Raw genomic sequence first — 144,179 nt, forward strand, 5'->3', positions numbered from 1 at the left:
TTTGGAATTGGGTAGACCTGGAACTGAATCCCTGCTCTGTCATTGACTAGCTGTGTCACATTGGGCAAGTTACTTACCTTCTCTAAGCCTGTTTTAGATGGGAAATATGGTGACAATTAAATGAGCATTTAGTACCATGCCTGGAACATAGTAACTGTTCAATAAATGTTAGTTATTAACAAACACCGCCAAAAGAGTCTGTATTCCTTCACATTTTTCTTTTGTCGATTTATTATAAAAACAACACATATATGTTTTAACATATTTAGACATTAAAGAAAAATAAGTTATCTAATTCCACCCTCTCCCTCTCTCCAGACCCAATCCCTGTCACTGTAAGGGGGACCCCAGAGTAGCAAAAGCCCGCAGAGGTGCCTGGCTCAGTGGCCCCGGTAAGAAGGAACCCTCCCTGAGGAGCCCGAGGGGAGTCCTGAGGCTGGAGAAGCAGACAGAGGTCCTAGCAGGCTAATTCTCATGGCAATTGTGCAGAGCCCACCACCTACCTCTGAACACACTGGAGGAAATTCCCCGAAGGTCTGAAAGAAGTAGCCTGAAGAACTTCACCTTCCTCTACGACAGTGGTTCTCAAAATGTGGTCCCTGGTCTAGCAGCATCAGCATCACTGGAGAATTTATTAAAGCTTATTTGGACCCCAATCCAGATCTACTGAATCAGAAACTCTGGGGTTGGAGCTCAACAATTTGTATTTTAACAAGGCCTCCAGATGATTCTCAGACATTCTCACTTATGAGAACCATTGCTCTGAACAAGTGTTCCCTCCCACAATGTTTCCTAAGGGCAGAATTGCAAAAGATTTGAATCTCCTCCTAAGGAGAAACAGGGGTTAGAAGTTTACAAGGCTTTGAGCTGGAAGTCAACTGTGAATGCTTGAACATTCCTCGGAGACCTCTAATGTAGCTGGATTCCGTTCAAAAGAAGCTGTTAGTTAAGAGTTCAGTTTGGAGCTTGAATTGAACACAACCACCAACAAAAATATATAGGAGTTTGCCTGCATGTTGAGCATCTTCCTCCGCAGGATATTATGTTTTCTTTCTACATGAAAACAGAATGTCAAGGTCATGCCAATGTGGGGTTTAGATATAGAGTATGTTGTGGCCCCAAATGTTTCACGCGTCCAAGGTTAATTTTGTGCCAACTTGTCCCAGTTAGAAGAAATGTTCTAATTTATAAATGTATCTCTCTAAAGCTAAGGTAGTTGAGCTAATAATAGACTTTAATTCCTCTGCTCGGTTCTTAAAAGAAAAAAAAATCAGTGGGATTTAAGCAGATCTGCTTCTACCAACTTCTCAACCTTGGGGAAGAGAGACTGGTCAGTTGGAAATTAGGCCAGGCTACATATAACAGGAAATCTAAATTAACAGTGGCTTATACCCATAAGGGTTTTATTTTCTCACATCAAGGAAGTCTGGAGGTAGGCAGTTCAAGGTCCATGGTCATCCAGATTTAGGCTCCTTTTATATTTCTGCCCCGTCATCCTAGCTTGTGACTGCCATCCTCGGTGAAGGTCACCTCATTCCCAGAAAGCAGGACTGAGAAAGGGGAAAGGGGGAAAAAAGGAAAGGGGGAGAAGGCAACAGGGGGCTGGGGCTGCCTTCGCTGTGCCTCCCAGGAAGCCCCACACTGAACTGTCTCTTACATCTCATTGGCCAGAACACTAGCTGCAAAGGAGTCTGGGAAACGTAGTCGTATTCTGAAAGGCAACAATCCCAGCTGAAAACCAGGGTTCTGTTACTAAGGAATAAAGAGGGTTGGATAGTGGGGTAAGCAGATAATAACCTGTGCCCTGTGAGACTGGTTCTGTCGACATACAGGATCTTTGAGGGGCCGAGGAGAAAGCACTTTAAAAGGGCTAAGACTTGGCAACAGCCTCGAGCAATGGCATGATGTCCTGAGACACAATCTTGTTTCTCTGCTTCTTCCAGGAGGGGAGAGAGGGGCTCCCATGCTGAGCTGTGGTCCCAAGGAGGAGAATGCAGGACTTTGCCCTGGCTCCCCTCTCCCTCTCATTCCTTGACCGTTTTGCACACGATGTTTGCATGCCCCCTTCCTCCATTTATGCATCCTGGATCCTCACTTGCCTTCCTGTTTCCACTAGACAAATGAAGAAACTGAGGCTCAGGGAAGGTAAGCAACTTTCCGGGCTGCAGAGCTACATTACAGAACCAGATGTCTCAAGGTCCCCTCTGTCATGATGGGTGTCCATGACCTCCTTCACGCCTTCTCCTGGCTGAGCCTGATCCCTAGAGAGAGCTGGGCTAGGAACTCTGGCTGGATTTCTTAGAGGCTTTAATGGAATAGGAGTGCATCTGACCATAGGACAGTGTGTCCTTTTGTGGGGGAGAGAGGTTACTGTTAAATAAGTTCTTAGGGGGCAAATTGCGTGAGGGACCTGCATGGGATAGATACAAGGGCAGAGAAACCCCTAGCTTTGGGGAGGGGCAGCCCCTCCCACTCCAATACCACTGAAGGTGAAGTCATCATCAGCCCTTTCTAGCCCTATGTGGGCATCCTCTCCCGACCCTTTCCTCACTGGAAGGAAGGGCTCTAGTCACACAGCTTGCCAGAGCCTTAGGCTTGTGATTTGGGAGAAATCTGGAGCCAGGTGGAAACTCTTGATCATAAGGATTTCATTTCCTGGTGACTTGAGTCTTTGGGCCCGGAGAATGCTTGGAGTCTGAGCAATCAAAGCCTTGGGCCTTGAGGGAGACGCAACAGAATTTGGCTTTAAAAACTAGCATGTATGACAATAAGGGAATAGTTAAATACATTCAGGTATGAAAGACTGTAATTAAAAAGAAATAGGGATATGGACATAGATCTCTGAGATGTACCATTTAGTGAAGAAAACAAGTTGGAGAATAAATTAAAAACAGAGTCCTGTTTATGTAAAAAAACAACAACAAAAAACCAACTTTATTCCAAACGCACATGCATGAAACTATCAAAAAGGTGCTTTAGGATTCCAGCAGACCAGTAATTGCTCTAAGCCTCACAGAGGCTTTAAATGAGCTTTATTTTTTTTTATTTTTTTTTTTTAAAGATTTTATTTATTTTATTTTTTGCCCCCAAAGCCCCAGTAGATAGTTGTATGTCATAGCTGCACACCCCTCTAGTTGCTGCATGTGGGACTCGGCCCCAGGATGGACAGAGAAGCGGTGCCTCAACGCGCACCCGGGATCCGAACCCGGGCCGCCAGCATCGCAGCGCACGCACTTAACCACCAAGCCACGGGGCCGCCTAAATGAGCTTTAAATAAGATAATATATGAATGTGATTTGCAGAAGTTAAAGTGGGAGACAAGTGTAAGGTAGAGGATATGAAACATTCCTACCCTTACTCCCAAAGTGAAATTGGGATAAAGAAGGAAGGAAAAAATTGAGAGCTTATCATAGGACAGACACTGTTCTAAATACTTCTCAGGCATTACTTGCATGCACTACAACCCTATGGAGTAGGTATTATCATTACCATCCCTTTCACTGTTGAGGAACTAAAGAATTTTTAAGGTCATTTCCATGGTCATTCAGCTAGCAAGTTGCAGTCAAAACTTGAACCCAGGGTCTGACTTCAGAGTGCTGTTCTCAATTGTGCTAACAGGTTGAAGCATCCAGGACACATTCATAGTCAAATATATATAAATATATATTTTATAATATCATATATTTTATTTATAAAGTTTTTTACCATCCCCTTCTTGTAGCAGTTCTGAGGAAGCTGAGATTTAAACCTCCAAGAATGAGTATGTGAAACTGATTCTAAACACTATGAAGTACTTATCATACGCTGGCGTCAGGCACAGGAACAACGGTGGCTACTATTTTCGGAGCTTTTGCTATGTGCAAGACATAGCAAGTTATAAGTGCTTTGCAAGTATGAATTAATGCACACACTTTATGCAGGAGGTACTATTATCCCCATTTTACAGTTGAGAAAAGTGCTGCACAGAGTTTCAGTAACTCGCCCAATGCCAAGATGTTTACGATATGGTCTCATACCCTTAGTCCAACGTGGGAGTAATAAGTAAAACAATGCAGTAAATGCCGCAATGTCATATTTACAAAGTCCCGAAGGTGCTCAGAGAGGTTCAATCCCTGCAAGGGAAGGTGAGACATTTTGCGTGGGATCCTGAAAGGGGGAAGTGGTGGGGACTGGGGGGGGGGGGGGCGATCTGCACGTGCAAGCTGCTGGGACGAATAAGTGCAAATCCAACCTACAGTTCTGGGTCAGAAGCGAGCCCCATGCCAACTGCAGCGCCAGCCAAAGAGCCGGCGGCTGCCAGTCTGAGGCCGAGGCCTTTCGCAGATCCCCAACCTACAAAACACGCACATCCCCGCAGGGGCGGGGCCCGGGCTCAGCGTCGGCTCCGGCTCTGGCCACAAGGATTCCGCCTCGCCTTGGCCCACGTGACCGGCAAGCAGTAAACTGCGCTGCCGATAGGCTGAAATGGTAAGGAACACTCTCGGAAAGTAGAGCCATGATTGGTGGAAGCGATAAAGGCGTGAGGGGACTATCGGGATTGGTTGCCGCCTCCTCCGCCGTAGGAGGGCCGGGCAGGGCCTCCTCACCTAGAGAAGTTTTCGGGTAAAAACGTCTGGAGCCCTTTCTCCCCGCTACTGACTCCTGTGAAGGCTTCCCGTCACGTGAGTGTCACTTTACATATTTAGAAACCAGACGCCCCGTAAAAGAATTATCTAGTCACCCTGCACTGTTCTTCCCGCGGTGAGCGCTGCGCCATCAGCGAAGTTTCCGATTGGCTGCTGTGGGGTGGGGCGGGCCTAGAGAGGAGCCCGCGCAGCGTGGGGAGGAGCCCAGCTTCCCCGTCTTTCTCTCCAGCCCAGGACCGTCAGCGCCCCCAGGTGGTCCGCGGCGGTAACGCCAGGCGCTGTTGCTGCGCGGAATCCGCGCTTGGCTCGCGTGGCTCCCGGGTCGGAAACCATTTAACCTAGAAAGAGAAAGACCTAGATTCGAATAGGAATCGGCCATGCTGGATGAGAGCGCAGGCTCTCGGGGCAGACTGCCTGTGGAAGGTTCCAGCTTTACACTTGCTCAGTTTCCTTTTTTTCCTGTCTGGGTCTCATCTGTAAAATGGGTGTAATAATAATACCTACCTCAGAGGGTTGTTTTGAAGTTTCAATGACTTAATATGCTTAAGGCTCGCACAGTGCCAGGCACTTAAAAGGTGCATAATTAATGATAGCTGGTGGAGATCTGTGAACTGGTTAAGAATGAGTGTTCTGGAGTTTGAAAGACTAGATTACTTAGCCTTTCTCTCAATTTCCTCATCTATAAATGAGACTAGCAATAGCACCTTCGTCATGGAATTGTGGATTAATTGAGATAATATTGGTAGAAATACCCAATATGTAGCAATTGGTAAATGTTGGCTTCTATTATTATTATTCAACTATTATGATTACTGTTTCCCTCCTTCCTCCTCCAGGCAGAAGGTCACTTCAGCCCAAGTTGGCCCCTCCGAAGGAGGAATAGTAGTTTACTTTGCCTGGAATTAGAGTCTCTAAATCTATGACATTCACGTGTGTGAAGATAAGACTTGGAAAATCTCTACATCGCAATTCTGTTCACTATTTCCATTACTCTTTTAGGCACTGTCTTCTTAAGCCCGGGTTGGTACCTGAGAAGAGCAGAACATTATGATCATTAACTCTGGTGCAGAATTAGTTTGTCGGTGTATCTTTTAAGTTGATTCTATGTTGAACAGTATTCTCAGGGCACGGCACACAGAGTGACATGTTCTGATGGGGTAAGATAAGGTGTCAGCGGTCTGAAAGTGAAGGACCTAACTCAACATATGCTCCAGGGTGAGCTTGTGATGGGACTAATGATGGTGAGGTTGTGGTGGTGGTTGGGTTCAGGGCAGCCTGGAGTCCTTGTGCAAAATGCAAATGGAATAATGTTCTCTTGTATGGTTTATGGCACATAATAAACACTCTATAAATACTAGTTGTTATTGTTATTATTAATTCCTCAAAAGTATGTTGAGGATTATGGGAAAAAATGCAATCTGTTAAGCTTTTATATTTCAAGAGTCATGGGTACCTGAGATCACTGAATGAGCAATTGGGAGTTTAGGAAGGGTGGTCCACGTTTCCTTTCTTTTCCACTTTCTAGTTGTTATCTCCTCTTTGTCCCTAATTAAAAGTCCATTTAGCAGGGGAAGTCACATAAGTGACCAGTTTCATGAGGTCTTCATAATTCCTTGGTTGCCTCCCTGCCCTACTGTATATCTGACCACCTTCCGTTATCTGCCCCACACACTCCTTTCCCTTTTGGTCTGTAAGACAGAACTCTAGCTAAAGCTTAGGCCCTGCATACAGTGATCTCTGTGTACCTTGGCAGCCCCAGGGTCCCGGGGTTCTTCTTGGGGTGAATGACTTAGTAATGGGAAGCCCAAGGGTTAAGGTAGTACTGCTGAGAGCAGCTATGGTGGGGGTGGGTGGGTAGGACAGTTGATGTCTTCTCCAATCATCTAACAACTATTTTTGTGTGATTAGTATATTCTTCTCACCCTGGGGGCTATGTCTCTCCCATTCTGAAGATTTATGTAGAGTTATTTCTCAGTTAAAAATGAAAAGAGGGAGAATTTTTAGTGGGGCTTTTGTGTTGGGCAGACTTACATTTGAATCTAGTGCTTTACTGTGTGATCTGAGATGAGTTGCTTATTTTTAGTTTTCTTAGCTATAAAATGGGGACAATTGGAATACTACTCAACAATAAAAAGAAAGGAGCTATTGATAAATGCAATAACATGGATGAATTTCAAAATAATCATGCTGGGTGTAAGATGGCAGATAAAAAGAGTACACACTATATAATTCTATTTATATAAAATTCTAGAAAATGCACACTAATCTATAGCATCAGAAAGCAGACCAGTGGTTGTCTGGGGACAAGCAACTGGAGAGGGGCAGGAGGGAGGATTACAAAGGGCACAAGAAAACTTTTGAAGGTGATGTTTTCACGCGTGTATACATATATCAAAACCTATTACATTGCACACTTTTAAAATGTGCAGTTTATTGTATGTCAGTACTTCAATAAAGCTGTTAAAATGGGCATAATAAAATAAAATAATAAAACCTATTCATAAATAGTTGTGATGTTTTAATAAAGTAAACATTAAAGTTAAAGTGCCAGGAACACAACAAGCAATCAATAAAGGACATTTCTTTTCTCCCTCATTTCATACAGAAAAAAAAAACTATTAAAGAAATTAGCTTTAATATCGTATATTTATATGACAAGGCCTGTGAGGGAGTACCAACACCTTAAGTAATACAGGGTACAACTTTTCCTACTCATTTTGGGATTATGGGTACATTATATTGTAAGGATTAAATGAGACAGTTGTGTGAGGAACTTTGAACAGTGCTGGGCATGTAGTAAACACTCAATAAATATATATATATTTTTTGTTTTCACTACTATTATCATTGTCACAGATTTGATGGATGGCACAGAGTGAGTTGTCAGTAAATATTGATTGTAATTATAATTATTTTCATTACTAGATTGGATGGAAACGAAAAACTTGCTGAAAGATCAACAAACTGATTTCAAAAAGGGTTTATTTTTCCTGAGATTCCTTGATTTTGTATTTGTTTGGTGCCAAATCGTGACAGAAAGCGTCTATAAGAAATTTGGTTAATGTCTTTTCAGGAATATAATAACTCATCATGACTGTCAATACAGATGATATTAAAGGTATCAGGTGCATTTACAGTGATTAGTTAATTCAATGGGAATAAATGGTCTCCAGTCCTAACAAAGAAGTACTAACATTTGGGAGACATCATTTTAACCTCAGACATAAGAATCTCCTGAGAAACTTCTCAAAGTGCAGATTTGTGAGGCTTACCTGTAAAGATTCTGACTCAGTAGTTCTGCTGAGGGCCAGGAATCTGTATTTTAACACGCATACCCAGTTGATTTTGATGCAGGTAGTCTATAGACCATACTGTGAGAAGCACTGGTCTAAGACATTTGGAACCTTGGACAGCTCCTGCAATGCTGGCCCAGAATTTTCAGGACTCAGGACAGCTCCTAGCATCTCCAGCCCCATTCGCTGTGGGAAATGAACTCCAATTCTCAATGGGGCTTGCTCATTTTCCTAGAGAATTAAAAAACCACAGTGTCTCTTAAGACTACACTTTGGGAAACTGAAAGTTCTGGTTCCTGATGGCAAATAAGGAGAAGGGGTAAATGGTACACTCTATAGGAGAAAATGTTCTAAGTCCAGAATGCTTAACTTGGAGACTCTGGGGCAATGGGGGTCAGGTCGTCTTCAGAGAATCTGAGCCCCTCCTGTATGCAAAGCTTGTGAAGAAGATTATGTACATATATTTTAGTGGTTGGGGGAATTAGCTTTTTCTCCATTTGAGGATGGAAATATTCTGGATCAACTAATTTGTGTACCATTATGTACAATTTATGTACTTTGATAGACTTCTTAAAATTTGTGTGGATGATTAAAGAATTTTATTTAAATTCCTCCTTTTTGTTCAAGTACCTAATAACTATCTGTATCACTTCAACTATGACAATATCAATAAAAACAAGCAAACAAACCCTGAAAGTATCCAACTCTGACATCTCAAGCCATAACTTGAAGTGTTGTGATGGAGGTCTATTAAAGTTGATACAAAATTGGTTATATTTAATCTTGGCTAATCTGGAAACTTTGTGTTACTAAAATACTATCCTATTATAGGCCACAGTTAATGAGGGAAATGAGGTTATTTGGGTGATTAAGGAGTTTTCTTTCATATTTCATTTGATGTTTAAATGTTCTTATCCTTGATGGCTTTACAAATAGACAAGTCGGTGGTCATGGAGTGTTGAGTTAGCTATATTTTCAGCAGGCCAAACTACTTCTATAGACAAGTGATGGCCATTAACAATATTTCATTTAAAATACATCCCCAAGAGCAAACCTGTTAGTATTTTTTTTTTTTATTGCAGTAACATTGGTTTATAACATTGCAAAAATTTCAGGTGTACATCATTGTACTTCTATTTCTGCATGGACTACATCATGTTCACCACCAAAATACTAATTACAACCCATCACCACACACATGTACCGAATTATCCCTTTCACCCTCCACCCTCCCCCCTTCCCCTCTGGTAACCACCAATCCAATCTCTGTCCCTATGTGTTTGTTTATTGTTGTTATTATCTACTACTTAATGAAGGGAATCATACGGTATTTGGCCTTCTCCCTCTGACTTATTTCACTTTGCATTATACCCTCAATGTCCATCCATGTTGTCACAAATGGCTGGATTTCGTTTCTTATGGCTGAGTAGTATTCCATTGTGTATATATACCACAGCTTCTTTATCCATTCGTCCCTTGATGGGCACTTAGGTTGCTTCCAAGTCTTGGCTATTGTGAATAAGGCTGCAATGAACACAGGGGTGCATGTACCTTTGCAAATTGGTGTTTTCAAGTTCTTTGGATAAATACCCAACAGTGAAATAGCTGGATCATATGGTAGTTCTATCCTTGATTTTTTGAGGAATCTCCATACTGTTTTCCATAGTGGCTGCACCAGTTTGCACTCCCACCAGCAGTGTATGAGAGTTCCCTTCTCTCCACATCCTCTCCAACACATGTTGTTTCCTGTCTTGTTAATTATAGCCATTCTGACAGGCGTGAGGTGATATCTCATTGTAGTTTTGATTTGCATTTCCCTGATAGTTAGTGATAAACCTGTTAGTATTAAGCAAACCATCCCACATTCTTCATCTGTAGTCTGTCTGATGGTAGTCTGTAGCTTGATATTCTCATATACTTTATATATATATGTGTATACATATATATGTATACGTATATATTTCTCTTTATATATATATATATATATATATGTACATGTATAAAGAGAAAGTCATTTTCTCAAAGGCATAGCTGATTTGAGTGATCTGTCCTGAAAGGTTTATTTTTTACCTATGGAGAAGACCTTCTTGAGTCAGGGCCAATAAAACATGAGCTACTCCAGCTGTAGAGAGGAGGAAGCAGAGCTATTAATATGCTAATCAGCTCCCTAGGAGACTAAGAGTATACATTTGAAGAGGCAGCTTGTGTCCATGACTCTGACATTTTTCTTTCTATGAGGAAGAGTGAGATAGAAATTAATGACTCAAGGCTCTAAGCAACTCAGAAAACCTTCTGAATTTATCTGTGCTAATTTCAGAGAAAAGATAACCTAAGTAATTGTTTCTCTTCTCTTGGCTTCTGTGACACCAGCTTCTCACGTTTGATTCTCCACCTCAAATCTCACTGGGTGCTCCCTTTCAGTCTCTTAACTGGCTCCATCTTCTTTGCTTGACCTCTCAGCCTCTTTCCTGGGTCCTCTTCTCTAGATACACTACTTCCCTGGTGGATTTCATTTAGTCCCATAATGTTAATACCATCTATATGCAGATGACTTGCAAATGTAAGTCTCTAGTCTTGACCTTTCCTTGAGTTGCAGGCTCATAAATCAAACTGCATACTTGATGTCAAACTGCTTCCCTGACTTGGAAGTCTAATAGCACTCTTAAATGTAACGGGCCCAAACAGAACTCTTTATTCTCTGCTCTTCCCTCTCCCTAAACTGTTCGTCTTCCAGTCTCTTACTTGGGAAATGGCATCACCTTTTCCCAGTTTCTTACGATAAAAACTGGGGAATCATTCCATTCTTTTCCTCATATGTCACACCCAGTTAATCAATTCCATCTCCAAAATATATCCCCAACGTATTAACTTCTTTCCATCTCTACAACCATCACCTTCAGTTTAAACAATCAATATTTGTCATCTGGACTATTTTAATGGTCTCTTAACTGTTCTCTCAGCTTCCATTTTTGTCCCACTCTAATTCTTTCTCCAAACAGCAGCCAAAATAAATGATAAGTCAGATCATATTACCTCCCTTCTTAGCACCCACCAATGGCTTCTCATTGAATTTAGTATAACATTCAGACTTCTTTCTTTCCATGGCCTTGAAGACCTTATGTGATATGGTCATGTCCTTCTCCCTTACTCACCTCCTACCGCTCTCTCTTGCTTTCTCTGCTCCAGCCACATTGGCCTTCTTTCAGTCTGTTCCTTAAACACACCGAGTTCATCCCCACCTCAGAGCTTTTGCACTTACTGTTTCTTCTGCCTGGAGTTTTCATATTCAAGAACTTCACATGGCTGGCTCCTTCTCACTATTCAGCTTTCAGCTCAAATATTATTTTCACAAAGAGATCATTTATATTCATGACAGAGAAATTATTCCTCTATTTCTCCTTCAGTCACTATCTCTCATGTCACCTTGCTTCATTTTCTTAGTTTTTCTAACTTACTGAGTACAAATTTTGTATGTCACATATTCAAACAAGCAAAAGAAAAGAAAGTTTTGCTATTTTAATAATAATCATTGTAAGCTAACTACTGTCACAAACAGCCTCAAATTTCAGTGGCTTGACACAATAAAGTTGGTTTCTTGTACGTGTCACAGTCCCATGTGGGGTGGGCGATTATGGGAATGAGGGCTGGGGAAGGAATGTCTGATCTGTTGCTAATTCTTGTCCATTCCCATCTCTTCTGAGAGATTGACAATTTTGTCTCTGCTGCCGTGAGTCACTGAGGTCCTCACCCTGCCTTATTTAGTGAGATCCAAGCCAGTCACCCAGCATCTTCTTTGTCCAAGGCGAGTTGCCTCTCCTGGTCCACTGGTGCTCTCTTAGACAACTCTGTACCCTTTTTGGGATTAGGGAAAACCTTTTGATGCCCTCCATACCATTCTGTGCTGAAGGAGACGTGGGGTGGGGGTGGGGGCGGTGTTGGAGGACAGCTATGTTGAGTTTTCTTTCTGCCTGAACATGCCAGCCTCTGTTCTGCTCTGCGGGAACAACTCCTGCCATGTGGGACATCATATGAGGCTGTGAGAAATTCTGTGCTCTCAGATTCCTGAACCTATTGGGAGACTCGACCATCACCAAACCGAAGTTTCTTTTCTGAGAGGGTCCAGGAGGAAGAGCCTCTGTGTTAGTGACCATCACCAATAATTTTCTCTTTTGCTTTTATCTCCCAATTTTGAGGCTCTTTCCTTCAACTCAGAAAGGTCTTTGATCTCCCCTCTGTGTGGCGAGAAAATGGTATAGAATAGAATCTCATCTATTCTCTTTCCAAACTGTGTTTATGGATAAACTCTGTGCCCTCTTTTTCCCAGTCTTTGTCTTCATAATGTTCAAAGCCAAGCTTTTTGAAATTAAACAAAACAAGGCAAAACAAAGCAAAGCATTTCCTCTTCAAACATCTTGATTTTCAATACTGTTGTCTCTTCTATGAATAAAAGGTCTGCTTACACACTCAAAGCCACTGAGGGCAGTGACAATAGAGAGGGACTACTGCTTCTTAAAGCGTACAAGGAAATGTGGGCATTGAAATGAGGTTGGCTGTGGAAATGAGAAGCCTCAGTGAAGGTCTCAGCATATTACTCCTCCACATCTTTTTTTTTTTTTTTTTAATTTTTTGTTTATTGTGGTAACGTTGGTTTATAACATTGTAAAAATTTCAGGTGTACATCATTGTACTTCTATTTCTGCATGGACTACATCATGTTCACCACCAAAATACTAATTACAACCCATCACCACACACATGTACCGAATTATCCCTTTCACCCTCCTCCCTCCCCCCTTCCCCTCTGGTAACCACCAATCCAATCTCTGTCCCTATGTGTTTGTTTATTGTTGTTATTATCTACTACTTAATGAAGGAAATCATGCGGTATTTGACCTTCTCCCTCTGACTTATTTCACTTTGCATTATACCCTAAATGTCCATCCATGTTGTCACAAATGGCTGGATTTCGTCGTTTCTTATGGCTGAGTAGTATTCCATTGTGTATATATACCACAGCTTCTTTATCCATTCGTCCCTTGATGGGCACTTAGATTGCTTCCAAGTCTTGGCTATCGTGAATAAGGCTGCAATGAACACAGGGGTGCAAGTACCTTTACAAATTGGTGTTTTCAAGTTCTTTGGATAAATACCCAACAGTGGAATAGCTGGATCATATGGTAGTTCTATCGTTGATTTTTTGAGGAATCTCCATACTGTTTTCCATAGTGGCTGCACCAGTTTGCACTCCCACCAGCAGTGTATGAGAGTTCCCTTCTCTCCACATCCTCTCCAACACATGTTGTTTCCTGTCTTGTTAATTATAGCCATTCTGACAGGCGTGAGGTGATATCTCATTGTAGTTTTGATTTGCATTTCCCTGATAGTTAGTGATTTTGAACATCTTTTCATGTGTCTGTTGGCCATCTGTATATCTTCTTTGGAGAAATGTCTGTTCAGGTCTTTTGCCCATTTTTAATTGGGTTGGTAGTTTTTTTGTTGTTGAGATGCATGAGTTCTTTATATATTTTGGAGATTAAGCCCTTATCAGATGTATGGTTTGCAAATATCTTCTCCCAATTGTTAGGTTGTCTTTTCGTTTTGTTGATGGTTTCCTTTGCTGTGCAGAAGCTTTTAGTTTGATGTAGTCCCATTTGTTTATTTTTTCTATTGTTTCTCTTGCCCGGTCAGATGTGGTGTTTGAAAAGATGTTGCTAAGACCGATGTCGAAGAGCGTACTGCCTATGTTTTCTTCTAGAACTTTCACAGTTTCAGGTCTTACATTCAAGTCTTTAATCCATTTGGAGTTAATTTTTGTGTATGGTGTAAGGTAAGGGTCTACTTTCATTTTTGCATATGGCTATCCAGTTTTCCCAACACCATTTGTTGAAGAGACTTTCTTTTCCCCAATCTATGTTCTTGGCTCCTTTGTCAAAGATTAGCTCTCCATAGATGTGTGGGTTTATTTCGGGGCTTTCGATTCTATTCCATTGATCTGTGTGTCTGTTTTTGTGCCAGTTCCATGCTGTTTTGGTTACTATAGCTTTGTAGTATATTTTGAAATCAGGGAGTGTGATACCTCCAGCTTTGTTCTTTTTCTCAGGATTCCTTTAGCTATTCGGGTCTTCTGCTGTTCCATATAAATTTTAGGATTCTTTGTTCTATTTCTGTGAAAAATGTTGTTGGAACTTTGATAGGGATTGCATTGAATCTATAGATGGCTTTAGGAAGTATGGACATCTTAACTATGTTAATTCTTCCAATCCAAGAGCACGGAATATCTTTCCATTTCTTTGTGTCTTCTTCAATTTCTTTCAGCAATGTTTTATAGTTTTCGGTGTACAGATCTTTCACCTCTTTGGTTAAGTTTATTCCTAGGTATTTTATTCTTTTTGTTGCAATTGTAAATGGGATGGTATTCTTAATTTCTCTTTCTGCTACTTCGTTGTTGGTGTACAGAAATGCAACTGATTTTTGTATGTTGATTTTGTATCCTGCAACTTTACCATATTCGTTTATTACTTCTAAAAGTTTTCTGGTGGATTCTTTAGGGTTTTCTATATATAAAATCATGTCATCTGCAGATAGTGACAGTTTCACTTCTTCCTTTCCAATTTGGATCCCTTTTATTTCTTTCTCTTGCCTGATTGCTCTGGCTAGGACTTCCAATACTATGTTAAATAGGAGTGGTGACAGTGGGCATCCTTGTCTGGTTCCTGTTCTTAGAGGGATAGGTTTCAGTTTTTCACCATTGAGGATGATATTAGCTGTGGGTTTCTCATATATGGTCTTTATTATGTTGAGATACTTTCCTTCTATACCCATTTTATTCAGAGTTTTTATCATAAATGGATGCTGGATCTTGTCAAATGCTTTCTCTGCGTCTATTGAGATGATCATGTGATTTTTGTTCTTCATTTTATTAATGTGGTGTATTACGTTGATTGATTTGCGAATCTTAAACCATCCCTGCATACCTGGAATAAATCCCACTTGATCATGGTGTATAATCTTTTTAACGTATTGTTGTATGCGATTTGCTAGTATTTTGTTGAGGATTTTTGCATCGATGTTCATCAGTGATATTGGCCTGTAATTTTCTTTTTTTGTGTTGTCCTTGTCTGGTTTTGGTATCAGGGTAATGTCAGCTTCGTAGAATGAGTTAGGAGCTTCCCCCTCCTCAATTTTTTGGAAGAGTTTGAGAAGGATAGGTATTAAGTCTTCTTTGAATGTTTGGTAGAATTCACCAGGGAAGCCGTCTGGTCCTGGACTTCTATTTTTGGGGAGGTTTTTGATTACTGTTTCTATCTCCTTACTGGTGATTGGTCTATTCAAATTCTCTACTTCTTCTTGATCCAGTTTTGGAAGGTTGTGTGATTCTAAGAATTTATCCATTTCTTCCAGATTGTCGAATTGGTTGGCATATAGCTTTTCATAGTATTCTCTTATAATCTTTTGTATTTCTGAGGTGTCTGTTGTAACCTCTCCTCTTTCATTTCTGATTTTACTTATTTGTGCCTTCTCTCTTTTTTTCTTGGTGAGTCTAGCTAAAGGTTTGTCTATTTTGTTGATCTTTTCAAAGAACCAGCTCTTGGTTTTATTAATTTTTTCTATTGTTTTTTGGTCTCTATTTCATTTATTTCTGCTCTGATTTTTATTATTTCCCTTCTTCTACTGATTTTGGGCTTTGTTTGTTCTTCTTTTTCCAGTTCCTTTAGGTGCATTGTTAGATTGTTTATTTGCGATTTTTCTTGTTTGTTGAGATAGGCCTGTATCGCTATAAACTTCCCTCTTAGAACCGCTTTTGCTGTATCCCATAAATTCTGGCATGACGGATTTTCATTTTCATTTGTCTCCAGGTATTTTTTGCTTTCTTCTTTGATTTCTTCGTTAACCCAGTCGTTGTTCAGTAGCATTTTGTTTAATCTCCATGTATTTGTGGCTTTTCTGATTTTCTTCCTATAGTTGATTTCTAGTTTCATACCGTTGTGGTCAGAAAAGATGCTTGGTATTATTTCAATCTTCTTAAATTTATGGAGACTTGTTTTGTGGCCTAATATGTGATCAATCCTGGAGAATGTTCCATGTGCATTTGAAAAGAACGTGTATTCTTCGGTTTTTGGATGGAATGCTCTGTATATATCTACTAGGTCCATCTGTTCTAGTGTGTCGTTTAAGGCCAATGTTTCCTTATTGATCTTCTGTTTGGATGATCTATCCATTGGTGTAAGTGGAGTGTTAAAGTCCCCTACTACTATTGTGTTACTGTCTATTTCTGTTTTTATGTCTGTTAATAATTGCTTTATATATTTAGGTGCACCTACATTGGGTGCGTAGATATTTACAAGTGTTATATACTCCTCCACATCTTGTTGTGTATGAGCTCTCTTCCTCCTGCTAAATAATCTCCATGAGAGCAAAGACCTTGTTTACTTATACATTCCTGGGGCCGAGAGCAGTGCTTGTACAAAGTAAATATTTGTTAATTAAGTAATTTTCAATGATTAATTAATTAATATTTGTTGAATGAATAGAAGAAAGGCTTTGGTATTTTTCTGAACCTCAGTTTAAAGTAGGACTTCTGTCTGCCCATCTTTTCCTACATCTTTACCCCTTAAAATGATTTGAATGACCATGGATTACCAACTAAATTTTGTTGACATTTGAGGAACTCTTAGCAGAACCTCTCTTTAGACTCGTTCCTATAAATACTCTACAGACTGAACTCAAGTCTTTTTCTGAAGCACAGTTACCAGGGGATGCACCTGGATTGCTGATACAGACCTTAAGAGGGTCCCTTCTAATGATAAGAACTGAAACAAAATGAGGTTTTGTTATCTAGAAATTAAAATAATTCAAGAAAATAGATCTAAAATATATCCATGCTTAATTCTATAACATTTTCTTCACATTGTTTTAACTTTTGTAGCATTAAAATAGTTTGAGCACGACAGTCATCTTACAGCTTAAAACAACTTAATAAAGTACCATTTTATATTGTTTAAAGGAAGTAAGTGCTTTTCAAAATTTGGAGGGAGAAGAAAAAGAAAGGAAATACACTTCTTTTTGTAAGAGTCAAATTTTGAGGCTAAGATTTTGCTCCCTAGTTGCAGTCAGACACTGATATGTGGCTCCACCTTTCTTTTCCAAGGCTGTCTCTCAAAGTGCCTCGCATGTGCCCAGCCTGCCTAGCCAGCCAGGTGCTTCCATTTCTCCATCACCTTGGCCATACCATTCCCTCAGCCATTCTTCTACGTTAGAGCTCAGGCTAAATTCCACCTCCTCTTTGATAACTTACCCCCTCCTCCTCCCCGTCAGGATTAACTGTTCCTTCCTCTATTTAGCATGTATTCCATTCTGCCTTGGATTTGAGTGGCTTCATTACACGTGGTTCTCTCTTACTACCCTGCAAGCCTCTGAAGAGGCTTCGCTCACCGAGCCTACCACAGTGCTTTGCACTCCGCAGGTGCACAATTATTAATGCTGTCATTCAACAAACACCTGTCTACTGTGTTCCAGGCACTGATCTAGGCCCTTAATATAGCCAGATAGACTAGGCTCTCTGCTTGTAACTAAACAAAAGTCTATTTTACATTATTATTTTCAATTAAATAGACATGTGTTTTACTTCAATATTGCAGGACAGATGGTTTTCTCTTCTTTTTTTATTTTTTAAATTTTAGGTACAGGACTTAAACAGATGAATATACTTTTTGATTATATGTCATTTCCATATTTATTCATATGTCTGCCCTGTTCTCACTGTGCAGAAATCGAGCAGAATCTTTTATACACGTGAATATGTAAAGACACTTCTTCCAGCTTGGTGGGAGGGAGTGAGGGGAAGTTTACATCTGTGTTCACCTTCTGCTATCTTAGTTTGAATTGCTTTATCAGACAGAGAGTCCCTTTTGAAACATTTATTCATTGAATACACATTTATTGAGTATCTTCTGTTCATAAAGCACTGTGACCAATTCTCCTTAGGTTTGCTTTTTACTCGTAGGAGGTATTGTCTCCCCTAAGTGAACGTCTCCCGTCTGGCATTTAGAGCTGGTAGTGACTGGAAAGGTGAAGGCTCCTGGTCATAGCTGATTAGTGTTGAGGTGGAACTAGAATTCAAGACACTTGACTTCCAGTCTAAATTTCTTTCACCTTACTAATGTTTTATTATTTCATTATGTACTTCTCATCATGCCAGGTATTTTGAAATACAGTGATAGTTAAAATTATAAAAAGAAAAATAAAATAAATAAATAAAATCTTTAAAAAAAATAAAAATAACATAATACCCTTCTTTTTCTTTTTATAATTTTATTTATTTATTTATTTTTCCCCCAAAAGCCCCAGCAGATAGTTGTACGTCATAGCTGCACATCCTTCTAGTTGCTGTATGTGGGACTTGGCCTCAGCATGGCTGGAGAAGCGGTGCGTGGCTGCGTGCCCGGGATCCGAACCCAGGCCGCCAGCAGCAGAGTGCGCACACTTAACCGCTAAGCCACGGGGCCGGCCCCATAATACCCTTCTTGTTATCCATATTTCCTCTTGGTATAAACTAGCATGAACCATCCACCTTTGAAGGGATTATTAATTTCCTGCCAAATTCAGCCATACATTGACTACATTAACCTATTAATTATGGAATTGCTAGTTGCTGAAAGGGACAATTCCTGAAATCTCAGTGGTTGAACCAACAGGAGTTATTCACATAATAACAGTTCAGTGCGGGTGCAGTGGGAGGCCTTCTATGTGGTGATTCAGGGATCCAGGCTCTTTCCATTTGTGGTTCTGGCATTTCTTAGGGCTTCAGAATCCTTTGCTTCCTGCTGGTAGAAGGAAAAGAGAGAGGGTGGAAACTGTGTAGGAGACTTTTATAGGCTGAGTTTTGAACTGGAATACATCATGGCCCACAATCCATTGTCTCCCAGTCTGTCACATGGCCCCACCTAGAGGCAAGAGGGAGCTAGCTGGAGAATATAGTCTCTGCCTGAGCAGCTGCTTCCTGGCAACACCACTAGCAGTATGGACTGGAGCGTGAACGTTCCATCTCTGCCGCTCTGCAGGCTAAATGCTGAAGCCAGTAGGGTCTGTCTTCTCATGCCCCCAGCTTCCTGTTTCTGTTCCTTTTGCCTCCCTCCATGATCCTCCCTTCACTTCCTCCCTAGCCCTATAGGTGCCAGTCATCTGTCCTTCATCAGAAACTGCTCTCAGGAAGGAAGCAATGGCTGTACTGGAGTCTTAATGACAGACAAGGCCCAATCTGGGGCTGTTTGCATTTTGACAGAAGAAAGCCTCTGTTTGATATAAGTAAAAAAATATGAAGCTCTAATAAGAGAATTTGAAAGTATGTGAAGTATTTTGGGGGAACAAGAAGCATGCAGTCCCTAAAATTAAACCACATGTTAGATCTGGCTGTGTCTTTCTACATAGCCCAAAACAACCACAGGGCTCTTAAGTTAGGAATGGATTTCTTCATTGTTTCATATAATTTGGGAACTGTCCATAAATACAAGCTGTTATGGGCTGAATTGTGTCTCCCCAAAATTCATATGGTGAAGCCCTAACCGCCCCCCCACCCCCCAGCCTCAGAATGTGACTGTATTTGGAACTAGGGTCTTTAAAGAGGTGATTAAGTTAAAATGAAGCTGTTAGAGTGGGCCCTAATCCAGTCTGACTGGCGTCCTTATAAGAAGAGGAGATTAGAACACACAGAGAGACTACCATGTGAGGACACAGCAAGAGGGCAGCCATCTGCAAGCCAAGAAGAGAGGACTCAGAAGAAACCAAACCTGCCAATACTTTGATCTTGGATTTCTAGCCCTCAGAGCCGTGAGAAACAACTTTCTGTTGCTTAAGCCTCCCAGTCTGTGGTATTTTGTAAGGGCAGCCTGAGCAAACTAATCCACATGTTCTCTGGTGTTGTAAATGGATTGGTGTTTTTAAGTATGAAAGGAGGCTATGGAAAGGCTTGGGAGCAAGGAGTCTTGACTGTCCAAGAATCACAGATTAGTGAAAGAGCTTAACAACTGAGAGTGAATGGGTGCTGTGTTTCCTTGAGAAGCCAAGGGTGTAATTTGTTAGATTTTCTCCAGAATAGAGAATTTGCATTATCAGCTCTGCATTAACTCCTCTAAAAGGTGGTCAAATAAATTTGTGCTTCTCTCCATTTGTGTTTATTTGGACTGGTTTATCTTAAGTTACATCGAGGGAATAGAAGATTCCTGCAAAATGCTTTAACACATGGAAAATAAAAATTCTAGTTAAATATTATTCAAAACTTCTTGCTTTAAACTATATCAAATACCCAGCTACCAATACACAATTGGATGATTCAAATTTAAGTTTTCATTTGAAAGGTGGCACTGTGGTCAGCACAGTCATTCTGGAGCCTTGGACTACCTTTTTTTTTTTTTTTTTTGCTAAGTAGGCAGAGACTCAAGTCTTAATTTCCTTTTGCTTCTGAAACTCAAAATTGCCAAAATATTCCAAAGCTGAGTTCAAGACTTGAAAATGCCTTAAGTCATGCCAATACTGGGTTGGCAAAGTCTTTCTCTTTTCTTGCAGACACACCAGTGGCTCTGGGGCCTTTTCCAGGAAACAATGTTCGAGAATTCAAATGCAATCACAAGTCCGCTGTGGGTAGACAGGAGAAAGCAGGCATCTGGCATCCAGAGATAGGAAACAGAAGCAACATGGTCCTGTCAAGTCGCTTTCTACAATGCCTTGTTAGAATTCAATTCTCTTTATCTTAAAAAGCAGTCATGAGCTGCTTAATTTGAGATTTTTGGAAAGCAAATCATACTGTTGGCAAAAAACAAAAAAATGTGTCAACCATCTGGCTAAATCAAAGACACCAGCATAGAGGAGGGAGCTTATGCAATGAAAGGGGCAGTGTGGTGCAGGAGAATGAGCCCTGGATTGGAGTCCTAGTTCCCACCCTGCCACCAGCTGCTTATGTGTCCTGGCTCAATCACTTAACCTTGAGTTTTCCTCACCTGTTTTAACAGAGTGGGTCTTGGTGGGTCTACGCTGGGACTCTTGGTGAATAAAGTTAGGAGACATTACTAAACCCATGTAACTATTTGCAACCAGTTATTTGCAAAGGGCCTAGGAAAAAAGGGCTTCATTGCTGTCCACAGCTGAGGTTCAAACATTTATAGACATATCTGATGGATTGGTGTGTGTGCGTATCTGTCTGACTGAAGTCCTATTCTAGGGGAGTGATGGAAGCCACTGAGAGAGAACTCAACAGAAGGAAGAAGGAGTTGGGCAAGGAGAACCTGATTTTAAAATGAGACATAAGTGTGTGGGTACAATGTGGCAGGAGAATCTTGAACTCATCTAGACCCAGCCATTCTAGGACAAAGAGATTTTGTTTGTGAATTTATAAAGTGCTGTATCACTAAATACTTGGTGAGGACCCTTCCTCCCATAACCGAATGTGACACAGAAGGAACAGTACCCTTCTCACTTTGGAAGAAGGGCTTGGTCTTATGGTGCAGGGCCAACTTTCAATTCCATGGCATCATTATGGGATGGCAACCATGGCCACAACCACAGATCTAAGTCATGAATACATATGTGCATCCTGAGGGTTACAGGGAAAACTTGGAGAAGGGTAATATGTGAAAGACAAGACTTCCTGTCAACAGAAAGATAAAGGCTTGGAGCCTTTCAGATTTAGGTAGATTGAAATATTCAGCTTTCATGTAAGAGTTTATGGTTGGAGACAGGATCTTTGAACTCAATTCTAGTTCTAATCTTCAATGTTTCTCAGAACGTGAAGGAGAATTCAACAGAAACTCTCACAAATGTAATGATAGTGATAGCTATCGTTTGTTGAGTCACCTACCTTGTGCCAGGCACTGTGATGAGTTGTTTACATTTCATAATTAATCTAAAAGGTGGATGGCAATAAACCCAGTTTAAGATGAAGAATCTGAAGAGAAGCTAATTTGCCCAGCTCAGACAGTGAGCAAGTGGTATTTGGATATGTCTGATCCCAGATCTTATGCTCTCTCCACTCTACCACAACACGATGGCAGGAGATGTTTTGGAATGGCCTTTTGACCATGCTTGACAGGATGCCTAGAAGATGTGGCTGTCACCAGGAAGCTGCCATGTCAGAGCCCTGAGGTGAGAATTCCAGTGAGAAAGATGAGGCGGGATAAGCCACTGCAGAACCTCTACATCAGTGAGGCCACTCTGGAAGCTCTGTGGCTGCCCTAGGGCCGGGGACAGGTAGAGGGCTCCCCCACTGTGTTACATTTCTGGGCATTTTTGTGATCAAGACTGGACCTGAGTGAAACGGTGAAATGGGAAGGTAATAAAAACAACAATAACTAAAATAACACTTAGCATTTACCCAACATTATTACATGCTAAGAACTGAGCGAAACACTTTATAACCCTCTCTTTTAATTCTTACCTCTCCGTGAGTTGACCGTTAGTATCGTTATTTTACAACTGAGGAAACAGAGGCTCAGGAAGATTAAGCAAATTGTTTGATGATAAAGTGCATGAGTGGTGGGCAGAACTAGGACTTAAATCCAGGTAAATGGAACTCCAAGGGGTGGTTGCAGAATCACTATCCTATAGTGCCTCTCTAGAACAATACTCTGTCTGGTGTCCTCTTCTTCCTCATCTGAATCGCCCCACATCTCCCTCTTGCTCTGCATGTGGGACCCTCTTCTTCTCCCTTGAAAAATCACTGGACTCTAGTGTCCTCCAGCTCTTCTCTGCCCCAATTATAACCCCACGGAAGTTGGGGCAGACAAAAAGACAGGAAAAAGACAGATGATTTTTACTAACCCCAAGAGGATCTGAACAGTTTTTATATTGGTTGACTTAATTATAAAAGTCTCAGTAAAGTTGTTGTGGGTTAAATATTACAAAATGCAATTTTCTATAGCAAATAAACAATGATTGGTAAATACAACTTCCTACAACAGACAATTAGGTGAGTTTCATAGTCTCAAGGTTAGAGGCTGTGTAATATTTAAACATTATAGTAAAATCCCACAAGAGACCACTGTACAAACTACTGAAATTTATGACAAAATACAGAAAAAGGATAAATCTGATCAAAAAAGCATTCTACCCCTCCAACTTATCTAAAGTTTGTACTCTTAGTGGTTTCAAGTTAACTGACTGGTAAAAATTTTCCAGTTCTTCCCTTTTCTGTATAACAGGGTGTAATTGTTAGCTCAGTGCAAAGTGTTTTCAAAGTCTCATGTCAATAGTTCAAAGCTTCTCAATCTCTCAAAACTCTTCATCACAAAACTTGTGGCTTCTGGGTTTTTTTTTTTAACATGTTATTTTTATTTTCTCCCTGGCTTTATTGAGATATAATTGACATATTACATTGTATAACTTTAAGGTATACGACATAATGATTTCATACACATCTATATTGTGAAATGATTACCACAATAAAGTTAGTTAACACTGCCATCACCTCACATAATTACCTTTTTTTTTTTGTGTGGTGAGAACATTTAAGATGTATTCTCTTAGCAGCTTCCAGGTATATTATACAGTATTGTTAACTATAGTCACCAAAGAGTACCTTAGATCCTCAGAACTTTAACTTTAATTTTAATTAATGGTTAATTAAAGAATTTAGGGTCTATAATTTTTATTTCTGTGGTGTAAATTTAAAAGGAATTTGCATTTTGACTTACCTCTAGTTGAGAAACAACAGCTTTGACCCCCACATAAAGGAATTTTGAGAATCACCCAAGGAAAAGTGTTTTTTGTGGTAGAACAGAGAGTGACTTTTCTCATGGTTTCTGAAATCATGACAGCCAAAAGTCTTTCCTGAAGCTAGTCCAGCAGGTCATGCAATATGGGCAACTGTTTTCTCAAAAATGACATGACAGCGAACATAGAGCATGAATGACAATGCACAGTGGTTGCGGATATAAGTGATGGTGTGCACAGAGGTCTCCATAAGGTTGCATAAGCCAGAAAATGAAGCAGAGAGGACTGCTGAGTCCCAGGAGTGTGGCCATACGGGCTTGAATTTCTTGATACTTCACTCCTTTTTTAATATATTCTGTTAAAAACTCTATTGATCAAGTGTTCTAGACACTGTGCTAGTATTACGGATATAAAGGTAAGCAAGATAGACCAGTGACTTACAGCTTAATGGGGAAAACAGATAGTTAAATGAGCAGTTATGAAATGGTGTGATAAATGTCACGATAAAGTACAGAATGTTGGGAGAACAAAGCAGGGGCACCCAGCCTCATCAAATGGAGGTCAGGAAGTGGCATTATCTGAGGTCTGAAGGATGAGTAGAGGGTAGCCAGTTGAGGGAGGAGTTTAGAGATGAGGGTTCTAGACTGTGAGTTCTTCTAGTTTGAAGTCCTAGGGGCAAAGATAATGTGGTGTGTTGAGAATTGAAAGAAGTTTACTGTGGGAGGAGGAAGCTCTAGGGCATGAGATAAGGAAGGGAGAAGGAGTTTAGGCTGGAGAGACAGGTAGGGCCCCATCAGAGGCCATGGTAAGGTTAATTTCATCTGAAAGACACTGAGAAATCACTGAAGGGTTTTAAGACAGAAAACGATGTGGTGAGATTCACATTTTAGAAAATCACTCATTGCGATTGAAAGAGTAGATTGGAAGGGGCACAACTAGAGACAGGAAGACCAGTTAGGAAGCTATTACAGATTACCAGTTGATAGATGTTGGGGGTCTGGACTAAGGCAGTGTCAGTGGAAATGAAGATAGTTTGAAGGACTTGGAGGAGGTAAAATAGACTTGGTGAGAAATTTAATATGGATGTGAGTAAGGAGAAGGATCAAGGGTGGCTGGTGTATGAAAGTGCCGTACACATAGTCAGGAACAGGTTTGAGGGGGGAGGATTAAGAGTTCAGTTTTGGACTTGTTGAATTTGGGTCCTGGTGGGACAAGTGGGGATGTTGAGTAGAAGGTGGGTTATATGGGTCTGGAGCTTGAGAGAGTGGTGTGGGCTGGCATTACAGTCATGTGTCACTTAATGATGGGGATACATTTGGAGAAATGTGTTGTTAGGGGATTTCATTGTTGTGCGAACATTGTAGAGTATACTTACACAAATCTAGATGGTATAGCCTACTACACACCTAGGCTATATGGTACTAAGCTTATGGGACCACCATCGTAAATGATCTGTTGTTACCTGAAATGTTATGTGGTGCATGACTGTGTAGATGATAACTGAAATGATGGGAGAGGGTATGAATGGAAAAGAGAAGAGAGCCTAGGATAGAATACTGAGAAATCGACATTTGAGTGGCAGAGGAAGAGAAAGCTCCTGTGAGTAGAGAGTAGGAGGAAGACCAGGGGAGCCTGGGCCATGGAAGAGAGTGTTTCAGTAAGGGAGAGGTTGACAGTATCAAATGCTGAGGATGAGTCAAGTAAAACAAGCAGTGAAGAGTGTCTGTTGGAGCTAGCACAAAGGTACACACTGGCATCTTTGGCAAAAGCAGTTAAAGGGCAGTGGTGGGCCAGAAGCCAGATTTCATTGGGTTGAGGAATGGAAAGGAGAGAAAATGGAGGCAGGGAGTGTAAACACACTTCTTCAAGAGGAGTGGGGCTGTATTATGAAGGGGGTATGGGGCTAAAGGTGCACATCTTATCTATTGATGGGAAAGAGCCAGTAGATAAAAAAATTTGAAGATGCAGGAAAGAGATGGGATAATCAATAAAATGAGGTGAAGGTGGGTGGTATCCCGAAGCTAAGGGGAGGGATTAGTCTTAGGCAGGAGGAGCCTTACTTCACTGGGTGTGAAGGAGGCAAATATGAACACAAATGTGAGCATTTTGCAGATGTGGAGGCAGGAAGTCGTGAAGTGGGGGTGAAAGTGGTAGTCTTCTACTTGTGGGTTGATGTTAGAGACATAACCCCTTATTTCTTTTCATGCATCTCATGAAATATCGTCAGAAATGCTATCAATGAACTTTCTTTTCTAGCTGTGGCTATTGAAGCAGATTCTCCTGATTAAGAAAATGAGAAGAAGGGAGAATTCTATAAGCAATAACCCCTCACTTCTAAGTGAAACAGAGTGAGAGTGCTGCTAATCCCAGGATTATGGCAGTTAACCTATCTGGCCATCCAGGCTGGCTAGCCTTCCTTTGGCTGCCAGCTTTAGGTTAGCACCCATCAGGATGTCAACCATACGGGCTAAACGAGACTGCATCCAATGTCACTATCTTAGCCTTCTACCATTTAGTTTTGGCCAGAACATCTTAAGGATCAAGGAAGATAGGATTTTTGAAAGACCTGTGAAAATTGCAGATGATCAGAAATGTAGTGGAGAGAAATGATTATGTAAGGTGGTATGAAGTGGTGGAAAACAGTGGTATGGAAATTACTTGCTGTATAATTTTAGTTGGGTTCCTTAACCTCACTGAAACTCGTCAGCTTTTCATTTATAAAGTAGCCTTTTCCTACCAGCCCTATAGAATTATCATCAGCCTCCAATGCAGTGATTTTCAGTGTGGCTGGTATTGTCCACTGGGGGTGATTTTGGAATGGATAGGGCAATTTTTAGTTATTGCAATAGTGGAAAGAGTGGCATCTGGTGGAGTGCAGAGATTCAGGAATTTTGTACATCTCACATGCACTTGACAATCCCACAGAAAAATTTTCCACACCTGGTAGTACAATTGCTGGGTCATATGGCAGTTGCCTATTTAGTTTTTTAAGAAACTGTTTTCCAGAGAGGCAGTACCATTTTACTTTCTCAGTAGCAATGTATGAGTGATTCAGTTTCTCCACAATCTTGCTAGCATTCGGCATTGTCGCTATTTTATATTTTAGTCATTCTGATAGGTGTGTAGAGTTATCTAATTGTGGTGTTAATTTACATTTCCTTAATGGTTAGTGATGTGAGAATATTTTTGTGTGCCTATTTGCCATCTGTATATCATCCTCGGTGAAATGTCTGTTCATGTCTTTTCCTCATTTTCTAATTGGATTGTTTGTTTCTTTACCATCAAGTTTTGAGAATTCACTGTATATTCTAGATACTAGTCTTTTGTTGGATATGTGCTTTGCAAACATTTTCTCCCAGTATGTAGCTTGTCTTTTCATCCTCTTAGTCTTTGCAGAGCAAACTTTTACATTTTGATGAAATCTAATTTATCAAGTTTTCCTTTTATGGATCATGCTTTTGGTATCAAGTCTAAGCATTCTTTCCTAGCCCTGGATCCTGAAGATTTTCCTTTACGTTTTCTTTCTAAAGTTTTATAGTTTCGTGATTTATATTTAAGTCTGTGATCCATTTTGAGTCCATTTGTACAAGATGTGAGACTTAGGTTGAGGTTCATTTTTTTGGCCTATGGATATTCAATTCCTCCAGCACCATTTGTTGAAAAGGCTATGTTTCCTTCATTGAATTATTTTTTACTCCTTTGTCAAAAATCAATTAGGATATTTGCGTGAGTCTGTTTCTGCATTTTCTACTCTGTTCCATTGATCTATGTGTGTCTCGCTCCACTAGTACCACATGGTCTTAATTATGGTAGCTATATAATAAGTCTTGAGTAGACTGATTTCTACCACTTTATTTTTTTTTCTTAAAATGTTTCCTCTATTCTAGTTTTTTTGTCTTTCCATATACATTTTTAGAGTGATCTTGTCTATATCTACAAAAACTTGCTGGGGTTTTGATAGTATTTGTATTAAATCTGTATATCAATTTGGGGAGAAAAGACATCTTAACTATGTTGAGTCTTCCAAACCATGAACATGATATGCCTCTCCATTTATGTATGTCTTCTTTGATTTCTTTCATCAACATTGTATGGTTTTCAGCATACAAGTATTGTACATGTTTTGTAAGATTTACACCTAAGTATTTCATTTTTGAGTGATTTGAAATGGTATTGAATTTTTATTTTTGGTATTCACATGTCCATTGCTAGTATATAGAAGTACAACTGATTTTTGTATGTTTATCTTGTATCCTGCAACCTTCCTTAACTCACTTATTAGTTCTAGGAGATGTTTTGTAGATTCCTTGGGATTTTCTATGTAGATAATGATATCATCTGAAAATAGGGACAGTATTATTTCTTTCTTTCTGATCTGTATGCCTTTTATTTTCTTTCTTGCCATAATACCTTAGCTAGGACTTCCAGCACTATGTCGAATAAAAGTGGTGAGAGTAGACATCTTAGCCTCATTCCTCATCTTAGAGGGATGTATTTTTAACATTAAGTATAATATTAGCTGTAAGTGTATTATTGATGTTCTTTATCAAGTTTAGGAAGTACTCTTCTATTCCTATTTTTCTGAGAGTTTTTTTTAAAATCACCAATGGGTGTTGAATTTTGTCCAGGGTTTTTCTGTATTCACTGATATGACCATGTGATTTTTCTTCTTTAGCTTGTTGATATGGTGAATTACATTGATTGATTTTAGAATATTGAACTAGCCTTGCATCCCTGAAATAAACCCCACTTGATCATGATTTATAATTTTTTTATATTACTGAATTCTATTGGCTAATATTCTGTTAAGGATTATTGTGTCTGTATTTATGAGAGATATTGGTCTGTAGTTTTTTTTTATACTGTCTTTGTCTAGTTTTGGTTTCAGGGTGATACTAGCTTCATAAAATGAATTGAGAAATGTTCCTTTCCCTTCTGTTTTCTGGAAGAGAATGCATAAAATTGATGTTAATGCTTCATTAAGCATTTAGTAGAATTCTTCAATGAAACCATCTGGGCCTAGATATTTCTCTTCTGCTCTTTATTATTTCCATCTTTCTGCTTGATTTGGGTTTATTTTGCTCTATTTTCCCCTAAGTTCTTGAGGTGGGAGTTTATATTATTGATTAGAGACTTCCTTTTTTTCTAATATATGCATTTAGTACTATAAAATTCTCTCAGCACTGCTTTAGCTCTGTCCCATAAATTTTGTTATGTTGTATTTTCATTTTTGCTCAGTTAAATAAAATGTATTTTTTGATTTTCCTTGAGGCTTCCTCTTTGACCTATGGATTATTTAGAAATGTGTTATTTAGTTTCCAAGTGTTCGGAGATTTTCCTGTTATCTTTGTTATTGATTTCTGGTTTAATTCCATTTTGGTCACAGAACATACTCTGTGTGATTTTAATTCTTTTAAGTTTGTTGAAGTTTGTTTTATGGCCCAGGATATGGTTTATCTTGGTATATGTTCTGTAGACACTTGAAAAGAATGTGTATTCTGCTCTTGTTGGGTGGAGTGTTCTATAAATGTTGATTAGATTCTGTTGGTTGATGGTATTGTTGAGTTCTTTTATATCCTTGATGATTTTCTGTCTCATTGTAGTATCTGTTATTGATCTAGGGTTGTTGAAGTCTCCAGCTATTCTTGTGGAATTGTCTATTTCTCCTTTCAATTCTTTCAGTTTTTACTTTATATATTTTGCCCCTCTGTTGTTTGGTACATTTACATTTAGGATTGCTATGTTTTATTCATTGCTTGATCCTTTTATCATTGTATAATATCCCTTTCTGTCTCTGATAATTTTCTTTGTTCTGAAGTCAACTTTATCTGATATTAATATAGCCACTCCTGCTTTCTTTTGATTAATTTTTGTATGGTATATCTTTTCCCATTCTTTTACTTTCAATAGTACTATTTATGTTTAATGTAACTATTGTTATGTTAAGATTTAAATCTGCCATTTGATCTTTTGCTTTCTGTTGTTCCTCTCAATTTTTTTTTTTGTTTGTTTCTCTGTTTTCTTCTTCCTGCCTTCTGTGGGTAGAATTCCATTTTGATTTACAAAATAGTGTTTTTGAGTGTTTCTCTCTGTGGAATGTTTTTAGTAGTTGCTGTAGGTATTACTTTACACACATACTCACACACACACCTTATCACAATCTGCTGATGTCAACATTTTACCAGTTTTGCATGAAGTGTAAAAAGTGTACCCCCTTTTATGTGTGTTTTCTCTTCCCTATTTATAATCAAGATGTCTTAAATATTTCCTCTACATATAATTAGAATCACATCAGATAGTATTATAATTTTGCTTCAACCATCAAATATAATTTAGAAGACTCAAGAGGAGAAGGAAAGTCTATTGTATTTACCTATATTTTTGCTTACTGTGTTCTTTCTAAGGGCACTCCTTCACCCCTCTGGAGAAAGACAAGGTGAAAAATACATGAATCATCAAAGATCGTGACTTACTCTGGAGTAGTTCTTTTTTTCTTGGAAGCTGCCATTCCCTTCAGGAATCCTCACTGGATCATGTAATTCATATTTTTTTGCCCTGTGTGGGGATTTGGCTTTTCTGTTTATATGAGTCTCATAAATACAGCCAGGTTGCATGTTTAGCTAGTGTCCCAGCAGGCATCAGAGAGGCAAGTGTGTCAAATGTAAATTAGCATATATAATCTTAACATACTTCCACTAATTGGTTTAATATGTGCTCTGCCTTCAAAGAAGTCTCCCAGGTAATAAATGTTGAATGCTTGGGAATAGAATATAGACTTATACCTCAGCCAAAAATTTAGCTCCTGAAGCCAAGCTTTGGGCAAAGAGACAAAGGGGTTATTTTGTTATTTTTTTTTTAAAACTCTGGATGATTAGTTAGCTAGATAAAGAAACATAAAAGTGATATAATCTCTTTCTAGTTCTCATTAAACAGAATTTTGAATAAAAATAAAAAATAAATATATTAGTATATTAGCTCATTTTAGGATACCTATATGATTATTTCTTTATTGAAAATATGTAAATATATTTCAATAAGGAGAAAAACCTCACTAATTTTGAATAATTGGCTCAGTGCTGTAGAGAAATCCAGTCTTATTTATTTATTTTTTATTGAAATATAATTGATATATAACATTGTATTAGTTTTAGGTGTACAACATAATGATTTGATATATATATATATTGCAAAGTGATTACCACAATAAGTTTAGTTAACATCCATCACCACACATAGTTACAAATTTGTTTTTTCTTATGATGAGAACTTTTAGGATTTACTCTTTTAGCAACTTTCAAATGTACAATACAGTATTGTTACTATAGCCACCATGTTGTACATTATATTCCCAGGACTTATTTATAGAGACCTAGTTTTAATAAGTAAAAATGTTTGAGAAGTATGGAAGATTTGAATGAATATACAGTGTTAATAGTTTGAAGAACTAATAATGAAAGATTGCCAATTAAAAATCCTGACACAATGGCTTTAAAGAAAGGACAAAAATTTTGTCATTGTGACACTCAATGTTAACATGCAAGGAAGTTTCTCAAATACAGTAATTTGGTTATTCAATTAAAATAATATTTTTATTTATCATGTGAGTGCCATTAATTTGTCAAGAAAGCCTTTCTTTTTACAATTGGAGCAAATTCACACTTCAAATTAGAGTATGTCTGAATTAAAATTTCTCAACAGTGGCACTATTGATATTTTGGGTTGAGTAATTCTTCATTGTGTGGAGCTGCCTGGTACATTACAGGATGTTTAGCAGACTCTTTGACCTCTACCTGCTAGATGCCAGTAGCAACCACCCCTATCCCTCAGGTATGACAAATAAAAATGTCTGCAGGCATTGCTAAATGTCCCCGGGGGATAAATTTGCTTCTATTTGACTATCACTGGTCTGAATTGTTGGAATATCCAAAACAGTGCAGTTAAAATGACTAGGTCTTATTGAACATCTATTCTACAATGAACATGAAAGAAAAGATGCCTTTAAATCAGAGTCAGTGATGTCTAAATAGACCAAACTTGATGGCATCTGGGGACCTCCATTTCAATGCTCATTTCAAGGACTGAATTTGGGTGACTATCACAGACTACTTGGTTTACGTATGCTTCTATTTTCCTCCTTTCCTTGACTGGGTTTGGTGGATAACCTGTCTACTCTAAGATAACTTAGAACAGAGTATACTGTGTTATATTCAACATAACAGTTCAAGGATACCCATGCTGGCTAAATACATTGTTGACTTAATTACTGTGGCTTTGAATAAAGAATTTGGACCTCTTCTTTCTGAATAAGTGTTTTATTGACCTTTTCTTTGTAGCTCTTCATCACCCTAATGACACGTTCACTAATTTCAAAAAGGGTAATTCCTCTCCAAAGGCTGATAATTTCAATTAACTGTTTTGATCAAGGGAGGATTTATAAGTCTTTGCCAGTTGGGCTAATTGCTCATTCAAGGCTTTAATTGTTCCCTGGCTAATTTCTTTCTAGGAGGCATCTGAACTAGCCTTTCTTTTGCTCATTAGGTGCTTGGCAGCTTCCCAAAGTAAGCAAAGGTTGACATCTGGTGTGTGGTACTTAGTACACTGGGTGGAAATCAGTGGTGTGATATACACCTCTTTACTACGTGGTGTTGGGTGGTTCAGTTCCTCTCTTTGTGATTGATTCCTCCACAGTGTCCAGCTTCTCGAGTCCCTGATCCTTGAATAAGCACAAGTTTGGGGTTGGGATATCTTGATCCTCCCCTTTGTGGATATGGAATCAGCTATTTGAACATCTCTGAGCATCAGGTTCTTCGCAGTACAATTGTGATAATAAAACCTCTGTTGGTTGTTTTTTGGCATAACAATAAATAGGATAATATATGTGAATGCACTTAAAAAATGAATGTGTGTGGGGCCGGCCTGGTGATATAGTGGTTAAGTTCGTGTGCCCCACTTTGGTGGCCTGGGGTTCACTGGTTTGGATCCTGGGTGCAGACCTACACACCACTCATCAAGCCATGCTGTGGCGGCATCCCATATACAAGATAGAGGAAGATGGGCACAGATGTTAGCTCAGGGACAATCTTCCTCACCAAAAAAAAAAAAAAAACAACAAAAACAAAGAAAAGAATGTGTGAAACCATGTTGAATAAGTAGGAAAATCTGCTATTCTCCAGTCTCAGCCTCTCCGGTATCTAAGGCTGCTGATGCAGACCCAAATATCCTGACTGAATCTAGAGCCATCTTACTCAGTAAGGGATGTCTGGTCAACTTATTCCTAGCTTCACTGCCATTTCACTCCTTTTCTTCTTTCATTCATCAAGGTTTTAGGACCTTCTGTGAGTGATAAAAACTGGGATACAAAGACAGTTAAGACACCTGGCATTATGAAGTAATGACTTTACCTCCATCCACAAACCTTGGTTGAGTAAAATAAATGAGCTCCCTGCTTCTCTAGCTTCATCTCTAGAGGGTGCCTTCTCAGTGCTATTGTAACTTCTGTATGACAGTCAGCATCCCCTGAGCATCTGAGTGCCTTGTTTCAGTGGATCCTGATGCTGAGGATGAAAGCACTCTCCAGAGAAGGGAAAGGTCTTGTTCAAGGTCACACAGATTATTTAGTACTTTGTTCTCAATGCTATTGTCTCCTGATGAGCTAGTGAATGTAGGGCTCAGGCCAAGGTTCTTTTCTCTCTAACGCGTGGGTTCTCCTGAACTTTCATGAGTGTGTCTTCTCTAGTATTGAGGGACTCACTATTTAAAACTATATCCATCTCTTCTTCATACCTGGAAGTCCATCAGCTGAAGTCTATTAAAAAAATCACCTCCTTTTGCTCTCTGCTATTGGGTGGTTGTAGACAGAGTATGGGACTGGTAGAGTGAAGACAACTTGGTTCTTATTTCAGTGCAGACTTGGTGAGGGGCCTTGGACACATCACCAGATGTGCCCATAAGTGAAAGCAAAAGTTGCTACCTTCTGTCTGGTCTTCAGGGAACTTGGAAGGATGTATGAGAGAAAGAAAGGAATGCAGGAGAAGAAGGGTCCTGGATTGGGATTCCAAAAGATAAGGGGTCACCTGCCCTCTTTTATGCAATCTTGGACAAATCCTCACATCTCTTTTTGCCTCCATTTTTCCATTGGTAATATGGAGATGATAATAAATATTTGCCTTCTTAATCCAGTAGGGGTTATGGGGAGAAGCCAATATGGCTGTAGCAGTGAAGAGAGAAGAGAAAATGTGAAGTGGGTGAGATAATATGGGCCAGGAGGTAAGTACTGAGAAGGAACTGAAGAGAGGAGGTGGGGGTATGTTGGTGAAGTCAGCAGATGCAAACAGAGTAGGAGCCACAGGGATCTCAGTCTGGCTGTCTCTTGTAGGAGGTAGACTTGGTTCTGGTGAACAACGGTGTTATATATGGCTTGGAAAGAGGCGAGGAGAAGGGAAGGATTTGTAACACCCTAGAAAGAAGAGGACAAGAGGAAAATTATTCCAGCCTATTTGAAATTGTCAGATTGTTTTCCTTTTGGTTAAGGTTGGTCTAAGAAGAAGAAAACAAAGACCATCAATATATAAGGGGTAAGATGGAGAAATCAAGGAATAGTGAGTCATCTCTGAACCATCATGAGGAAAAAGTCAAAGCAGAAGTTATCAATGCTTTAGATTCTTAGACTATAAAAACCAGTGGAATCTCTGTGAAGGCAGGGGAGAGGAAAAACATGCTCTAAGATGGCGTTGTGTTTCTGGAAGCTTCCACGGGTACTTTTACGTATTAGTCAGAAAATAGTCATATGGCCACACCAAGCTGCAAAGGACACTGGGAAATATAGCTGTGTGCTCAGCTAAAATTTCTATTACTCTGGCTACAGGGGGACAACTGGAAGTCTCTGTCACAAAGATTAAATAAGACAATGTGTGTAAAGCAATTAGCATAGTGCCCGGGACAGAGTGGGCACTCAATGCATGTTAACTTTCCATCTCTTAGTTACACCGGGAGCAGAAAGAATACCAAAGGGAGGCTGGGAGGGGCTGGTGAGTCATGTGCTATTGTTGAAGCCCTCTGGAGAAAAGCTGCTTCTACATGCCTCCAGGAGAGGTATGGAAAGGAAGCAAGATTTGGCCAGGGATTGGAGGTTTACAGTTGCTCTTTTAGTTTTCTGCTTTGAAAATTGGTGTTTCAAAGAGAGATAATCAAAATGGAAATGTGCTAAACTGGGACAGAGGGAAGAGGGTACAGATGAGGCTGAAATGTGTTTAAATGTTCTAAAGAACTTTTAAAACTATTTACATAACAACCTGGGAATGTTTTTTCTAATAAAAATTCTGAGAGAATTAGACACTGTGTGTGAAAGGCTTTAAACCCTTAGGAGGAATGGAGCTATGCAAATCTAAAGTGTTGGCATTAACAACAACAATAGCTTTAATACATGTCAAGCACTTTGCCCTTCAAAAGACAGGACTGCCCTTTCTTAGTGACTAATGCATACCTTCTTTATCTGTGGCAGAATGGAGGGTGAGCTGCCATTTAGTTAATCTCACTGTTTAATCACGGGGCTGGAAGCGTTCCCTTTTCCTCTGTTTCTTTTCTCTCCTTTGCTTCTCTCCTCCCTCTTTATAGAGGGGAGAGTACATGCCCCTTTACTCCTCAATTTCCCTTTTTTCCTCCTTTCAAATTCTTTGAGGAGTTTTGTCTCTTGCTATAGGCCTAACTTCGACTAGCAAAGCCAATATTTTCTCAAGGTCCCTGTTTTTCTTCTGCAAAAATGGAACAATAGTGCCTGTCCCTGGTATATGCTTAGAACTAGGACTCTGATCGTGCTGGGGTGGAGGGAAGAGCATTGGATTTGGAGGTAGAATAAGTGTTTTCTACTATTATTAATGTAGTTATTCTGGAAAAGCCATTTACCTTCGTTAAGCTATGGCTACTGTATTTTTAAAATAAGTCATCATTAAAAAAATTTAAGAGTATTTGTGAGGATCAAATAATGGATATGAAGATGCTTCAACATCCATAAAGCTCTAAACAAATATTATTATCTTATAGGGCAGAGTGGGGTCCCAGTTTGCCAGTGTTGGGGGAGGAAGAATGTCATCTACCCACTCCGGGTCCTTTCTGGCTGGGCTACAAATTAAATTGACATGAAACCGAATAGCAGGAGAAAATCAAACAAAGTTGAATAACATGTATACATGGGAGAAACCAGGTAAACTGAGTTTCTCAACAAATGGTGGAGGTTTTCACCTTAAATAGATTTAGATAAAGACAAAGGAGGATGTTCGGAGTGGGGAGGGAGACAGGAGGGAGACAGAAATCACAGTAATTAACAGTATACAGATTTAAGTCTTCTCCTTCTGTACTGATAAGAGTTTCTAGAGATAAGGTCATCCGCCCTCTTCGCAGTACAGAGAGGGAGATACATTTACAAATGGAGATTTCCCTTACAAATGTAAATTATCCATACCCAGAGTTAAATTCATTTAGGCAGTTAGTGGGGGAGGTCAAATATCCGTCAGAGAAACTAATCAAGGTAAAGAGATGTATTTTGGGGTGGCCAATTTTGATCTCCCACGCCAGGCAAGTGGAGATCCAGGAATGCACTGTAATTGATCCTACTTATAAATGCCAAGGTTTGTTTGCCTCTGCAAGTGGTTTGCCCCTTTTTAGGAATAGGGATGTTTCATAGAGTCATCTATTTATTTGACAATTCCAACACACATTTTTTTGTGTCTCTGAAGTATAAGGTGCTCTCCTGGGTACTGGACACAACAATTCCTGGCCTCGTGGAACTTATGTGGGGAAGACAGGTAATAAACAAGTAAACAAATAATTAAATTTACAATTCCAAATTGTAATGTGCTAGAAAGAGAACTGACAGGGTTGTGGTAGAGAATTCTGGGCTGTGGGTTGGAAGAGCTGCCCTCTGCAGGCCCTCTCTAGGATGTGGCTCTCTGAGCCAGAAGGAACCCTGAGACAGCTCTGGTCTTTCTTCTCATCCTTGGTTGGACCTCCACTTAAGTATCCAGACTCAGAAGAACTAATCTTATTTAAGAAGAGCTGCCCTTAGCCATTGCCCCATTGCTGTCTGCCTTCTGCCCCCCGCTGGGGAGGACATGCTGCTTCCTTGCCCACTCTGCCCACCACCCACCCCCCCACCTCCTTCTGACCTGGACCTGGGCCCTGGGATCTGCTGCCTCAGTGTCTCCCACCACCTGTGTCTCACCAACAGAGGGCAGAGACTCCTAATTCTCAAGGGAAGGGCCCTTCCCTAAGCCTTCACCCTGTAGCAACCCGGCCAGCTTCTGAGATGCCAGCTCTCAGGCCTGCAGGCTGAGTGATGCCAGAAACAATCATTTTGGGAGCTGACTAGATTTTTATCAGGAAGCTAATGAAGCCTGCTTCCTTCTCATGCATGCCTCCCTGGGACAACTTGGCATTGCTTTAGGTGGCCCACTTAGCACCTGCTTTCTGGATCAGGCACTCTCTGGGAAGCCAGCAGGAAGCTTGTTGGCATTTATTTCCTTTCTCAGCTTTAAAAACGCTGCCCTCTGAGTAAACCAAGTAATTGCCATGAAATAGATCTGGGAAGTCACATCTGGAGACGAAGGGTAAAATGTCAGTGGCAGGTGTTTACATGATTTTGCTACCCTGGGGGTCTGATGGTCCGATTTTGGCTACCCAGGAAGACAACGACCTGAGAGGCGGTGTGGTGTAGTGAGTGCCCTGAGCTTGGAGTCAGAATATTTAGACTCTGCTCCTAACCATGTGGGTGACTTTAGGCAAATCACTTCACCTCTCTTGTCTCAGTTCCCTTATTTGTAGAATGAGAGAGATGGGCTAGATGATGTCCCTAGAACTTTCCACATCAAATAATGAGATTTTATGTAGCATTGCTAAATATAGTCATTGAAAACAATACTTTACAGTCTCCTTCCTTCCTTCCCTCCCTCCCTCCCTCCTTCCTTCCTTCCTTCCTTCCTTCCTTTCTCCCTTCTTCCCCCCTCCTTCCCTCCCTCCCTCCTTCCTTCCTTCTTTCCTTCCTTTCTCCCTTCTTCCCCCCTCCTTCCCTCCCTCCCTTCTTTCCTTCCTTTCTCCAGGAAAGGGAAAGCAGAGGCTAATTCTCTGCCGGTGATTCTTCAGTTGCTATAAATTGGTGACTTAAATTCTTTGTTTATGACTGATGTATAGTTTCTGCAGAACTGGAAGGCCCACCCTGAGTGGCCTCTGGCCTCTCCCTCAGGAGAGTGGGTTCAAGAAAGTGATTGAATTATTCCTCTAATCCCAGGGACAAGGAGGAGGAGAAGTCAGGCATTGGGTGGACAGGCCAGACGGTCAGTAGGGAATTGGGATTATTGCTGTCTCTGCTGTTGGCGCATGTGCTGGCTCTTCTCTGCCCGCCCGACACCGCCCTCTTCACACGCTCTGCCAGTTCTGCCCTGCAGAACTGGAAGGTGGGAGGAGAGGGAGGTCAGGGTACTTGTTTGTGCTCATTCCTGCCTTGGCATCTGGTCACACCCCTGACTATGGCTCTCCCACAGCTTGCACCCTCATTGGGCTCAGGTGACACTATTCTGTTGCTTATCCCTTCATCTCCAGGGGCATTAATGGCTTCCTGCTGGGTGCGTTTGTTCTCTTAATCCTGCCCACATTTCTGCAAATAGTCCCATGTGGGGTAAATTATGTTTCTTGTCAGGTCCCTAATTGTTACAACATCCAAAGAGGGCATGAAAAGCAACCAAGAGTGAAGATTATATTTCTCTGTGGTTCTCAACCGGGGCTGAACATTGGGATCTTCTGGGGAGTTTAAAAAATACTGTACTTGGGCCCTATCCCTAGACATTCAGATTTAATTGGTCCAGAACAGAGCCCAGGACTGATATTTTTAAAAAGTCTCTGATGTGCAGCCCGAGTTTGAAACAACCAGTACAACTGATTGGTATTAATTGTTGGGTTAGGGGAAAATGCATCTTTTTCCTGAGAATCAGGGTCATTTCCTTGGTTATAGAGGCTCACTGTTTTTTTCTTTTAAAGTTTTTACTATAGAAAATCTCATACATACACAAAAATAGGTAGAGTAGAGTAATGAATATGTACGTACACATCACCCAAATTCAGCAATCGTCAACTCACGGCCCATCAAATGTACTTGTACCATTTTATACACTGACCAGCAATGTAGGAGTGTTCTGGTGGCTCTACGTTTGGTACCGTTAGTCTTTTTAATTTTTGTCGTTCTCATAGGAATGAAGTGATACTGTGATTTTAATTTTCATTTCTCTGATGTCTAATGATGTTAATTACCTTTTCATGTGCTTATTGGCCATTGTGTGTGTATTTAGAAGTGTCTACATGTATTTGCACATTTTTAATTGTGTCTTTTATCTTTTTATTGTTGTTTTGTAGAAGTTATTTACATATACTGAATACAAGCTTTTGTTTCTTGGTCACATATATATATATGCTGAAAATAGTTTTTCCCAGTCAATGACTTGTCTTCTTTTTCTTAGTGGTGTCATTTGATGAATAGACATTTTTAATTTTGATGAGGTCTAATTTATCAAGTTCTTTCTATTATGGCATGTGATTTTTGTTCTGGTTCAAGAAGACTTTGCCAACCTTGAAATCATGAAGATATGTTTCTATGATTTCTTCTGGAAGTATTAAGATTTTGTGCTTTGCTTTGAAATCTCTGATCTATCTTGAGTCAATTTTTGTGTATGGGGTGAGATTGGTTTCAGTTCATTTTTGCCCATCTAGATATCTCTTTGTTCCAGCAACATTTGTAGACAAGATCCTTTTCACCCTTTAAATTGGCTTGGTAAAAATCAATTTGTTGAAGTCAATTGAGTTTGTGTGTGTGTCTATTTCTAGACTCCTTCTTGTGTTCCATTTATCTATTTGTCTATCCCTATCCAATACCATACTATATCAATTACTATGGTTTTATAGTTAAATCTTGAAATCAGGTAGTGTAAAGCCTCCAACTTTATTCTTTTTCAAAATTAAGTATTTTTTTTTTTTTAAAGATTTTATTTATTTATTTTTTTCCCCCCAAAGCCCCAGTAGATAGTTGTATGTCACAGCTGCACATCCTTCTAGTTGCTGTATGTGGGACGCAGCCTCAGCATAGCCGGAGAAGTGGTGGGTCGGTGTGCGCCCGGGATCTGAACCCAGGCCGCCAGCAGCGGAGCGCGAGCACTTAACCGCTAAGCCACGGGGCCGGCCCTCAAAATTAAGTATTTTAGATCCTTTGAATTTCCTCATAGATTTTAGAAGCACATTGTCTATTTCTTCAAAATAGCTTGTTGACATTTTTATGTATAACATTTAATTTATAATTAAACTTAAGGAGACTGTATATCTTAACAATGTTGAGCCTTGTATTCCATGAACCTGACATATTTCCCCATTTATTTAAATCTTTTAAAATTTCTCTCAGAAACGTCCTGGAGTTTTTAGTGTAGTGGTCTTGCACATATTCCACTAGATTTATTTCAAAATGTATGATACTGTTGCTGCTTTGTACATTTAAAAAAATTTGTTTTCTGGGCCGGCCCCGTGGCTTAGCGGTTAAGTGCGCACGCTCTGCTGCTGGCGGTCCGGGTTCGGATCCCGGGCGCGCACCGACGCACTGCTTCTCCCGCCATGCTGAGGCCGCGTCACACGTACAGCAACTAGAAGGATGTGCAGCTATGACATACAACTATCTACTGGGCCTTTGGGGGGAAAAGTAAATAAATAAATAAATAAATAAATAAAATTATAAAAAAAATTTATTTTCTAATCCTTTGTTGCTAGTATATAGAAAATTCTAGTTCCCAATGATTCCAACATAATTACTCATTTGCGTTATCTCATAGCAGTCCCACAACAAAAATATTAAAACCATCACCAATAATACAATTATCAAAATTAATTTAAGCATCTTTTCAGTTCCTTTTTATGTTAATGTAGGGGTCAGCCAGTTATGACTATGAGTTGGCTGCCTGTTTTTGTCAGTAAAGTTTTATTGGAACATAGCCACTTTCATTCCTCTACATACTGTCTGTGGCTGCTTTCTCACAATATTGGCTGAGTTGAGTAGATGCGAGAGAGACTGTATGGCTTGCAAACCTAAAATATTTACTATTTGTCCCTTTAAGAAAAAGTTTGCTGATTTCTTCCCTAAACAGCGTTTCTCAATGAGGGCAATATTGACATTTGGACCAGATAATTTTTTGCTGTGAGGCACTGTCTTGTATTGTGTCTTGTGTATGCTGCTGTCCAGCAGCATATCTGGTCTCTATTTACTCGATGCCACTAGCAACTCACCCCTTGTGATAATAAAAAATGTCTCCAGACATTGTCAAATGGCTTCTGGGGTCAAAATTGCCACTAGTTGAGAACTGCCGCCCTAACGTATATCCTACTAGGGATAAGCTGTCAAATTACTGTATTTTAAAGTTTTTTGAAACAGTTTCTTTGTGGTTATGTCATCAAACCAATAAATACTTAGATCTATTGGGTTAATTTTTCTTTTGAATCTTAGCTTTGTTTTAAAATTTAATTTGTTTTATAATTATATAAATATATGGTTCCAAAGTCAAATCTGTAAATTAAGATATAGTTGGAGAAATCTAGCTTCTAATTCTGTCCCTTCCACCCTGGTCTTTACTTACTGCTATAAGTAGTGAGGAAGAAAAAGTTACTCTGTCCCTCAACTGTATGTTTGTTTCTTTCTTCTTTTTTTAAATATAAAAATGGTCCACTCTTTCCAGGACAAGGAAAAGGATGGACGTGTCATCCACGGCACATGCAATACAACAAGTGCCAAGCTGGAGTGTATATGTGTGTGTTTGCGTGCGTGATTGTGTCTGAATGGTTTGACATATGCCTTACAGACCACTCCAGGTGCCTTCCCCATTTTGCCAGCTATTGTCTATGTCACTCAGGGTCCCAGTGGGAAACAGATGCCATACCAATGGGGTAATTGAGGAGATGATAGTAAAAGGACTATTTATAATGGTGTGGGCAACACTAAGGGAAACCAGAAAGGGATGATGCATCACTCCAGGGCTAGGAGCCGAGGAGCCATTCTCTCTTTAGGCCTGAGGAGCAAGAGAGGGAGTGGTTATGGGAGCCCAGAGAGAACAGCTTTCTGGAGAGGGCTGCCCTTGTGAGAGGTGTGCACCCAGCTCAGTTGACCTGGAAGGGAGGGAGCTAGATGATTTTAAAAGCTGATTTTACCTTCTTTTTTCCTTCCAATACCCAACTGGTGCTTCTCAATGTCTGGGACTAACTGAAGCCAAGGGGCTAGGGAACATACTGATGCAGTCTGTACTTGTCAACCTCCGGTGGCAGAGTCAGATGGAAATGGGTAGAGAGCGGATTTGAAAGGGAAAATGGGAAATAACCAGCACATTGCTTGTTTCAGCTACTTGTATGGAGGAAGGGAATCAGCCTCCATGGAACAATCACTATTTGCTAGGCTCTGTGCCAGACCCTTTGCTATCCCATTCCTGTAACACAACGTTGCTTGTTCCTGTGCCTCAGAGGAGGAAGCACTCGATGACTTACCTCAGGCCTGAAGTGGGATTCAGAATCTGTGCTGACTCATTTCAAAGTTGTTGTCTGTGCATTACACCGTGATGACTCTACTAATACATGTTCTATCTTGTGCCCAGGGAGACACATAGAAAAGTAGGACTTTCATGCTGCTTTATATGAACATTCTTTCCTGCAATAGAGAATAAAAAACTAGGAAAGAGGTAGCTAACTCAAGGAAGTTGTCTTCTCTGCATCAGAGGAGAGCACGGGGCTGATAATGACCTGCTCGCAAAAATAAGGAGCTGGAGACCAACGGCACTTGAGTGGTTATCAGTGGTTAGCATGTCACTCCCAATCTGCGTCTTTGGTAAGTGTATCCTTTACTGGGTCCCTTCTCATGCGTTCTCACTTAGCATTAATGGGGCCTTGGGGATCCATGGATGGAACTGTATTTCAATATGATTGGTCCCTTTGTGATACAATGTATTTTATTTGTGCATTTATAGACTTTACTGAGTGACGTAGGCATCCCACCATGCAAAAGATTGAGAACCCCTGTGTGACAAAGAATTCAACACTGGTTAGTCATAGAGGACTTTAGTTTTAATGAGGATACAATCAAAAATCACACATCCCTTGTATAAGGGCAGGAGAGGCACTAACAGGATGCCCAGCCTCACTGTTCTAAATGGGTAAGGGAAAGGCCATGCTTTCATTGGACAGAGAACAAAGAAAGCAAGCACGCCAAAAAACATTTATTATGTAAATATCAGGCATTGTAGTAAGAGATAAAAAACAAGCGACGGACGCACCGCTTGTTAAGCTATGCTGTGGCGGCATCCCATATAAAGTGGAGGAAGATGGGCACAGATGTTAGCCCAGGGCCAGTCTTCCTCAGCAAAAAAAAAAAAAAAAAAAAGAGGAGGGTTGGTATTGGATGTTAGCTCAGGGCTGGACAAAAAAAACAAAAAAAAACAAGGGAGGGGCTGTAGCTATATTGCCCTCCTCCTTTGCTCTTCCCAGATATTAGTATATTCTTGCTTTGTTTGGTGTGCAGGTTTGTTGTTTTTGGTTGACGAAGTTGAGGTGGTGTGGGGTTGGAAGACTCAAGGCTTTGCTGACCCCATGTAAAACCATAGCAAGACAAAGTCACAGAGGCATAGAGTCAGAAGAGACATCAAAGCCCACGAGATTCAACCTCCCACCTAACGAAGGACTCTCTTACATAACTTGTGTGACAGCTGGTCATCTGGCCTCTGCCTGATATGCGGAGCTGGACCACTCAAGACCCTACAGGGCCCAACACTGCCTTTTGTTGGCCTTAATTTAGCAATAATGAAACTGCAGCAACACCACCACCAACAGCATTTATTGAGTGCTTACCGTATGTAGGCCACCATGCTAAGCATTTTACGTGCATGATCTCCTGTAAGCCTTAAAATGACTCTACAGGATTGGTGATCTTACCTCCATTTCATAGATGGATGAACTGAGGCTTGGTGATTTGCCCTCATAGCTACTGTCACAGGTGTGTGTGTGTGTGTGTGTATTTGTGTTTGTATGAGTGTGTGTAAAATAAATATGCAGTACTCTGCTACTCCTCCCACAAGTAGAGCCCCAACATGCTGCAGGAGATTGACAGGACATTATCATGGGTGTCTCAGACAGGCCTATCCTTTGGTGACTTTTTAAACTTATTTGGAATTTTCTAGAAATTATAATTTTTCTCCCCAGATAACTTATTGGGGAGTTAATGTATATATTTATCCTTTTCCACCTCCTTTTTAAAAACTATGTTAGTCTAGTGGGTATCTAAGGATGAGTCTTGGAGATTATGACCTGAAATGCTGTTTGGGTTGACTTGCCTCTTAATCCAGCTCCAGACGGCAGCTTCAGAGCCTGTAGGTAGGACATTTCTAGGAAGATTTCCTCCTGGTATTCCTTCAGTAGCTGACTCGAGGTGGTGCTGGGGGGTGACTGGCATTGTTGATGAAAAGAGGGGTCATCTGCCCAGAGACAGACTTCCTCCTCTGTAAAATGATGCGGGCGGGTGCCATGGGTGCCTGAGGGTCTTTCTGGCAGTGACCATGTGTGAGTCTATGAACCTGAAAATGAAAAATGTCAACATGGGGATAATAGAGAACACAACATTGGTTGGCTTGGGGGAATAATAAAGAAATTTTACCATAGATAAATTTACTTTCATCAAATTAACTTAATCACTTATCATTGCTAAATAAAAATGGAACTTTTTTTTCCATCAAGGCTGAATGCTCAACACGTGATGGACCAAGTCCCTGTTCAAGAAAAAGGTACTTTGTAATTTTTAGTGTGACCACTGGGTGATGCACTTGCTCCACAGTGTTAGTAAAAACCACCCTGCACTTGCAGGCGAAGGGGGTCTGCAGGTGGCTGCGGAACCCACTGCTCAGTAAGGAGAAATACACAATGGTATAGCTGGAGGGGACTTCTGGAGTTATCTGATTCAATCCCTTTTATGTATTTTATTTTATTTTAATTGCATAAATGATACATAAATACATTTTAAGTGAAAGGATTCAAGTTTTATATATGTCCCTCCTCTCCTCCTCCTCACTCTCCCTCTGCTACGCTCATTCCCCATCCCAGAGAAAACCCCTTGTTAACCTTTTGGGGTATTTCTTTAAGGTCCTTTCTATGCAAATAGACAATTTGTATGTGTACGTGTACACATATGTCTTTTCTTGATAAGCATCCATGCAACCTCCTCATTTTGTAAGTGAAGAAAGACAGGTAGGATTTGGAGCCAATATGGTTTTGTGGGAAGGGCCTGTGCTTTGGAGTCACACAGACTTGGGTTTTAAATTTTGATATTGCAACTTAATAGTGCCAACTTTGGCCAAGCTATTTAGCTCTCATCTGAGCCTCATTCCCTTCATCTTGCAAGCTGTTCAGGTGTCCTAAATAAGACTAATACATGCAAATGCTCCTAGCTCAGCTGGCCTGGCCGTAGGTGTTGGTTTCGTTCTCTACCACTCTTTGCCAAGTTCATACAACTCATTAGTGGAAAAGCACAGTTCTCCCCATCCTGTGCCTCCCAGGAACCTTTGAAAGATGTGAGTACCTGTGTACACACATTATCGTATGCAAACTCCAGCTTAATGACCCAATGACCTATAAGTACGAATCCTGCTGTTGCCAAAGGCTTCCCTGGCCACTTTGTGTCTTGGTTCTGTCCAAGTCCAGGGAAGAGCTATATTTGAGGGCTGGAGGGGAATGCCAGGGTGCAAAATGGCACAGGAATTCAGAAAGGCTCAATCAACTGGGGTTCGAGTTCAGACTCAGCTCAGTCTCTAAGCTTGTACAAAACTCCCAAGTTCTCTGTGCCTGAGTTTCTTTATCTGTAAAACTAGAAAGATGAATTTGGACCCCAGTAGAATTGATACTAGTAAGAAGATAAATACGCCATGAAGCTCGTGAAGCTTTCCTTTTTGCCTTGTTTTCCAGAAAGCTCAGAGCCAATGTGAATTGAAAGCACTCTCCTTGTCCCTGGGTTTCTGGGGTAAGTATCTTCCATTTCATGGTTTAATGTTGGTTATTATTTTATTTTAATTAATTAACTAATTTTTATTTAGGTAAAATTGGTATAAAGTATTATGTATGTTTCAAGTGTACCACATCACAATTCAACATTGTAGTATACACTACAAAGTGATCACCACCAGAAGTCTAGTTCCAATCCATCACCATACAATTGGGTTATTATTTTTGTGGTGTGAACTGTGGATCTATGAAGGTGGAGGTGAGGAGATAGGCTGGACTTCTTGCTAATCCAGACGTGTGGGGGCTTCAAGCATTGCCCTTTGGGATACCATGGGTGGGAAGGGATTCATCCCTCCTTTTTAAATTTCCCACTCTCAGTTTTGCATAACAATCCCTGATATTTCATTTGGCCATTTTAGAAAATACTTTCAAATGGGTATTTGAAAATAGTTATTTAAAAATAGATCTATTATCTTATTTGATCCTCACAACCGTCTCTGAGGCTGGATTGAAAAGCAGCAGGCACACGTGACACTAGTTGAATGGTGTTTTATAAAAACAACACAACCTTAAAAACACTAAAAACAAAACAAAATAAAACCTAGAGTAACAGCTTATCTGTTTCAGTCAAGAAAACTCTTTCCTGAAGTACGGAGCTGGCTTTAGATGCAAGTAAATGGCAGACAGCACAAGTCTTCCACGGGGTCAGCAGCTCTGCAGGTTGATGGATTTGTTCTATCCCCAGGTAGGCTGAGCTCCACCAGATGGGCCTGAGGCTCCCTTGTCTCTGTCTTGTTGTCCGCTGCTCACTGAGTGATAGCTCTTCTCTTCTTTTCCCTGTGGTGTGAATCTCCCTTATGGCCACCACATGGTTTTCCTCAGGAGGAGGAAGGGGCTATTTACCCCACCTTTGAGCTCACAGGTTACTATGGGACTTGACTCTGCTGCTGTCCACGAAATGGGAACTGCCTCTCCTCTTGGTTCATATCCTGCCTAAAAAGACCAATGAATCTAACCGGGTTCCGGGGGCGGGGTCCTGGAACTCCCCTGAGGGGACCCTCTCAGGGACTCCCTGGACCCATGTTTTTAGAAACCTGGATTCTTCCCGAGAGACAGAAGGATTGATCTTCCAACTAAAATGAAAGGATGAAGAAACAGACCTCAGAGTAGAATCTTTCAGTCCCTTTCCAAAGTAGCCCATTCCTGTTAATTCTAGAATTAGCTTGCTGTGGGATGAACAAGAATGACTGTTGCCACTTTGGCTGGTTTTCTCTCATCCTCAGGCAGGTGAGGTGGGGAAGCAGTTGCAGACTTTGGTTTTAAAGAATCTTTTGCCGTGATGTAAATGCTGAGCTTTCGAATGGAAAGGAAATAGGCGATTTGATGATGGTGGAGCTATGGACGGACCCCTTCACATCTCAGCAGAAGGGATGGGAAATAAGCTTTGACAATCTTCCCTGAAGAGGCTTAAATGAGTGACTTATTTTTCTTTACCAGAGTTAGAGTTGGGCACAGCCTACAGTCACAGCTGTGAACTGTGCTCCCGGTAATTCTGTTGAAATAGAATTTCTTCTCTTTCCTGCATGAATTGCTGCTGACAGTGTTTCAGCATCTTCCTTGCCAACTGTCTCCCATTGGAGAGTCCTGTCTCTGAGTAGAGCTGTACCTAAGCCATTCAGGTAAAAGCTGCCCAGAATTAAGCAGAAAAAAGCCTGCTAGCAACAGCCGTGTTAATGGTTGCTATCTTGCCTCCGCAGGAAGCCTGGCAGCTTCTTAAAAATGCAAAGTCAGCTAAGGTGGTGCAGTACTGAGAACTGATTAAGAAAGCCTCGCTATTCAATTCTATCTCTTTAAATGAAATGATTTTCAAAATCCCAACAGTTTAGTTGCCAAAGGAGAGGGAAGAAAGCCAAAGCTGAAGGAGAAAAAAAAAAATCACTTTCCAAAAACAGGGGCTATTTTCACAATGAAAGGGACAATCAGTTTTGAACTGCTGCTGTGGGGCCAAAGACAGCGGTGCTGCAGATCTGGGCTTCGGGGCCTGTCTGTAAAGTGTGCAGAGGACCCTGTCACTTGGAAGGAGGCTGCTGACTGAGACGCCTTCTGGTTCCACTCAGCCTGACTAAACTGTCAGTCCTACAACAGGGCTGCTCCCTGACTCCAGGCCTCTGACTTAGAGTGCTTACTTCAGAAACCCTTCAATTGTAAATTCTTTCTTTGCCCCTTTGAGATGTAAATCTTCTCCCAGCCTCTTGCCAGTTTAATAACCCAGGAATGTCTTTCTCAAGGACGTGAGAGCCATCTCTGAAATGTAGTCATCAGGAAGGCTAGTGCCCCATCTCCCAGTCTCTGTGGGCAAGTAGGAGTCTAACTTCCGTAAGCGCCAATTAGCAAACGCCGACGGCCTCATCACACTGATCAACCTCCCTCCTAACTTCCTCCAGTACTTTTCCACCAGCTCACCCCAACGCTTAACCACTCTCCTCTCTTGCCTTTTGTTCAATCTCTCTTCTCTATTGCAAGAGTCTTGAGTCAAGTCTTCCTTGCCTGTTTAACTCTGTCCGGTGCAATTTTTCTTCAACACTGCTCCATCCAAACCTCTTTCTGAGACTCTGGAATCATACCACCCCTGTGGAGCAACTTCTTCTTCCCAGATGGAACAACCTTGGGAGATGTCCTCCAGCTTCACTTCCCGACTGGAAGAACCCCCTTCCAGTTCCTCCCTCTTCCTTCTGTAATCCTGAAAATGCTCACAGCAGTACTTCCTTGGGAGAGAGGACACAGGGAAAAGGAAGGGAGGGGCCATCCACCCCCATCTCTTGGCTGCTCCTTAGGTCTAATCTCTTTTTCTAGAAGGTTCTCTCTGTTTGTAATTTTCTTTTAAAAATACATTTTTATTTCTTGGGTGGGGAACAAATTAGAAATGCTATGTGCTGTTGTGAGAGAGAATATCTCTTGAGCAGCTGCACTGGGGTTCCATGAGTGTCTCAATGGCCTTACTTTGAGAAACGTGTGGCTCACTGGGTGGAGAGGATCCTATTATGTGTGGTGCTTTAGAGCCTGGGCTCTGGCGTGTGCCTGGCTGGGCTGATTCTCACCTCCACAGCTTGATGTGTGACCTTGGGCGAGTGAGCCAGGTCTCTCCCTGTGCCTCAGTTTCCTCCCCTGTAAGATGAGGGCTACATCATAGAGTTGTCATGAGGATTACATGCTTACGTGTAAAATGCTTACTGCAGCGCCTAGCACAGAGTAGCCTTCCAATAAATGCTTAGCCATCGTCATCATTAGAGTATGCACATCTTTTTTCCTGGAAGGATGCACATACAGTTGTTAACAAAGTGACCTTTGGGGAGAAACAGACTAGGGCGGGAAATGTTTCCTTTTGATTTTGTACTTTCTTGTACTGTTTCAACTTTTTAACCCTATACTTCTTTTATTTAAAGATTTTAATTAAGTCAACATATTTTCTTTCTGGCAATTAAGTGAAATAGCCCATTGATAGCAGGAGAGGAAATGCTTGTCTAGAAACAATGCTTTAATAAATTGGTGCCGGGCTGGCCCTGTGGCTTAGCGGTTAAGTGCGTGTGCTCTGCTACTGGTGGCCCAGGTTCGGATCCCGGGCGCGCACCGACGCACCGCTTCTCCGGCCATGCTGAGGCCGCGTCCCACATACAGCAACTGGAAGGATGTGCAACTATGATGTGCAACTGTCTACTGGGGCTTTGGGGGAAAAAACAAAGGAGGAGGATTGACAATGGATGTTAGCTCAGAGCCGGTCTTCCTCAGCAAAAAGAGGAGGATTAGCATGGATGTTAGCTCAGGGCTGATCTTCCTCACACACACACACAAAAATCGGTGCCATTTCAGAATAAAATTTAGTCTTAAAGAGCCCACTTTACAAAATGGAAAACAAACATTTGAAGCAAATGCTCCTTATTGCATAATCCCTTCTGCTAAATCTTTTTGATTTGATTGACTTAAATTTACATGGTAATCCAACGGCGTCACTGCTGGGAAGACACTTAGAGAGTTTCAGATAGACACTGCCAGGCAGAATGACACCATGACGGATTTTGGGGTGGAGAAAAAAAATGTGTTGTTTTCAAACTGATAGCAGAATTCCTGTCAGAGTGAGATTTTCCTTCATTTAGGAAAATTCACTGTTATCTTTTTTAGGTATGAGAGGATGCTTCTGCTCCCTCTGGCTTCCTGCCCCTACTGGCCGAGTCAGAGACCAGGAGAGAAGAGAATATCTCTTTTAAGAAGCTGGGAGCAATTTTAGATTCCTGTGGGCAGCTGAGAAATGAGGGGATAAGGAGCTCAGAGAGAGAGAAGGACAAGAAAGTTGAGCAGTGAGAGGTTCTGGTGGGAATGGTCAAGGGGATCTTTAGAACAAGGGTGTCTCGTGGTTGATTTTAAGTTATCTGCTGTGCAGGAATGTTCCACCACAATCACCATTCTGCACAACTGCTCTTCTGGAAGGGTTTTGGGAAAAGGAAGGAAACAGACTAGGGGAGGATGAAAAGAGAAGAATAGCCTTAAGAGGACTGACTTGACTAAGATAATTAAGGGACAGAAGAAGTCAAAGCTGGAGGTATCAAGGAAAGCATGCAATCTCTCGGAAAGGTAGTGGGAGTGTTGAGTTTCCCACAGCGTGGTGACTAGGAGGCTGTACCCATTTCCTCTATCAGTGTGGCAGGGACCTCTAATTGTCCCCCATGTCTATTCTTGCTTTTAATAGTAGAACTCCTCTAGTTTCACCAAAGCACATGACTACGCTGCTGGAGACTACGTTCGCTTTTCAGCCAGATGTGTCCTTTTGACCATACATCTTGCCAATGGAGGGCGAACAGATTGTGCAATGTGTGTAATTTCCATTTCACTTCCTTGACAGGTAATGACTTGTCTTCTACCTCCTCTTTTCCTCATTTCCGTGGTCTAGAATGTGCAAGTGGCAGTAAGTCGATTTTGACCACATAGATAAGGACAACACCTAGAAGTCTTGTCAAAGCAGAGATTACAGGACCTCTGATTCAGAATGTTTGGCGTGGGGCATGAGAATTTGCAGTTCTAACAAGTTCTTGGGTGATGCTGATATTGCTGGTCTGGGGACCACAGGAGATGATAGAACAACAAAGCAGAAAGAGCCTGGGTCCCTGGATGCTCTTATGGAACAGAGCTATCTAAACCCCTGTGTCATCTCTGGACTGTTACCATAAGAGTGGAGTAAACTTCTATCTTGTTGGAGCCACAGTGTTTTTATATCTCTTTTTTTTAAGCAGTTGAACCTATATCTTACTTACTACAAATATTACAGGTAAGGGTTACACAGTAAGACTGGAGGACTTGGAGACTCCTGGGCAGCTGGCTCTTACGTTCAAAATGGGTGATTTTTATTTGGAAAAATAATAAAACAAAGGCAATTACCTGTTTACTAACATAATGGCTTCTTTTATGAGACTATCACAGATAGGCAATGGACTGAAAACATTCTTTCCACATCTGCATCAGTGCTTGTTTTCTTGCCTTGGGAATATCTTAAAACGTGTATGCCCTTGTGTTCTCAGTTAAGTGGGGCATGGGATTTCAGTGCTGTTGTTCAAAGAGGGGCACTTTGGGCATCGTCTTAGAAATCATTGGGAATTCAAGTATTTTCTGAACGTTTACTAGGTACCAGGTACCATGTAATCTCTATGTGTTGTATCCTTTATTCTTACAATGACCCTATGAGGAAGCATTACGACTAGCTCCATTTTGCAGATGAAGAAATTGAGGTTTAGAGGGCTCAGGTAACAGGTCAAGATTCCAGTCCAGGTCTGCGAGATACCAAAGCCCATAACCTTAACCTTGGCAATATTCTCTCCCTCCCTGGTAAATGACCCAGTCTTAGATTATTTTTAGGCTTGGTGCCTCAGGCTAAACACTGGTTAGCAATAGCGTTCTGTGAATGTGTATGTGTTTTCAAATGCAAATATTATTTTTTTCTTTGAGCAATTGGGCCTACCTCTCACAATCTAGACTGCTGTGCTCAGGCTCTAGGAGGATGCTGTGGGGACTGTTAGTTGGAAATGAGAAAAGGGCATAGAGTCTAAAAGGTGACAAATAATGACACTGGGTTGCCTAGATTTAAGGCTGTGAGAATTTACTACCGTACAAGATGTTGGATCCCAGTACAGTGTTGGGTTTAGTAAGTAATCACCTGTCTATGGGGGAAACTGTGAAGGGGCCTGTCTGGCAGCAGTTTCAGGCAGGGACTGTGGTAATTTTCCAAGTTATGTGCCTCTAGGGCAATGTCAAATCCCAACAACCCCAGGCCAGCATGAGTGGGAAGCATTACCCACCATCAGAACAAATTCATACATCTCTACAGAGGCGCTTCTTGGTTCTGGGCCTCTGGCTGCCTCTTAGAATCAATTTTCTCCCCAGCCTCCTGTCATTCCTTCAAAATTTACTTATTCTGTTTCCCATTCTTTTCCTTCATCTATCTACATCGTAGTGGAACAATTTTTGAATTAATCAACAGTTAATTAATCTCATTCTTAATTTGATGGGACTATTAGGACCAAGCAGTGCCAAGAGCAGAGTGTCTCTTGAATTTTAGACAGACCACAGGAATGATTGCATTTTTACATGAATTCAAAACTATGTGAACCATTTTTCCTAAATGTGCTGATTAATCATTTGTAATAAACTGTAGGCCCATAGCACCCAGTCTTTGCCTGGATTTCATTTTATGTATTTCAAGGCTTTAGTTTGGGGATTAGTAAACTTTTTCTGTAAAGGGCCAGAGAGTAAATATTTTTGGTTTATGGACCATACGGTCTCTGTAGCAACTACTCAATTTTGCCATTGTAGTAGGAAAGCACCATAGACAATATGTAAACAAATGAGCATGGCTGTGTTCCAGTAAAACTTTATTTACTAAAACAAGTGGTAGAATGGATTTGGCCCATGGGCTATAGTTTGCCTACCCCTGATTTAGATGAAGACAACAATTTATTCACTTAAGATTTAAGAGTACCCAAATCTGCTGGGAAAACTTAGGGGAGGAAGAAGTAGCTGATACCATGGTTTATAGAACCAACATTGAAAGATATCTTGACCTTCTTGACCCTGCTCAAGACGAGATTAAATATGGGAGGGATAAATAGAAGATTATGCATTTTTGGTTCAAAATATGACTTATGAGTATATAGGAGGGGAGGAAACTTATTGGGAGAGAATTTGCATGAAAAAGACTTGAGGTCTTACTTTGCCTTAAAGGGTAGGAATCTGGAAGGCCTTGCTTGCTAAAAGAGATGGCTCATCTTAGGCTGCATTGCAGGTTGACTGGGTATAGATCAGCGATGCATAGATCAGACTAGGCATTACAACCCGTAGTCTTGCTGGGTTCTTTGATGGTTAGATCACACGTGTATTGTGGTGTGCAGTGTGAACACCTCATTTTGAGAGTCCATTGACAAGTTAAAGTGCATCTGAAGGAGGGAGACCATGATGGTTAGGGGCCAGGACACCATTGTCTATGAGGAATCATGAACTGATCTGAACTTTAGTCAAGGAAGAGAGGACCAAATCGAGGACTGTTACATTTTTCTGGATTTCTGTCTTGGAAGGGAGTAGGACTTGTATGCGGCTTAAGGGCCGTGGCGCTTGTGCACTGATGCTGCACAATTAGTACTTGACTGAACGGTGTGCAGAGAGCTTACAAGAAGGGAGAGTGAGGCTTGGCATAAGGATAAACTTTCTAACAGTCACAGTTGTCCATCAACGGGATGCCTGCTTTGGTTATTTACCCAGCACCAGGAGAGTGCTGGGCACCAAGGAGTCACTGAGATGCAAAAATATTTCCCTCTGCAGTAGGGAAACGAAATTTTTTAATATTCTAACAAAATGGCCTTTAAACAAAGGTACAAAAAGTGAGACCAGATGGGTTATTTTTATTGTTTGTAAAATCCAATAAAAATATTCTCTGTAGCGTACAATGTCTTTGGCTGAGCAGGCATTCAAGTATTGAGGGGGATAATAAACACTATTTTCAGCAAATCACTTGTATCATTCAATGGAGAAGAGGGAGAGGTCACAGTGTAAGTGCTTATAAGTTTGTCGGGTGGTCAGTGCCACCTGGATCCTCTTACCAAGGCCTTTAAGGATGGAGAGTGATGCAGAAACGTGTAAGTTTGTGAGGAGCTCTTGCAAGAGTGGTGAAGTCCTCTTTGTTATGGAACAGACTGTCTCTCTGTTCTCTAGACTTTTGCCCTCTGGGTCAGGTCACGGAGCATGCGCTTTGTGCCAGGAGGGGGTGTAAGCATTTTATATGTATTGATTTGTTTATCCCGCTACAGCAGTGATCTCAACCGAGGACGATTTTGCCCCCCAGGGGACAGGTAATACTTGGACACATTTTGGTTGTCATAACTGAGGGAGGAGGAGGTGCTACTGAAATCTAGTGGTTGGAGGCCAGGGATGCTGCTGAACATTCGACAATGCACAGAATGGCCCTCCACAACAGAGAATTATCGAGGCCCAAATGTTGATAATGTTGAGGCTGAGATGCCCTGATTTATAGGATACTAGGGGCTATTATCATACCCATTTTACAGATAGAGAAACTGAGAAGTTAAGTAACCGATCTAAGTTCCTCCAGAACTAGAAAATTGCATAGCCACTTAACTGTTTTGCCTCTTTGTTTATTTAGTGATGTTATGATGCATGCAGCCTAGGAAGTACTATGTGTGGTTGTTATGTTTGTCTCTTGGAACCAGCCTGAGAATGAAATTCTATTTTTTTTTTTTTTTTTTTTGGTGAGGAAGATCAGCCCTGAGCTAACATCCGTTGCTAATCTTCCTCCTTTTGCTGAGGAAGATTGGCCCTGGGCTAACATTTATACCCATCTTCCTCTACTTTATATGGGACGCCGCCACAGCATGGCTTGACAAGCGGTGCATCAGTTCGTGCCCAGGATCCGAACTTGTGAACTTTGGGCCGCTGAAGTGGAGCATGCGAACTTAACCCATACACCACCGGGCCAGCCCCTGAAATTCTATTTTTATTTTTTATTTTATACTTAATAAACACAAAAATTCTTAGGGAGCACCCCTGTTCTCTTCTGATGAGTTTGTCAGTGGAGTCAGACCAAAGGTGCAGGGAGGTTCTGGAGGCCTGGGAAAAAGAGGGCATGATCCACTATTCCTCATTGTCTATGGTGCTCCTAGTGGCTGATGGCAGAGAAATTACCTGCTACCGTGTAGGTAAGTACAGGTGAACAGCACTTCCTCACTAGAGCTAGTCTATATGTCAGAAAAGGAAACCACTTAAGTTTGTGACTTAGAAGCAGATCAAAATTCTCTGTTTTCCTCCTTACTGTAGTCCCCAGTCCTTACACTAATCCCTAGCTATGGATCTGAATTTCTTCTAGAAGTAGCTTGTTGCTCATTGCGATAAAGGATCTTAAGGCACAGATGTGTTTTCTGGGAGGGATGACCTTAATTAGGTTTCTCCATTTGTTCTAGGGGCCTCTCAGGATTCTTAGGGAAGGAGAGTGGACAGGGGATTTCAGTGGAGAGAAAAGAAAAAAGGAAAGACAAACGTCATTCATTACAAAGGAAGGGCTCCCATGGCTGGGGCTTGGGAAGGAATGAAATTGAAACATTTGCTTACTCAATTAGTAGGCAACTGGCCCTGTCTTCATTCTCCATATTTAGCTCTGCCACTGGTTTGGCTCTTTCTTCCAGAGACAGTCCCAGAGACTGTATGTATGTCCCTGTGGGTAGTGTATGATTAACCTTTGAGACTCCGGTACTTAGGGTAGAGCCTGGCATGTCTTTATAGATGCATCCATTCAGCTGGCATTTTAGGAATGCCTAACATATGTCTGGCACAATGCTAGATACAGCTTCCTGACCTCAAGTGGCTTGACATCATGTGTAGGAACCAGATATGTAAAGTGAAGTCTACACACAGTCTGGAGAGTCCTTTGACTAAAATATGTACAGGGTGCTCTGGGGGCATCAGTATATCTAAGTCAGATGGGGTGCGGTCAAGGAAGGTCTCCTGGAGTAGAAATTTCTTGACTTGATTTTTGAAGGCTCAGATTTAGTTAGCTAGTAACAGAAGTGGCGGAAAGGTATCTCAGCCCAATGGAGTAGCACAGGCAGGATACAGAGGTCTGAACCTTGGCAAGGAGAGGGAGTCATAAGGGGTTCAGCAGAGTGAGTGTGAGGGAGGGGTGGGACTGAGGCCAGGGACGTGAGCAGTAGCCACACCGACAGGAGTCTTCGTGCCATGCTAAGAACTTTGAATTCTGATCTGAAAGCTGCAGGACTCCATCAAGGGCTCAAATTGTGCTTTCAAAAGTGGCCTCTGGCAGCTGCCTACAGAATGGATTGGAGAGGAGTCAGGCTGGCAGGAGGAAATGGTGTTGGGAGCTTTCGTTATAATGCAGGTGAGAAGCCCAGAGGCCTGAGCTCACGCCCACAGTAGCAATGGCCAGAAGGGACTGATTTGAAGCATACTTGGAAGTGCAGTCTACACTTGGGTTGGGTTGGTGACTACTTTGATGTGAATAATGACAGGAGTGCACTTCCTGACTCCCCTTAAAGTTAGGTGTGGCCGTGTGACTTGCTTTGATCAATGAAATATGAGTGGAAGCACCTTCACGATGTCTCACCAGAGATTGCGCTGTTTAAAATGAAATTGAAGCTACAAAATTTTTGTTTTGTGAGGAAGATCAGCCCTGAGCTAACATCCATCGTCAATCCTCCTCTTTTTGCTGAGGAAGATTGGCCCTGGGCTAACATCTGTGCCCATCTTCCTCTACTTTATATGGGACTCCGCCACAGCATGGCTTGACAAGGGGTGCATTGGTCCGTGCCCGGGATCCGTACCTGTGAACCCCAGGCCGCCAAAGTAGAGCATGTGAACTTAACTGCTACGCCACTGGGCTGGGCCCGCTACAAAAATTTTTTGAGCAAAACATTTTAGCAGAATATAACAAAAAAAAAGACCAGCAACAGAGATCTTGTGTTTAAATTCTCTGCAACCAGAGGAAGAAAAGAAAGAAAATAATCAAATCTCCCAGGATCCTTTCACAGAGTGAACCCTCGTGATTTTCTTTTTCTACAGATTTTTCAGCATTTGACTCATATATTTTCCTGCGTCTTAAGTGGAGATACTCTGCAGCACAAAGACACACACACACACCCTTCCACTCAGGCCAAGATATAATGTTCTAAAGATGGTTAAAGAGAACAGAACAGTTTCACCTCGGTTTGGATTGCAGCCTGGTGATGAAGGGAGCCGAGTTCAATGGTCAAAGCTGTTGATTTCTGGTGTCTTCTCTCTCAGTGGTTCGGGTATGGCTGTGCAGTCAGCTCTACAATACTCAGGGGCTAATTAATGAGGACAGTCTTATATGCCTCTTTCCTCCTTTCTTTCTTACTTAATCTGCTGGCTTGCTTTTTTTGACCACTTAATTGCTCACTGCACTGTTGTGGCAGGGAAAGAAGATCCAGCCTCAGTCTGATTTGCTGGTACCTGCTCCACAGAACTGGGGGAGGGGATTGAAAAATTACCCAGGAGAATAGTCTACTGATAGCATTTTAAAAAATTCAGATTATTCTCTTCCTCAGCTGGAAAAGGAAATTTGGTGAGTGTTGACTTCAGGGTTAAGGACTCATTCTCAAGTAGTTACTCCATAAGTTATGAAACATGTCATCTTGAACCTACAGCTCTGCTACCACTTGAGAAGTTCTGCAGAGCCTTTGATGGTCCATAAAATGAGATGAGTCTTTATGGTGCAGGGTGAAGCTATGTGGGGTGTGTGGCCTGGTAGGAGATGCCCTTTGAAAAATTTCTTTTCTGCCTCCCTCTCCTACTAACCACCAAGATTTCAACTCACCGTCAGACAGAGAGATGAGCTCTGGAAGTCTCAATTTATTACCGGGATTCAAAGGTACGAAAATAACCACAAAGAAATGAGATTCTGTCTTCAGATTGCTGAAGAAGGAAGTAAATTGATCTGTGACTTAGAGGTATCTCCTTCAGTTAATCATTGCTGACTCTTCACTGCCTGCAGTCCCTATAAATCACTATGAAACTGGGAAGAAAAATGATATATGTGACATAGAAGGAAGTGGAAATGGGCTGCACATTTCTATATAGGGTTTCTGAAACAGGAGCCTCAAGTTTTTAAGATGCAGCACCCACGTGCAGAAGGCGGGGAATGACAAATGTGTCTGAATTGTTGGTTAGCAAAGCTGGCCTCGCTTGGCTGACGTCTGATGGTCTCTGCCCTTTCCCATCTGCTTCACAAGTTCATTGCCAGTAGAGGAAACATGCTTAGCTTAGAACCATGTTCCGGTCTTGCTTGATGCTTTGATAGATCACAAGAACCTTGGAATCAGCTGAAGGAGACTAGAGCAGATATTTCTTCTGCACTCTGTCCTGTATCAGAGTTCCCTTGTAGGCTGGTTCCACCATGATAAGACTAAGCCAGGGATGCTCTTTCCCAACAAGGTGGGAAAAAGGGAAGGCAGCTCTGATTTTCAACTGAGAAGGGTCCCCTGGCATACTGTGTCTACTTCCACGGTCATAGCCCTGGAAAACTAAACAAGACAATTGTGCTCATTTATGGGAACCCTCATAACTCTTTGCAGAAACATTCTCTTTCCTGGTGGCTCTGCTTGAAAGCATGAGGTCCTCCTTCTTTTGGACAAGGCATTATTCAGTGTCCTTAAATATAGCCTTTATTCTTGCAGGCCCTGATACCTTGAGGCAATAATTGAAGAGAATATGTGTTTGTAACTTGCAGTCCCTACCACTGGTCTCTCCCTGTATAGTCAGACCCATGCGGTACATCTCCCTGTGCTCTGTGGCAGCCATTGTGAACCTGGTCTTGCCTCTACTCAGTGGTTCCCAGGACTCACTGTAGTTCTCCAGTGGGTTGATCTCACTACTTGCGGCCATTGCTTTGGCTTTGCTTCTGCAATGTTATACGCATCATTTGGGGAGGTGAGAGATTTGTGAGGTATCACTAGCAATAAAGTCTTAGTGACAGAATGATAAAAATGGTGCCATTGGAAATGAAAAGAATCAACAGACTCGGTGAGCGTATGGCTTTCAGTCATTTGGGAAATTGGAGTTCTATGCTGGTAAACTAAGGAAGAACCTAATTGCATAAACAGGGTGTGAAGAGAAAATAACTAAAGGAAGATAGGAAGGTAGGAAGAGGAAATACAAGTGAAGAAGATTGAGGGCTAGTAGGAAAGGTGATGAGTTCTGTTCTAAAATGGTTCTAGAATTGGCGAGCTGGCAAGGAAGGTAGGCAATTTTGGGGGGTCATGTTTTGTAGTTGGGAATCTCAGAAGAAGCTGAGATACATAAATGAGATCTGCACTAGTGAGGTAGGTTTAAGAGTTTTTTGTGTTGATGTGATAATAGTTAGACCCAAGGAAGTAAGTACAATTACACAGAGAGAGGTGTGCACGGAAAAGAGAAGAAACCTACAGACCCTGAAATGTTTACGTTTGAGGGCTAGGAGGAGAAGGTGCATGGGCAATGGAGACTGAGAAGGATCAGTATGAGAGGGCATGGAAGAAAAAAATAGTTTAAGGAGAGGACAGCTACAATAAATGTTTCAGAGGGTCAAATAGGAGGAGGGCTGAGGTAAGGCCATAGGATTTCCAATTAGAAAGATATCAGAGATATTTGAGAAAGCATTTTCAGTGAATATTTGATTCTAGGGAGTTGAGAGGTGAATGAGTGATGGGGAATCGTGGGTGGTGAATGTGATTTGTGTATCACGTTGAGGATGGAAAGAGAGTTGCTTGATGCAGGGACAGGGCTGAGGACATATGGAAAAGGCGTCTTACCCTAGGGCCTCAAGGGAGGTAGTGAACATTTGAGAGAGGGAGAAGGGCTGGTTAATGTGACAAAATCTAGGAGGAGGCATGAAAGATGGGAACCAAAGCCCAGCATTCACTGTCAGCACTGGAGGTGGGTTGAGATCCTTCCTCTTTGCAGGGAGATGCCAGAGGGGCAGATGAACCAATGAAGTTAACTTTGAGGTGAAGGAAAGGGGAGGTAAGAAGAGAACATTTAAGTTTTCCAGTGAAGTAGGAGGCTCCGAAAGAAGGGGCTGGGGTATTTGAAGATTAGAGAAGAGTAGAATAGATTGAAATTGCTGCCATGTGGAGCAGGATAGACAGTTAACAAGGATGAATAAAAGGATTAGTGAGCAGCTGAGGCGGAATAACATAGATTTATCACGGGAGCTGGTCAGCGGCTTTTATAATTTTCAACAGCTTGGGAACAGGAGTGGATAAAATGGATGATTAGGTTTACCAGGGCTGCGTTTGGCAAAATTAGAGAGATTACAGGTTGGGAGTAGATGTGGGGAGAGGACTTGATGGTGTTTCTGTGGGTCCCTATTTAACCACAGAGCTCCCCTTGATGGGTAACTGAGAGAGACCTTAAAGTCTTGAATGCCAAAGCACAAATGAGCGTACCAGCTTTCCTTCACTCAGAGCTTCTCAGAAGGGGTTTTCCTGGTATAGTACCTTTCAGAGGTGAGTTTTCTTGGGAGGAGTGAGGAAAAATGAGGAATACCACTAAGAGGGTTAGGATAGTCTTGGAGATCAGGGGCAGTGGGAACCTTCGGAGAACAGAAGTTTCCCAGAGGGAGAAAGCAGCTCCTTGGCCTCTAGTCTATGCCAAGAATTGCATCATTTATCCTTTTTCTTGGGCTATGAAATAAGCACAGAAGTCTCAGACATTTTCTCAGAGTTGCTAGGGTTGCAAATAAGAAAGAGAGCTGGGCTTCAAGCCCATGTTTGTATGGCCTCAAAGTGCACAAACCAGTCACTGCCCCGCACCACCACCTTCCTTGCGGCTGTAGAAGGTTCCGGGAAGGGAAATGGCTAGTTGGCTTCATCACTGAGCTCTGGGGTGGCACTGACTATGGGATTAAGTCCACCACTGAAGTAGTTTGGACCACCAGCACCCGCCTTTACTCTACTCTTCAGGGGTCAGCTTTCGCAAGTGCTTGGATAGGCTTGGATAGGCTTGGATAGGCTTGGATAGGCTTGGATAGGCTTGGATGGGGGGTAGCTGCCCTTCTGTAAACTGTGAACAATAACCAGGGAGGTGATTGTTTCTGGTGTGATATAAATTCCTCATGACTTATTTCTTAGGAGAATGCTTCCTCAGTTGGCTTTTTAGTTCTCTTGACATAAGCTTGGAAATTTGTGTTTTAACTGAAATTTGAAAACATTCTGAAGTATTTCTTGCCTACTTAATTCTACCTGCCACTTCCCTCTTGGTGGAAGCAGAATGGGTTAGAATTTGAGCGAGAGAAGTACGTGTCATTTGCTCGTCTTCCAGGAGAAATCTCTGACAGGAGGCAGTATGAATTGTTTCCCAGGCAGTGGACAAAGGCCCTCAGAGAGGCAAATATGGTGGTAGCTGATAGTGAATGAACTAAAGTTCCAAAAAAAGGATGCATCATGAGGGACCAAGTGAGCTGAGAAGAGTGGTGAGCATAAGTAATGTGGGGAGCAGGAGCCCGGAGCCAAAAGCAGGCCCAAAGCCTATAGCTAGGGGCTTGTGTGCCTTAAAAAAATAAAAACAGAGGCTGGCCCGGTGGTGTAGTGGTTAAGTTCGCACACTCCGCTTCGGCGGCCCCGGGGTTTGCAGGTTCGAATTCTGGGCACTGACCAATGCACCACTCATCAAGCCATGCTGTGGCAACATCCCATATACAAAATAGAGGAAGATGTGCACAGATGTTAGCTGAGAGCTAATCTTCCTCAGCTAAAAGAGAAAGATCGGCAATGGATGTTAGCTCAGAGCCAGTCTTCCTCCCAGAAAAATAAATAAATAAAAAAAATAAAAACAGCCTCCCTGGGGCTACACTATGCCCAGGCCAGGCAACATTTTAGAAGATGAACAACCGGCCTCCTTTCATTTCTGAGCTTTATTTTGATCAGAGCAGGGAATAGAGGCAAACGTTCTGAAGGGAAGACTTCCAGGAGCTACTTTTGGTTAGTTTTTAAAATCACTATTATGATAGACAGCCTCTAAAATGGCCCCCAATGATCTCTACCTACTGGTATTCATATCAAGGTGCATGAGTCAGGGCTAAAGCTAGTGATGCACTTCTAACAAATAGAATGTGGCAAAAGTAATGGATATCACTTCCAAGATTAGGTTGTAAAAAAGACTGTGACTTTGTCTTGCTTGCTCCCTTTTGCCATCTTACTTGCTTTCTCTGATGGAGTTAGCTGCCATGCTGTGAGCTTCCCTAAGGAGACCCACTGGCAAGGAACCGCGGCAGGTCTCCCAGTCAACAGCCAGTGAGGAACTGAGACCGTCAGTCCAACAAGTGGCAAGGAACTGAATGCTGCCAACAAACACGTGAGCCTGGAAGTGAATCCTTCTCCAGTTGAGTCTTGAGATGACTGCGGCCCCAGCTGATCTTGATCACAGCCTATTGATCACAGCCTTGTGACTCTGAGCCACAGGACCCATCTAAGCAGTACCCAGGTTCCTGACCTGCAGAAACTATAAGATAATAAATGTGTGTCTAAGATGTTAAGTTTTGGAGTAATTTATTGCACAGCAATAGATAACTAATGCAACTGTATGAATTCCCACATGACCACTTCATATACTTTTGGAGTAAAATAGGCTCTTCCTGGAAATACAGAAAAGAATTCTTTATAATCACTCTGGAGCACATGACGTTACTGCTCCCGAATCTGTAACACCCCAATGCCTCCTTGCCAAGAACATTGATGACCTCTCAAAAGAAACCGGAGAGGCAAATGTCTCAGTGTCTTCTGATGGTGCCTATTACACTACTTGGGCCCCTAGGTGTAAAAGGCTGTGAAAATTCTTTGGTTTGTGGTTCAGTAACACTTGGAACCCACTGAGGAAATAAGCAGGTTAGTTAGTGGTGTTAAAGTCAAGTTTTAGGCCAGGGTAAAGTAGAGCCAAGCCCAGAGCAACTGGGCACATTCCTCCCCATAGGAATCTGCTTCTTGACTGGGCTCTGTTCCAGTAGGTGGGGCATCCCCGTCCACGCCTAGATAATGCCCTGTTCTTCCTGACCTCGCCACAGCAAACTGTCTCTGGTTTTCTGAATTATTAACCACACTGCTTTTCATTAACCCTAGATCCCAAGTGTTTTTCTGACATCAGCCTTTTAAGTTCCTCCACTCTGCTTTCTATACTGATGCCTTTCTTTTCTTTTTTTTTTTTTTTGTGAAGAAGATCAGCCCTGAGCTAACATCCGTGCTAATCCTCCTCTTTTTGCTGAGGAAGACTGGCTCTGAGCTAACATCTATTGCCAATCCTCCTCCTTCCCCGCCCCCCCCCCCCAAAGCCCCAGTAGATAGTTGTACGTCATAGTTGCATGTCCTTCTAGTTGCTGTATGTGGGACGCGGCCTCAGCATGGCTGGAGAAGCAGTGCCTCGGTGCGCGCCCGGGATCCGAACCCGGGCCGCCAGTAGCGGAGCGCGTGCACTTAACCGCTAAGCCATGGTGCCGGCCCTGATGCCTTTCTTAACATCAATTCCAACTCTATCCTGGCTCCAGCCACCACTATCATAGTGGCACAGGAGGAAAAAGGCCAGATTTGGCCTTGAATTACAGTATCTGGAACAGGGTTTTAGAGTTTTTCTCCTTTGAGAAAAACTATCCTATCATTTCATTGTACCATCCCTAGGCAATCGTTGGAAACTCCTTACTTGGAAATATTTCAATTTGTTCTTGGATATAAAAACCTATCTTTGAAAAAAGTGCTACATAAGAAAATATCTTATGATGGCATGGCTACCCCTTTTGACAAAATCACTTGTGCATTTCTCTCCTTCCACGCTTAGAATAGAAGCAGTTGCATTACATTTGAATTTTAACTACTTATTGTTGAACTAAAAGATAATGAAGCACCTCTCCTCTGAATTATTTCAGACCCTCTCTCTCCTCAAACCTCTGACACCTTCACTTCCAGCATTGCTTTAAGCTGGTGACTGTGCATCCTACTTTATTGAGGACATCAAGCAATTAAGAGGCTTCCACAGACTGCTCACCTGCCAGTGTCTGCCCTTCAAACTCACATCAAACCTCTCCACCATGCACCAGGTCCCATCCTCCTCGTGCTCTTTCAGGACATCACTACTGCAACTCTCCACTTCTCTCTTACGTCATTGACTTTTTTGTTCTTTATTGGATCATCCTTATGGACATGCTATTATATCGCCCATCTTAAAATAGGGAATCTTCTCTTGAGTCCGCTTTCTCCACCAGCTGCCACCTCATTTCTTTGCATCTGTTGGAACAAAAAACCTAGAAAGTGGTATCTATGCTCACTGTCTCCAATTTCTTTCCTCCTGATTTCTCTTAAACCTATTTAGTAAGGCTTTTTCTCAAATCCCTCCGTAAAATGGCTCTTGTCAATGTTACCTATAACCTCCACATTGTTATAGCCCGTGGTTAGTTGTCAGTCTTCGTCTTCCTTGAACTGTTAGCAGCATTTGACATACATGTTCATTCTCTGCTCTTTGATACACATTCTCTGCATGGCCTCTAGTATACCACACTCTACCCATCACTCCTCCTTGGCTTCCTTTGCTGGTTCCTTCTCTTCTCTCCGATCACCGAATGTAGCAGTATCCTAGGGCCCAGTCCTTGATCCTCTCCTTTTTTCTAACTATATTCAGTTCCTTGGTGATATTATCTAGTCTCATGGCTATAAATACCATCTATATGCCAACAACTCCAAAATTGATATGTCTAATTCATACTTTTATGCTCCAGATTATTCTATCTGTCTACTTGGCATCTCCACTTGGATGTTTAATTGACTTCTTAAACTGAATCTGTCCAAAACTGAATTCCTGTCCCTCTGATTTCTGCCAAACCTGCAGCAGCTGCAGCCTTGCCCATCTGAGTTGAGAGCAATCCATTATTCCATTATTTAGGCCAAAAAACTTGGAGTTACCCTTGACTTTTTTCTTTCTCTTATATCCCATGTCTAAATAGTCAGAAAATCCTGTTGGCTTTATCTTTAAGATCTTTCCAGAATGTGACCATTGTTCACCAGGTCCTCTGCTGTCGCTCAGATCCACCATCATCTCTTGGATGGATTCCTGCAATAGCCTCCTGGGTCTCCTTGCTTCTACTCTTGCTTCTCTGCAATCTGTTTCCAACACAGCAGTTAGACTGACCCTTTTGAAAGATCATGTCACCTCTTTCTTAAAACATTCCAAAATCTCCCATTTCACATCAGTGCCCTTAAAATGGCCTGCATGATCTGACTCCTATCACTTCTGTGATCTTGGCTGTGGGGTACTCAACTCCTCTAAGCCATAGTCTCCTCACCTGAAAAGCAGAGAAGAATATAATTCTTACCTCACAGGATTGTTATAAGGATTAACTGAGATAATACATGTAATAGTAAAAAATGAGAGTAGTTATTTTGTTGATATTATTAGTAATTATTAAATAATATTAAGTTTAATGCCCTTAGCTTGGAATTCAAGGCCATTTATATTTTTTCCCAATCTTTCCTTATGCTGTATTTCTCATAGTTCTTGCTTTTCTGTGTCTCAGTTTTCTTGCTTATAGAATTTGTAAAATAGAGGTAAGTCTTGCCCTTGCTCACAGGGTCTACACATCAAGATCCTCTTACTGTAGAAGGGGCTGCACAAATAGAAGATACTGTCATTTGTCCCCAAGGACTGAAAGGCTCCTCTTTCTTGTCTCTGCAGTAATAACAACAAGGTGTTTTTCCTTCAAATGTTTCACCTGGGAACCCGGAAAAAAAGTGTATGTTGCTATGGCAACATCAGAAAGGGAATTAGCACCCGAAGAAACTGTAAGTACTGCCCCTGAGCAGGCTTCAGGGATGGGTACTTGATTTGACAGTTTAGAAAACAGCAAAGACCCTTGCTTTCATGCGTTGTGATACCATTTGTCCTTGTCAACTCTGTTTGATTAATTAATGTTCCAGCAGAAAAGAAATGCCATTCATTGTGTATTCTTCTTGGTGCTTGAAGTTGATGGAGCTTGTTTCTTTCATTTAGTTGAAATGCTTCCCATACAAGAGAAACAAAGTCAGCTTGTTAGATTCCCAGAGAATATCCATTCACTCTTAGGCCCAGAGCACAATCATTTCAGTGCAAGTTGTGACAAAAGAGGAAAATGTATCATTATTCAATCAACTTGTAAAAAATCTGGTGTAATGTCTGAGGTCAGCAGATGGATGGACCTGGGAAGATGAAAGACTCTGTCCTAGATCTTTGTTGGTGGACCTTTGAGCCATCGATTTGAGGTAGCCTGTAAGGCTCCTATGTGAGAACCCCGCTCCTTTTAATCCTGCCTCTGCATCTTTGTCCATCCAGAGTTGTCTGTATTGTTGGAACTGGGCAACCTAGGTCGGGAGAGGAAGAGGGAAGAGGTCCTGGACAAAAGTGAGGTGCAGCCAGTTCTCTACAGGGAGATCCCAGACTAATGTCTCCTCATTTTAAATCTGAATAGAAGACCAGGATATGCGAACAACAAAAATAAAAATCTGGCGCAACGAACAGAGATTGGAGCCACCATCAAATACCTTAGAGTAAAGTTAGTCCTTACTATATGTAGCAATTGAATAATTGTTACCATGTATATGGTATTTGGACAGAAATTTAACTTAGCACCTATTTTGGGGGCCCAGGTCATCTGCAAAGCATTGTGCTTGGCGGTGTGATATGGTAGGAGAAGCATGACCTCCACACTCCGCTAGCTTCTTCACACCAGTTGTGTGTCCTTGGGCTAGATGTTGCACTTCTCTGTGCCTCAGTTTTCTCTTCTGTAAAGTGAATGATGTGATAATAATGATAATAATACTTTGTAGGGTTATTGTGAGGGTTGAATGAGATATTATAGATGAAACTAATTGGACTGGAGTTAGAGCCTTGACCCTACATGCTTTCAGGACCATAAAGGGGTGAGAAGAGTATAACAAGATCATGATAACACAATCCCTTCCACTCCAGGTGGTAGGAAAGTAAAGAGACAAATAATATAAATAGTGCAAATGATTAAATGTGCTATAAAGCAAAATGATTATAAAAACAAAGGAATGAGATAAATTTTGACTAAGGAGAAATCTGGATGCTTTGGAGAAGGTGGAATGAGTGGATACTGTTAGTGATGGGGAGGTAGAAGGACCTTCTAGGTGGAGGGGAGAGCAAAAGTCAGGGCCTGGAGTCCAGAGAGCACAGGGTATAGTGGGGAAACCTTATCAGGAAGAGGCTGTCTGGAAGGGCAATGGAAAAGAATCCCATTAGCTTGAGATTGAATGCTGGATGAGTAGTTTGGGTTTTATTGTGCAAAAAATTGGGAGCCATTGAAGTGTTTTTTTTTTTTTTTTTTTTTTTTAGCAGTTGAATGACAATGATCAGGTCTGAGCTTCAGAGAGCGAGCTCATTCTGGCTCTAGTATGTCTGAGGGATGATGGGGAGGGAGACTGCAATACTCTAGGGGGGAAATGATGAGGGCCTTGTCCAGGGAGGCTGGAGGCAGGGGAAGAAGTGGATGTGGGAGATGTTGCTGAGGGAGAATCTACAGAATTTGGCAACTTATCAGATGTGATGGCTGAGGCTGAGACAGGCCAGGCCTAGGCTAGCCTGGAAGCTGCTTGGGAGCCTGGGTGACCGGGAAGATGGACAGGGTAGGGGCCTGTGGTTGTTAAATGACTAATTGGTATCACTTCTGGGTCAGTGGTAGGAAAGGTTAGGGGAAACTGGGTGAAACAGAGAATCACCATAGGCCCCACTAAAGGCCCCTGGATGTGTAGCTCAGGGTGAGGGATCGGGAGACATGGCACCCACACTGTCCAGGTACACTGGAAGATGAAGCCTGAATTTCCAACCCTCCCATTTCCGTCCAAAGTAGGAATTGAGATCTGACCCTGTTTACTCTTGCCTTTCCTCTCCAGCAACCTGTCTGAAGCCTGAGGCTGTGCCCAACCTTCAGCAGTCCATGAGGAAGTCATCTCACATAACCAAGAGGAGGACGCTTCTTGGGGTGTCTGCTGCAATGCCAGCCCCAGAGTTCCACCCTGGTCTAGTCACCAACATCAGGGGGCAGGCACACCTGTCAGCCAGGAGTCGGCATATGGAACTCAAAGAAGTAATTTTTTTTATTATTATTTTTTCCTCATTTCCTTTGGTTCTTCTTGGCTTCATTATCTAATCCTTCAAGAGGAAGTTCCTGAATGCCCTCTATGTGCATGGGATGAGGGCATCCTTATAATATGAATTAGACATTGCCCTCAAGAAATTTATGCTAGACATTTATGTTGCTTAGTATCCTTTCTGGTCTGTTAATAGAAAAAGAGCTGCCCTAGGAAAGTTAACAGTTGATGGTTGGCATTGTTTCTGGTTAGAGTCTGCAGTCTATAAATCTAGTCCAACTCCCTTATTTTACACACAGGAAATGGACTCAGAGAGGATGTCAAACGATTTCAAAGATGACACAACTAGGTGGTGTCGAAATTGGGTTTGGAACCTTTGTTTTCCAGCTGTGTCTTTTGAAATTCCTCTTTCTCTCTGGGGCTGAAAACCCCAGAATAAGTTATCATAAAAATATCCTAGCATAAAATCTCTTTTTTTGGCGGGGGGCGGTGGTGGTCAAAGAGTAGTAACACTAATTGTATTTTATTTATTTTATTTTTGAAATATTTTTATTTATCTTTGACAAATAAAAATTGTAGATATTTAAGGTATACAATGTGATATTTGGATATATTTATATGTAGTGAAATGAATACCACAATCAAACCAACATATCTATCATCTCTTGTAGTTATCTTTTGTGTGTGTGTGTGGTGAGAACATTTGAGATCTACTCTCTTAGCACATTTCAAGTATATAGTGTATTATTAATTAACTATAGTCACCATGCTGTACATTAGGTTTCCAGAACTTATTCATCTTATAACTGAATTTGTACCTTTGACCAACATCTCCCCATTTCTCCCACCCCCCAGCCCCTGGTAACCACCATTCTACTCTCTGTTACTATGAATTCAACTTTTTTTTTTTTTTCAATTTATTTTTCCCCCAAAGCCCCAGTAGATAGTTGTATGTCATGGCTGCACATCCTTCTAGTTGCTATATGTGGGACACGGCCTCAGCATGGCCAGAGAAGCGGTTTCTCGGTGCGCGCCCGGGATCTGAACCCCGGGCCGCCAGCAGTGGAGCGTGCGCACTTAACTGCTAAGCCACGGGGCCGGCCCTCAACTTTTTTTTTTTTTAGATTCCACATATAAGTGAGATCATTTGATATTTGTCTTTTTGTGTCTGGCTTATTTCACTTAGCATAATGTCCTTCAGGTTCATCCATGTTGTCATAAATGGCATGATTTCCTTCCTTTTTAAGGCTGAATAATATTCCATTATGTGTATATACATATATATAAATATGTATATATATATTTCTTTATTCGTTCACCTGTTGACAGACACTTAGGTTGTTTCCATATATTGGCTACTGTGAATAATGCTGCAATGAACATGGAAGTACACTGTCAGTTCGAGATAGTACTTTTATTTCCTTTGGATAAATACCAGAAGTGGGATTGCTGGATTGTATGGCAGTTCTGGAATCCTGGATGGATTTATTCTTATTCCATACACAATTCTAACAAGCTTGTTTACCTGGTTTCCAACTCCATATCTGATCAAAAGTAAGATTCATATATAAAGCATATATCTATACCTATGTCTATCTCTGAAGTATTGGGTAGGAAGAGAAATTCCTAAGTTTAATACAAACTTGGAAAGAAATCTCTCCTACTACACAAAACTGATTGACTTGGTTATATTTCCTGTGTTGCAATATCAAGCATCTGTAGTTTTGACTGTTTCATTATTTCATGCTCATTATTGAGGATAAACTCTCAATAATCAGTGAGCTTCTGCTAATCCCCGTAGTAGATAGACCTCAGGATATACCATTATTCTGGGGTCTAACCACTTACCCAATGCTTGGCTCTCTCTTCATCATCCAGTAGTGTCAGTATCACCTCGTGCGAGAAAAGGAGAATCATGTGCCCAATTCCAGAGCTACTGAGTCAGAATCTGCATTTTATCAAGACCCCAGATGATGCATATTCACGGTATAATCTGAGAAGCACTGATATAGACCATCATAAATGTTCCCAGTGAGGTCAAACTTATGCATCTCGGAGAAGCCCATTTCATCTTGGCAGATTCTTAGAAGGCTGATACTGAGCCAAAATCTGACCTTTTGTCTCTTTCCCTTTCATTCCTGGTTTCACATCCAAGGCCTTACACAAGGCCACTTCATTTTTTCTTGACAGTTCTTCAAATGTCTCAAAGCAGCTTATCCTCCCTGAGAGTTTTCCAGGCCAGTATCTCCTAGAATTTGTGTCAGGGAATATCAGTTTTGTAAAGCGTTCTGTGGAAACAAGTGGTTCAGTGCTCACATAAATTGCAACTATGTTTCGCTTTGGAAAGTTTCATTTGAGGTTCTGAGAAGTAAGGAAAACAGCTTAATTTGGCCTACTCCAATTTTCCCAAACTAATTTGTTTAGGAAGACTTTTCCACTCATGTACCAACTAGTAACATTGTCAAAATTTGAAGAACATATTTTGGGAAATGTGGCTGTTAGCTGGAGTTTCTTCATGTGCTCTGTGGCAGGCTAAATAATGGCTTCCAAAGATATCCGGGTTCAATATCTGAAATCTGTGAACATTCAGATTTACATTACATATATTACATGTATGGCAAAAGGGACTTTGCAGATATGATTAAATTAAGGATCTTGAGATAGGGAGATTATACTGGAGTATCTTGATGGGCCCTAAATGTAATCACTAGTGTCTTTATACGAGGGAGGCAGAGGGAGATTTGACTACAGATAGAAACAGGAGATCACAATGGAAGTGAGATGTTGGAGTGATATGAGGGAAGGGTCACTAACCAAGGAATGCAGCAGGCCTCCGAAGCTAGAAAAGGCAAGGAAACAGGTTCTCCCGTAGAGCTTCCAGAAGGAACCAGTCATGCTGACACTGTTACTTCAGTCCAATGAAACTGATATCGGACTTCTGATCCCCAGAACGGTAAGAAAATACATTTGTGTTGGTTTAAGCCACTGTTTGTGGTAATTTGTTATTGCAACATAGGAAACCAATATGATCATCACATCACTGCCTACTCAAACACTCCAATGGCTTTCAATTACCCTTAGGAAAGAAAATCCAAGCTCCTTACTACGGCCTGCAAGTCTGTACCCAGTCTCCCTAGCCCTTTGACCTGAGCCCTCCCGCTCTCTCTGGTCCATGGTGCTTGAACTGCACTGCTCTTCTTTCTGGTACTTGAACCTGCCAAACTCAGTCCGGTTTCAAGGCCTCGCACTGCTAATCCCTCTTATTTATTTGTTGACCTATTTATTGTCTGTTCTTTCTCTGCTCTGAAGAGGAGAGAGCCTGGCACATAGTCAGTGCTCAGAATACACTTGTTGAATGGATAAATGGATAATTGAATATGAAATGTGGTCTCAACTTTCTTTGGCATCCTGGTTGCTTTCTTTGGAATATGTTCTAGTTGGTTTATGTCTTTAAAATTATAATTTCCAGGGCTGACTCCAATATTATGGACCTGGTCTCACGATAGTCAAGCAAAGCAGAGATGATATTTCTCGAGAGTTTTAGGGAGCTTGTGTTTCACAGTTAAAAGCGTAGTATACCTTTTCGTGTCTGAATTATTTTGTAATACATTTTTTAAACAGGAGCAAGGTCTGAACCTCTTTTTTAATATTCATCACTAAAATCTCTTATATTTTGCTTGTTTTTCTTGTTTGGTGTCTGTCTGACCATACTAGAAAATAAGTTCTATGCTGACAAGGACTTTGCTATTTTTACAAACTACTGTATTCCCAGTGCCTGAAGAGTGAGTAGCACAGAGTAGATGTTCGATAAATGCATGTTAAGGAAATGAATATATGAGTAAATTAACTGCTGAGTTTATTCACTCAGATATTGGCCAGAAATCAATTTCAAAATTATTATTATTTTAATGATTTCTGGGAAGAGGGACCTAGATGCTTATGAAAATCCGTTTCCTCCTTTTCCTAGGTACACAGCTAGATTACATTCTCAGTTTCCCCCCCTGCTCAGTGTAGCTAAGGGAACGTGAGCAGGAAAGTTATGTCTCTCTTCCAGGTCTGCTGTGTTAAACTTCCCAAACCTAATTCTCTCTGCTCCTTACCCTCCTGTGTGTGACATGTCGATGCCAGGACAACACTGAACGCCACGTGTTGAGGCTGGCAGAGTCTCTATCAGTCTGGGGCCCCGTACAATTTTGTGGAACCAAACAGGAAATGCCTTGAACTATTTATGTGAGGGAGAAATATACTCCTATTGCACATGAACCTGTTATATAGGTTATACATGTATACATCTTTGGGTATATTCGTTACAGCAGTTAGCTTATTCTAACAAATAAATTTGTACAAATAAATACTCTAAACCTATTAAAGCAGTTAACATGAACAAAGAGCTAAGACAGACGCAGGATAATATTTTCATTACTGTCTTTATTTTTCCCTGTGTCCTATTGGTGAGGTCCCTGATTACACATGACAACTTGAGGAATGGGTTATTGGACAACTAGGTCACCCCTAAAATATGCCCTTAAACCATTCATTCTCTCTTCTAAGCAGCAGAAAGCAATATCCCTGCTTTAGCATTTCTTTCTCATCAGGGTGATTTATGGAAGCCTCTGAATTACTGGGTTTGCAGCAACGTTTGGCTGTTCCTTAGATGCCAATACAGTGTCATTAAAGAATCGACAGTCTTGCAGTTCCCCTCACACACACCCTCATTTGCAAAAGCATGTGTAAGCACTGTGAACCCCAGAAGCCCTCTGCGAAAAATCAAATCAACGATCTGATGTGTTTGGCTAACGTAGATGGAGGAGGTTGGAAGCAAAATGGATGGAGCCCATTACAGGTGACACATGGCTCTTCACCAACAGTGTTGCACAAACGTGCAATTTTGATCCATAATTCAGAGTATATTTCTGTCTCTTCCCTTATTTGTTTTCTGCAATATCCCATGAGGTGGGTTGGCACATATTATAGTTCCCATTTTGTGGGGGAACTGAAATTCAGAGGAATTAAGGAGAGTACCCTCTTTTGGGGTGAGTAACAAGCTCCTATGGGAGAAAGGGGGCAACATCATCAGATGGGTTGAGCTGACACCTCCTGCATGAACATCCCATTTCATTGGGAATGACAGTTAGGACTAGGGTCAAAGCAGGGAAGAAATGGATGTGCTTTAGGGAGATGTGAACATCCTGAAATTACAAACAGTCTTTATGTGTGCCTGTGTGTATTTTATTGGAGAGAGGGTCCACAGCCTTCAACCAATTTCTGAAGAGGCTAGAAACCCCCAAGCGGTTAAGAAGCGTTGTTCACGTTTTCTGTGGCTGCAGATCGTCTTGGGCTCTATCTAAGGAACTGATATCCAAGGCCTTGCGGTGGGAAAATAGTGCTTTTGTGTAAGAGAAAAGGGGCACAGAATCTTCTTAGGCAGGGCTAATTTCTGCCTTGTGGATATTTACTTTACTGCGCAAGACAATATGAATATCCAATCCTATAATCCCAGAGAATTCCTCTGGCTCCATAGTGATCAGATTTACTATTTTGCCAAAAAATAATGAAGAAAAGCTTACCATTCTAAGAAGAAAATGCTTAGCATTAACAAAATTATGTGGCTCCATCCCAGGTAAGGTGTATAAGACTCAGACAGCTTTTATCTTGTACACTGGTGTTTATATATTGGGAAGGTTAGCTTACTGAGTTACTGAAGGTAGCCAGAGTTATTGGGGCACCAGATAAGGGAAATAGGGACTTAGGCAGTTATTTTGTAAGCACTTCTTTGCTTAGAATTTTGGAGGGGTTGACAAGATCGTACTCACAACTCTGGCTACGAACATGCCTGTCTCAGGGACGGTTTCACACGTTTTCTGAACAAGGTGCTTAACCAAGTGTGGACCATGAATGGAGCCGTCACTCTGGGAGTGCACTGTGCTCACGGTTCGGGGTCTATTGAGGGAGAGAGTGTGATGGAAGAGAGGAATAGCCCTGAGAGCTGCCCTAAAATGGGGAAATTATAACGTTCATTTCCTTTTCTTGAAATTAAACGTTGGGCCTGCTTGGGGCACCAAGGGCAAGCCCTGAAGCTGGTTGCTGACACTAGCCAGTTGTTTGTATTTTGGCCTTAGGAGTTGACTCTAGGGAAGCTCCTTTCCCTAGCTTAGAAATGAAGTAACTGAATTCTCAGCACAGTGTTGATTCGGGGAAATCATTTTGGTTTGCACAGTTTGGGGTTCTGAGCACAGAATGTAATCAGAGTGGCAGTGATGGGGTCAGGCACCCCAGGAGGCTGCCTGTTCTTTTTGAGTCTCTTGTCTATGTGCTTTAGTAAGAGATTAGAATTTCCTAGATGCCATTCCATGATTGCTGGCAACTTTATAGCAAACAGCAACTGGGTCTAATTTTCCACTCAGGATGTAAAAGTATGTTTAGGAAACTGAAGTGAAATGCAAAATATGAAGAATATATCTTCTTTATGTTCCCCCCAACTTCACTGTTTACCCACTGATTGTGAAAATACTCTTCATCTTGACATTTATCTCTTTACCTTTCTAGAACTTATCAACTCATGTTTCGGCTACAAATACATTGCTGTGGCATTGCAGCCAGTCCTGAGTTCTCACCCGTATTCTAAGTCTCAACCTCTGTTGTTGGCCAGATTCTTGCACGTTTTGCTGCTGCTTAAAGGAAAGAGATTGGGATTCAAAATCCATCTGCCCAAACAAGGTATGTATGTATGTATGTGTATTCATATGAGCAGTGGAGCAAGGAGTTGGAGACACTGGAGACAGGATAGAGATAGACAGGGATACAATTTGTGGGGCTCATTCTTTAGTTAGAGGATATGAATTTTAGTCCCAAATACCCCCCATGTTAGCTATATGACTTTGGCCAATTCAATTAATCTTTTTTGAGCCTCAATTTCTTTCATTTTTAAAATGGGTGTGTGTGGGGAATCAGAATTGGCCACTTCAAAATATATCTCTTTACCTTGATTATTTTCAAGAACAAAAGAGTCTGAAAGAAACTTTGACCTCCCCCCAACCAACTGCCTAAAAGAATTTAAGATAGAAGGCCTGTCCCCAGGACAGGCCATCACCAGAGGTAACTCTGGGTATGGATAGACTGGGAGGGTCCTTGCTAAGCCCATTCTTGTCAAAGCTCTGAAAAACAAGTAAAAGTAGAAGTTACCCTTTGTAAGAAACATTTACAGTTGTAAGGGAAATCTCCATGTGTAAAGGTATCTCCCTCGCTGTACCGGGGAGGAAGCGGGGATGACCTTATCTCTAGAAACTCTTATCAATGTGGAAAGTGAGGACTTAAATCTGCATACTCTTGTTTACTGTGCTTTTCTGGTAATCTCCCATAGCTGACTCCCCCCACCCCTAACATCCTCCTTTGTCTTTACCTGAATATAGTATTTAAGATGAGAACCTCCACCATTTTGTTGAGTTATTCACTTTCCCTGGGTCTCTCCCGTATATACATGTTATTAAACTTTGTTTTATTTTCTCCTGCTAACCTGCTTTTTTAATTATTTGGCCAGCCATAAGAACCTTAAGGGAAAGAGTGGGGGCAGATTTCTCCCTCTTCCCTAACAAGTACACGCCTTGCCTGCCCCATTGTATAATTATGAAGACCAAATGAGGTAATGCCTTATTCAAATATAAGATGGTATTCAGTCAGGAGAGGTTAGATTATGTTGTGGTAACAAACAATCCTGAAATTTCAGTTGCTTAAAACAACAAAACTTTATTTTTTTCTCACAGTACATGTCAAAAATGGATTGGATGGGATGGCAGGGGGACTCTTCTCACTGAAGTTTCTCTGAAGATTCCATCTTCTTGTGATGCTCCCCTTGCCATGTGCAACCGCCATGTACTTCCGTCATTACTGCATCAGGAGAGGAGAGTGCTGGAAAGTCAAACACTGGCAATTACATATGTTGGCCTAGAAGTGACATTTACTTCTGCTCACATTTCATTGGCCAAAACCAGTCGTATGATCTTATCTAACTTTAGAGGGGATAGAAGTGTCATGCCACAAGAACTTATTGAACTTTAGTAATGCCAGCCATAGGTGGTATTACTGAATTTCATTGATTCTAAGTTGCATTTTTTTTTTCCGTTTTAGTATCTCTGAAATTGGGATGCATTGCACAATCAATATCATTTTCCAATCACCATAAGCCACTCTTTCAAATTTTATCTCTGAAACCAGAATGTATTTTACAATTGGTGACATCTTAGATTTGATGATAATATGGTATTATTGCTATTCTTCCCACAGGCTTGGCCTTTGGTGATCCTGAGGAACCTTGACTGGGGTGGAGTGTGTAACCCCAGCAGTGCTAATGTCCTAATTGTAGTTGTGAGCTATAGTCTAAGGCCTTCCTCTCAGCCTTCTTGAATTTGCTTGTACCGTTTGTGTGGGGTCAGTGGGAGGAGAGTTTTTTGAGGCTTTCTCACACCCCTGGGAATGACAGTCCTCTTCTCCTTTGCCCTGACATTGGACCCCAGTTCTGGGACAAGTCTTTGAGGCTATAAAGGCCCATAAAAGCTTACAAGACAGCAGTTTCCTCAATGGTGGTGACGGCATCTTTTCTGTCTGTCCCAATAATCTCCTAGACATCCAAAGTCTTGCTCTGACGTTGGACCCCAGTTCTGGGACAAGTTTTTGAGACTATAAAGGCCCATAAAAACTTACAAGACAGCAGTTTCCTCAGTGGCGGTGACGGCATCTTTTCTTTCTGTCCCAATAATCTCCTAGACATCCAAAGTCTTGCTCTGATGTTGGACCCCAGTTCTGGGACAAATCTTTGAGGCTATAAAGGCCCATAAAGGCTTACAAGACAGCAATTTCCTCAATGGCAGTGACAGCGTCTTTTCTGTCTGTCCAAACAATCTTCTAGACATCCAGAGGGTCAGGATAAATGCTGATTTATGATTCAAAGATCCTATTCCAGCGGCTGAAGAAGGATGACCATCAGCCTCTGACTGGGCCAGTGTCATGCTCTCTTGCTTTTGAGGTTGACGGCTTCTTTACCTACATCCCACTCATTGCCTTCCAAGTCATTGCCTTGAGACATCAGATACTGCCTTCTCTCTCTTTTCTGGTCTCCTCACCTATAGGCTCCTAGAATGTTTGCTTTGCACACCTGTGCACTCAAACGATAATGGCCAATAAGAAGTAGGAAGAGAGACTGAGGATTGGGGGTTGGAGAGGAGCAGGGAATAGAATGGAGGGTGGACTGAATCTCAGACTGAAGCCATCTGATGGCTGAAGTAGGAAGAAGAAAGCACGGGTCTTCTCCATAGTTTATGCCCAAACTATGTGGATCTCCTGGGTTCTATATCATGCATCATAGTATTTTGTACACATTACCATAAATAACATGATTTTTTGGCAAAAGGACTGAGATTAATCTTCTACACTATTCTCATTTACAGCCCAGGGATCCTTTCATGTATAATTTGGTGTTTAAATCCCCCCATTATAGCCAATATAATGACCTTTATGGGGATTAATGGCTGAATAAAAGGCTCCCATGCCTTTTTTGGGAGCTTCTTGGCAACACGTCTGATTCTCAGCTATACCCAACTCCCTAGCATTCTTGCCTGCTTGGAGACCAGCTGGGGCTGACCCTGGGGCCGGAGAGCTCTCTTCTCCCAGGCTTGAGTGCTATTGGGGAGCTTGGGGTTAGGTTCTTGTCCAGAGCCTTCTTAGCTTGTGGTCCTACTCCGATTTCCTGGGTCTTGACATTTTTCTTCTCCTCTATTTTTAACGTGATTCACTCATTTAAATTTTGTTGGAGGCCAACTTTGAATACCATGGAGTTTGTCGGCCACTCCCTGGTGGCTACTGGGTCTAGACATGCCTGGTGCCTCGCCAGCCTCCTCCCACCCCACGTGACATTTGTGCTCTGAAAGAACTGCATCTCAGGCTTTGCTTTGACTCTCCTCCTGGCTTCTTCAGGCTGCTGCCCAGTCATACTCTCCTGCTGTTGACTCCAAATGGGTTTGCTCTGGTCCCTTCCTGCTGCCGCCCCTTGACGGTATGGAATGTTTCTTTGCTTCCTTGTGTTCCGAGGGCATACCACAGGGCACAAAGCACTGCTGATGCATTCCCAGCCCATGCTGCCACCACCTGATTCTGCCATTGTCTCCATCCTCCTCCCAACATCAACAGTCCTGCCCCGGCTCAGCCACCAGCAAGCTCCACAGTCATGGGCTCTGGTCACAGTTCTTTTTCCTTTTCTCATTCTAACCTGCCTCTGTTCATTACACATTTGAATGGTGCCACAGCTGGCTTTGGAGTTGGACAGAATTGGGTTCAAATATTGGTACTAACACTTATTTTACCGAAGTCAGTTTCCTTAACTTTAAAAATTGAGTATAGCAATGCCCAGTCAAGCACCCACCATACAGTTTGTGCACAGTATTAACTGTTAGTGTGTTATTAATGTGGGAAGTAGAATAATTGTGGTAAAGTTCATGAGATTTAGAGCCAAACAGACTTGAGTTCAGATTTTGCCTCAAGGCTTAACCAATGTCAGTTTCAGTTTCTGACTCCCAGCCTGGTGCTCTCAGTATTTCTTTGGGCTCCTTTTCCACATCTTACTGTTCATGTTGGCAGACGGGGACCTAGCCAACTCCTTGGACAGACCATTGTAAACTGCTGCATCTGAATAAAGGGTTGATTATTATTGCAGGGGGGAGGGTGTGTGAATAATTGATAGTCACTCAGTCCAGACTCTTAACAGGAGAATACTGCCTCTGCATGGCTCCAGGCAGCCCCAGCTTGCCTTGGCTCAGACTATTTTTTGAAGAAGAGCTAGTGACAGAGGTGGGGACTGACTCCTTAGTGACAAAGAGTGATGGGAAAGTTATTAAGGTGTTTGGAAGAAAAAGTGCCCTCTCTCTCTGGACAAAGAAAGAGGTAAGAACCACCATTTGGTTGGGCTGGGATAGAAGGGATGAGCGCATAGGACTTTGGAAATTTGCAACCGGATTGTCTCTTTGCTGAGAAAGCAAGCCAGTGATTCAGCAGTTTTCTCAAATCAGCAGAAGGAGAAGGGCTGAGAGTGTCAGAGATCATGATTCTGAGGGGAGCAGGTTATCTTTTTTTTTGGAGACTTGACAGCAGTCAGGCTAGAGAGAGAGAAGTTTAGCATGGATAATGGAAATTCACATAGAATCCTCCGTCCTGGTTGTCAATAGTGCTAACCACAGCCTCTCTTACGTAGTGAGTCTTTCGTCAGAGCTGTTCAAAGGCAGCAACAATGATCGCTTTGATTTCATCTGGTTTCATTTCCTCTGTCCACCTTGAGGGGAGCTGCAAATAAACTAGGGACCAAGCTAAAAGATGAGCTGGCAAAGCAGGAGAGAGGAGCTGGTTGGTCGGGCCCTGGGTTTTGAGCGGGAGGAGTAGCTGGTGCCGCAGAGAGGGCTGGGAGCAGCTCATACACTCCCGCCTGTCCCCAAAGGTACACAGGCTCACTTCTCCCTGGTTATGTGGGTCAGGTGGGTTCCATACACGAGGGACTTTCACGCTTGGTGTAAACCTTTTGAGTATTGTAGAAGCACAGTGTTCCACTGTAAGACTCAAATTCCTGAAGTGTCCTGCTTTAACTGCATCATAATGTGAATTGCGTTTGGAGTGGACTAGGGAGAATTGCCTTTTAAGAGCTTTTATGTGAACCCTTTTTAGAAGTAGAGAAATCATTTTTAAATTATCTTTTTGTAAAACTCTGCATTTTCCGATTATTCAGTGTGTATGAAATCTCCCTCTGCCGCCCTGCTTCCGATTTAGTCCTCTAAGAAATTCTGATAGCTGCAAATTTGTAATTCTCAAACCTTGTTTTTAAAAATAGTCATGTAATTTCTCTACAAAATGCTAGAATTTGAAGGAATTCTGGATGTGCTTCCTTGCTTTCCCAAAAGACCTTTCTTCACCAGGGGACCCGCTGCAGAGAGTGAGGCTGTGCATTGATGACAGAGAGGACTACCCCAGAGAGCTGCAGGAGCGAAGGAGGCAGAAATACTTGCCAAATGCACAAAAAGAAAAGTTAATAGGACAAGACCCCTGGGTTAGAAACTCACGGTGCTCAATCCCAAGGGGCAGGGAACTTGCTCTTCAGATGATCTTGCTGTGAAAATTTCAAAGACTCAAGGGGATTTATTAATAGTTGGGGCATTGAAACCTTGCAGCATTGCCCTTTTCAATAGTAAATTGTCTTTTAAAATATCTAGAACTCGTACTTAATGTTCTTTACGGATTTAAACCAGGCAAGGAGGCAGTAAATCAGATTATCATCATCCTTGGGAAGAAGAGCAATCTGGAATGTTAATTTTCCAGCTAAAATTACTGAAAGTTTCTTTTGGGTTTGATTTTGCTTTGTTTTTTACAGAGAGAGAATAAAAGAGGAGAAAGCCAAAGGTAAAAAGTTATTTTCAGGAAAGCATGTATTCCAGGTTTCCATTCTTTTTTTTTTTTTTGGTGAGGGAGCTTGGCCCTTAGCTAACATCTGTTGCCAATCTTCCTCTTTTTGCTTGAGGAAGATTGTCGCTGAGCTAATATCTGTGCCAGTCTTCCTCTATTTTGTATGTGGGATGCCGCCACAGCATGGCTTGATGAGTGGTATATAGGTCGGTGCCCAGGATCTGAACCTGCGAACCCAGGGCCACCAAGGCAGAGCGTGTGAACTTAACCACTACGCCACCGGGCCAGCCCCTCCAGGTTTCCATTTTTGTAACTTGGTGAGTTATAACTTATTGTCTCTTGTATTTCCCATGAAAGTATAAAAGTCCAGAGAACCACTTTCAGTGGTGCAAGGGATTTTGTCCCCATATGGAGTATGGACTGTAGGGATTTGTTTAGCGATATTAGCCACCCTGTAATCAGAGAAGAGATTTCCATTCTCTTCTCCAGAAGAGAATGGAGACTGCCATTTCCATGGCAGACCAAATTTAAGGTCATGTTTCATAGCTTATTAACTGTGGCTATGTTGGAAAATGCCTTAATGGGTTTATTTATTTTGATATGTGTTATCCTTTACAAATGCAAACTTCTCAGAACATGGCTGTTGACCGGTTTCTCTTGCAGTGACTGTAGGTCAGGGAGGAGATCTACTCAGGGGAAGGGCCTGGAGTTGGGTGCCAGAGAGACCCAGATTCAAACTGGCTCTGGCACTCATTGGCTCTGTGGTCTTGGAGCCAGTGAGTGCTTGAAGTCTCAGCTTCTCACTTATGTATGTGGAATAATGGCATTGGCCTTGAAGAATGGTGTGAGGATGAGAGTGTGCATGTATGAAATGCCCAACGAAGTGTCTGGTGGTTAGTCTATGACTTCATGGATATGGGATTGGCCCAATCCAGCAACATTTTCTGCTGGAAATTCCCCCCGACAACCTGGTTTAGTGAGACTGCTGATTGAAGTTGGAGGGAAGAAAATTAACTTATTCATGAGTAGAAATATCACATACACAGAATGCCAAGTCCCCTCAAAGACCTTGAAATATCAATTCCAGCTCCCTTTTGTGGGAAATGCTGTAGGAGTTTTAAAAACAGACTCTGCAGTCTTCCCTGGAATCACAGGAGTTGTAGGCTAATTACTGTGTCAGAGGAGTGCCTCATGAGTAATAGTTGCACTCTGAATTGACTCGGGATAATTAATCAGCATAACTTTGTGAACCTTCCATGGCCTTCTTTTCTCAGCAGCAACAACTTGATTAGTTTGGACATATAATAATAGTTTGGTACTTAAACAGAACTGGCTTCATAGTGCTCATTTTCATGATATTCATTTTCTTCTTCTTGAATTTTTTTAACTTTTAATTTTTAAAGACCTGAAAATTCTTCTTAAAAATTCAGAGAATCTTTAGGCTTTAGTTTTGATCATTTGTGTGTTATAATTCATGGATAGAATTTTATCCCCCTGGACACTGCTCTGCAACCACTGTCAAACTCTATTTCTTATCGCTGGGCTCTTCCTGGGCTTAAATATTTGAGGCAGAACCAGTGATATTCTATCACACTGATAAAAGGGGCAGATTTATGTAGTTAAGAGAGCATTAGACTTAGGGTGACCAAGTGGGTATTGGTTTGTCTGAGACTTTTCCTGTTTTTGCACTGAAAGTCTGATATCCTGGGAAACCTCTCAGTCTCAGGCAAGCAGAGACAGTTTGCCTGGACTTGTCCTGCTTTAAAAATGGAAAGTTTCATGTCCTGGGAAACCTTGGGCAAACTAGGGCGGTTGGTACTCTAACTGCAGTGGGCGTGTAGAGACCCAAGTTCTAGTCCTTGCTTTGCTGCTACATAGCCATGTGACATTGGCCAAGTCACTTGCTGAAAAAAATGAGGGAGTGGGTCATATAATCCTGAAAGTCCCCATCAGTGTTGACACTGTGCTTAAGAGGCCGTTTATTACTGGAATTTACCCTTTGTGTCTTTACTTTAGGGTTTTCTTTTCTTCTGAGAGACCAGTATTCAATTTGCTCTGAAAGGTCATGTAAATGAATTCAGGCAACAAACTGGATAAAAATGTTCAGAATATATCTGGATCAAATCTCAGATACGGAGGTAGATGATGCTGATGAATATTGGGATGCCAGAATAAGCAGGTGCTGCTCTTGTTGATTATAAACCAAACACCCAAGGCAAGTATCCTCCATTTCATGGCCAGGGAGGAAATTGGCTGGGATTTTCTGTTTTAGCTAATGTGCAGTATTTCCCAGCAGTGAGCTTGAAGCCTTGGTTGTAACTCTGGAATGAAGCCTCTTTATAAATTGGAATAAATGTTGCCAAGCCAAGATCCGAGTTGGGGTTTGGAAAGACGCTGATGCTTGTTGGGCTCTTGTTGAGTTGGTAGTGTTGGTTTCCAGGGGACCAGCGATCACCCGGTGCACCAAGAACTTCCCAGTTGCCCATCTCATGCTCAGGATCCAGATACAAATAAGACATGGCTCCACCCTTTAGGAGCCCACTGTTTTGCTAGGGGCATGGAATAGAAATTAATTACTAAACACAACATGGCCAATTCTATAATGGGGGCATAAGCAGAATGACGTGGGAAGACAAAGGAGGAAGCGATTGATTCCACTATTCTGCTCCATATGCCAATGGCACCCTGCTCCCCATCCACTAGCTCACACAGGTGTGTCCATATCCCAAAGGAGTGTTATTTGAGGTGAGGCCAAGATGTCCCAAAGCTGTTTTTCTGTGGTTTCATCTTTGGTATAACAGGATAGAATACCATTATTATTATTGTTACTGTTCAAGGCAGAAAATAAAGATAACAAGAATGATTTGAGTTTACATTGACTTTTCCTGAAAGCCTACACCTAGCTTACTTCCTTTAAGCTTTTCAACTTATTAGCTGCTAAAACAGGATGTGCACACATTATAAATGTGTCCTTTTAAAATCCCATGCTTTTGGTTTTAAAGGGATATTTTCGGATGACATGCCTACCCAGACTAGGGAAACTAAAGAAAAAATAAACAAGTGGGACTTTATCAGATTAAAGAGCTTTTATAAGACAAATGAAACCAGAATCAAGATGAACAGACAACCAACCAGCTGGGAGAGAATATTTGCAAAACATACATCTGACAAGGGGTTGATCTCCATAATATATAAAGAACTCACACAACTGAACAACAAAAAAACAAACAACCCGATCAAAAAATGGGCAGAGGAAATGAACAGACACTTCTCCAAGGAAGATATACAGATGGCCAATAGGCACATGAAACGATGCTCAACATCACTAATCATCAGGGAAATGCAAATCAAAACCACACTAAGATACCACCTCACGCCCGTTAGAATGGCTATAATCACCAAGACAAAAAACAACAAATGTTGGAGAGGATGTGGAGAAACAGGAACCCTCATACACAGCTGGTGGGAATGCAAATTGGTGCAGCCTCTATGGAAAACAGTATGGAGATTCCTCAAAAAATTAAAAATAGAGATGCCCTATGATCCAGCCATCCCACTACTGGGAATCTATCCAACGCACCTGAAATCAACAATCCAAAGAGGCTTATGCACCCCTATGTTCATTGCAGCATTATTCACCATAGCCAAGAAGTGGAAGCAACCTAAGTGTCCCTCGACTGACGATTGGATTAATAAAATGTGGTATATATATACAATGGAATACTACTCAGCCATAAAAAAAGACAAAAATGTCCCATTTGCAACAACATGGATGGGCCTGGAGCCTATTATGTTAAGTGAAATAAGCCAGAAAGAGAAAGACAAACACTGTATGATCTCACTCATATGTGGAATATAAACCAACACATGGACAGAGAAAACTGGACTGTGGTTACCAGGGGCAGTGGGGGTGGGGGGGGGCACAAGGGGTGAAGGGAGTCATATATATGGTGATGGACAAACAAAAATGTACAACCCAAAATTTCACAATGTTAGAAACCATTAAAACATCAATTAAAAAAAAAAAAAATCCCATGCTTTAACTTACTCCCTGCAACAGGAGATAGCAAAGAAATTTGGCTTCTGTCATTTTGAATCATTGTTCTCCTTTTAAATAACAGTAAAATGACGACTCCAACATGAAATTTCTCGTTAAAATGGACACCAGTGTAGCCCCCTGGTTAATGGTGTAATAATTTTTGGCATAAAATGATACAGGATGTTTGAGTTTAACTATCTTACATTGGGGGAAACTTGACTTTTGTGTTTTATAATGAGGCTTGAAAATTTATAGAGTGCTTTTCTTCCTAGGAACAAGGAGAATTTTATATATCTTGCTGATTTATCTTCATAACATCCTTGAGAGAAGGGAGGAGGAGGTACTTGAGTCTATGTTTTATAGAAAATGAAATTTGGGCCCAGTACAGGTAAAGGCCTTGCTCGAGAACGCACAGCTGGATAATGAAAAGCTTTTCCCTGCTCCCATATGTCCTCATCTAATGTCCTCTCACTAGGTTGTGCTGTTTTGCTGTGGTCATCAAGATAACTCAGGAAGTCATATTTTGTGATGAAAAAGTTCACTTACACTTATGAAAACTCAAAATACTAGATCTGAGGGGCTACTCCTCCAGATGTCGTTATAGCCGAGGTGATCCTATTTTGAAATTTTTATAGCAACATTCTTTAGGTCTTCACTCTCAGGGGTTAAGGTTCTGGAAGGGTCAAACTCCTTTCTTAAAAAAAAAACAGAATCTTTGGATCCAAACCGAGTTTCACGGTACAATAGTGCATGTTGTAACAAAGCTCCAGCACGCTTCTTTAAAATTGCAAGCAACTAGGGAGCACTGTGCTAGGCAGTGACCTGGGCATGACAGCTGAGGAGAGGTGGGAAGAGTGGGTTAGGGAATATAGGTCCTGGGTCTTCATGCCAACTCTATCATAATCTTGCTGAATGATGTTGGGCCTTAAGGTCCTATCTACTTGTAAAATGAATGGGCTAGGCTACACTGTCCAATATGGTAGCTATTTAAATTAATTAAAATTAATTAAAATTAAATAAAATTAAAAATTCAGTTCCTCAGTTGCAGTAGCCACATTTCAAGTGCTCGATAGCCGCATGTGGCTAGTGGCTGTCGTAACGGACAGTGTAGATGTAACATGTTTCCATCATTGCAGAAAGTTCTATTGGAGAACCCTAGGCTAGACTGTATCAATGGTTTTCCAAATTGTAATTCAATAAATCTCCAGTTCCTTAGGGGCTCTGAGAAGAGTCAGGGAGAGCCCAACAAGCAAATGGGGCTCTGAGTCCCCCTCCCTAGCTTCATTTTCATCTATTTTAAATAAAATTGGGCCGGCCCTGTGGCTTGGTGGTTAAGTGCGCGCGCTGCAATGCTGGTGGCCCGGGTTCGGATCCCGGGTGCGCATCGAGGCACCACTTCTCCGTCCATCCTGAGGCCGAGTCCCACATACAGCAACTAGAAGGATGTGCAGCTATGACATACAACTATCTACTGGGGCTTTGGGGGGAAAAAATAAAATAAATAAAATCTTTAAATAAAATTGGTAAAAATATCTCAAAATTTTGAGACTTCTTTGAATTGCCAGACTTTCAGGGCACTGCAGGGCTATTGAGAGCTGAGGTGGGGCCAAGAGAGAGGATGAGACCCTGGGCCTGATCAGGACCAGAAAGAATAGTCTGTGAATTATCTGCCATGGACATCAGCAGTGGAAGCCAGTGGGATGCCCGGAGTGGGGTTATGGGGTTGACAAACCATACCTCATGTTGACCCAGACCAGTATATACTCAAGAACTAGCACAAGGTGGTGGAGAAGAGTGGGGGCTTCTCTCCTTCCCATCCCAACTCCCAATGCCATAAGGCCACATCTGCTCCCTGTACACCCAGATACCATCTTGGAAAGGACCTGGGGAGGGGGAGAAAACCAGAAAGGCTGAGTTAGTCAACAGGAATCTGAGTTTACTGAGTTGAAATGTATTTCTCCATTTCTCTGCCCCATCTATCCAGTGTGGTGTCTGGGCTCTGGGGGTGGGTTTGGTGGTCTGAGGGTTTTTAAAAATCAGATCCACGGGGCTGGCCTGGTGGCATAGTTGTTAAGTTCGTGTGCTCCACCTGGCGGCCTGGGGTTCACGGGTTTGCACCCTGAGTGCAGACCTACACACCGCTCATCAAGCCACGCTGCGGTGTCACATATACAAAATAGAGGAAGATAGGCACAGCTGTTAGCTCAGGGACAATCTTCCTCGCACACACACAAAAAATCAGATCCATTACAGAAAACAAAAAAGTTATGTCTTCTTTGCACTAAGTATAGTGTAAGTAAATTTATGACCCAGTACCTTATATATTGGCCTTCAATTAAGATTTCATTTAGAAAAAAGAATCCTGGACTATATGTATTACCCTGGGGGATAATATACTACTTATGACTGTATGTGTGTATAGACTAGGTCATGATGCAAAATGTATTTCTTACCGTGGATCTTGGCCAAAGAAGTTAGAAAATACTTCTCTGGATGGAGAGACAAGATGTACACATATATGAGAGCTTTCCTAGGTCTCACCCTCTCATAGGTAACTGGTAACATCAGCAGTGCCAACTGAAAGTTCCCTGGGGCTTCATCTGTTGGTGTAGGGTCTTGGGTTCAAGGCCCTTGTGAGGCTCAACTGCTCTACATGACCTTGGATTTTCCCAATAAAGTTCCCCTCTCCAAGGATTCTTTTTTGGCATGTGTTCTTTGAAGAGATTTATATTGCAACCAAAAGTGCTTTTAATAAGATAAGAAGGGAGATCTTGGGAACAGGGAGCACATTTGAAAGGCTTACATGAAACAGTAAAGCACCTGAGAGTGGAACCAAAAGCCAACCTCCTCTTCATCCCATTCAAGGTGCTCTGAATCTGGCCTCATGTTTCCTACCATGTTCTTCTCTGTCCTTATCATGCCCCCTGAGCTCCAGCGAGGATCCCTCTTCTTCACGGTCTCCACATGCCTCACCAATTCCCATCTCAATCTCATCCTCCGACTTTCATTAATCTTTCAATTTTGTCCAATTTCTGCTTCCTCCTCAAAGGTCACCTCCATACCGACCTCTGAATTCCTCAGGGATGCAGCACAGTATGGTGGTTCAAATCCTGGTTCTGCCAGTTATTAGCTGTGCAATTTTGGACAAGTTAGGTGAAGTCTGTGCCTTGGTTTTCTCATCTGTAAAATGGGGCAATAATAGCATCTACCTCCTAGGGTTGGTCTGAGGATTATTTGCTTAGAACAGTGCCTGGCATGGTGAGCAATTTGCTATCTTCGGTTCTGCATGTGCCTCACTCACTGTTAATTACTTATTGTATGTGTTAGTCATGGTTCCTTCCCTCTTCTCCCTCACTACTAGATTCTAAGCTTCTCTTGTTTATTTATTATTACTACAGCCTCTCAGTCTATAATTTCACATTTTCACAGAATCCAGCTACTTCTCTTTTTGGTAACTGAGATGGTACTAGCCTAGCTTCAGTCTCTGACTCCACTTTCTTTGTGTATGATTTCACACAGATTTGCATCTCTGGGACTCTGATAACATCTGCGGCTTCTCTCAGTGTCTTGGAATCAATTAATCTGGGTCAGGGCCTTGAACTCAGGTAAAGCAGGAGTTACGGGATCTTATTGTCTTCTCTTCCATCCCCGGCTTCCATTCTTTGTGGATGATGCGTGTTCTATTCCGAAGAGTACACATGATTTTTCTTAGTAGCAGCGAGGTAGCAAAATAGGATTTGAGTAACTTCCCTCTGCAACTGAGTAACAATTTCTGTTCTGATTTGGGGGTCGTGCCTATTCCCTTCTGGCACGTAACTGAAAGTGCCGCTGTGGCTGTCTCTGTCGTGTTGTGCAGGCTTCCCTTATGCCCTGTGAATCTGCCTCACGCAGCTGAACCACTGCAACATGGCTGTGCTTCTTCCATGACTTGTCTGCCTGATTCCCGCTTTCTCTCTTTAGCTCCTGCTCATGGAACTATGTGCTTTGGCTTCTATATTTTGCTTTGTTCAGGATCTGTTTTTTCTTGCTTCCCTGACCTTCTTTGTTCCTTGGGTCTAGAAGTTCAAGTTCAGATGCCCAGCCCCCTAGGAGATGTGTCCTGATTCAGAAGATCTTTGGTCCTGGCATGGCCTGAGTTTCTTGGGGAGATAGAAATAAATTGCATCCTGGATTGTGGTTGTTAGGATATTGAACACTCTGTTAATCAAACAAAGAACATATAAATTTCTAAACCAGATCTTTGAGCTCTGTTTACTGTGATTTTGAGCTTTTCTTTGGGAAAAGTTGTTGGCCAATGTCTTATTGAAGTCAGGAAGAAGTTATAGGGAGGCAGTTGCTAGTTTGACACAAAGAACTTTCTAATAAGCTGCTTTCTGAGGCAGTAAGTTCCCTGTCATTGGAAGTATTCAAACCAAGACTAGATGATCTTCTGTTTAGGATATTGGAATAAGATTTCTTTATTGGATGGCAGATTAGAGTCAGAAAGCCACTGAGGTCCCTGCTCTACAGAAGCTGAACCTTGAGGATACCTTTTTTACTTTACAGGAATGTCTGGGTGCCTAGCCCAGTGCCCAGGACAGACTGGGCTTAGAGCAAATGCTTGTAGGTGGACATTGTCGAAGCTTAAAGGTCCGAGCCTTCTGTTCCAGGCTCACCTCCCACTTGAGGCTCCAGACATACAGAACTGTTTCCACTCCCTTAAATGCGTCCTGTTCTCTCTTACTTCCTTGTCTTTGAACTTATAACTTCGGGTTCATGGAGTTTGTTTTTTCCTCCCCTTTTTCATCTGGCTGTTAACTAGACCATTGGGACAGTCTGGCCTGGGTGTTCCTCACTGCTCTCTGGGCTTTCCTTGTCGACTCCCAGGACCCACTTCAAGGTGCTGCACCCTTCTCCTTGTCTCGCCCCATATGAAATGTAGCCCTTTCTGGGACCCAAGGACTGTGTCTAATGCCTCTGTGTTTCCCCCCAGTGCCCATCACAGCCTGGCACAGATGAGGGGCCTAACTGGTGGTTGCTAAATGAGAGAAATGAGCTGTGACTGTGGTTCCAGGCCTCACAGTCCTAATGTGTTTCTGTTCCCTAATTTATCTCTGTCCCTGATTCTTCCTTTATGGGACTGAATTGAAAAGAACTTTTGGAGGAAAAAATAAATGATGCTATAAGAAAAACTGCCTTAGTGCATTGGAGACACCAAACCACCCAGCATTTCTTTCTCAGCCTACTGGCAAGAGACAGAGAAACTGAGCTGTGCTGGGCAATCTTTATCTACTTTTTAGTGTGACTTGGCAGAATTAAATGATTCTCTCTTGCACTTCAGGGAGTAGGCGGATGCCTTAAAATTCAAACCGGTACCTTGTTGGGATATCAGATCTGGAGAAATTTTTGTCAGAACAGATAGGTGGTAGATGGAGTAATCGTTCAGTGTGCACTGGAACTTTCTCTGCGTGTCGGTTTAATTAATGAAGTTTGTTATAAAGCTGTACTTTGTGTTCTTTATGCATGCGTATCATTCTCTAACCAAATTTATGAAAATGTATCAGGATAGTGAGCATTTAAAGAATTTCAGGGAATAAGTCAGAATTAAAAGTTCCAAACAAGTGTAATTATTATTGCATGTATGTTGTGTTCCAACTCTTGGCCCTCCTGGGAACAGGCTGACGTCACAGAGTGCCTTATTAATTAATGGCAAAACAAATGTGCTGCAGGAGTAGTTCTTGCCTCTCCTTGGGCTGACCTTGAGAGAATCACTTCAGCTTTCTGGGCCTCAGTTTCCTCAGCTGAAAAATTAGGTGTGTTTTTATCTTTGGGATCTTTTCAGCTTGATATATCTATAAATAAGGCACAAATGTCTGCTTTTGCTTTTTCTGAAGACCTGCACCTGACAAGTAGCTTTGTGGCTGAGATGGTAAATTTGTTTAATATAATTTATTTATGCCACAAATGTTTATTGAACACTTACTATGTGTAGGTCACTGAGTTTATAGCAAAGTCCCTGTTCTTAGGAAGCCTAGAGTCTAGAACGGGCATTGGCAAACTTTTGCTGTAAAGGACTGGATAGTAAATATTTTTGGCTTTGCAGATCAGTCTCTGTCACGTCTACTCAACTCTGCCTTTGTAATGGGAAAGTAGCCACAGACAATATGTAAATGAGTGGGTCTGACTATGTAAATAATCAAAAACAGGTGGTGGGCCCGATTTGACTCTTGCGTCATGGTTTGTAGACCTCTGACCTAGAAGGTGGAGACATTCAGTAAACATATGAAGAAATAGATTTATAATATTTAAGTGGTGATAACTGACAATCTCACTTTAAGGTCAATGATTTAAGGTCAATGAGAGACACAACATTTACTAACAATTCAGTATTTCTGATCAAAACCATCTAGTTTTGCACAGGCTTAAATATTGGCTAGGTATTCCCTGTACCATGAAACCTAAGTATGTATACTAGTTAAAAATAAATTCTTGAATTTAATAAGGAACAAAATGAAGACTAGGAAAGTTGTAAGTGCCAACACATAATTAATCACCACAGTGGGGTGAAGGCTTTGCTGTGCTAGAATGTAGGGCAGCTTATCTGAATCATATTGAGAGTGGGGGCAGCTGTGATCTGTCCTAAGCTGTGGGGTGAGGGGCTGCTGAGGGCAGACAGATTTCCACAAAGATCTGTCATTTTGAAATTACTATTTAAAGGTATGGCATTTGGTTACGTATAATTAATCAACAATATTCCTACAATTTCTGCTTTGCTCCTGTTCAATCAGTCTTAATTTATAAAGATTTTCTGTAATTGGAAAATGAGTCAGAAGCAAGAAAACAGGTTTAATCATTTAAAAATACATTTTGGGAAACTCTAAATACATCTCTTATTTGTTACCAATGCAGAGACCAAAGGAAAAGAAAGGTTCATTTGCTTTGTGGCACCAGGCTTCTTAAAAAACTACAGCAATTAACAATACTTCTTTGTGCAGAAGGGTATTTGCAGACCTGTCCAGGAGACTTATGATTAGTACAGAAGATAATCCTACTACCCAGAGATGATTTTGCTGCTCTGCAGCTGTAATGGTGCTATTGCCTTACTCTGCAGTCAGTTGTATTCTTTGCTTTTGTGGCGAGCTTGTCAGGTGCAGAGGGAGGCTGGCAGGATCCATGGCCATGCTTCCCTATGTGACCTTTCCCTTAAACCCAGTCTGCATCAGGCCTGTTGGGCTGATGGAGAGAAAAATAAAGACCCCATCAATGATGTGTCTGGACAAAGAGCAAGTGACATTTAGCTTCCCTGTGGAGTGGGCCCCAACAAGCAGATATATAGTGATATTTCTATATATAGTGATATTTCACCAAGAGAGTTAGTTAGAAGCAGGATTTTCTGATGCATGTGAAAGGCAGACAACTGAACCCCTTTACTTTATACAGAGCCGTGTAATATACATTGAGCGTCATCCTTTTCTTTTGCTTTAGCAGTCAAGAGCAGGCCACCTGAGGATGCCAAGCAGCTCGTTCAAGAATCCTTAGGCAAAGAGGAAAAGTTATGGATTGTCTACTATGGGGGAATTTTATATACTTTATCTCACTTAATTTTTATAACCCCATCTGTGGTAGGAATTATTATACCATTTGCTTTAGGAGGAAATCAAGGCTCAGAGAGGCTGAGGAGGTTAAATAACTTGCTCCTAGTCACGTACAGTTGTCCCCGCTTATCTGCAGGGGATACATTCCAAACACCCAGTGGATGCCTGAGACCTCAGATTGTACTGAACTCTATATAGACTATGTTTCCTATACATACATACCTATGACGAAGTTTAATTTATAAATTAGGCACAATAAGAGATTAACAATAACTACTAATAAAATAGAACAGTTATAACAATATACTGTAATAAAAGTTACCATAGATCTTAGCAATCTCAGCATATGATTTATTTTCTCTCCTTACTAAGCCGAGAACTTGCACCTTTTCACTTAAAGGAAGCACTTTACGGCTCCTCTTTGGCATATCCGAATTGCCAGCCTCACTACTCTTGTGCTTTGGGGCCGTTATTAAGTAAAATAGGGGTTACTTGAACACAAGCACTGTGATACTGCCACAGATGATCTGATGGCTGACATGGCTGCTAATACTAATGGGCAGCATCCACAGTGTGGATACACTGGACAAAGGGAAGATTCACATCCCGGGCAGGATGGAGCAGGGTGGTCCAAGATTTCATTGCGCTACTCAGAATGGTGTGCAATTTAGAACTTATAAATTGTTTGTTTCTGGAATTTTCCATTTATTATTTCGTACCATGGTTGACCTTGGGCAACTGAAACCTTGGAAAGGGAAACCATGGATAAGGGGGGACTACAGTACTTAATGAGTATCTGACCAGGGATTAAACTGTAGCTTGGACTCCAAAACCTCTTCGTTCTCTATGCTGCTTCAAAATAGTTTAGTGAGAAATAGGCAAGCTATTTTGCTAGCGATTCAAAGAAAGAAACAGAATTGCAACGTAGTACAAATTGGAATTTTGTGCAGTCCTCATTCGTAGGAAGGGGAGGTAAGTGTTCCATGCAATGGTTCTCAACCTTGAGGGTACTTTGGAATCATTTGGGGAGCTTGATAAAAATGTTGAAGCTTGAGTCTCATCCCCAGTGATTCTGATTTGATTGTCCTGGGGTGTGACTTGGGCATGGGGATTTTAAAAAGCTCCCCAGGTGGTTCTAACGTGCAGCCAGCCTGGGTTGAGAACCACTTGCCTAGAGAGGTTATAAGACATGATAAGGGTTAACATCCTTTTACAGGCTCATCTGGATGTGGTTCGTGGGGAACTTAAAAAATATAGATAAATATTTCTGAGACAAAAAAGAGACAATCTCTGGAGTTTCTGGTCACAGTAGGTTTTTGTCCAATCACAGTAAATTTCACGGCTTAGCATGAATCCCAATGCTGGTTCGATGCCCTTCTAGACTATGTCCCTTAAAGGCATAGAGGGTGTGGTTTTAAAGCATTTTAACTATGAATTTGGGATTTAACATTTGGGATTTTGCTTTAGGAAGAAAGCATGGTACTGCAATAACAAAAATTATGGAATGTACAATGGAAAGGCCAAGAATAAATGACACCAAGCCTGGAAATTTTTCTTCTTGATTTTTAATTCTGGAAGAAATTTCTAATTTAATAGAATGTAGCTGTGAATGGAGTGTCAGGGTAAGCACGTAGGGGAAAATCTCATCTGAATTCAGAGGGCAGAAGAAAAGCCTGATACACTGATCCTCATTACATGGTTTTGTGTAGCTCTTTTCTACAAGCTCAACTGGAAGAGATGACAGCTATGAAAGCAAGCTGTCCTTGGATTAGTGGCAGTGGCTGGTGCTTTTCAAGAAGAGGGTTTTAGATGGGGACCCAGTGGTGTGGCAGTTTACAGTTTATAAAGCATATTTACATAGATTCTATGGTAGAGTAATTGCAAAATGGCCCTAATTCTTCCCTCTTCCATGTATACATGCCCTTTGCAATGCGATTTTGGAGTCTTTTCCCTCAGCCCTTGAATCCAGGATGGTCTTGTGATTTACTTAGCTAACAGAATTTGGTGTAAGTGATCCTATACCACTTCTGACTCTAGGATTCAAGAGGACTTGAGTGCTTTCTCTGTCTCCGTAATGGGAACAAGCCTGGGCTTGCCTGTTGGAGATGAGAGGCCACGTGGAGCAGAGCTAGTTATCCAAGCAGTGCCATGCTAGATAGCTAACAACCAGCTGACCACCAGACACGTGCTCAGACCATTAAAACTGTCCCATCTAGTCCAGCCGAGATTAGCAGACTGCCTAGCCTTCTCATAGTCTCAGGAGAAATAACAAATTAAGTTACTGTGGGAAAAGACAACTGATACACAGTTTCACATGACTATAGAAGGAATTATAATAATCCCTTACTGGATGAAGAGACTGAGGTTCCGAGAGGTTACATTTAGGAGGTATCCCACCGTTGTGGAAAGGGTGGATGCTTTCAAATTATACACATGCTTTCAAACCAGGGAAAAGTCCTGGTTCTGATATCTCTAGTTGTAAAACCTTAGGTGATTATTTAAGTTTTATGAATCTGCTTCTTGATCCATAAAGTGGGGATAATAGAATCTTGCTTGTAAAGTTGCTGTGAAGATTAAAGGAGATAACCTGTGTAGAGGGCAGAGTTCATTGTAAGTTCTCTGTAAGTTATAGCTGTTACTGTGATAATGACAGCGATGAGAATTGCTCAAGATTACATGGCCAGGAAGGGTCAGGGACTGAATTCAGGTCTTTTAGTTCCTAATTCAGCAGACTTTCTGTCTCCTCTTTTTCCTTCCATTTCCTTTTCTCTCTCCCCTCCATCTCTCTCTTTCCTTCCCTTACCTCCTCCGATGTCTTCTAAGGACTTATTTTCTGTTTTCAAGCCACCATCAGCTCTACCTGGTTTTTGAAAAACTTGCTTTGTCCTTGAAATATCTTCTAGTCACTTTGCATAAAGATTATTCACCCTCAACAATAATTTTTACATCTTGTCCAGCTCTCAATTGCCCACCTCTGTGTATTTGAGAATATAGTTTCATTCTTGCATTTCCACTTTATTGCAATAAAATTAACTTCTTGGAATAAACATTTTAGTTCTTGTTTTAAACATTATGTCCATTTGTTTATTATGTCTCCACCTTCAGATAATTTCTTTTCATGAACTCCTAGGAACCGGGGAGCAAGGATGTTTTGCAGCCCGCGGCCCAGGCGTGTGGGTGGTGAGTGCATCACTCACTTGTGCAGTAAGTATAGGAGCAAGAGCTGTGAGGAAGAAAAACAGTGCATCTCAGAGTCCCACTGTCTAAACTCCTGGAGAGAAAGGAAATCTATATCAAGATTATTTGTGGAAACAATTATTCAGTACTGTTGGTTTCATCAAAATGTCTCTTAGCTAAAATTTGGAAGCCTACTATTAATCAAGTTGCCTTGGGAAAGATCAGTACTTCCCTCAGGATCCCACTTTTAGCATCAAAAAACAGATGTTTTGCTAGATAAGAAACAAGCATTTTTAATAGCAACATGCAAAGTTTAGTCAGCAAGAAACACCAAGTTTAATTTACGGTCATGGCTCTATTTTTCCCTCTAGGCATTATTAACTCCAATAATGCTAACAAGAACTAGTCCCTAGTCTTCTGAGGTTTTTGGTCTTTTTATTTTAGATAAATCTTCTCTATCATTTCTAGCTTTAACTTGATTTAACCATTAAAAACCTGATGATTCAACCTATGGTACTCTGTGCATAATTATATACCCAGATTTTTAAAAATCAGTAATTGTGGATCTTTAAGCATAACTTTTGAAAACCGTACCACCAGAAGCATGGCTCACCATACTTGTGCTTTCATTTTCTATATCTGTTTCTCTATGTAAATTACCTTTGATATCCCTTTAGGTGGCAAAACTGAATGTTATTTTGAGTTGAAAATGACTTAAAGGGAATACTCTGGATTTGTTTAGTATAAGAAAGTGGTGGCTAGTAAAACAATCTATTTGAAAAAAGAGAAACCAAATGCTCATAGGTTGCAGTTTAAGATCAAATTTTTTGTTTTTTGCCTGTCCTACATAATTGTTGAATGAAGGACATAGATGGCACAGAGCTGGAAGTGTGGCTTGGTAAATAATCACTATTTTTTTTAAAGCAGAGAGATGTAAGTGCATGGAATCTTGAAATCTGAGCATTGGTCAGTGTGTGGATATCATTTAGTCTTCACACTCAGTAATGGAGCCCTTTCCAGCATTCCATCAGACAGTCATGCCCTCACCTTAGGAACCTTTCTAGTGAGAGGCAACTCATTATTTGAAGAGGCAACGTACCCGTTATGGCATTGTACATTTTGTTATGAAAGTTGTAATTAGCTACTTAATTTCATTCTCCACAAAGCACTGTTACTAGTTTGGGCACAGGCACTGAAATTATTCAGAATTTGGAAGTAGACCCAAGGGTAGAAATTAAATGCTGTTTTGTGCCCATCATTCACAGTCCTGTTGGTGTACCAGGTCGCACTACCTGCATCTGGTACCTTTCTTTCTTTCTGCGAAGTGAATCAAAGGACATCATAGGGTGAGCATATATTTTAGTTTTTTCTAGAATGTTCTTATTGGCCTTGAACTCAGCTGCAGCAGCATAGTCAGACATTTAGGATGCTAGTCTCTAAATTTAACCATAGAATGGGAGTTGAGAGCGGCGTGGGAGAGTGGACTTGACTTGGTACTAGATAAGTTTAGTCTATCCCGAACTTTATCTTCACCAGCTTTTAAAAAACTGCTTCCTGAGATGGTGACTCATAGGTGCAGAGGTTTATTTATCTCTCAGTATATCAGTAGTAAAAGCTTTTCTTTTGTGCCAAGTGCTCATGAGTTTTATTCCTAAGGCTAAAAAATATGTATACATACAAATGAATTTGGGGATAAAGCTTTGAATTACTTTTAGAAGTTACAGAAGGAAATCTGAATACCTTACCATTGTGTAATTTAATTCTTTTCTTTGTGTTAGAGATTTGCTAGATATTAATAAATTCCATTTCCTTTTCCTGGACACAAAGGAAGACTGCATTTCCCATTATCCCTTGCAGTTGCTTCAGGACCAAGTACCTGAGTTTTGTCCAGTGAAATATGGTTGGAAGTAATGTGTGTTATTTGTAGACCTGGTCATAAAACCCACTGTGCAATCTTCCACATTCTCTTCCCTTTCTGGGAAAGTGCAGGTGTTGGGGATGACAATATCAAAAGATTCAAGGAGATTTAATCTCTGAGTCATATAGTTAAGTTTTTAATTATTCCATAATTATTTTTGACATCAAAGCCATTATCATTTTAACTATGCAATTAAAAGGCAAACACTCTCCCTGTTTCTTTACCTTATTATATAGGTATTTTAATTTTATAAGTAGAATAGGAAATAAAAAACATGGCAAGTTGGCAATTTTAAAATAATGACATAATTCTAAAGGAAGTTATACGTACGAGAGAGGATCAGGGAAAAAGACTTAAAAATTTAATATTCAGAGGTTGGACAAATGAAACACTGACAAATTGCCTTTCAAAGATCATTTTGATGTGAATGTTTCTAAAACTTGATTACTTGCTCCAGTGTTAAAATCAATGCTTTTTTCAAATGCTAAAACAAATGATTCCTGAAGGGTCCAGTTTGTTTTCCAATTCAGCTTAAAATCGAAAGGAAAATATTAGTGCAGTAAAGCATGTACTACTGTAATAGAATTTTCCCCTCCATTTACTTCAGTGACATTGCTTCAATGGAGTCATATGAGCAGTCATATACAATATATTATTTCTATAAGTCTTAATAAAAATATCAGACATTTTTTTTCACCACTTTTTCAAGATTGATATACTCCAATCAATATGACACAAATCTTATTGAGAAATCACAGGCGAAACACAAGATAAACACACTTTCAATTTAAAGTACAGTTTGTCCTGGTAAACAATTTGTAGTGACTAATCTGTGGGAACCTTAATTACTCAAATGAATCGATGTACTAGCCTGGGATGGTACCAGGCTTCCTGTTCATCCACGTCCATCTACCCACCCCGTTGCTGCCTCTACTTTGTAATATGCTCTCCCACATCTCTGCTTTGGAAGCAGTCTTTGAATATTTTCATTTTTGCAGATGCAATGCACTTTTTTGTGAGCATATCTAGAGCTTAATTAACCTTTATTACTTTGAAATCCATGTTCATTCTCAGGTTTAATTTATGTCTTCTTGCTTTTGAATTTTCAAAGATAGGGTTGGATAACAATGGGAGCATTTGGGAAAATCTAATTATCCCAGCTTGGCCACTACCAAGTTGCATAATTGCAGGCATATTATTCTACTTTGCTGAATCTCTATTTTACTGTCAGGAACTGACAGCAGTTACCACTATTTACTTCCAAGTAGATTATTCATTTTGATATTTGTCTTTTAAAATTTTAGAAAAACCCATGATGGCTGATAAGAGGGCTATAAAAAAAATGGTATGATGTGGAGCCTTGCATCAGGAAAGCTGGGTGCGCATCCAGGCTCTGTCATTTATTGGCTTAAAATACTAGACAAGTCATTTAATCTCCAGGCCTGTTTCTTCAAATATGGAATGGGATAATCTTATTATAGAAGAGTTTCTGATAAAAAGCAACTGGTTCCTGCCCCGTGTATCTTTCCCTCAGTTCTATTTCCCTGAGGCCAACTCCTTTATTTGCATTTTTAGTTCTTCTGATGTTTAATACCAAAACTCTTGAGTAGTCCTGTCTAATAGAAATATAACATGAGCCACATATATAATTTTAAATTAGTAGTAGCCACATTAAAAAAGTAAAAGCACACATATAAAACTTATTTTAATAATATATTTTATTTAACTCAGTATGTCCAAAATATTATCATTTCAACATATAATCAAATAGAGCTTATTAATGAGATATTTTACGTTTTTATATTGTTTTGAAAATCTATTGTGTGTTTTATACTTGCAAGACATTTCAACTTGGATTAGATACATTTTAAGTGCTCAATAGCCACATATGGCTGGTGGCTACTATATTGGGCAGTGGTGCTCCAGGTAATCTGTGCCAGATCATGTTTTTTGATTTATAATATATAGTATATATTTATTATACATAATATATATAATTTCTCTTTGATATGAAAGATAGGTTGCTTATACATTACTCTCTCCTCCTATCCTTTTCGTAATTTTTTTTTTGTGAGGAAGATTAGCCCTGAGCTAACATCTGTTGCAATCCTCCTCCTTTTGCTGAGGAAGGTGGCCCTGGGCCAACATCCATGCCCATCTTCCTCCACTTTACATGTGGGCCACCTGCCACAGCCTGGCTTGATAAGTGGTGTGTAGGTCCGCACCCAGGATCTGAACCCACGACTCCTGGGCTGCCGAAGCAGAGCGGGCGAACTTAACCACTATGCCACCGGGCCAGCCCCCTCCTAATGTTTTTAGGTATACACACACACATACACACACAAAAAACATACATGTGTGTATCTGTATATATGTATATAATTTATACTTATAATTTTAGTTCTTTTATTGGTTACTCTTATAACTTTAAATAATATACCTAGAACTCTATTTCTGATTCTTCGGCTTCAGTAATATTTCAATTATATCTCTTGACCTCTCACTTTATGATGTCACCATTTCTACCACATTCTGTACATTTCCTTTCTCTCTTTCTGTTCCATCTTTTGTCAGCCACACTTACAATATTTACAATTGTAAATATTTACAATTGATTCTGCAACCATGTGTTTTAACCTTTCTAAAAGATTATATAGACAGGGAGTGAGTCTCTGTGTAATTGTGATTAATATTGATGGAGATATACACAACCAGAACTTGATCTGCCTAGAGCTGAAGACCAAACAGAAAAGGAGTTTCCTTTCTGTTGGACAATAAATTATGTAGTAATGGTTTTTGATAATGGAATGAAGTATCAGATACTAATTTGAACTGGGACTTTTATTATTTTATGAGGCCATTCTTGGAGATTAAATATAGTAAGGAAATAGATTCACATTTGACATGTAAATGATTTTTCCTCCTTCTGAAAAGCTGGCTCTTTATGGATCAGGGTTATGTTCTGCAAAAAACCAAATGCTGACAGCTCAGAATCAAAGGACATGTGGAATCAGAAATGTCATGTGCCTTTCAGTGGTATTGGGGGCTGATGTCATTCACAGAAAAGAGTATTTGCAATTCTTTTTATTTTTAAAATTAGAATTTGGTGTATTAAAGTTATAAACTAAAAATTATTTTTAATTGAGCTGTTACTTCCAATTCCTAATTCCATTATTCTATTTATAAATCTAGCAAGTGTTACCAATCACTTTAAAAGAGTTTATTAATGAACTTGATTAATTATAGTCCCTTAAATATTTTGAACTTTAATGGATTTGCTTTCCTTAAGAACTAAATGCCTATAACAAGTAAATCACTTCTAAGTACTTAAAATGTCCTAGTTAATTTAATAAATAAAATTTATATATATTGTAAATCTCAAGTTCTTTTATATATTCTAATAGTATACACATAGGCGAATCCATTTATACCTTTTAACTGAAACCATAAGTCTAAAAATCAATTATTCAATTATATATTTTAATCTTTCAGATGCTTTGATGTACCAGATTTTCTAAGCAATTTAAAAATATTGATATCATGAATTTGTTTACTTTATCACCTCTATTTATCTCTCAATCTTCTGGGCATTAGAAAACTCTTACCCACTGAGGATAGGGTCACCATCCTGAGCAGACTGGGGTTACTTCTCAGCAGGCTGAGAAGGCTAATCGACCAGAGATTTGTGGCTAGGGCAAGAGCCAGGGCTGCAGGAGGTTTTCCTTATGGCCACATTGCAGCTTGGTCAAGACGCTGAACTATAAATGCCATTTATTTTGCAGCCTAAGTTCCTGGAGTCCAAGTTAAGACCTTCTTAATTCTTATGTTACATATTTCAACTTTATTGTTTGATCTGGGTAGATGAAATTCTGTAACTCCTACCCAGGTTGCTTTATCACTAGATGGGAATCAATGAACCAATTTAAAGTTTGAGTCTATCCTTACGTTTCTTCATCTCTCCTAACTAGCAGGGCCAGGACTCATAGGTATTTAAGTGGATTCTATATGTCTTACATCTTTTCTTGGCTCTTCAGTTGCCACATTGAGGTCCTGCTAATAACAGGAGATAGTAGTCATTGGTTTTGTTTTGTTTTTAGCAAGTAATTTAGAAGTCATGATTTTCTTTGCATATCATGACAGTGAGCACTGTGTTGGATCTTGCAGTAGAACTTTCAAGTAAAAAGAGATGTCATTCAACTGAACTGGAAGCCTCAAAGAATGTTGAGCGCTCAGGACTTCAAATACACAATCAGAGGCTGGAGGAAGGCTACAGAGGGACACTTGCTTTGGGGGAAGGTGGGACTTTATAGCTTCCAGTGTCCCTGATGCTCCCATAAATAAGAGTGGAAAACAGAGGATATGAAAGTTTTAGTTCTCTTATTTTTCAGACTCTATTCCTATTAACCCCAGCACATACTACTATTAATTATCACTTCTTGAGAGACTGATATGTGCCAGGTCACGAGGTGTTATAATCTCCAAGGAGAATAGGAGATCCTTCCATTGCTATCTTAGTATTTTTATCTCTAATCTATTACTCACCACTCCCTGTTGAAGGGAAAATAGCTAATCTCACTGGTCAGTGTCTGAAATATTCCTTGGGTCACATTTCCCATGAGGACAGAACTACAGGACTCTGAAATGCTTTCTGCTCATCCCTGCACCTTCTCTTCCTGTGCTCTGTATCCATGAGCTTCTCCCCCGTGGGTGTCTAGGTAAGGCAGGCCAAGCATGCCATCCAGGCAGCTTGGTAAATAGACTAAGAGTCTGCTCAACCAGTCATTTTAGAGTTCAGAGAATAGGGAAGAGGAAGCTTTGCTTAAACTCCTAGCCTTGTTCTCCAATCTACTTTTCAGTAGAGTTGGGGTTTTGAGCGCTTGCCCAACTATTGATAAAATTGGTATTTGTTTCTCATTTGACTACTGGTTGTTGTGGTTATGTTTCTTTTGGTTGAGAATCCCAGAGTGATAGATGGAGAATGGGGAGGATTTAAAATGCTACTCTAAGTCCCTATGGGTCCTCCTATTCAGAAAGATTAAGTAACTTGCTTAGATCACATAAACTAATAAGTGGTCAAACTGGCGTTTGAACATAGATCTGTCTCCAAAACCAGGATGCATTCCATGCTGCCTCACTACTCCTGAACCTCCTGATATTTCCTGTGAAAATTTTATAACCAGGAGCACACATTCCATTAGCCCTCAGAGTGATGAGGTCATTACATGCCGTGTAGCCTCTGGAAATCTTTACTGTAGACTCAAGACAGACTGAGAGTGAAAGGCACGTCTTAATATTATTGTGAAAATACTTTTGACCTTGTGGTTCCCTGAAAGCACCATGGGGATCTCCAAGGCCCCCAACAACACTTTGGGAATCATTGTAGTAACTGGTTGGAAAGCAAGTGGGCAGGGGTGAAGATTTAGGGCTCTCAGCTGAGTGCCAGAGGCTGCAGGAGAGACTCTTCCAACAGAAGCCTTCATGCACCTGCTGGAATGCAGTGTACCCAGTCTGACAGCGCTTGGCATTCCTCTCATCTGCTGATCTTAGTGGCCTGATTTTGACCCCTACCAAACTCTGAACCTGCCATAGTATCTCACCTTGGGGTTGGAGCAGCTATATTTGTGTGTGTGGACATGCACATGGGCATCTACTGTGCATACTGCTGGTGACATTTGCTTCTTGGCATCCCGGGGACATGTGAGCAGGTGAGAGTATGGCTGTGGCAAGCTTTTCAGGTTGTGCATTCGTATACTAATTTACATGCATGCATGCATACATATATATTTTTTCTTTTAACTTGAGGAGGGGGCGCCATTTTTCTATTTGCTCAAAGATGCTTTATGTGTTAGAGGCAGCTCTGAAGTACTGTGAAGTAATATGTGTTAGAGGTAGCCCTGAAGTACAGCAAAGATGCTACATGTGTTAGAGGTAGCTCAAAAGTAGTGCTTTTTTGGAAGACTGCTTTGGCATTGGCGTGTGCTGAATGGTTTGGAATGGAGAGAGGCCAGCACTGAGCAGGTCGGTTAAAAAGAATCCAGCTCAGAAAAATTAAATTAATTAGGATGATTTACATTTATAAAATGACCTATATTGCTAAGCAGTTCCTGCAGGTTAGTCAAATTGCTAAATTAATATGGAATATAAAGTTGGAAATTCCTTGACAATCTAAGTTTACTTTCTCAACCTTAAATTTACATTACCCTTTAACTTTCCCATTTAGCTGCATGTATAATTTATTACCAAAATTTTTCCCATGGTTAACCTATTTGCTGTTAGCCCTAAGGGACTTTTGTGCTTTAGATCTACTCTTGAATCTTAAAGACATTTTGTTTGTTTCAGTTTCTTACTCAAAGGGAAACCTGGCCACGGTGGTGGCCCCACTTATCTCCAGTGACCTTCATGGGCTCAGTGCTTGATCTGAGGATGAATGAAAATTGAGAGCGAGCCCCATATCCCTCAGAGATAAGAGGCTTGTCTGCACCCGAGCTTGGTTTTGTAAAGTACTTCACATGCACTCTCTACTATTCTTTGTGCGTCCGGTCACTGTGCCTTACAACTAGGTTTTAAGGCACCTTGCAGGAATAAGCAAGAGTAGGAAAGCTGTGAAATCCAGGTATTATGCCATTTTAATCAATTAAATTGTATTTAAAAATTGCTCCTTTCTCTCTAGGCTTGTAAAAATGGAAGCTTATTAAGGAGAAAAGTTTACTTTTATTGTGTGAAGAAAATGTACTTTGTATTTGCTAACAATATAATTTTTGTGTATTGTTTAATATCGAGGACCAGATGTTGTATACTTTTTTCTGCTGCTGGTTGCAAAGGAGATGTACTAGAGAAGAATTTATGACTGTGTTCCCCAATGAACTACTGTAAACTTTTTGAAGGTATGGGCCAGGATTTTTTGTCTACATTCATGTACCATATTGTGAAATATATCAATCCGTGTGTATTAAATGAAAATAAAAGAATTAAAACTACTATGTCCTTTCCCTATAGTTGCATTGATGGAGTGGTATTATAATATAGGTTTTTAAAAAAACATGTATGAGTATATACAGGAGAGCACTGGCAAGCTCTTATATTTGGACTTGTGTCAGAAGCCCCCAGAGTTTCCATGTGGTCTGGATCTATGAGTGTGGCTCAAGACTGAAAGGCAGCCTTGGGTTTATGAGCTCTATAGTCACATAATTTAACTCCAGTGTTATGGACTGAACTGTGCTGCCAGCCCTGCCCCCCAAGTCATATGTTGAAATCCTAACCCCCAATGTGGCTTATTTGGAGATAGGGTCTTTAAGAGGTGACTAAAGTAAAATGAGGTCATAAGGGTGGGGCGCTAATCTGATAGACTGGGTCCTTTTAAGAAGAGGAAGAGATACCAGGGATGTGTACTCACAGAGAAACCAAACCAAACCTGCCGACATCTCAACTATGAGCAATAAATGTCTGTTGTTTAAGCCACCCAGTCTGTGATATTCTGTTATGGCAGCCCAAGCTACCTAAGACCTCCAACAAGGAGGACACTTGTTTGACAGTCTTGGAGAGAGCGTATTGTGCTGTGTTCAGTACGAAAGTAAAGCATTGCTCCAGTTGCTTGCAGACCTTTTTGCCTCTATCATTACGAGTTTACTGCATTTATAGCAAAGAGGAAGGAGAAATGGCCTTGTGCAGTCTCCCAGCTGGGCTCTCATTCTAGCCCACAGTCCTTTTCACAATCTTGCCCTGGTCCTCTTCTAGTCCTTTTGGCTGCAGAATGCAAGTTGTCTAGCTTTGTTACCAAGTGCAGAGTACTGTTTGTTAGCATAAGTGGCAGCAGGAGGAGGCAGGAATTCAGGGGATACTGGCAGAAAGGTGAGAGGGAGGATGCAACAGTGCAGTCAAGGCAAACGGTTCTGTTGGTCCATGACGGGAGCAGGGAAGGCTATAGTGGTTTCACACAGACTGTGGAGCCAGACTGCCCAGGTTTGAATGCTGGCTCTGCTACTTTTCAGGTGGTGATTTGGGCAAGTTACTTAACCTCTCTTTGCCTCAATTTCCTCATCTGTAAAGAAGACATTAATAGGGTTGTTGAGAGGTTTAAATGAATTATGTAAAGTGCTTGACAAGTGGTAAATGCTCTGTAAGCGTTGATGATGACAACGATGATGATGATGATGATGATAGTGATAATGACGATGGCTGATAGCTTTTCACATGTACTTGGACGTAGTGGTGTAGTCATGCCCCTTTCCCAAGGTCTGCCTTGGTTCCATCTCAGACAGCTTGAGCAACTTGGTTTACTCATCCTACTCAACTCAGGAGGGAAACTTCCTGTCTCTCATAGTCTGGAATGTGTGGAGTCTCCATCTCTAGGACTAAAAACTGTTCCCACTCAGTGTCTTTTCACAGACTTAGTTAGGGCATCCTATTCTATTACTTGAATGTCCGTCCACCTTGTGCCAAGAATTTAAGTCATTTCCCTCAGATCAGATCTCTTGGATATTTGGTGCTAACCTGGATTTCTGCTGCTCTGCAGATTTCGGATTTGGACTTGAGCCCTTCCTCGGCCATCCTTTCTTTTCTGCTTGGTTTTTCAATCTCTATCTCACTTGGGCCTGTTTGCTTCCTTCTTTCCTCAAGGAGTTCTCAGTGGGCTCTGGACTCCATGGCTGGGCTGTACCATTTATGACACGCTGACATCACCCACATGATTCCCTTTCCTTGGAATGTTATTTCCTGTCATCTCTCTAAGTCTATTTCCTGTATGTCAGCTAAGCCCTGTCTCACATGACACCTTCCCACAAAACCTCCCCCTATTCTAATTTTTCCCTGAATGGATGTCTCATATAACATCTTGACACAAATTTAAGCTCCTGGAGTAAGTAATGGATGTTTCTAAAAAGCACAGATAATTCTGTTTCAAATGCAGCAGAGAATAGGCATGCACACATACAGGGTTATATGGGAAATTTAGATTGAGATGCTAAGTTCCAAAAGATACCAGATACCGGAAGATATCAGACAATAACTTCAAATTTGGTGCCCAGGAACTGTTATATTGACTTGTCCACGCTGAACATATATGAAGGGATTGGGCTGTTGGAGATGAAGGAGGATTGTGCAGAGGATTTCTTTGGAAGAGAGTCTGTTTCATCACCCTCCCCACCCCCCAGAGCCACTAAACCATTCCTAGGCAGTGTTTAGAATGGCCACATCCACTTTCTTCTCACAATGCCTGGTCACAGTTGGATACAATGCTTGGATTAAGCAGTTTGGCTCTTACAAAAGTTAAATGAATTATTCAACAACTATGGTTTGTTCCCAATAAGTAAATATTTTTTACACATTGAAAAATTTTACAGATAATTTATGACTCTAAGCCAACTACAAGGTGAGTCAACTACATACAGTGGAATATGATTACCACGTGATTAGCAGCTTGATTGTAGAACGATCCGACCTGCATATTTGACAAGCCATCAAATATCTGTTAATAGACTGTCAAGCACACTCATGTGGTTGTTAAATGTCTTCTGATCTGAAGAGCACAAGAATCTTCACAGTAAGCCCTAGTCAGTTTCCACATCAAATTCTGTGTGCCCTCTGGTATCAGGCACATTATTGACATGTAGACTATTCTATTCATTCAAATAGAAGGAGGAACAGGGTTTCCTTGGTTACTAGTGCTTCCTGGGTGTTAGCGGTTTAATTGTTTTCCCCCCCAAATTCATATGTTGACATCCTAACCCCTAGTACCTGAGAATGTGACCTTATTTGCGGATATGGTTACTGTTGATGTAGTTAGTTAAGATGAGATCATATTGGAGTACGGTGGGGCCCTAATCCAATTTGACTCGTATCCTTATAAAAAGGGGAAATTTGCACACAGAGACATGCACACAGGGAGAATGTCATGTGAAGATGAAGGCAAAGATTGGAGTGATGCCTCTGCAAGCCAAGGAATGCCAAAGATTGCCAGCAAACCACCGAAATCTAGTGGAGAGGCATGGAACAGATTCTTCCTCACAGCCCTCAAAAGGAATCAACCCTGCCAGCATCTTGATTTCGGACTTTTAGCCTCCAGAACTGTGAGACAATAAATTTCTGTTGTTTAAGCCACCCAGTTTTTGGTACTTTGTTACTGCAGCCCTAGGAAACTAATACACTGTGTTTGTGAAATGAGCAAAATCATCAACGAAGGAATATTTTCTAGGTCTGTGGACTCCTTTCACCACTTCCTATGCTTTATGTGCTATAATAATTCTCACTCATCTATTGCCCCTATGACAGTACCTCATCTTTCCTTTCTCTTTAGAGAAATTGCACAAAGCCTCTAGTATCCGGAACGGATAGCTATTTGATAGACAAATTTGGCTGAGGCATGCAGAGATTTACTAAATGACCATGGAATCTGTTTAGAATGTCCCACTCTAGCAAATTTTAGAAGTTTCAGGTTGCATGCACACATTTTCTATAATCCTAGAAGTAAAGACAAACATTGTCTAAAAAATGGTGGACATTTTAGCACAACCCGTATGGAGATGAAAGAGAGCAAACCTACAATTAACCAGAACGCTTAATAGGAAATGAAATTTGAAGGGAGGACCTTATATGTTATGCATAGATGAATGTGTTTTATTCTATAAATAATGAGCGCTACAAATAACTTCAGTGAGGATGTGACACGATCAGTTATTTAAAACTTTATTTTGAAATAATTATAGATTCACAGGAAGATGCAAAGAAATACACAGGGAGGTCTCGTGCACCCTTTACCCAGCCTTTCTTAATGTGAACATCTGGCACAACTATAGTATAGTATAGTATGAAAACTAGAAAATTAACATTTGCATAATTTGCTTATTCAGATTTCACCAGTTAAGATATGCGCTCATTAATCTCATTTGTGTGTGTGTGTGTGTGTGTATAGTGCTATGCAATTTTATAACATGTGTAGCGTCATATAACCACCATTACAATCAAGATTCTTAACTGTACTGTTACCAAAAGATTTTCTCATTATTAGCCTTTTATAGTCCCCCCCCCATCTCCTCCCTCATCCATTCCTAACCCCTGGCAACCACTGATCTCTTCTTCATCTCTATAATTGTGTCATTTCATAAATGTCATATGAATGGAATAATGAAAAATACATTTTTTGACATTGACTTTTTTCACTCAACATGGTTTCCTTGAGGTTCATCCAAGTTGTTGCTTGTATCAATAGTTCATTCCTTTTTATTGCTGACTAGTGTTCCATGGGGTGTCTGTAGTACAGTTTGTTCAAACATTCACTTATTAAAGGACATTTGTATAGTTTTTGGCTATTGCAAATGAAGCTGCTGTGACATTCGAGTATGAATTTCTGTGTGAAACTAAGTTTTCACTTCTCTGGGATATATGTCCAAGAGCGCAATTGCTGGATCATATGGTAAGCACATTTTTAGTCTCAAAAGGAAATGCCAAACTATTTTCCAGAGTGGCTCTACCATTTTACATTCTCACCAGCAATTCAGTTTCTCACATCCTCCCCTGGATTTGGTGCTATCACTATTTTTTATTTTAGCCATTCTGATAGGTGTAGTTATATCTTATTGTAGTCTTTTTAAAAATTTTTTTTAAATTATTTATTTATTTATTTATTTATTTTTTAATTTCTTTCCCCCCAAAGCCCCAGGAGACAGTTGTATGTCATAGTTGCACATCCTTCTAGTTGCTGTACGTGGGACATGGCCTCAGCATGGCTGGAGAAGCGGTGCGTCAGTGCGTGCCCGGGATCTGAACCCGGGCTGCCAGTAGCGGAGCGCGCACACTTAACTGCTAAGCCATGGGACCGGCCCAATCTTACTGTAGTCTTAATTTGTGGTTTTTTTTTTTTTGTTTGTTTTGTTTTGTTTTTGGTGAGGAAGATTGGCCCTGAGCTAACATCTGTTGCCAATCTTCCTCTTTTTGCTTGAGGAAGATTGTCCCTGAGCTAACATCTGTGCCAGTCTTCCTCTATTTTACATATGGGATGCCACCACAGCGTGGCTTGATCAGCAGTGTGCAGGTCTGCACCCAGGATCTGAACCTGCAAAGCCTGGGCTGCCGAAACAGAGCACACGAACTTAACCGCCACGCCACTGGGCCAGCCGCAATTAATTTGTGTTTTGTAAATGGCTAATGATGTTGAACACCTTTTCATGTGCTTATTTGCCATCTGTATATCCTCTTCTGGGCAATGTCTGTGCATGTCTTTTGACCATTGTGAGTTGGATTGTTTGTTTTTCTAATGTTAAGTTTTGAGAGTTCTTTATATATTCCAAATACAAGTCCTTTGTTGGAGATGCGATTGCGAATACTTTCTTCCAGTCTATAATTTGTCTTTTCATCCTCTTAAGAGGATCTTCTTTTTTTTTTTGGTGAGGAAGATTTGCCCTAAGCTAACATCTATTGCCAATCCTCTTTTTTTGTCTGAGGAAGATTAGCCCTGAGCTAACATCTGTGCCAATCTTCCTCCACCTTGTATGTGGGTGGTGGTCACAACATGGCTTGATGGGTGGTGTAGGTCTGCGCCTGGGATCTGAACCCATGAACCCAGGTCGCCAAGGCAGAGCGCACTGGACTTTAACCACTACACCATGTGGTCGGCCCACAGGATCTTTTTTAGAGCAAAAGTTTTAAATTTTGATGAAGTCCAATTTATCAATTTTTCCTTTTATGTGTCATGATTGTGGTGTCAAGGTTGTGATCAGTTTTGTGTTTTTGAATGTGAAGGATGAAAAGGAGAGCATTAAGCATGGGGAAAGGTAGAAGGTAGGTAGTTGCAAAGATATTTCAACAGTCCATGTGAAAGGGCAGTGTCAATACAGCTGGAGAGAAGAGGATAAACAATTCTATTAGGTAGTAAATGTTACAGGACTTCATGATCAATCATGCATAAAGGGTGCGATTATCAGGTGACATTTGGGGTTTGGGTTTACATAATTGAGAGGATAGTTTTGCCATTAACTGGAATTGTTATGTGAGGGAAGAGTAGGTTTGGGGATGGGGCCAGGATGACCAAGACTTGGCTTAAGGCTCAAGGTGTCTGTGGGACATCCAGGGTGAAATATTTCATGGGCAGTTAGAGAGATGGGTCTAGACCTCAAGTGAGTGTTGGAAAATGAAAACACAGACCTGGAAGTCATTGACACTCAAGTGTGCTTGAGAGCATGGAATAAGCCAGACTATCTCGGGAGAGATAGGCCGTATGTGTTCACTTCTGCACGTGAAATCAGAAGACAGTGGTGGAGTTCAGTGAACAGTGTAGAAAATCTGAAAATAGGCTGAGAAATTCCAGGACGTCTTCTATTACCAAGAAGTTCCAGAAATCTGGGCAAGTGAGAATCTTTCAGTGTCTTCCTTTGGAGAGTGGATTCAGGGAATGATTCTAACTTATTTATTATTGAGTTGTTGGACCTTAAACATATGAGAGAAAGATCACCAGATAGTGCCTGATTTTACCTCCAACACTCTCCAGCCCATTTTTCTATTCCAAACATACCCAAAAGGATTGGGTTTAGCATCCTATCTAGTTTGGAATGAGAGAGACCCATTTCAGTCTGCTGCATCTATGTAATGCCGCACGAGGTAAATAAAAGAAAAATGAAAAAGAAAACTAAAAAAAAATGTAATAGTTGATGGAAATTGGTATTTGAAGATCAGCTTTTGATCAGCATGTGCCGTCTAAGCCTTTAATTTTTAAAGTGCTCAAGCACAGTAATTCATTTTCATGCTGTGAGTGAATAAAAGGGGAAGATTGAAATTCTTTTAAAAAGAAAGACTGCTGCCTGTGGTCTTGTAAAATAATAGCACCATATTCTCAAGCTGGAAGCCCACTCTGCCCTTAGATAACACAAGCTGTGCTTATAGGAGAAGAAAATGTGCAAGGAGGAATGTACCTCGCTATATTTAAAAGAGATTTTGGGAGGTTTTGTCATTAGAGTTGTAGCCAAAAAGCCTTGAGGGTTCTGAAAATTAGACACCTGGATTCATAGGTGTGGCAGGTTCTCTCAGCGACTGTCACAAGCCCACACCGCCTCCTGCTGCTGCCCTCCCCTGCCCTGGGTCCCTCTCGCAGTGTTCCCTTGTGCTTTTGGCTCTTCTCCGTCACCATCAGCGCATGCATGGATTTCTACCTGCCATTCTTTGCTATCAGGCTGAAAAGAGTTTTTGGTCAGAAAATCAAACTTCCTCTTGAGCATGAAACCTTAAAATGCGAAAAGGAGGTGTAAAATGTGAGCAATTTGCTTGACACGCTGTGCGGGTCTCCAGGTGGACCATTATGGGAAGTGGAGATGTGTGCTATGTCCAGCAGGTGGCAGTGTGAGCACATGGCGAGGCCAATGGAGGGCACGCGTTCCTGAGGACCAGGACCTGGGAGCTGGTTCTGTATATCGCTGAAGGTAGGTAGGTTTCCAGCACCCTGCCTCCCACCTTTTAAGTCCTTGGCAAATTCTGTAAAAGCCTTTCCACTTGCTAATTTATAGAAGCATCACTTGTCTCTCTTCTATCCAGTGGCTTATTTTGAAAGGCTGAGCTCTTTTAATAAATGAGCGACCTACACAATATGAAGGGAAATAAAACGCTTGATAGCCATTTGATGGCAAGTGTTTGTCTGCCTGAAGCAATCCAGTGGCAGAATGATCAAATAAGGACAAGGTCATGGTTTTGATCTCTGCAGAGGCCAATTAGCTTTGTTCTATTGTTGGCCAAGGTCTTCACCTTAAATGTGTTTAACCACCTGGAAATGCCTGTTTTGCATATGGAGGTCAATGCTGAAGTGTTGGTCAGTCAAAGAAATTCACTGGGGTTAAAAAAAGAAGATTGACCGCACAGTCATGCAGACTTGGGTCCAAATACCTGCTCTACCACTCAGTGGCTGTGTAACCTCAGGTAGGTCACTCTCTGGATCTTTCTTCCTGTCTCTATAGGTGCTGTGTGAAGGTGATGGTGTAGATGAAGTGCATGGCACACTGGAAGTGCTCAGTCAAGGGTAGCTAGAAATAATAATGACGTTAGAATCCATTGGCTGTTCCTATGACAATCTACCTGGATTCTTTGTACACCAAGGAGAACATTTTTTGTCTTCATGTCCTTTGAAGACACAGTCAACTTTTTGCTTCAGTGGACCATCTAGTTAGAACCTATCCTCTCTCCCCTTGCTAGTCTCAGGCTGCTGAGAGCGGTCTGAGGTGGAGGAGTGTCTGAGTTATAAAGAGCAGGTTAAGTATATGTTGTGCCACATCACTGCATTCCCACAGACAAATATAAATGACCTTTGGATGATCGGTTGTTTTCCTTGTCTGCAGAACTATTAACAGAATATGAGATACACAGGTCAAGTGACTTCTCCAAGGGAAGAGCACTCAGATTCCATGCCCTCTGATCATTCACATGAATTGTTATTTAGATGGTAGCCCTACCTTCTGTTTCATTCCATGCTGCTCCTATAAGGACTTGCATCATGGTTCTCCATCTCAGTGCACAGCTCCACCATCCATCCAGTTTTGCAAGCCAGATACCTAGGAGCCATGCTTGACATCTCTCTCTGCCCCTTGCCCCATCAGCAAGTCTTGTCATTTTTATCTTCAAAACGTTTCTCAAATCTGTCCCACTTCTCGTCATCTGTATTATCATCCCTCTTGTCCATGTTATCCTCATTTCTTCTACATTTCCACAGTAAACTTCCAGCAGGCATACCTGCATTCACTCTGTCCCTTCACCAGTCTCTTCTCTGCTCTGAACTTAGAGTGATGTTCTCTCTTCTCAAAAAACCCAATGGCTCCCATTGCCTGTAGGATGAAGACAGAACTTCTGACATTACTTACCAAGTCCTACCTGGTCTAACCTCATTTCTCAACTACAGCCTTAGTGGCCTACTTTTAGTTCCTTGGATTTTCCACTATCCTTCCCACCCGTGGACACTTGCCTATGCTCTTCCCTCTCTCATTTAACCTAGTTAACACTACTAATCTTTGCATAACTCAGCTCAAATGTTACTTCTTAGGAAGCCTTCTTTGAGGACACCAAGTAGGCAAAGTAATAATAATGAAACAGCAAATCCACATTTAGTAGTTATCAGGTCTCAGCCCTCCATCTGTTAACTATCTCATTTAATCCTCATAACAACCCTATGCAGTAGATACTCCTGTTACCCTTCTCTTATAGATAAGTAAACAGAAACGTGAGGCAGTAAGTTCATTGACTTGCCCAAGGTCATCTACCTAGTAAGTGGTAGTGTAAGAAATCAACCCCAGGCCAGCTGGCTGCAGAGTCTATGCACTGGGCGCCTCTCTCCCTCCACGGTTACAGGTGCTCACAGTGTAATCTCCTCCACAGCACCAACTACAGGTGCATGTTTGCGCTTGTTTGATTATTTGAATGACAGAAGAGACTGTAAGCTCTGTGAGGGTGAAAACATGTTTGTTTTTGCTCTCCCTGTAACCTCAGCAGCTTAATACAGTTTTTGGTGTACAGTAGGAGTTTAATAAATACTCGTATGAGCAAGTATAAATGAATGGAGGCTATGAACACTGGCTGCTGGGTGCCTTCACATCCATGGCAGACATTTTACATCCTCTAATTCTCATGATAACCTGCTGACGCATCTTTATCTTCATTTTTCAGCTGAGGAAATGGAGGTCTCAAGAGGCCAAGGGCCGGGTCTGAGGTGGGGGAGGACCGAGTAGGGTGTGAAGTTACACTGTCTGAATTCGGAGCTCAAGCTCTTTGCACGTCACCGTGTTGCCTCTTCTTGTCCTTCACTAGCCTCCTTTCATTACCCTTCTAACATTTTTCGTTCTTTGTTTCTTCTAGGTCTCTGGACAAGGTCTTCTATTCTTCAGGTATCGGAGGCTTCGGTATTGATAGAAAACCAGGCTGAAGACAACTCAAGAGTAAGGTGGGATATGGCTATTTAGTGCCAATATGACTTTACTTAAATACTCAATTTGACCACTTAATGATTGCAGACATTTTTGGTATATTCTAGTACATTTAAACTTTGTTTGCATTTGGTTATAATGTTATCTGAAGGCAAGGATTTTAATGTTTTTATCTGCAGGTTTAGAAGCATTTTACCGTTATGAGTTAATCTTTCTTTTAGACGTGGGAGTGGAGGGAGTATGCTTTGCTCTGCTGGGAACGCACAGAAGAACAGCCCTGATGTCAAGAAGCTCACATTCTTGTGGGGAGAGATTGACACATAAACAAAATACCACAAAGCAGTGTATCACACAGATGGGTGCAGGAGGAGGCCAGCAGGCCCTCGCTGAAGTGTGATGGAGGGAGAAGGGCCGGCAGGAAGCCCGCGCAGAGACATCTGTTCGACAGACATTTGTGCGGGGCTCTGGGCCTCCTGCTCAGGGCTAAGGCCCTGTCCTCATGGAATTTGCAATCTAGAGGGAAAGAAGGTCTTTAAGTAAATGTAAATACACAAAGAAATAATGACAGATGATAATACGTATTATGAAAGAAAAGAGCAGGGTATGATGAGAGAGTAACAGGGCTGTGATTCTGTTTGGGGAGGTAGGAAAGGGCTCCAAGAGGGAGTGGCCTGGAGTGGAGCGGGGAAGACTCAGTAGAGAGGGTGCCAGCATTCTTGAAGCAGAGGCTGGTATGCACCTGAGGAAGGAAAGGGCTTGGAGTTCAAGGAACTGCAGACTGGCCAGTGTGGCAGAAGCACAGTGAGCAAGTGAGAACGTGAGGGAGCAGATCAGCAGGGCCTTGCAGGCCACGGTTAGGAGATGGATTTCACTCAAGTGTGATGGGAGGGGAGCCACTGACGATTTTAAGAAAGTGGGTACCATGATGGGATTGATGTGTGGAAACCAGCCTGGCTGCATTTTAGAAGGTGGATTGGAGAGAGGCAAACAGGGAGATGGAGAGAGCAGTTAGGGGGATTCTGTTGTGTGGGACATGGTGGTGGCTGGAGTGTGGCTTCTCAAAGGGACTTAAACAAGCAGATACAGTTGGACTGGAAGACAACCATGGGAACAGAATGTCCAAAATCAAGAGGCAGGAGGAAGCAGGGCATGGAAGGGAAACTGGCTCTGCAAGGAGCAGAGGGAGGGTAGTGGGAGGGGTGCTAGGAGGTGAACTGGAGAGGAAGGCAGGGGCAGGAGGTGCCCACCATCTATGCCAAGAGGGATAGAATTTCTCGCAGAGAGTGGAGCTACTAAGCGTTTAAAGCAGATCCTTAACAAATCAGATTTGCATTGCAGAAGGAGCTCTCCAGGGATGCTATAAGGAGGCTCAGGAGGAGGAGAGATTCGAGTTCCGTGGTTATTGAAATAGTCCAAGGACATGAAGGAATGGTGTTTCCCTAACAGTAGTCAACAGTGATAACTATCATTTACCTAACGCCTATGACATGATATGGCCAGTGCTAGCCACTGTACCAGGTACTTGACATCTGGATCCCCCACCACACCTCTTCAAGGGGATTGGAACTGGTAAGAGCATAGGGGAGCAGGGTGCTTTCAACAGCAACACCCTCCTTGCAGCCAAGAAGCCTCTTCAGCACTCTGCAGGGTAGTGTTCTGTTGCTATAAGGAAATCACAGTTCTTTGATGAAGTAGCTTTTCCAAAGGTGACTGAGCTGAACACATTGCAAAAGTGGGATTTAAACCCCAGTCTCTCTAATTCCAAAGGCGGTATTCTTTCCGTTATATCAAATAGTCCCTCATATCTCGAGTAAAACCTAGGTGGTGCAACGTAGTTATTTATATGACTACTTTCCTTTTCCTGCTAGAATGTGAGCTTATTGAGGACAAGGAGTGTATATTATTCATTGCTACACCCCCCCAGTGCCTAGCACAGAGACTGGCGCAGGGAAGATATATGTTTGTTGACTACAAGAACCTACAGAATGGGGTGGCCGTTCTTCTATTAAGAATCTGAAGTCTTCTTTCATTCTGTTGCCTGCTTGAGTGCCCTGTCTTATCCTGTGAGAAGCAGCACAAGGGGAGAGCTGCTGGCCCGTGTCTCCATCTTTGTAATAGAGTCATCAACTCTGATGGCTGCAGGGAATACAACCAGAGGAGAAAAACCCATGCTCTGTGCCGAGCTTCCTCCAAAACTCCTGCTCACACTTGTGCCCAGCTTCCCCAAGCCCATGTGCCCTCAGTTCGGGGTCCTTCGCTCTGAAAGCATCTGCAGGTCTGACAATTGGAGAATCAGAGCACAAGTTTATTGAAAGGCTATGGATTACAGGCACCTAACGGGATCTGAGAATTATGCACACACATTACTGCAGAGAAGCAGGGCTGCTGGAAGAAAGGATGGTGGTTGTGCAGCCAATTAAAATGCATGCTGCATAGCACCCACATTTCCCCACGGTGCTAGCTAACGGTAGGTTTTAATTATACAGTAATTAAAAAACAGAGAAACAGCAGTAAATTACAATCTATTTCTGTGAATGATCTTAGTCCAATAGCTAAAATCTACAAATTGTATAAAGCAAATAGTTCCAGTTAAGTCACAGAGTGTTGGTAGAGCACCGGTTGTGCACAAGGCATCAGCATTTTTTATTGACACCTTGCTGTGTATGGTTAGGTAGCGTGGTCGCTGAGTTGGGGATGGAGTCGGGGATCCCAGGCTGGGGCCGAAATGGAATTGGCACGTGTGGGAGGGACAGGGAGTGAGAAACCCCAAGCCTTGGGACAATGAAAAGGATTCTGAGTGATTTGCAGGGCCAGCAGAGGGTTGTCCTTGGCTCCTGGCAGCTTCTAGGATCAGGCAATGAAGGGGAGCTCTGCATTGCTGGCCGGGTGGGGAAAGGAGAGGGCGTTAGCCATGCCTGAGACAGGGGACCGCAGTTTGTTGACTTGCTCAGCGCATAACCTGTTGGTACTGAGGGCTCCAGGCTAGAAGGAAGGTATGGCTGTCTCAAGCATCCTATTTCCCTGTGCTTTTAGCAGTTTCAAGGCCCTCTTTGAGCAGCTTTGGTGGGAAATTCAGGTTTTATGGAGCCTGAAGCTTGTAGAATTTTGGGAGCCCTCATAAAGAAAAGAGGCCAAAAATATCTTCTTTTTGCAAATTTTATAAAAATATGTGAGCACCTTGCTAGGGCTCAAGTTTAATTAACTTCACATACATCCGCCTTTATCTATGACCCTTGATGTGTAGATGTATAGTGACTGGAAGATTTTTATGAACCTCAGGCAGCCAACAAACCCCATGGCAGGCCAGGTAAAGCATCATCTCTAGCCTGTTACTCACTAAGTTGTACACATTTGGTCAAGTTTATTTACATAAACTAAAGCCGTATATTGAGTGTTTACTTTGTGCCATCACTGTTAGCACTGCTAGTGCTTTGTTGCTTTATACTCTAGCACAGCCTAGCATAATCTCTTATTTCTTCCCTTCCCAAAATACTGTTAATAGCCAGGCACTTTGGATGACAGAGAATTGGGTGGAGGGAACATTTTCTTAAGGACCTATGAATTCACTATTGCAAACTTTGTCATTAGCTGGGGGATTCTTGTATCTTTTCTTTATGAGAGTGCCCATGGTGGCACCAGAAGGTTCCCGGCTTTCTTGGATATCCTGGCTCATGGGTCTCCCCCAACAACCAGTATCAGTGGTTACAAACACCCCAGATTACATAGATCCTTCTCCCTAACTAGGACAGCTCATAAGAATCATCTGAGGCCCTTGATAAAGACGCAGATTTCTGGAGCATTCCTGACTTCCTACCCTAGACTTCCTGAAATAGAAGCTCCAAGAGATGGGGCCTGTGAATTTGTATTTTTAAGTGTTTCTTAAAGTGCTTTAGTTGTTCTTAAAATAAAGTAAGCTTGGGCATCAATGAACCAAAGGACAGGTGAAACACGTTCTAAGATAATAAGGGGGTGTGAGTTTTCACTGGGTGAACAAATTGACTAGGTGGGAAAAGAGAGAGGGGCATAGTATTCCTGAAGATGATTGGTAGGAAGAAAATAACAAAAAGTAACATAATTGTGCATTTATTGCATGCCAGTAACCGCGCTAAGCATTGTGTGAATATTTCATTTAAAGCTTCTCACAGATCTTTGAGGCAGAACCATTTACTTCCCTTTTACAGATGGGAACACTGGTTCAGAGATGTTAAGTAACTTGCCCAAGTAATGTAGCTAGTAAATGATGGAGTCCAGATTTGCACCCTGGCAGCAGGATGTCAGACCACCTACTGTTTCTGCTATGTTACACAGACTGACATATATATTGCCGAATCCCGGAGAAGCTACAATGCCCAACACTGGGGTTAGGAGGAGAGCCCAGAATACTCCTCCAACTGCTATGGAAGCCGTCCCCTAAAGGCACTGCTGGTGCAGATTCAACATCCAGGGCACTGGGTCTGCCATAGTGGTTGAAGGCAGTGACATGGGGGCTCACGAGCATGTGGCTGTGCCTTGGGCGTGGGACACTGTGGTGCTCCTTGAGCAGTCAGCTGCACTGATGCCCATGGCCACATAAGAGGCAGTGGCCCTGGCTGAGAGAGGCACCTGTGGGCAGTGACAAGGATGGTGATGTGTTCGACCCATTTGGTGGGGAGTGTGGTTAACGGTGTGGTATGGTGCTTAAGAACGTGGGATTGAGAGTCAGACAGCCTAGGGCTGATCCAGCCACTGACTTGACCCCTTATTCACAGTGTGACCATGTTTGTTTTCTATTGATGCTGTAACAGATTACTATAAAATTTTAGCAGTTTAGAATAACACCCATTTACTATCTCACAGTTCTGTGGGTCAACATTTAGGTAAACTGTGACTCAAAAGCATCCTATACTCAGGGCCTGACAAGACTGAAATCTAAATGTTGGCTGGACTGGGCTCTTACCTGCAGGCTCTGGGGAAGATTGCACTTCCAAGCTCATTCAGGATGTTGGCTGAATTTACTTCCTTGCTACTGTAGGACTGAGGCCCTTATTTACTTAACCTGTGGCCCCCTTTGTTTTCAAATAAAAAAGAGCCTATCAAATCCTTCTCATTCTTCGAATCTTGACTGCTTCTTCTGCAACCAGCCAGAGAAAGATTTTTGCTTTTTTTTTTTGGGAGGAAGATCAGCCCTGAGCTAACATCGGTGCTAATCTTCCTCTTTTTGCTGAGGAAGACTGGCCCTGAGCTAACATCTATTGCCAATCCTCCTCCTTTTTTTTTCCCCCCAAAGCCCAAGTAGATAGTTGTATGTCATAGCTGCATGTCCTTCTAGTTGCTGTATGTGGGCCACGGCCTCAGCGTGGTGGGAGAAGCGGTGTGTCGGTTCGCGCCAGGGATCTGAACCCGGGCCGCCAGCAGTGGAGCACGCGCACTTAACCGCTAAGCCACCGGGCCAGCCCCGAAAAATTTTTGCTTTTGAGGGCTTATTTGATTACCTTAGGCTCACTGGATACTCCAGGATAATCTCCCTAGTTTAAGGTCAACTGATTAGTAACCTCAAGTACATCTGCCATGTAATTATAGAACAATGCAGATAACATATTCACAGGAGTAACACCAGAGAGCAAAGGTCATGGGGCCAAAATTCTGCCTACCACAGTGACCTTGGACAAGATCTCTTGGACTTAGTGGCTTAAAAAAACACCAGTTTTGTAGATATGTGATATTTACAAAAACCAAGATTTTTTATTTTGCTCTACTAGAAGGAGTTATATATTAGTCTGAAATTCTGTGTTCCATTCAAAGGCAGCGTACATTTTCCAAATGATAACTTGAAAGCTAAGAATGAGCTAAAATAATTTCTTTTGTAAAATCTGCTAAAATAATATACAGAAGCAGCATGCATCATTTATCCTTCCCATCTTCCACCTACCCTCCCACTCCCTCACTCACCATGTTTATTTGAAAGTTTTCTAAAATCCTTTTCATTAAATTCTGGAGTGTAAAGCTAATGGACACCATTAAGCCAGTGATAATGTCAGACTCCACTTTAATGTTTTTTTGTTTCCCAGAAAAATCATACCTCCAAGCAATGCAAATTATAAAGAGTATTTGAACCAATGTCTAATTTGAGGAAAATGAATACCTTGAGAAATAACATGGATACCTTATAATTTTTCAGTCAAAAACTGTCAAACAGAAGTTCTCACATACTGCAATTTTTTCATAGTAGTTCACTCAAAAGTATTTCTTTTCCACTGTGCCCTTTGCAAAAGCTCTTTGAGATTCACACTCTCCTGTAAGTTATTGGAAGTGGATGTGGTCTTTCATTCTGTACTCTCCAAAGAACATTTTGGCATTGAACAATGACAATGAAGATGGAAAAATGAGAAACTAAATGTAGTTCCGTTTTCTAAGATTTAAATGAACCATATTTTAAGGTTGGCAACCTTCATATGCATGCTACTTCTTGGTGGTACAAAGAGAACAAACAAGAACCTTAATTTTTCTGAGTACAAAACAATGGAAAAAATCTATTTTCAATTAGCTCAGACACATATGAATGATGAGAGCAATGCAGGCTGTATATTTTATTTGCATTGTTTTTCTAGTTGCACAGGGATAACGACCTTGAATTCAATATAATGGATGAGCTTTTTAATCAGCTTTTATATGGACAATCGACTGATTTGAAAATTTTGCTAAGCAAAATAATCCATAGTGTGCTGCCCAGGACTGCATATGTCCGACAGTTTTGTGCAACCCCTTAAGAGGCAAGTAGATATTGGTAACAGACCTATGTTGTGGTGTCACTTCTGCACAGGGATCCCACTTGCGCTGAGTGTTTTATTTTTATGAGAATTGAAGTTATTCATGTTCCTGTGTGCTCATTTTAGAAAAATTAGAAAATACAGATAAGCAAAAAGAAAGAAAAAAAATAATTCCACCTCACAGATGGTCTCTTTTCCTCATGGTATACAGATATATATATATACACCAGATTTTTAAAAATGCATATGTAGATAAATTAGGCTATACACTATGTCATGTATATATACTTTCTGTCTCCAGTTAGTAGCTGGTGTCTCTTGTGGCAATGTTTACTGTGATTGCTGGTTATAATCACAATTCCAGAAACCCTTGGTGTGAGCATTTGAGTCAGGAGGTCTAGCAATCCTTGTGCTCATCCAGCATTTCAGCATTTTCCAGAAGGCTAAGAGTGCAGCGAATGGATCAGAGGCTAAAAGGGAACTAAACTCTAATTACAGGTTCACCATAGGATTTTTGGATTTCCCCATTCAGAGCTCTAGGGATCTGTCTCCTCCTACAACTTGATTCCTTAGGGCTTTCAAAAGTACCTTCACTTAATTCTCCAAATCCTCAGAGGCCGATAAGCATCACTGATGGAAAAATGGACGGATATTTGTTAAGTCAGTTTAAAAGATCAGCCAAGACTAGACTTGATCTCCTTAATTCCAAGTCTATGGAATCTCCTGTTGCTTCACTCCACCTCTCTGCCCCAGGAGAGGGAACATTGTACAAATGTTTGCATGCTTTATGCAACCAATGAAACCTACTCAGAAGTGAATACAACCCCAATGATTACATCCTAGCATTTCCCCTAGAAAACATTTACCTTCCTTGAATAGAGACCAGGCATATTTTGAAAGAAAACCTTAAAAAAAATCCTATACAAATTGAACATAAAAATATCTTCAGCAAATCTCTTTAAATATTTTTAAAGAGAATGAATATATGAGTTATAAAGAAAAAGTATTTCACACAAGAAATACAGCTGTACTTAAACTGTTAAATGAGAGGAGTGTTGCCCCTTGAAGGGGTTGCTATGAAAGGATTTGTTTTTGTTGCTATGAAACTATTGTTTTCTCAACTGATTTTGAAATTCATCGTAGCTTCAGGATCAGTTTATAAGGTACACTGGGAAAATATTCCTGTTACCTCACAGTCTCACCACCTGGTGTTTGAGCAAACACAAGTATATTATCCAACTTGAACACCCATTTCAGTTGGCTCCAAATAATGTTTATATCTTAAGAACAAAATGAAATAAGAACAACTCTTCCTTGATGGTGATTTGCTACCACAGAGGCTGTTCAAAACAATGTGTACCAACCCTGAAGACAATTCTGAAAGAGAAGCTCCGGAAATGTTCTGAGCAAAGGCAGCAGTGCCTGTGAGAGTAGAGAAGATACATTCCAAGCTGACTACTTTGAAGGAGAAAAAAAATCATTTGGTTGTTGAGTTCTGGCATGTTGCTCAAACAATGAGTTTCTATTTACCTTGCATGTTGATCTAGTCTATCAGATTTCTGAATTATTTATAATAGCCGTCATCTTTTTCACCTGCCAAATCAATGAGAATTTCTTTACCACTAGAAAATATATATGAGGAGCTGCTCTTTTGAAAAGATCATAGGGTTGAATAATTGAACAACGGGGTTGTATTGGAGCAATAAAATTTCTGCTGTGTTTAGTTAAATAATCTGTTTTTTTCTTTGTAAACATTAAAAGTTTGTAAATGAGGTACATATAGAGAGCCAAAAGTCAATCTATCTTTAATCCTTCTAGTCACTGTTAATAGATCTGCAGTTCCATAAGAGAAGGGAGAGACACAAAGGCATATAGAAATGGAGTGGAGATGCATATAATATATAATAATATATATAAATATATAATAATAATAAAAGTTGAGCTTTAAAAAAATGAAATACCTAATTGTAAAATAAAGAGGGAACTCAAAGCCAGAGCCACGGAACAGGAAATAAGGACTTAGGCAGCAGAGAGTTTGAGGGGAGCTCTTGCATAAAGCATGGAGGATTCGATAGCCATCCTATTGATAGGAAGGATAGTGGAGAAAACTAAGGAAGCACAAGGAAGTTTTCTGGGTGTTGGGGGCTAGTAATTGAGGTAAAAAAGTCGGTTATGAGAAATCAAATCCCTGAGTTTAACTTATTTCACTATTAAGGTATTGGAACCACAAGGTAAGAAATTATTAATAAAACTGGTTCAGATACTTTTGGAGTCCTCAGAGAAGTGCATGCTAAACCATTCTATACAGAGACTTCCATAAATCAGAGCCCTTGAGACATCCTAGGAAATACTACCGTCACTGAAAATGAGCTCATAATGAAAATTATAAATTAGGAGAGAAAATTCTGCATCATGAGAGAAAATTAGCTGATGCCAGATATAGGAGAATTAATGCTTCATTACGTAGAGAGAATAGAACAATCTGAAAGATTTTTATACAATAAGTATATTTAAAGGGTTTATAGAGCTCAATGAAGGAATAGAAACCATAATAAATATGAACTGATAGAAAAAGAACATGTAGATTTGAAAAAAGTCAAGTAGAACTTCTAAACATAAAAAATAGTTATTAAAATTATAAACTTAATTCATGGCTTAAATAGCATATTAGGTACAACAAAGAGATAACAAAGTGGAAGATGGATCTGAGGAAGTCACCTAGTGTGCTGACCCAAAAGATAAAAAGACAGAAAGAAACATAGAGACTATGGAAGAAGAGCCAAGAAACATGGAGGAGAGAACGAGAAGCCCAGCATAAACCTAACAGTGAAAATAAAAAGATGGGGCAGAGGCAATAATTTAAGATATAATGCCTGATATTTTTTACAGAATTGAAGAAATATATCAGTCTCCACGTTGAAGAAGCACATAGGTTCTAAAGAACATGAAGTATATTTACATACAGACATCCTATGGTGAAAACTGCAGAACCATTTAAGGCATAGACAAAACAGTAAAAGCAGCCAGAGAGAAAAGGCTAATTGCCTGCTGACAGATATCTCATCAACAGAAGACTGCAGAGGAAAAGGGAATAATAGTTTGAAAGTTTTGAGGAAAAATAACTGATAACTTAGAATTCCATACCAACTTAAACTATAATGTAAGAAGGAAAGTAAAATATAGACATTCTCAGATTAACAAGAATAGAACATTTATGACTTAAAGACCCTTGCTCTAAGAACTACAAAAGAATGTGCTTCAGGAGAGAGGAAATTGAAGGAAGGAGTTAGAAGCAAAAAGCAACGGAGAACGAAGATACTGCTGAACATATGGGTAAATCTGAATAAGCACTGACTATACAAATAAAATTCATTTGAGGAACAGTTAAAGTGGAAGCAAAACATTCCACAATAATATCATGGAGGATGAGGGTTTGCTGCAAAGGAAGATTGGAGTCTGTTGTTTAGGAGGATGGCATAAATGTTAATTTCACACTTTGTTAAGTCAGGTATGCATGTTCAAAATGTAAAGGTAATAACTAAAAAAAGCATAAAGAAATCAAGTCATCAGACCAGTGGTGGGAGAAAAGGGAGTTAAGAAATTCTATCAGACAATGATAGGAAAGAAAGAAGAAAAAAATTGAAACAAAATAAAGGGATCAGATGATCGTATGGATGAACTTTACCAAACTTTCAAAGTGTAAATAATCCTAGCTTATTCAAATTATAATAGAGCTAGAAAAAGAGGAAAAGCTGTTCACCACATTTCTTGAACTTAGTAAAACTTTGATTCTAAGTTGGGAAATAAAGTGCAATAAAAAATTAATACCCATTTTACTTATGATCACTAGTGCATAAATCCTAAACAAAATACTTTATACCTGAATCTAACAATAAATTAGAGTTAATATGTGATTCATAGAATTTACTGAGGAGTGTAAGATGGTCCAACCTCAGAAAATCAATCCTGAGGAGTGTAAGATGGTCCAACCTCAGAAAATCAATCAGTGCCAGTTACCCCTTTCAGGTACTAACAGAATAATCATCTGCTTATCTCAATAGATGAAGAAAAGCATTTTTTGATAAAGTTCAACTTCTATTTATAATTAGAACTTTCAAGAAAATTGGAATAGAAAGAAACTTTCTTAACTTGATATCTAACACCACAGTGAACACTATAATAATGAGAAATTTTGTACACAGTCCCATTAAATTAGTGACAAGACAACTACACATTTTATCATCATCAGTGCTTATTATTATAGTGGATATTCTGACCAAAGTTATATGACAAGAAGGCATAAGAGACGTAAGAGTATAAGGAAAAAGATAAAACTATCTTTATTTGTATTTGATTTAATTGTATACTCAGAAAAACAACATAATCAGCAGAAATCTATTATAACAAAAAGTAGAGTTTAGCAAGGTTGTCATATGTAATGTCGACTTACAAATATCAATAGTATTCTTATCTTATAGCAGCAATAAATATAAAATAAAAGAGAAAATACACTACTATTTACAATAGCAATTAAATTGATGAGGTATCTAGCAACTTATTAAAATATGCACAAGATTTTTATAGAGAAAACATTCAAGTTATATTAAAGACATAAAAGGAGATCTTACTAAATGAAGAGAGAGACCGTGTTCCAGGAGAGTTCAACCTAATATAGTAAAGGTGTCAATTTTCCTAAAATTATTCTGTACATTCAATACAATCCTAATCAGGATTCCAGCAAGGTTTTCATTTGTTTGTAGATATCATGGGAAAGCTATTCTAGAATATCACATGAAGAAAAATAAAGTGGAATTCCCGCACTCTAGATGGCTTAAAGAACTCAATAGAAAAGGCATAACCATAAAACTAACAGATGAAAGTGTAAGAGAATGTTTCTGTAGTCTGGAGTAAAAAGACCTTTTAGGAAAGTTCCTGAAAGCAAAAACTGTGAGATAAAAATTGATAGATTGTTCCGCCAACGACATTATAGACAAAGTTAACAGACAGATAAAAGACTGGAAAAATTTATTTGCAATGTCTAAAACTATCAAGAGGTTAATATCTAGAAAGTATTAAAAGAAACCCCAAATCACTGAGAAAATGTGAGAAATCCAATAGAAAAATAAGCAAAAAACAAGGATAAGCAAGTCACAGAAGGAGAATCCTGAATGACTATAAATATTTGAAGAGAGAATGCTCAAACTCACTAATAATCAGAGAACTGTAAGTGAAGACAATAATGAGATATCATTTTACATCAATCAGATTGTAACAACTAGACAGGTGGCTAACATACAGTGTTAATAAGCATGTGGAGAGACAGAAGCTCTCATGCATTGGTGGTGGAAGTTCAAAGTTTACAGCCATTCTAGAAAATAATTCACAGTTGGTTCTTAGTGAAATTAAACACACTAATATTCTATTACCAAGTAATGCCACTCTCGGGGAAATTCTTACTCTAGTCCACAAGAGGGCACGTATGAAAATGTTCTTTGCAGTGGTGTTGGTGGAAGTGAAAAGTGGAGGGCACCTGGGGTACCCCATCTTGAATGGCTAAGTGAAATATAGTGGTTGCATACTATGAAATAATACATAGTAATTAGAATAAACAAACTTAGATATACACACAGCAACAGAAACAGATCTTAAAAACAATGTTGGGTGAAAAATGCAAGACACAGAATGAGATTTAGAGTATAATGCTATTTATATAAGTTGAAAAAAATACATATTCAAAACACAACTACATGTTTTATAATCACATTAGGCATATCAAGGATGTATTCCAATCACATGGGATGGATGATATATGAAGGAAGGAAATGGAAAAAAACAAACATTAAGTGTGTATAACTAGTGATAATTTGCTACAAAATGAAAATGGGATTAACTCAACTCTTGGCTCTTGAGATCCAATTCAAACTGTGGAAAAGGCAAAATCAGATGAAAGAAATAAATTCAAGAATATAAATAATCATAATAAATGTAAATAGATTAAATTTGTCTATTAAAAGACGTAAAATCTCAGATTGAAAGGAAAAGTTTTTTCTCTTTGTTAGAGACATAGCTAAAACCTGAAAGATAGAAAGTAAAGAGATAGAAAAAGCATGTATCAGACAAATAGTAACTGAAAGAAACCTGGTATAACAATATTAATATCAAACTAAACAGATTTTAAGTCATAGGACAATGTTAGGAATAAAAAGGATAATTGTGGTTAAAAGAGACAGTTTACCAGGAGGCTATCCCAATATAGTGGCTTGGCAAATGCACTATATTATTAAGTGCACTTAACAACATAGTTTCAAAATATATAAACTAAAAACTGACAGAAATACAAGTATAAATTGATAAAGTCCACAGTCATAGTGGGAGATTTAATAGGCTTCTTTCAAAATAGATAAGTAGAAAAACGTTTAGGATATGGAAGAATTGAACAATGCATTTCTCATGTTTGGTCTCATATATAGACAGATATAAAGATATAGAGATACGGATATATCCCTGCCCTTTAAAAATATAGAGAATACATATTCTCTCCAAGTAGAGATGAAATATTTATAAATACTAACCACATACTAAGTCAAAAGTGAAATCTTAATGTATTCCAAAGAATGGCTATCATACAGATCATGTTCTCCGACCATAATATAGTAATATTAAATATTAATAACAAAAAAGATATCAAAGTAGTAATTTAAAAATCCTCAAAAGCAAAACCCCATTTATAAGGAAACTGAAAAATAATGTGCCTAAACCTAAAATGGTGATCCCTTGGACAGGCTTTTCTGTTTTCAAATAATGAATAAGGTCCAGGACACTAAGGAAGCAAAAAGCATGATAAACTCCATGTGAGAAGAAACAAATTTTTTTGGGTGTGTGTGAGGAAGATCAGCCCCGAGCTGACATCCATGCCAATCTTTCTCTTTTTGCTGAGGAAGACCGGCCCTGGGCTAACATCTGTGCCCATCTTCCTCCACTTTATGTGGGACGCCACCACAGCATGGCCTGAGCGGTGCATTGGATGCACACCCGGGATGCGAACCTGGGCCGCCAGCAGCACAGCGCGCGCACTTAACCGCTACGCCACAGGCGGCCCCAAAACAAATCTTTATGTTAGGTGGCATTCAGAGCAGTCCTGAGGTAGATGTTTCTATTCCCAGTTTTGCAAATGAAGAAACTGAGGGTCAGCAACTTGCAGAGAGCTACACAACCTACAAATTGTGGAAACAGAATTCACATCCATTTTCTTCATACTGTAATAGAGAGATACACATATGAAAGGAAGTTGTCTCTAAAGAGAAGAGATGGATGGAATGGCTAATCCGTATGAGAAATCCAAGGGAAGGAGGCGTAGTTGACTTAGTCATTCGTAGGGCAGCTCTTCTGGGAGGCTACATGTAGAGGAGGCCACCTGTGACCTCTCTAAGGAGTGGATGCTAGATAATGAGGCTTTCCCAGAAGGGAGAATAGCTCTATCCCTTGTTTCTAAAAGCATTAAACTATAAATCATGTAACAAATGTTAGGTATTATCATTAATGTTATATGTTGCCAAGAAGTCCTTGTGCTTCCTGGAACATTTACGGAAAAATTTGGATTATTTTAGCAATAAATTTTCAGATAACATAATTTATGCCAAAAGAGTAGCATAAGAACTTTACTAGGAGATTTTCACTATGTTCCTGGACTAGAGAATAAAATAAGATGATGCACATCAAACTTTAAAGTACAACGACAATACTGCATTGCATACTTAAAAATTTGCTAAAAGGGTAGATCTTCTGTTAAGTGTTCTTATCATACACAAAAATAGGCGAGAGGAAATTTTTGGAGGTGATGGATAGATTTATGGAATAGATTGTGGTGTGGTTTCACAGGTGTATAATTATTCCCAAACTCATCAAGTTGTATACATGAAGTATGTACAGCTTTTTGTGTGTTAATGCCTCAATAAAGTGGTTAAAAAAATTAAAATTACAAAACAAATTATGTTTCTGTCACACTCCACCGTATACTACCAACCTGGGGTAACTTGAATTCCTCAGCTTGAGGTGTCACCTACAGTGAGGGTGGTGTGAGGTGGACACCTGAAAGAAAGCAGAAACAAACATAAGATTACAAATTCTCAGGGAGTCTATAATTATTGTTATTAGTATTTCCACTCTTAAGAAAAATTATCCAAAACTTGGAAATAAGATAAAGGGATGACTACGTGTCCTTTTAATGTCATGCCAGAGCATTGTCTAAGAGGTCTACCCAAGGATGATTTAATTCTCTAGGGCAGCACAGCCCAAAAGAACTTTCTGTGGTGATGGGGGTGTCTATAAGTCTGCACTGTCCCATATAGCAGCCGTCAGCCACATGTGGCCATTGAACACTGGAAATGTGGCTAATGCAACTAAGAAAGTGAATTTTAACTTTACTTTTTAATTTTATTCAGTTTCCATTAATTTAAATTTAATTTATATAGCCACGTGTGTATAGTGGCTCCTACATTGCACAGTGTAGCTCTAAGGAAGTGTATCTTTGTTTGACTTAATGTTTACCATTGATTAGGGCTCAGACTCTGTGAAGTTACATGTTTATTTGTAAAAATTGACAACATGAAAGAGACTTATTTTGTAGAGGTGCAAATGATTTCTGTAGAAAAGATAACCCCCAAAGTTACAGTTTTACTGTCCTGAAGGATATTAACCAATATCTAACATAGCAATCATATTCCAGCTGGGTCCATCCTGCTGGTCCCCTCATTAATGAGTTAAATAAAACTGTGATGCACGTTCAGTCTACATTTGTAGAGAGCAATGGTTTTTACCATTTTGAAAACTATATTTTTACCCCACCTAGAGCTGCAGCAGAGATAAATAGGCATCCTTATCTCTTCCTTTGAAAGCAGGTGGATTTTCTTCCTGCTCACTTTTTCAGTGAGTTTAGATCTTTTAAACGTCCTAACTTAATGCACCCCTTTCAATGGGCCCAAAGTTTAAGCTTCTGTTCTTCCACAGAGCCATTAATCCCCAAAGCTCTAGTTTTGTGGTGTTAACATTTACTCCCAGTGCAGCTCTGGTTTCAGAGTTTTCCTACCATTCTGGTTTCAGGATATTGTTGTTTTTCATGAGCTTTGGGGATTTCTCTTTCTTTCTTGTTAGCCCAGCAATGCATTAAATGTATGCTTGGGTTATTTTATCCAACATCTGGATGTTCTGTGGCAGGTGGACTTTTCAGAACTTCTAGTGTGACAAGTGGATATCCTTGAAGCATTCTCTACACTGCAGTTAGGGTGAAATTTCCAAATTTGTGTCTGGCCATATCTTAATTTACTGTTTGAAACTCATCAATGGCTTCACTCACTATAAAGATAAAACCCACATCGTTAAAAGGGATCACCAGGACCTGCATGATCTGGACCTCCATCCTCATCTTGTGCCCCACTCTCCTCACTTCAGCCTGGGACTCCTTTAAAAAATTCCTTGGGGTCCGGCCCGGTGGTGCAAGCGGTTAAGTGTGTGTGCTCCACTGCGGTGGCCTGGGGTTTGCTGGTTCGGAACCCCGGGCATGCACCAACGCACTGCTTGTCAAGCCATGCTGTGGCGGCGTCCCATATAAAGTAGAGGAAGATGGGCATGGTTGTTAGCCCAGGGCCAGTCTTCCTTAGCAAAAAGAGGAGGATTGGCAGATGTTAGCTCAGGGTGGATCCTCCTCACACACACACACAAAAATTCCTTGAAGGTGATATTTCTTTCAGCCTCAAGACTTTCCCATATGCTGTTCTCTCTTCCTGGATCACTTTCCTTGAATCCTTTTATCTAGTTAACTCTCCTGCTGGAATGTAAGCTCTATGTGGGGGGTGGGGGATCATCTCTGCAAGTTCATTGCTGTATGCCCCATGCTCTGCTGTTGTAGGCCTTCCACAATGCTTGTTGAATGCTAGGAATCATTCAGTGAGTGAACGCCCAATGAGTGAGCTCCTTATCTTCCTCTTCATATTTGCTACTCCTCCTGTGTTCCTTGTCTTTTGAATGGGACCACAGATTCAGTCTTTCAGGCTAGAAATTGGTAGTCAATCCTAGTCTCCTCTTTCTTCTCCACTTCCACTGCTAATGAATCATCTTCCTAAATATGTAAGGAAATCATCCTTTCTTTTCAGTCTTTCTACCACTGCACTGCCTGAGTTCATTATTTCCTTCTTGGATTAGCATGTATGTTTCCTAACTGATTTCCTTGCTCTAGCTTGGCTCCTGCAAGGAAATCTGACTATGTTTCTTCCCTTCTTAAAATTCTTAAATGGCTCCCCATTAATGCCTTAGTTTGGCGTATACATTTTTTGTGATCCTTCCTCTTCTCCCAACCCTCTCCTATTCCACATGCGTCTCAAGCTTGAGCAGAGTCAAACAAGCATTCATAGAGCACCTGCTGTGTGCAGGCTCTGTACTGGGTACTGTAACATACATTGCCTCAGTTACTCCTCAGAAACCACTCCACGTTTGTGTTTTTCTAGTGAGGAAACAGAAATGTAGAGAGGAGAAATGGCTTCATCTCTAGGTCACGTGGCTAGTCTATGGCAGGGCCAGGGCTGGAAGCCAGATCTTCTGAACCCCATGTTCTTTCTACTAGTGTGTTACCAGGAAAAAAGTTTGGAGAACTTCTTGGGAAGGAATGAAATCTACCATTGAGTCATCAAGGTAAATGTCAGATAAAATTAGAGCCAACAGCATATAAAAATTAGATGCCAACTAAGGGATATATTTTTAAAGGGAATCTTTTTGTCATTTTTCTGTTTTTTTTTTTTCTGATTTCTCCTCATCTCTTCCTTTCCCATTCTGTGTAAACAAAATCAAATAATAGTCCTTAGAAACAAAGTCAGACTTACTTCAGCCCTGGGCAGAATTGAGGATAGGCTTTTTATGAATAATTTTGATTTGTCTTCTGGCAGGGTTTGGAATTAAATTTTCCTTGACTTGCAGTCTTATGGTCCACTTGTTACTGTTTGGACCCGTGTTGTTTTCTTCCTCTCAGTCGTACCTAGAATGAGCTCCTGGCACCTATATGTTCCCCCAATTCTCTTCCTTGAGAATTGCCAGATCTCAACTTAAATACGGGTTCTCATATCCAGGATCTGGATACTCTGAGATAATCCATCCACCTAGTCCTCCTTGTTTTACCTTTCAGTAACTTTTGAATTCTTCATTTCTTCTCCAGCCTCCCACTAGGCTTTTGTAGCGCCAGGTTTGACTGTCTCTCAAATCTATCCTGCACACTGTTTCTAGAGTAATCTGTTTAAAGCACAAGTAGGACTGTACCATTCCTTTACTTTAAACCTTTCAATGGCTCCTGGTCAGAACAGGGTAAAGATTGAATAGCTTAGCAGAACTGGCACCTGCCCCTGTCCCAGTTATTTATGTGGGTTATTTTGTTAGCTATGTATATGCATGTTGGCAGTTTTGTCTGAAAACACCTCAAAGATGAATGGGCTTCTAATTCCTTGGTCTCCAGTCCATTCCAGTGTAGCTAGGGAAGCAGGCTGTTTCATAACAAATTATGGCACAGAAACCATCAAAACAGGGGTTAGGTGGGGACATGAGGCCACTTTCATTAGAAGGTGGATATGTGCATGGAAAGTAATTAAAATTTCATGGACTCCTTCTTCAGTCAGTCTTGTAAAGACATTCTCAAGAGCTCAGTGCTGGTTTCCCATCAAGAACTGCATTTAGCTTGAGTTCACTTTCCCACCCCTCCACCCCTGCTCATGTAGCTGAAAAATAAACATTATGAATACCCAGCCCTCAAATTGTAGCTGGGAGAGAGGGAGAAAAACAGGTCCTAGATGGGATGGAATGGGTGTCAAAGAGATTTCTGCACTGAATTATCAGACGTTTAGGCAGAGGAAAAGAAATGGAGGAAACTATGTCATTGTAAAATTACCAAAATGAAATCAACCACCCACCCAACCAGAACATAACATGTAAAAGATAGCTGAAGAGAGTCTGAAATTAAGCATAACCCAAGGAAAAGAAGAATATGCTATAAGTGTGCTTCATGCTCTGGAAAAATCTAATAAGGATAGGAATTTTATAAAACAAGATCTCCAAGGTATTAGGGTAAAACAATAGAATTAGAGGGAAGGAGTGATTGTAGTGCCAACACAATTCCATTACAGATAGCAAATAAACCTCAAACAGTAAGTAACAGAATAGACAAAGCTTAAAATCAAATCACTGGCATGAAGGAGAAGCTTGAGTTAGTTTCAATGGATATGAAGATAATGGAAAAAAGTAAATAAAACAATAGAGAAGAGGTGCTCTCCATGGTAGGCAAAGGATTCCTAACAGGAGACTATGCCCCTAAAATAGACATACCAACAAATGGAAGAGGAAAAGAGTTCTGAACAATAATTCAAGAAGATTCTCTTGAAATTAAAAAAGAGCTAAATGGGCACATTGAAAAGACATAGTGTCTTTTCAGGGAAAATATAGATAGCTATCTAGATCAAGACATATTCTGCTTAAGTTATAAATTATGTCAAAATCCTCAAAGATTAAAAAAAAAGAAGTACTGTTGAGCAGAAGAAGTAATGTACCTAAGGAGGTCAATGTTTGGAATGGCTTCAGACTTCTTCCCAGCATTCAATGCTAGGAGACAAGGGAGCAGTGTCTGCAGAGTTCTGAATAAATGTGTGACCCCCCAAATAATATAATCAGCCAAGTTTTCATTCATTTGTAAAGGTTTCAGGTAAACATTCTTTTTTTTTTTTTTTTTTTAATTTATTTTTTTCCCCCAAAGCCCCAGTAGATAGTTGTATGTCATAGTTGCACATTCTTCTAGTTGCTGTATGTGGGACGCGGCCTCAGCATGGCCAGAGAAGCAGTGCGTTGGTGCGCGCCCGGGATCCAAACCTGGGCCACCAGCATCGGAGCACACGCACTTAACCGCTAAGCCACGGGGCCGGCCCAGGTAAACATTCTTAAAGATGAAATAATTTATGGAATTTGATACCCACGATCCCTTAAAAAAAAGCACTACTTGACAAAAACCAAACCAAAACAAATAAAAAAACCAGCCAATCAAAGGATGAATTAAAATATCAAAATCAGAAATGGAGAAGATAAGGTAAAGGCACATGCAGGATCATTGAATCCAAAGTACTACTGAATTAAGACTAAAGTAGGGGAGTATGGTGGTGCAATAGAATGGAAATGTTACGTATCTTGTGAAGAAAAATAGTAAAATATCAAGATAAACGTGGAGGTAGGGAAAGCAGGAGAAAGGAGGAAAGAAGGGAGCAATTTTAACATTTCATCTTTCCTAGCAGGGACTTTGTTGATATGATCTAAACCTGAAACATGAGGTTAAGAATAAGGAAAATATAGTGGATCAAATCTCTTAATGTACTTCATAATTTTTTTTTCATACCTAAGAGGAATATAATATTTTGGGGTGAATAGTCATTTATCTGAATTTCAGCAAATTTTTAAAAGACTTTGTTCCAGATTATTTTACTTCTGTTAAATTCATGTAAAATTACATTTACTACTTCCAGTTAAAATATTATTTGTATTGTAATCCCACTGTCATAAAATTATTTCTGTCCATCTCTGCTTGCCAGCCTGAGAGGCAGTATGGTTTAGAGCAGAGCTTTTCAACTGTATTGTGTATATGAATCACCTGGGGTTCTTATTGGACTGCAGGCCTGGGGTGGGCATGGAATTCTGCATTTCTAGTAAGCTCCCAGGTGATGCCGATGCTGCTAGCGCTTGGACCTTACCTTGAGCAGCAGGAGTGTGTAGGCTATGAGCACCAACTCTGGTCCCAAACCACCTGAGTTGGATTTCTGGTGCCACTACCTACAACCTGTTTGACTTTGAGCAAGTCCTATGTCTGAATCTCCGAATCTGTAAAATGGGAATAACAGTACCCCCACATAAAATGCTTAGAACAATGCCTGACAACAAATGTTGAGTATTATAAAAATTGGCTGTTGTTACAGGCCAGTTAATCCTGGACCAGAAACCTAAACTCTCTGAGCTTCAGTTTTCCCATCTGTAAAAATAACTACCTCACAGAGTTGTTGTTACAACTAGAAATAAGACGCCCTGCATAGTGTCTGGCATGGTATAGATAATCAATAAATGATAATTACAATGACTTTAGTTTATATAAATTACAATGTAATAATACTTACTAATAATTTCTTCCAATAACCTATGTAGTCTTAGCTCTACTAATCCATTTATTCATTCACTCATATTTTATTTATTCATTCTATAACTAATTTTTGAGTTCTTCCTGTGTATTAAGAGGCCTTGTTCAAGCATTGGGATTATGTCAGTAAACAAGACAGTCTTAGCAGACCTTTCATTCTACTGGGGGAGAAGAAACAAAGAAAGAATACGCAAAGCAGGAGTAAGTGTTGTGAAGAAAAACTAAAGCAGGATAAGGAATAGAAAATGATGCTGGGGGTGGGGAGAAGGCTTGTTAGAGATGAGGTGGTCAGGGGAGGCCTCTTTGAGAAAGGGACAATTGAGCAGACACCCAGATGAGGTGAGGGAGCAGGCTCTGAGAAGTTTGGGGGAAAATATTTCCATCAGAGGTTCTCCTGAGGTAGGAGGTCAGTGTCTCTGGTTCTGAGAGAGCATGATACGAAGCAAGGAGTTAGAGTTTGAAAGAAAGGCAAGGCCAAATCAGTATTTTCCAAATCAAGAGTCACAGTGGGTTAGTGGGTTGCAAGCAGTGTTAAAAATAAATTTAAAAAAGAATGCATCAGAATTGAAAGTATCAGAGTGCATAGTACGTAGTAAGGTTGAGCATTGGTTTGTGGAACGAGACGTTATGTACATGCATGTGTGTACATGCTAAGTTAGGATTTAAAAATGAATTTCTTATTATGGGTACCAGTGCAAAAAGTTTCAAATACACTGGGCTAAATTATGTAGACCCTTGTAGGCTGTGATAAGGAGTGTGGGTTTTATTCAGAAAGGCAAGAAGCCACTGAAGGAGTCTGAGCAGGGGAGACACGTTATTTGCTCAGTGTTTTCAAGCTCTTTGACTGCTGTGTAGAAAGCTGACTGAGGGGAGCAAGAGTGAAAGAAAACAACTTCTTGCCAAATCAGCTTGAACCAACAGCACTCTGGTAGGCTGAATAATGTCTCTGTCCCCCTCCCCAAAATATGTTCAAGTCCTAATTCTTGGAAACTGTGAATAAGTTATGTTACATGGCAAAAGAGACTTCGCAGATGTGATTAAAATCAAGATGAGGAGATTATCCTGGACTATCTGGGTGGACCCAATCTAATCACAAGAGTCCTTAAGTACAGAAGAGGGAGGCAGAAGAGAAGGTCAGGGTGATGTGATGTGAGAAGCCCTGACCTGCCATTGCTGGCTTTGAAGATGGAAGAAGGCGCCATGAGTCAGTGGATGTGGGTGGCCTCTAGAAGATGGAGAAGGCAAAGAAATGGATCCTAGAGCTTATAGAAGGAAACCTGACACCTCGATTTTAGCCTGGTGAGATCTGTGTTGGACTTGTTAACCTGTAGAACTGTTAAGATTATAAATGTGTATTTTTTAAGCCACTACATTTGTGGTAATTTGTTATGGCAGCAATAGAAAACTGATGCAGGCATGTCACCTGTTAAACCTGTCTTCACCTCCTCCCTCCTCACAGACCTCTTCAGAGTGCTGACAGGAGATCTGGGTTTAAGTTCCTTCCCTCAGCTGCCCTTACCATCCCACTTCTCCACAGAACCCTCCACTCCTTCCTGCTATCTGCTCTATGTCTGGTTTCCATTCTGCATTTCCAGTACTTTCTTTCAGTGATTCTCAGTAGGAATGACTAGCAGTTTGGGCACACTCCATCTGAGGTCGTTTGTTGTCAAAAAGGGATATAGAAATAAGTTGAGGAAATTTGAGGACGGGATGTGAGGTTGGGGGAGGATTGCAATTTGTTCCTTTCACTTTTTTATTTTCATTTTAAAATGTTAAAGCAGGTGGATTATTTCATAGCTGCTCATTATAAATGATGGAAAGTTGATGATTAATTCACTTTGGGTTTATTATAAAAAAGGACAATGGTTTAATTTGTCCAAATTCAAAGATATGGTTGAGCAAATAACTTTTAGTAAATTGTGTAAATATGTGGGCAGTGCTGGAACCAGCTTCTTTGTGTTGTGTCAGCATTGGCTAGATCAGTGTTACTGAAGGATACTACTAGCCATATGGTCTTCAAATAGAAATGAGGTATTATCATTTTTATTATGAAAGACATCATTAGATTGATCTAATGAAAAACATTAAGGGCAAATTATTCATTATAATTTATTCAGTAATAAGAATGTCTTGTACTGAGGAAGTTCTTTCTAATTTTGGCAGTGTTCTTATGTGAAAAACTCTTTTAATTGTCACAAACATCTTGCTTGGTAGCGAGGACAGGTATTAGTGAACTCTTGCAAATGACAGGCAAGGGACTCTGGGAGGTTACTGGATCTGCCCAAAGTAAGTGGCAGAAACTAGAACCAAAGTTGTCGGATTCCTAATTAGCATCTTCACCAGTTGCCCCTGAGATCATAAAAAGCTTCCTTTTGCTTGTGTGGTCTCTTGGGGGAAATGATCCCTATGAGCTTAGTAGCACTGACCCTTTGAAGCGCCCCAGTTTTTAAACATTTCCAATCATTCAAATAGAGATCATAACACCCCACCCCTTGGTAAAAGGTGAATAATGAGTACAATTTGACCATTTTTCATGGTTAGCTGTGTTCTAGATTCAACATTCTTCTAGATGTATTATTATGAATGTTGCTTATTGTATTGTGAGGTCCTTAAGAAGTAGCAGGGTTGTTGGTACCTAGCCAATGTGATTCTGCACTGTCAGCCTTTAAAGTTTGATTGTCCTTTCTCTTCAGAAAAAGAGGAGACTTTTGCCTCCTCAGGACAGTGGCTTCTAATACTTCTAATACTGTTTTCTCCACCAAAGAAGTTGCTTGGGAGACACATCTCACCGTGGAGCAAAGTGCAAGGACTTTGTGACAGCCTCCCTTGTTGAATCTCATGTATCCTGGATGGGTCAGGTTGTGAGAAGACTAACTCCTACACACGTTGGATATTACTATGAAAATATAAGGCATGTACTCTTCCCATCTCTCTCTCTTTTTTTTTGTGAGGAAGGTCAGCCCTGAGCTAACATCCATGCCAATCCTCCTCTTTTTGCTGAGGAAGACTGGCTCTGAGCTAACATCCGTGCCGATCTTCCTCAGTCATGTACTCTTAAAATGCAGCTTATTTTAAAAATATTGGTTACAAATGTTCTTTCTTACCAATCTGATGACAAATGTTGAATAACTCACAAATATATATGACAAATCTGGCACCTTGGAATCTGTCCTCACATGAGATTTTCTTCTATGAACAGCAACCAAGTAACAGTTTAAATACCAGATTGCTAAAAAGAACAGAATAATGTCAACTTAAAAGATTGTTTGAATTTATTATTTTTGTAAGTTCTTTATCCAAGGCTTAATAATATTTAATCATGCTCTGCTCTGCTTTTATAAAAAAGTACTAATTTGTTATTTGGTAAATAGATCAATAGTGTTTATATGTTAATCTTAGGACACAAATTCTAGTGCATTTTTTTTTTCTCTAAAGCTGTTTGAACTTCATAGTCACTTTACTAGTTCTTGTTAAAAATATTGAAACAATATTACTGGGACAAATTTCTTGACTTTGTGTGAGATAGTTCATTGAATACATAAAGTACTCATGCCCAGGAGAATTTTAATTAAAAACACTTTTGAAAAGGAAAATAAAAACCACGTAAATGTGCAAAGAAAGCAGAAGTCATATTACTTATCAAAACATAATTTCACAATTTAAATACGGTTGATGGCAGAGAACTGTTTCTCGGAGGAGTTCAGCTATGGTGGAATGGAGGGCACTGGAATTGACTTGGTTCTGGCCTGCGTGAACCAGGTCTGGTGGGGAGGCGGCAGACTGGCCTCTTTAGCTCTTGATGCCGTCTGAGCCACACTCCTTATTTCTGCTTGAGGTTGCTTGAAGTTCTTCCCATCTTTTACCACCTCCGCTGCGGGACCAATGCTAAATAAAATGCTGAGATGCAGGCCTCTAGTGAAAACTGGCACATGAATTCAAAAGAGGATGCTGACACTTGCCCCATTTTAGGCAGATCTAAGTGTCATCAGCAAACGTTTTTCTACTATTGTATTAAACATATCAGTCTACTGATCTATATCCTCTTAGAGGAGTGGTGGAGAGTGAGCTCTGGAGTCGCACTGCCTGAGTTCAAACCTCGACTTTTCAGCAAACCAGCTTTGTTGCCTTGAGCAAGTCACTGAACTACTCTGGGCCTCAGTTTCCTCATCTGATAGAAAAGACTATGCCTCATAATCTTGTCATGAAGGCTAGGTGAGTTAATATGTGTAAATCACTTGGATCAGTGCCTGGTACCGTAATAAATGTGGCACATTAATAACTAACATCAATTAATAGTACTAGACTGCTCAGCCTTTAAGGTCATTGACTATATATTTAAAATTGCTGTATCCACAATATCTATCATGGCACACAGTAGAGGTTCAGTGTGTAGGTTGAATATACATGTCACCTACTTCTGTGAAGCACATTTTCTAAGAATCAAATGTTAATAACTGATACTAAAATTTTACATTTTCTGGTCAATCCATGATGTAACAAGTAACTGTTAATAGAAGGTCAGGTTGAAAACATCAGATTAAAAATATAATCCTTAAAGGAGCATTTAGATTAAAATGCTTACAGCAAAAGCTGTGTTTCTGTTGAGAAAAAATAAATATACGTAGATATATATTATAGGCACAACTCTTATGACAAAACATCTATCTTGAATTTCCATTTCTTTTTGGCTATTCAGTGAATGGTCTACTACTGAACTCCCCCAAGAAACAGCTCTCTGCCATCAACAGTATTTAAATTATGATCAAGTCTTTGTTTAGCATCACCTTCTCGATGGACTTTTCCCTGACCACTATTCTTATCCTTGCCCAAATCTGACAGTCCCAATCTCCCTCACCATATGCTATCTTTTTCCCCAGAGGTACAGAGCACCTTATGACATTACATTCTGTGTGGTTTAATTATTTGTGATGTTTATTATTTATCATCTGTTTTCCTCAGCTAGAATGTAAGCTACATGAGGGCAAGGATCTTTGTTGGGTTCACTAACATATCCTAAGTGCCTAGAACAGTACTTGGCTTAATAGTACTTAGACCCTCAACCAATCTTTATTGAACAAATGAATGAACTGATCCCATATGCTTAATTCTTTAAACCTCTCTTTCTCTCTCGCTCTCTCACTTTCTCTTTCTCTTTAGATAATACAAACACTCTTCAGTTTGAGGGCACAGGATTTTCTGTTTGCCCTCATATGGCTTCTACTCCTAGTCATCCAGGTTCCTCATACCAATTCAGCTGAGATTATACCGTCCTTGATAAAATTGAAATTAGATGGTGCCAAGATATGATCCCTAACATAATCAGAAATACTGAAACAGCATTGGAACACAGAGTGTGGGAAGAGAGAGTATGATTGTCCAAAGCATTTTATGTCAGCAACAAATATTACAGATCTTTCCTTTCTGTGAGAAGCCCTGGAACATATTCCCTTCTGCTCTGGTGGGTCTCTGTGTCAGACATTGTTTGTAAGCTGGACCATTTCAATCCACTTGCAATGAGCATATCTTTCAATGTAGGACACATCTGACCTTTGTGGGCCTGAATATTAAAGAGAGAATTTAAAAATTAGACTGGGTTGAATTCTTTATCATATGGCACTCTTTAAATGAAAGCAGCCCACTGATAAGATGGCTACATTTTTTCTTTAACTTTCTTCAAATTAAATACTTCAAAGTGTTTTAAATGGGTAATCTCCTTCCTAAATGTCACTGGTGAATTTCATCTTCACAGAAGATACTAACAAACTATCTATGTGCTGCCCACTTGCTGCACAAATACCACAGTAATTTGGAGTGTTGTCTGTATTCACTTGACATAAGGAGAATTCAGTTTTCTTTTATTTCCAGTTTAATTCATCTGAAGGTACTATTTTCTAAAAAAGCAAGCGGTTATAAATGCTTATGATTTTACTTAGTGATATTCAATGCAATAAACACAAATCTGTTATTTAACAGAGTTGAGAAGCAAATATCCATCTGTGAGTTGATCTTCTGTTAATTATTTATTAATATTTTAAATAAAAAGCTTTATTAATAAGGTTAAGCATAATTTTCGCAGGCTTGGTTGATACAGATTGTTCAAAACTTAATCCAGTCTTTAGGAAAGAAGATACTATTAACTTTGCTAGTCCATGACGTGCAAAAAAGAGGTGATTAGAATGAAATGCCCTCTTTTAAGACATGAGTAGATGTCTGGGCTACCTGAGTCACTATAGACAAGGCTGGGACTTATTCTTGTTTTAGGATAAAGTAAACTCTGGGCCCCTCCCCTTTCTTCTTAGCAGCTCTCCTATGGATTCTGTCTTTCCGGTACCTTGCAAGAATTGAGTCAGCTGAAATTTGGCCTGTGAAGCTTTGGGCTGTTTGCTTGGGGGTCAATGCCTCGTTATCATGTGACAATGGGCCTGGAGAGGGCAGGGGGAGACTCAGGCTGAGAGAGTTGGTGCAAGGAACAGAGAATTGGCAATGTATTCCCAGCATCCAGGGATCTTAGGGGAAATGAGCAATGGAATCAGTTAGCAGGGGAGAAATGGGGACCAGAGAAGGTACTTTTGCATGAATGTCTTTCTTCTAAACATTTAAAAACACTCGTAACAAGAAGCCAACAGGGGCTTATAATTCTTCCTACGAAAAAGGAATGTGGTCCCATGAGGGAAGGGAGGGGCATGGAGAAAAAGAGCTAAACTTTTTTTCTCCTTTTGATTTGGCCCTATAACTTGTTGAAAATGACCAAGGCAACAACCCTCAGGGCCAGCCTAGGGAGAGTGTGACAGGAAAGCTGAGGGATAGGAATCCCCTGGTTTCCCACCTATGATATGACCACCCAAATACACAGATCAGCATCTTTCCCAAGTGCTCCATATTCCCTTACCAAAAATAAAGCCCTTTATTCCATAATGAGAAAAAAATGTTTAAAATGACAATAGGTCTAGGTGAGTTGACACCTGAGAGTGAGGGATCTTGAGTCAAAATATAAGCATAGCCTCTTTTAAGGGAAAAAGAGTAGAAAGGATTGTCCAGACATGAACTTGAAGACTTAGGGTTTGCCTAGTGTCCGCATGTTTTTCTGCAAAGCATCCATTTCTTTTGCTCTGGAGGAAAATTACAATCAAGAATATAAAAGCAGTCTGATCTCGCCAATCCTCTTTCTCTGGGAGAACCAGAGACCACCAATTTGCAAAAAAGACAACACTAGTTTTGTTATAAGATCTAGTAATGTTTGCTTCCAAAAAAAAAAAAGATCTTATGGAGAGGATAAAACCTAACATCATTAGCCTGTAGTTATAAGAAATATGACCTCAAGCAACTAAAATGGTCATGTCAATTTTCTCACGGAGAATCCAAAGCCTAGAACAGGTAAATCACTGCCCTGCTGCCCCAGGAGAGGCCGTGCTGAGCGATCTGAAGCTGAAGGCAAGCTCTGCAGAAGTCTCCTCGGGGCCAGCTTGGCTCCTCATGAAACTTTTCTGCTTCCTTTGGCCTTTTTGTAGTCCTCCTCTTAAACCCACTGGCCCTCTGGCCACACACCCACCACAGGACTCTACTCTGTCACTGGATGCATAAGTTTGCTGGTACGAAAAGTGCATTTCAAATCCTTTAGCTATTTTTACCTCTGTCCAACATGACCTTAGGCAAATTTCTGCTTTCAGTAAATTGAGGGCAAGAAGAAGAGAGATTAGCACTTACAATAAAACAATGACAGTGATCACATAGTTCTCTTTCTAAATAAAATAACCACATCTTTTATTTTTTAATGTATAAAGTATTATTATTAAATCATAAAATAAATAACCCCATGTTCTCACTACTCTTCAAAGTATATATTTCATCTGCAAGGCATTTTTTCACAGACTCATGTTTTCTTGGAATTGGACTGGATTTTACCAGATGTGTAGCCTCATTCCCTCTCCTGCCAGTCCCTCCTTCAGGTAAGGAATTCATTCTCTCTGACCATAACAGTGCTCCTACTTATAGGATATCATTCATTATGGTAAACCCTTCACACAGCATCTCATTAGTCCACACCAGAATCCTACAAGAATGAGGACAAGACTTGGAGTTATAAATTCCATTTCTTGGCCAAATTCAAACAGCTAGTAGATGATGGAATTAGTCTTTAAACAGAAGACCCATGTTCATTCCAAAGAACATGCTCTTAACCACTGTACTTCTTGCCTCTACAGCAGTCCTGCAAGTTGTACTCTGGGTTAGATTTAAGTCATGAATTCATGGTGATCTAGGGCAGCCCCTTCTCTGAGTGTAAGAATTGTCTTCCTCATTTTGCACTGATATTAGTGGCCCTTAACTCATCTCCTGTGTGGAGCCTATTCCCTTTTCCATATCCATTGTCAGTGTCCAGAGTGGCACAGGGTGATGAATCTGGAAAAATAACATCAGCCTAGTGCTTAGCAACAGATATGAGTGATCCCTACCAAATAATCTTCAAAGTCCTTTTTGACTGCATCAAAATATCAGCTTCAAAGTACACTGTGGGGCTTAGTTTTATTTCTCTTGCTGAGAAAGCTGCAGCCTTTTATACTTATTTTCATTTCTCAATAAGCAGTCCCTAAAATTCCTGTCTGATCTGGAAAGGCTTAATAAACTGTGTGTGTGTGTGTGTGTGTATACAGTTGGAGGTGGGGGAGGGTGTTGGAATAGACCAGATTCCAAGTGTAGAGTAGCTTACTTCACACAACGCAGCGTCACATGTTGAGCTACCCCATATCTTGTAGTTTGCCTTTTGATTTTGTTCTTATCATAACTGTGCAGCTTGGAGTTAAGTCTTGAAGAGAAAGCTTACAATGGATTCTACCTACTATAATGTCTTATATTTTACTAATTATTTTCACCTTGGGAAACAGATTTTTCAACTCTACTCTAAAACTGAAGATTTTTAATCTTCTTAGTTTCTCCTCTCATGCTGATTTTATGTTGTGTTTTTTCTAGCTTTCACTGTTAAGTAAACACTATCTTACATAGTATGTCTGTGCATTTCAGTTTCATGACTAGTGGAGAACTTTGATGACAGCAGATCATTTCCAACAATTTATGCCAACAAGGAAACATGCTTGAGTCTATTATTTACTATAAATTTTAATGTATCTACAAAACTGCTACATATCTTTTCAAATAAGCCATAGTGCATCAATACATGATTTCCCCAGGTGCCTTCTCTCTTAAAAGACTGCCTGAAAAATACCCTTGTAATGAGCCAAAGAGAGTAGAAAAAAAAATTTTTATTCCAAAGATTAGAGACTGAATAATGTTTGTTTACCAAAATAAAACATTTCACCCAATATGTAACATTCAAAGTTTAAAGTCCTTTTGAAGAAAATTTATGTAGGGAGAAATGAACA

The 144,179-nt window shown here is 40.7% G+C and overlaps 1 long non-coding RNA gene across 2 annotated transcripts; it reads left to right on the forward strand.

The window, feature by feature from the left end:
- The first annotated feature begins 4,572 nt into the window (after positions 1-4,572).
- On the forward strand, positions 4,573-83,402 carry LOC147915984 (uncharacterized). 2 transcript variants are annotated; one of them, XR_015553664.1, is made up of 9 exons: positions 4,573-4,661; positions 42,274-42,503; positions 44,402-44,448; positions 45,623-45,677; positions 46,286-46,403; positions 65,426-65,532; positions 67,639-67,832; positions 74,383-74,553; positions 75,597-83,402. It is a non-coding gene; the product is annotated as an uncharacterized LOC147915984 (long non-coding RNA). The 2 variants fall into 2 exon arrangements; XR_015553665.1 differs by having other exon boundaries at positions 42,394-42,503.
- The last annotated feature ends 60,777 nt before the right edge of the window (positions 83,403-144,179 follow it).

Source organism: Ceratotherium simum, chromosome 11, assembly GCF_057802395.1.
Source record: "Ceratotherium simum simum isolate JZ-2026a chromosome 11, ASM5780239v1, whole genome shotgun sequence".
Lineage (NCBI taxonomy): Eukaryota > Metazoa > Chordata > Mammalia > Perissodactyla > Rhinocerotidae > Ceratotherium > Ceratotherium simum.